Source organism: Petromyzon marinus, unplaced genomic scaffold (assembly GCF_048934315.1).
Source record: "Petromyzon marinus isolate PM22_M1 ecotype Great Lakes invasive population unplaced genomic scaffold, UKy_Petmar_22M1.pri1.0 PM_Scaffold_6, whole genome shotgun sequence".
Taxonomy (NCBI): domain Eukaryota; kingdom Metazoa; phylum Chordata; class Hyperoartia; order Petromyzontiformes; family Petromyzontidae; genus Petromyzon; species Petromyzon marinus.
In genome coordinates, this window is record NW_027423612.1 from 1,010,061 (window position 1) to 1,154,239 (window position 144,179).

Consider the following 144,179-nt stretch of genomic DNA (forward strand, 5'->3'; position numbering starts at 1 on the left):
TCAGTGTTAATCAGTGAGGCTCCCACAGTGTTCAATGTTAATCAGTGAGACTCCCACAGTGTTCAGTGTTAATCAGTGAGACTCCCATAGGGTTCAGTGTTAATCAGTGAGACTCCCACAGGGTTCAGTGTTAATCAGTGAGACTCCCACAGTGTTCAGTGTTAATCAGTGAGACTCCCACAGTGTTCAGTGTTCATCAGTGAGACTCCCTCAGGGTTCAGTGTTAATCACTGAGACTCCCACAGGGTTCAGTGTTAATCAGTGAGATTCCCATAGGGTTCAGTGTTAATCAGTGAGACTCCCATAAGGTTCAATGTTAATCAGTGTAACTTCCACAGGGTTCAGTATTAATCAGTGAGACTCCCATAGGGTTCAGTGTTAATCAGTGAGACTCCCACAGGGTTCAGTGTTAATCAGTGAAACTCCCATAGGGTTCAGTGTTTATCAGTGAGACTCCCATAGGGCTCAGTGTAAATCAATGAGACTCCCACAGGGTTCATGTGTTAATCAGTGAGACTCCCACAGGGTTCAGTGTTAATCAATGAGACTCCCATAGGGTTCAGTGTTAATCAGTGAGACTCCCACAGGGTTCAGTGTTAATCAGTGAGACTCCCACAGGGTTCAGTGTTAATCAGTGATACTCCCTCAGGGTTCATGTGTTAATCGGTGAGACTCCCATAGGGTTCAGTGTTAATCAGTGAGACTCCCACAGGGTTCAGTGTTAATCAGTGAGGCTCCCATAGTGTTCAATGTTAATCAGTGAGACTCCCAGAGGGTTCAGTGTTAATCAGTGAGACTCCCTCAGGGTTCATGTGTTAATCAGTGAGACTCCCATAGGTTTCAGTGTTAATCAGTGAGACTCCCACAGGGTTCAGTGTTAATCAGTGAGACTCCCACAGTGTTCAATGTTAATCAGTGAGACTCCCACAGTGTTCAGTGTTAATCAGTGAGACTCCCATAGGGTTCAGTGTTAATCACTGAGACTCCCACAGGGTTCAGTGTTAATCAGTGAGACTCCCATAGGGTTCAGTGTTAATCATTGAGAATCCCATAGAGTTCAGTGTTAATCAGTGAGACTCCCATTAGGTTAAGTGTTAATCAGGGAGACTCCCATAGGGTTCATTGTTAATCAGTGAGAGTCCCATAGGGTTCAGTGTTAATCAATGAGACTCCCATATGGTTCAGTGTTAATGAGTGAGACTCCCATAGGGTTCAGTGTTAATCAGTGAGACTCCCACATGGTTCATTGTTAAACAGTGAAACTCCCATAGGGTTCAGTGTTAATCAGTGAGTCTCCCACAGGGTTCAGTGTTAATCAGTGAGACTCCCATAGGGTTCAGTGTTAATCAGTGAGACTCCCATAGGGTTCAGTGTTAATCAGTGAGACTCCCATAGGGTTCAGTGTTAATCAGTGAGACTCCATTAGGGTTCAGTGTAAATCAGTGAGACTCCCACAGGGTTTATGTGTTAATCAGTGAGACTCCCACAGGGTTCAGTGTTAATCAATGAGACTCCCATAGGGTTCAGTGTTAATGAGTGAGACTCCCACAGGGTTCAGTGTTAATAAGTGAGACTCCCACAAGGTTCAGTGTTAATCAGTGATACTCCCTCAGGGTTCATATGTTAATAAGTGAGACTCCCATAGGGTTCAGTGTTAATCAGTGAGACTCCCACAGGGTTCAGTGTTAATCAGTGAGGCTCCCACAGTGTTCAATGTTAATCAGTGAGACTCCCACAGTGTTCAGTGTTAATCAGTGAGACTCCCATAGGGTTCAGTGTTAATCAGTGAGACTCCCACAGGGTTCAGTGTTAATCAGTGAGACTCCCACAGTGTTCAGTGTTAATCAGTGAGACTCCCACAGTGTTCAATGTTCATCAGTGAGACTCCCTCAGGGTTCAGTGTTAATCACTGAGACTCCCACAGGGTTCAGTGTTAATCAGTGAGATTCCCATAGGGTTCAGTGTTAATCAGTGAGACTCCCATAAGGTTCAATGTTAATCAGTGTAACTTCCACAGGGTTCAGTATTAATCAGTGAGACTCCCATAGGGTTCAGTGTTAATCAGTGAGACTCCCACAGGGTTCAGTGTTAATCAGTGAAACTCCCATAGGGTTCAGTGTTTATCAGTGAGACTCCCACCGGGTTCAGTGTTAATCAGTGAGACTCCCATAGGGTTCAGTGTAAATCAGTGAGACTCCCACAGGTTTCATGTGTTAATCAGTGAGACTCCCATAGGGTTCAGTGTTAATCAGTGAGACTCCCATAGGGCTCAGTGTAAATCAATGAGACTCCCACAGGGTTCATGTGTTAATCAGTGAGACTCCCAAAGGGTTCAGTGTTAATCAATGAGACTCCCATAGGGTTCAGTGTTAATCAGTGAGACTCCCACAGGGTTCAGTGTTAATCAGTGAGACTCCCACAGGGTTCAGTGTTAATCAGTGAGACTCCCTCAGGGTTCATGTGTTAATCAGTGAGACTCCCATAGGTTTCAGTGTTAATCAGTGAGACTCCTACAGGGTTCAGTGTTAATCAGTGAGACTCCCACAGTGTTCAATGTTAATCAGTGAGACGCCCACAGTGTTCAGTGTTAATCAGTGAGACTCCCATAGGGTTCAGTGTTAATCAGTGAGACTCCCACAGGGTTCAGTGTTAATCAGTGAGACTCCCACAGTGTTCAGTGTTAATCAGTGAGACTCCCACAGTGTTCAGTGTTCATCAGTGAGACTCCCTCAGGGTTCAGTGTTAATCAGTGAGACTCCCACAGGGTTCAGTGTTAATCAGTGAGACTCCCACATGGTTCAGTGTTAAACAGTGAAACTCCCATAGGGTTCAGTGTTAATCAGTGAGTCTCCCACAGGGTTCAGTGTTAATCAGTGAGACTCCCATAGGGTTCAGTGTTAATCAGTGAGACTCCCACAGGGTTCAGTGTTAATCAGTGAGACTCCCATAGCATTCAGTGTTAATCAGTGAGACTCCCATAGGGTTCAGTGTAAATCAGTGAGACTCCCACAGGTTTCATGTGTTAATCAGTGAGACTCCCACAGGGTTCAGTGTTAATCAATGAGACTCCCATAGGGTTCAGTGTTAATCAGTGAGACTCCCACAGGGTTCAGTGTTAATCAGTGAGACTCCCACAGGGTTTTAGTGTTAATCAATGAGACTCCCATAGGGTTCAGTGTTAATCAGTGAGACTCCCACAGGGTTCAGTGTTAATCAGTGAGACTCCCACAGGGTTCAGTGTTAATCAGTGAGACTCCCACAGTGTTCAATGTTAATCAGTGAGACTCCCACAGTGTTCAGTGTTATTCAGTGAGACTCCCATAGTGTTCAGTGTTAATCAGTGAGACTCCCATAGGGTTCAGTGTTAATCAGGGAGACTCCCACAGGGTTCAGTGTTAATCAGTGAGACTCCCACAGGGTTCAGTGTTAATCAGTGAGACTCCCTCAGGGTTCATGTGTTAATCAGTGAGACTCCCATAGGTTTCAGTGTTAATCAGTGAGACTCCCACAGGGTTCAGTGTTAATCAGTGAGACTCCCACAGTGTTCAGTGTTAATCAGTGAGACTCCCACAGTGTTCAGTGTTAATCAGTGAGACTCCCTCAGGGTTCAGTGTTAATCACTGAGACTCCCACAGGGTTCAGTGTTAATCAGTGAGACTCCCATAGGGTTCAGTGTTAATCAGTGAGACTCCCATAGGGCTCAGTGTAAATCAGTGAGACTCCCACAGGTTTCATGTGTTAATCAGTGAGACTCCCACAGGGTTCAGTGTTAATCAATGAGACTCCCACAGGTTTCATGTGTTAATCAGTGAGACTCCCATAGGGTTCAGTGTAAATCAGTGAGACTCCCACAGGTTTCATGTGTTAATCAGTGAGACTCCCACAGGGTTCAGTGTTAATCAATGAGACTCCCATAGGGTTCAGTGTTAATCAGTGAGACTCCCACAGGGTTCAGTGTTAATCAGTGAGACTCCCACAGGGTTCAGTGTTAATCAGTGATACTCCCTCAGGGTTCATGTGTTAATCAGTGATACTCCCACAGGGTTCAGTGGTAATCAGTGAGAGTCCCATAGGGTTCAGTGTTAATCAGTGAGACTCCCACAGGGTTCAGTGTTAATCAGTGAGACTCCCACAGGGTTCAGTGTTAATCAGTGATACTCCCTCAGGGTTCATGTGTTAATCGGTGAGACTCCCATAGGGTTCAGTGTTAATCAGTGAGACTCCCACAGGGTTCAGTGTTAATCAGTGAGGCTCCCATAGTGTTCAATGTTAATCAGTGAGACTCCCACAGGGTTCAGTGTTAATCAGTGAGACTCCCTCAGGGTTCATGTGTTAATCAGTGAGACTCCCATAGGTTTCAGTGTTAATCAGTGAGACTCCCACAGGGTTCAGTGTTAATCAGTGAGACTCCCACAGTGTTCAATGTTAATCAGTGAGACTCCCACAGTGTTCAGTGTTAATCAGTGAGACTCCCATAGGGTTCAGTGTTAATCACTGAGACTCCCACAGGGTTCAGTGTTAATCAGTGAGACTCCCACAGGGTTCAGTGTTAATCAGTGAGGCTCCCACAGTGTTCAATGTTAATCAGTGAGACTCCCACAGTGTTCAGTGTTAATCAGTGAGACTCCCATAGGGTTCAGTGTTAATCAGTGAGACTCCCACAGGGTTCAGTGTTAATCAGTGAGACTCCCACAGGGTTCATGTGTTAATCAGTGAGACTCCCACAGGGTTCAGTGTTTATCAGTGAGACTCCCACAGGGTTCAGTGTTAATCAGTGAGACTCCCATAGGGTTCAGTGTTAATCAGTGAGACTCCCATAGGGTTCAGTGTAAATCAATGAGACTCCCACAGGGTTCATGTGTTAATCAGTTAGACTCCCACAGGGTTCAGTGTTAATCAATGCGACTCCCATAGGGTTCAGTGTTAATCAGTGAGACTCCCACAGGGTTCAGTGTTAATCAGTGGGACTCCCACAGTGTTCAGTGTTAATCAGTGATACTCCCTCAGGGTTCATGTGTTAATCAGTGAGACTCCCATAGGGTTCAGTGTTAATCAGTGAGACTCCCACAGGGTTCAGTGTTAATCAGTGAGGCTCCCATAGTGTTCAATGTTAATCAGTGAGACTCCCACAGTGTTCAGTGTTAATCAGTGAGACTCCCACAGGGTTCAGTGTTAATCAGTGAGACTCCCTCAGGGTTCATGTGTTAATCAGTGAGACTCCCATAGGTTTCAGTGTTAATCAGTGAGACTCCCACAGGGTTCAGTGTTAATCAGGGAGACTCCCACAGTGTTCAATGTTAATCAGTGAGACTCCCACAGTGTTCAGTGTTAATCAGTGAGACTCCCATAGGGTTCAGTGTTAATCACTGAGACTCCCACAGGGTTCAGTGTTAATCAGTGAGACTCCCATAGGGTTCAGTGTTAATCATTGAGAATCCCATATAGTTCAGTGTTAATCAGTGAGACTCCCATTAGGTTAAGTGTTAATCAGTGAGACTCCCATAGGGTTCATTGTTAATCAGTGAGAGTCCCATAGGGTTCAGTGTTAATCAATGAGACTCCCATATGGTTCAGTGTTAATGAGTTAGACTCCCACAGGGTTCAGTGTTAATCAGTGAGACTCCCATAGGGTTCAGTGTTAATCAGTGAGTCTCCCACAGGGTTCAGTGTTAATCAGTGAGACTCCCATAGGGTTCAGTGTTAATCAGTGAGACTCCCATAGGGTTCAGTGTTAATCAGTGAGACTCCCATAGGGTTCAGTGTTAATCAGTGAGACTCCATTAGGGTTCAGTGTAAATCAGTGAGACTCCCACAGGGTTTATGTGTTAATCAGTGAGACTCCCACAGGGTTCAGTGTTAATCAATGAGACTCCCATAGGGTTCAGTGTTAATGAGTGAGACTCCCACAGGGTTCAGTGTTAATAAGTGAGACTCCCACAGGGTTCAGTGTTAATCAGTGATACTCCCTCAGGGTTCATATGTTAATCAGTGAGACTCCCATAGGGTTCAGTGTTAATCAGTGAGACTCCCACAGGGTTCAGTGTTAATCAGTGAGGCTCCCACAGTGTTCAATGTTAATCAGTGAGACTCCCACAGTGTTCAGTGTTAATCAGTGAGACTCCCATAGGGTTCAGTGTTAATCAGTGAGACTCCCACAGGGTTCAGTGTTAATCAGTGAGACTCCCACAGTGTTCAGTGTTAATCAGTGAGACTCCCACAGTGTTCAGTGTTCATCAGTGAGACTCCCTCAGGGTTCAGTGTTAATCACTGAGACTTCCACAGGGTTCAGTATTAATCAGTGAGACTCCCTTAGGGTTCAGTGTTAATCAGTGAGACTCCCACAGGGTTCAGTGTTAATCAGTGAAACTCCCATAGGGTTCAGTGTTTATCAGTGAGACTCCCACCGGGTTCAGTGTTAATCAGTGAGACTCCCACAGGGTTCAGTGTTAATCAGTGAGACTCCCACATGGTTCAGTGTTAAACAGTGAAACTCCCATAGGGTTCAGTGTTAATCAGTGAGTCTCCCACAGGGTTCAGTGTTAATCAGTGAGACTCCCATAGGGTTCAGTGTTAATCAGTGAGACTCCCATAGGGTTCAGTGTTAATCAGTGAGACTCCCATAGGGTTCAATGTTAATCAGTGAGACTCCATTAGGGTTCAGTGTAAATCAGTGAGACTCCCACAGGGTTTATGTGTTAATCAGTGAGACTCCCACAGGGTTCAGTGTTAATCAATGAGACTCCCATAGGGTTCAGGGTTAATGAGTGAGACTCCCACAGGGTTCAGTGTTAATAAGTGAGACTCCCACAGGGTTCAGTGTTAATCAGTGATACTCCCTCAGGGTTCATATGTTAATCAGTGAGACTCCCATAGGGTTCAGTGTTAATCAGTGAGACTCCCACAGGGTTCAGTGTTAATCAGTGAGGCTCCCACAGTGTTCAATGTTAATCAGTGAGACTCCCACAGTGTTCAGTGTTAATCAGTGAGCCTCCCATAGGGTTCAGTGTTAATCAGTGAGACTCCCACAGGGTTCAGTGTTAATCAGTGAGACTCCCACAGTGTTCAGTGTTAATCAGTGAGACTCCCACAGTGTTCAGTGTTCATCAGTGAGACTCCCTCAGGGTTCAGTGTTAATCACTGAGACTCCCAAAGGGTTCAGTGTTAATCAGTGAGATTCCACATAGGGTTCAGTGTTAATCAGTGAGACTCCCATAAGGTTCAATGTTAATCAGTGTAACTTCCACAGGGTTCAGTATTAATCAGTGAGACTCCCATAGGGTTCAGTGTTAATCAGTGAGACTCCCCAGGGTTCAGTGTTAATCAGTGAAACTCCCATAGGGTTCAGTGTTTATCAGTGAGACTCCCACCGGGTTCAGTGTTAATCAGTGAGACTCCCATAGGGTTCAGTGTAAATCAGTGAGACTCCCACAGGTTTCATGTGTTAATCAGTGAGACTCCCATAGGGTTCAGTGTTAATCAGTGAGACTCCCATAGGGCTCAGTGTAAATCAATGAGACTCCCACAGGGTTCATGTGTTAATCAGTGAGACTCCCACAGGGTTCAGTGTTAATCAATGAGACTCCCATAGGGTTCAGTGTTAATCAGTGAGACTCCCACAGGGTTCAGTGTTAATCAGTGAGACTCCCACAGGGTTCAGTGTTAATCAGTGATACTCCCTCAGGGTTCATGTGTTAATCGGTGAGACTCCCATAGGGTTCAGTGTTAATCAGTGAGACTCCCACAGGGTTCAGTGTTAATCAGTGAGGCTCCCATAGTGTTCAATGTTAATCAGTGAGACTCCCACAGGGTTCAGTGTTAATCAGTGAGACTCCCTCAGGGTTCATGTGTTAATCAGTGAGACTCCCATAGGTTTCAGTGTTAATCAGTGAGACTCCCACAGGGTTCAGTGTTAATCAGTGAGACTCCCACAGTGTTCAATGTTAATCAGTGAGACTCCCACAGTGTTCAGTGTTAATCAGTGAGACTCCCATAGGGTTCAGTGTTAATCACTGAGACTCCCACAGGGTTCAGTGTTAATCAGTGAGACTCCCATAGGGTTCAGTGTTAATCATTGAGAATCCCATAGAGTTCAGTGTTAATCAGTGAGACTCCCATTAGGTTAAGTGTTAATCAGGGAGACTCCCATAGGGTTCATTGTTAATCAGTGAGAGTCCCATAGGGTTCAGTGTTAATCAATGAGACTCCCATATGGTTCAGTGTTAATGAGTGAGACTCCCACAGGGTTCAGTGTTAATCAGTGAGACTCCCACATGGTTCATTGTTAAACAGTGAAACTCCCATAGGGTTCAGTGTTAATCAGTGAGTCTCCCACAGGGTTCAGTGTTAATCAGTGAGACTCCCATAGGGTTCAGTGTTAATCAGTGAGACTCCCATAGGGTTCAGTGTTAATCAGTGAGACTCCCATAGGGTTCAGTGTTAATCAGTGAGACTCCATTAGGGTTCAGTGTAAATCAGTGAGACTCCCACAGGGTTTATGTGTTAATCAGTGAGACTCCCACAGGGTTCAGTGTTAATCAATGAGACTCCCATAGGGTTCAGTGTTAATGAGTGAGACTCCCACAGGGTTCAGTGTTAATAAGTGAGACTCCCACAGGGTTCAGTGTTAATCAGTGATACTCCCTCAGGGTTCATATGTTAATCAGTGAGACTCCCATAGGGTTCAGTGTTAATCAGTGAGACTCCCACAGGGTTCAGTGTTAATCAGTGAGGCTCCCACAGTGTTCAATGTTAATCAGTGAGACTCCCACAGTGTTCAGTGTTAATCAGTGAGACTCCCATAGGGTTCAGTGTTAATCAGTGAGACTCCCACAGGGTTCAGTGTTAATCAGTGAGACTCCCACAGTGTTCAGTGTTAATCAGTGAGACTCCCACAGTGTTCAGTGTTCATCAGTGAGACTCCCTCAGGGTTCAGTGTTAATCACTGAGACTCCCACAGGGTTCAGTGTTAATCAGTGAGATTCCCATAGGGTTCAGTGTTAATCAGTGAGACTCCCATAAGGTTCAATGTTAATCAGTGTAACTTCCACAGGGTTCAGTATTAATCAGTGAGACTCCCATAGGGTTCAGTGTTAATCAGTGAGACTCCCACAGGGTTCAGTGTTAATCAGTGAAACTCCCATAGGGTTCAGTGTTTATCAGTGAGACTCCCATAGGGCTCAGTGTAAATCAATGAGACTCCCACAGGGTTCATGTGTTAATCAGTGAGACTCCCACAGGGTTCAGTGTTAATCAATGAGACTCCCATAGGGTTCAGTGTTAATCAGTGAGACTCCCACAGGGTTCAGTGTTAATCAGTGAGACTCCCACAGGGTTCAGTGTTAATCAGTGATACTCCCTCAGGGTTCATGTGTTAATCGGTGAGACTCCCATAGGGTTCAGTGTTAATCAGTGAGACTCCCACAGGGTTCAGTGTTAATCAGTGAGGCTCCCATAGTGTTCAATGTTAATCAGTGAGACTCCCAGAGGGTTCAGTGTTAATCAGTGAGACTCCCTCAGGGTTCATGTGTTAATCAGTGAGACTCCCATAGGTTTCAGTGTTAATCAGTGAGACTCCCACAGGGTTCAGTGTTAATCAGTGAGACTCCCACAGTGTTCAATGTTAATCAGTGAGACTCCCACAGTGTTCAGTGTTAATCAGTGAGACTCCCATAGGGTTCAGTGTTAATCACTGAGACTCCCACAGGGTTCAGTGTTAATCAGTGAGACTCCCATAGGGTTCAGTGTTAATCATTGAGAATCCCATAGAGTTCAGTGTTAATCAGTGAGACTCCCATTAGGTTAAGTGTTAATCAGGGAGACTCCCATAGGGTTCATTGTTAATCAGTGAGAGTCCCATAGGGTTCAGTGTTAATCAATGAGACTCCCATATGGTTCAGTGTTAATGAGTGAGACTCCCATAGGGTTCAGTGTTAATCAGTGAGACTCCCACATGGTTCATTGTTAAACAGTGAAACTCCCATAGGGTTCAGTGTTAATCAGTGAGTCTCCCACAGGGTTCAGTGTTAATCAGTGAGACTCCCATAGGGTTCAGTGTTAATCAGTGAGACTCCCATAGGGTTCAGTGTTAATCAGTGAGACTCCCATAGGGTTCAGTGTTAATCAGTGAGACTCCATTAGGGTTCAGTGTAAATCAGTGAGACTCCCACAGGGTTTATGTGTTAATCAGTGAGACTCCCACAGGGTTCAGTGTTAATCAATGAGACTCCCATAGGGTTCAGTGTTAATGAGTGAGACTCCCACAGGGTTCAGTGTTAATAAGTGAGACTCCCACAGGGTTCAGTGTTAATCAGTGATACTCCCTCAGGGTTCATATGTTAATAAGTGAGACTCCCATAGGGTTCAGTGTTAATCAGTGAGACTCCCACAGGGTTCAGTGTTAATCAGTGAGGCTCCCACAGTGTTCAATGTTAATCAGTGAGACTCCCACAGTGTTCAGTGTTAATCAGTGAGACTCCCATAGGGTTCAGTGTTAATCAGTGAGACTCCCACAGGGTTCAGTGTTAATCAGTGAGACTCCCACAGTGTTCAGTGTTAATCAGTGAGACTCCCACAGTGTTCAATGTTCATCAGTGAGACTCCCTCAGGGTTCAGTGTTAATCACTGAGACTCCCACAGGGTTCAGTGTTAATCAGTGAGATTCCCATAGGGTTCAGTGTTAATCAGTGAGACTCCCATAAGGTTCAATGTTAATCAGTGTAACTTCCACAGGGTTCAGTATTAATCAGTGAGACTCCCATAGGGTTCAGTGTTAATCAGTGAGACTCCCACAGGGTTCAGTGTTAATCAGTGAAACTCCCATAGGGTTCAGTGTTTATCAGTGAGACTCCCACCGGGTTCAGTGTTAATCAGTGAGACTCCCATAGGGTTCAGTGTAAATCAGTGAGACTCCCACAGGTTTCATGTGTTAATCAGTGAGACTCCCATAGGGTTCAGTGTTAATCAGTGAGACTCCCATAGGGCTCAGTGTAAATCAATGAGACTCCCACAGGGTTCATGTGTTAATCAGTGAGACTCCCACAGGGTTCAGTGTTAATCAATGAGACTCCCATAGGGTTCAGTGTTAATCAGTGAGACTCCCACAGGGTTCAGTGTTAATCAGTGAGACTCCCACAGGGTTCAGTGTTAATCAGTGAGACTCCCTCAGGGTTCATGTGTTAATCAGTGAGACTCCCATAGGTTTCAGTGTTAATCAGTGAGACTCCTACAGGGTTCAGTGTTAATCAGTGAGACTCCCACAGTGTTCAATGTTAATCAGTGAGACGCCCACAGTGTTCAGTGTTAATCAGTGAGACTCCCATAGGGTTCAGTGTTAATCAGTGAGACTCCCACAGGGTTCAGTGTTAATCAGTGAGACTCCCACAGTGTTCAGTGTTAATCAGTGAGACTCCCACAGTGTTCAGTGTTCATCAGTGAGACTCCCTCAGGGTTCAGTGTTAATCAGTGAGACTCCCACAGGGTTCAGTGTTAATCAGTGAGACTCCCACATGGTTCAGTGTTAAACAGTGAAACTCCCATAGGGTTCAGTGTTAATCAGTGAGTCTCCCACAGGGTTCAGTGTTAATCAGTGAGACTCCCATAGGGTTCAGTGTTAATCAGTGAGACTCCCACAGGGTTCAGTGTTAATCAGTGAGACTCCCATAGCATTCAGTGTTAATCAGTGAGACTCCCATAGGGTTCAGTGTAAATCAGTGAGACTCCCACAGGTTTCATGTGTTAATCAGTGAGACTCCCACAGGGTTCAGTGTTAATCAATGAGACTCCCATAGGGTTCAGTGTTAATCAGTGAGACTCCCACAGGGTTCAGTGTTAATCAGTGAGACTCCCACAGGGTTTTAGTGTTAATCAATGAGACTCCCATAGGGTTCAGTGTTAATCAGTGAGACTCCCACAGGGTTCAGTGTTAATCAGTGAGACTCCCACAGGGTTCAGTGTTAATCAGTGAGACTCCCACAGTGTTCAATGTTAATCAGTGAGACTCCCACAGTGTTCAGTGTTATTCAGTGAGACTCCCATAGTGTTCAGTGTTAATCAGTGAGACTCCCATAGGGTTCAGTGTTAATCAGGGAGACTCCCACAGGGTTCAGTGTTAATCAGTGAGACTCCCACAGGGTTCAGTGTTAATCAGTGAGACTCCCTCAGGGTTCATGTGTTAATCAGTGAGACTCCCATAGGTTTCAGTGTTAATCAGTGAGACTCCCACAGGGTTCAGTGTTAATCAGTGAGACTCCCACAGTGTTCAGTGTTAATCAGTGAGACTCCCACAGTGTTCAGTGTTAATCAGTGAGACTCCCTCAGGGTTCAGTGTTAATCACTGAGACTCCCACAGGGTTCAGTGTTAATCAGTGAGACTCCCATAGGGTTCAGTGTTAATCAGTGAGACTCCCATAGGGCTCAGTGTAAATCAGTGAGACTCCCACAGGTTTCATGTGTTAATCAGTGAGACTCCCACAGGGTTCAGTGTTAATCAATGAGACTCCCACAGGTTTCATGTGTTAATCAGTGAGACTCCCATAGGGTTCAGTGTAAATCAGTGAGACTCCCACAGGTTTCATGTGTTAATCAGTGAGACTCCCACAGGGTTCAGTGTTAATCAATGAGACTCCCATAGGGTTCAGTGTTAATCAGTGAGACTCCCACAGGGTTCAGTGTTAATCAGTGAGACTCCCACAGGGTTCAGTGTTAATCAGTGATACTCCCTCAGGGTTCATGTGTTAATCAGTGATACTCCCACAGGGTTCAGTGGTAATCAGTGAGAGTCCCATAGGGTTCAGTGTTAATCAATGAGACTCCCATATGGTTCAGTGTTAATGAGTGAGACTCCCACAGGGTTCAGTGTTAATCAGTGAGACTCCCACATGGTTCATTGTTAAACAGTGAAACTCCCATAGGGTTCAGTGTTAATCAGTGAGTCTCCCACAGGGTTCAGTGTTAATCAGTGAGACTCCCATAGGGTTCAGTGTTAATCAGTGAGACTCCCATAGGGTTCAGTGTTAATCAGTGAGACTCCCATAGGGTTCAGTGTTAATCAGTGAGACTCCATTAGGGTTCAGTGTAAGTCAGTGAGACTCCCACAGGGTTTATGTGTTAATCAGTGAGACTCCCACAGGGTTCAGTGTTAATCAATGAGACTCCCATAGGGTTCAGTGTTAATGAGTGAGACTCCCACAGGGTTCAGTGTTAATAAGTGAGACTCCCACAGGGTTCAGTGTTAATCAGTGATACTCCCTCAGGGTTCATATGTTAATCAGTGAGACTCCCATAGGGTTCAGTGTTAATCAGTGAGACTCCCACAGGGTTCAGTGGTAATCAGTGAGGCTCCCACAGTGTTCAATGTTAATCAGTGAGACTCCCACAGTGGTCAGTGTTAATCAGTGAGACTCCCTCAGGGTTCAGTGTTAATCACTGAGACTCCCACAGGGTTCAGTGTTAATCAGTGAGATTCCCATAGGGTTCAGTGTTAATCAGTGAGACTCCCATAAGGTTCAATGTTAATCAGTGTAACTTCCACAGGGTTCAGTATTAATCAGTGAGACTCCCATAGGGTTCAGTGTTAATCAGTGAAACTCCCATAGGGTTCAGTGTTTATCAGTGAGACTCCCACCGGGTTCAGTGTTAATCAGTGAGACTCCCATAGGGTTCAGTGTAAATCAGTGAGACTCCCACAGGTTTCATGTGTTAATCAGTGAGACTCCCATAGGGTTCAGTGTTAATCAGTGAGACTCCCATAGGGTTCAGTGTAAATCAGTGAGACTCCCACAGGTTTCATGTGTTAATCAGTGAGACTCCCATAGGGCTCAGTGTAAATCAATGAGACTCCCACAGGGTTCATGTGTTAATCAGTGAGACTCCCACAGGGTTCAGTGTTAATCAATGAGACTCCCATAGGGTTCAGTGTTAATCAGTGAGACTCCCACAGGGTTCAGTGTTAATCAGTGAGACTCCCACAGGGTTCAGTGTTAATCAGTGAGACTCCCTCAGGGTTCATGTGTTAATCAGTGAGACTCCCATAGGTTTCAGTGTTAATCAGTGAGACTCCTACAGGGTTCAGTGTTAATCAGTGAGACTCCCACAGTGTTCAATGTTAATCAGTGAGACTCCCACAGTTTTCAGTGTTAATCAGTGAGACTCCCATAGGGTTCAGTGTTAATCAGTGAGACTCCCACAGGGTTCAGTGTTAATCAGTGAGACTCCCACAGTGTTCAGTGTTAATAAGTGAGACTCCCACAGTGTTCAGTGTTCATCAGTGAGACTCCCTCAGGGTTCAGTGTTAATCAGTGAGACTCCCACAGGGTTCAGTGTTAATCAGTGAGACTCCCACATGGTTCAGTGTTAAACAGTGAAACTCCCATAGGGTTCAGTGTTAATCAGTGAGTCTCCCACAGGGTTCAGTGTTAATCAGTGAGACTCCCATAGGGTTCAGTGTTAATCAGTGAGACTCCCACAGGGTTCAGTGTTAATCAGTGAGACTCCCATAGCGTTCAGTGTTAATCAGTGAGACTCCCATAGGGTTCAGTGTAAATCAGTCAGACTCCCCCAGGTTTCATGTGTTAATCAGTGAGACTCCCACAGGGTTCAATGTTAATCAATGAGACTCCCATAGGGTTCAGTGTTAATCAGTGAGACTCCCACAGGGTTCAGTGTTAATCAGTGAGACTCCCACAGGGTTCAGTGTTAATCAATGAGACTCCCATAGGGTTCAGTGTTAATCAGTGAGACTCCCACAGGGTTCAGTGTTAATCAGTGAGACTCCCACAGGGTTCAGTGTTAATCAGTGAGACTCCCACAGTGTTCAATGTTAATCAGTGAGACTCCCACAGTGTTCAGTGTTATTCAGTGAGACTCCCATAGTGTTCAGTGTTAATCAGTGAGACTCCCATAGGGTTCAGTGTTAATCAGGGAGACTCCCACAGGGTTCAGTGTTAATCAGTGAGACTCCCACAGGGTTCAGTGTTAATCAGTGAGACTCCCTCAGGGTTCATGTGTTAATCAGTGAGACTCCCATAGGTTTCAGTGTTAATCAGTGAGACTCCCACAGGGTTCAGTGTTAATCAGTGAGACTCCCACAGTGTTCAGTGTTAATCAGTGAGACTCCCACAGTGTTCAGTGTTAATCAGTGAGACTCCCTCAGGGTTCAGTGTTCATCAGTGAGACTCCCTCAGGGTTCAGTGTTAATCAGTGAGACTCCCACAGGGTTCAGTGTTAATCAGTGAGACTCCCACATGGTTCAGTGTTAAACAGTGAAACTCCCATAGGGTTCAGTGTTAATCAGTGAGTCTCCCACAGGGTTCAGTGTTAATCAGTGAGACTCCCATAGGGTTCAGTGTTAATCAGTGAGACTCCCACAGGGTTCAGTGTTAATCAGTGAGACTCCCATAGCATTCAGTGTTAATCAGTGAGACTCCCATAGGGTTCAGTGTAAATCAGTGAGACTCCCACAGGTTTCATGTGTTAATCAGTGAGACTCCCACAGGGTTCAGTGTTAATCAATGAGACTCCCATAGGGTTCAGTGTTAATCAGTGAGACTCCCACAGGGTTCAGTGTTAATCAGTGAGACTCCCACAGGGTTTAGTGTTAATCAATGAGACTCCCATAGGGTTCAGTGTTAATCAGTGAGACTCCCACAGGGTTCAGTGTTAATCAGTGAGACTCCCACAGGGTTCAGTGTTAATCAGTGAGACTCCCACAGTGTTCAATGTTAATCAGTGAGACTCCCACAGTGTTCAGTGTTATTCAGTGAGACTCCCATAGTGTTCAGTGTTAATCAGTGAGACTCCCATAGGGTTCAGTGTTAATCAGGGAGACTCCCACAGGGTTCAGTGTTAATCAGTGAGACTCCCACAGGGTTCAGTGTTAATCAGTGAGACTCCCTCAGGGTTCATGTGTTAATCAGTGAGACTCCCATAGGTTTCAGTGTTAATCAGTGAGACTCCCACAGGGTTCAGTGTTAATCAGTGAGACTCCCACAGTGTTCAGTGTTAATCAGTGAGACTCCCACAGTGTTCAGTGTTAATCAGTGAGACTCCCTCAGGGTTCAGTGTTAATCACTGAGACTCCCACAGGGTTCAGTGTTAATCAGTGAGACTCCCATAGGGTTCAGTGTTAATCAGTGAGACTCCCATAGGGCTCAGTGTAAATCAGTGAGACTCCCACAGGTTTCATGTGTTAATCAGTGAGACTCCCACAGGGTTCAGTGTTAATCAATGAGACTCCCACAGGTTTCATGTGTTAATCAGTGAGACTCCCATAGGGTTCAGTGTAAATCAGTGAGACTCCCACAGGTTTCATGTGTTAATCAGTGAGACTCCCACAGGGTTCAGTGTTAATCAATGAGACTCCCATAGGGTTCAGTGTTAATCAGTGAGACTCCCACAGGGTTCAGTGTTAATCAGTGAGACTCCCACAGGGTTCAGTGTTAATCAGTGATACTCCCTCAGGGTTCATGTGTTAATCAGTGATACTCCCACAGGGTTCAGTGTTAATCAGTGAGACTCCCACAGGGTTCAGTGTTAATCAGTGAGGCTCCCACAGTGTTCAATGTTAATCAGTGAGACTCCCACAGTGTTCAGTGTTAATCAGTGAGACTCCCATAGGGTTCAGTGTTAATCAGTGAGACTCCCACAGGGTTCAGTGTTAATCAGTGAGACTCCCACAGTGTTCAGTGTTAATCAGTGAGACTCCCATAGGGCTCAGTGTAAATCAGTGAGACTCCCACAGGTTTCATGTGTTAATCAGTGAGACTCCCACAGGGTTCAGTGTTAATCAATGAGACTCCCACAGGTTTCATGTGTTAATCAGTGAGACTCCCATAGGGTTCAGTGTAAATCAGTGAGACTCCCACAGGTTTCATGTGTTAATCAGTGAGACTCCCACAGGGTTCAGTGTTAATCAATGAGACTCCCATAGGGTTCAGTGTTAATCAGTGAGACTCCCACAGGGTTCAGTGTTAATCAGTGAGACTCCCACAGGGTTCAGTGTTAATCAGTGATACTCCCTCAGGGTTCATGTGTTAATCAGTGATACTCCCACAGGGTTCAGTGGTAATCAGTGAGAGTCCCATAGGGTTCAGTGTTAATCAATGAGACTCCCATATGGTTCAGTGTTAATGAGTGAGACTCCCACAGGGTTCAGTGTTAATCAGTGAGACTCCCACATGGTTCATTGTTAAACAGTGAAACTCCCATAGGGTTCAGTGTTAATCAGTGAGTCTCCCACAGGGTTCAGTGTTAATCAGTGAGACTCCCATAGGGTTCAGTGTTAATCAGTGAGACTCCCATAGGGTTCAGTGTTAATCAGTGAGACTCCCATAGGGTTCAGTGTTAATCAGTGAGACTCCATTAGGGTTCAGTGTAAGTCAGTGAGACTCCCACAGGGTTTATGTGTTAATCAGTGAGACTCCCACAGGGTTCAGTGTTAATCAATGAGACTCCCATAGGGTTCAGTGTTAATGAGTGAGACTCCCACAGGGTTCAGTGTTAATAAGTGAGACTCCCACAGGGTTCAGTGTTAATCAGTGATACTCCCTCAGGGTTCATATGTTAATCAGTGAGACTCCCATAGGGTTCAGTGTTAATCAGTGAGACTCCCACAGGGTTCAGTGGTAATCAGTGAGGCTCCCACAGTGTTCAATGTTAATCAGTGAGACTCCCACAGTGGTCAGTGTTAATCAGTGAGACTCCCTCAGGGTTCAGTGTTAATCAGTGAGATTCCCATAGGGTTCAGTGTTAATCAGTGAGACTCCCATAAGGTTCAATGTTAATCAGTGTAACTTCCACAGGGTTCAGTATTAATCAGTGAGACTCCCATAGGGTTCAGTGTTAATCAGTGAAACTCCCATAGGGTTCAGTGTTTATCAGTGAGACTCCCACCGGGTTCAGTGTTAATCAGTGAGACTCCCATAGGGTTCAGTGTAAATCAGTGAGACTCCCACAGGTTTCATGTGTTAATCAGTGAGACTCCCATAGGGTTCAGTGTTAATCAGTGAGACTCCCATAGGGTTCAGTGTAAATCAGTGAGACTCCCACAGGTTTCATGTGTTAATCAGTGAGACTCCCATAGGGCTCAGTGTAAATCAATGAGACTCCCACAGGGTTCATGTGTTAATCAGTGAGACTCCCACAGGGTTCAGTGTTAATCAATGAGACTCCCATAGGGTTCAGTGTTAATCAGTGAGACTCCCACAGGGTTCAGTGTTAATCAGTGAGACTCCCACAGGGTTCAGTGTTAATCAGTGAGACTCCCTCAGGGTTCATGTGTTAATCAGTGAGACTCCCATAGGTTTCAGTGTTAATCAGTGAGACTCCTACAGGGTTCAGTGTTAATCAGTGAGACTCCCACAGTGTTCAATGTTAATCAGTGAGACTCCCACAGTTTTCAGTGTTAATCAGTGAGACTCCCATAGGGTTCAGTGTTAATCAGTGAGACTCCCACAGGGTTCAGTGTTAATCAGTGAGACTCCCACAGTGTTCAGTGTTAATCAGTGAGACTCCCACAGTGTTCAGTGTTCATCAGTGAGACTCCCACAGTGTTCAGTGTTCATCAGTGAGACTCCCTCAGGGTTCAGTGTTAATCAGTGAGACTCCCACAGGGTTCAGTGTTAATCAGTGAGACTCCCACATGGTTCAGTGTTAAACAGTGAAACTCCCATAGGGTTCAGTGTTAATCAGTGAGTCTCCCACAGGGTTCAGTGTTAATCAGTGAGACTCCCATAGGGTTCAGTGTTAATCAGTGAGACTCCCACAGGGTTCAGTGTTAATCAGTGAGACTCCCATAGCGTTCAGTGTTAATCAGTGAGACTCCCATAGGGTTCAGTGTAAATCAGTCAGACTCCCCCAGGTTTCATGTGTTAATCAGTGAGACTCCCACAGGGTTCAATGTTAATCAATGAGACTCCCATAGGGTTCAGTGTTAATCAGTGAGACTCCCACAGGGTTCAGTGTTAATCAGTGAGACTCCCACAGGGTGCAGTGTTAATCAATGAGACTCCCATAGGGTTCAGTGTTAATCAGTGAGACTCCCACAGGGTTCAGTGTTAATCAGTGAGACTCCCACAGGGTTCAGTGTTAATCAGTGAGACTCCCACAGTGTTCAATGTTAATCAGTGAGACTCCCACAGTGTTCAGTGTTATTCAGTGAGACTCCCATAGTGTTCAGTGTTAATCAGTGAGACTCCCATAGGGTTCAGTGTTAATCAGGGAGACTCCCACAGGGTTCAGTGTTAATCAGTGAGACTCCCACAGGGTTCAGTGTTAATCAGTGAAACTCCCTCAGGGTTCATGTGTTAATCAGTGAGACTCCCATAGGTTTCAGTGTTAATCAGTGAGACTCCCACAGGGTTCAGTGTTAATCAGTGAGACTCCCACAGTGTTCAGTGTTAATCAGTGAGACTCCCACAGTGTTCAGTGTTAATCAGTGAGACTCCCTCAGGGTTCAGTGTTAATCACTGAGACTCCCACAGGGTTCAGTGTTAATCAGTGAGATTCCCATAGGGTTCAGTGTTAATCAGTGAGACTCCCATAAGGTTCAATGTTAATCAGTGTAACTTCCACAGGGTTCAGTGTTAATCAGTGAGACTCCCATAGGGTTCAGTGTTAATCAGTGAGACTCCCACAGGGTTCAGTGTTAATCAGTGAAACTCCCATAGGGTTCAGTGTTTATCAGTGAGACTCCCACCGGGTTCAGTGTTAATCAGTGAGACTCCCATAGGGTTCAGTGTTAATCAGTGAGACTCCCACAGGGTTCAGTGTTAATCAGTGAGACTCCCATAGGGTTCAGTGTTAATCAGTGAGACTCCCATAGGGTTCAGTGTTAATCAGTGAGACTCCCATAGGGTTCAGTGTTAATCAGTGAGACTCCCATAGGGTTCAGTGTTAATCAGTGAGACTCCATTAGGGTTCAGTGTAAGTCAGTGAGACTCCCACAGGGTTTATGTGTTAATCAGTGAGACTCCCACAGGGTTCAGTGTTAATCAATGAGACTCCCATAGGGTTCAGTGTTAATGAGTGAGACTCCCACAGGGTTCAGTGTTAATAAGTGAGACTCCCACAGGGTTCAGTGTTAATCAGTGATACTCCCTCAGGGTTCATATGTTAATCAGTGAGACTCCCATAGGGTTCAGTGTTAATCAGTGAGACTCCCACAGGGTTCAGTGGTAATCAGTGAGGCTCCCACAGTGTTCAATGTTAATCAGTGAGACTCCCACAGTGGTCAGTGTTAATCAGTGAGACTCCCTCAGGGTTCAGTGTTAATCAGTGAGATTCCCATAGGGTTCAGTGTTAATCAGTGAGACTCCCATAAGGTTCAATGTTAATCAGTGTAACTTCCACAGGGTTCAGTATTAATCAGTGAGACTCCCATAGGGTTCAGTGTTAATCAGTGAAACTCCCATAGGGTTCAGTGTTTATCAGTGAGACTCCCACCGGGTTCAGTGTTAATCAGTGAGACTCCCATAGGGTTCAGTGTAAATCAGTGAGACTCCCACAGGTTTCATGTGTTAATCAGTGAGACTCCCATAGGGTTCAGTGTTAATCAGTGAGACTCCCATAGGGTTCAGTGTAAATCAGTGAGACTCCCACAGGTTTCATGTGTTAATCAGTGAGACTCCCATAGGGCTCAGTGTAAATCAATGAGACTCCCACAGGGTTCATGTGTTAATCAGTGAGACTCCCACAGGGTTCAGTGTTAATCAATGAGACTCCCATAGGGTTCAGTGTTAATCAGTGAGACTCCCACAGGGTTCAGTGTTAATCAGTGAGACTCCCACAGGGTTCAGTGTTAATCAGTGAGACTCCCTCAGGGTTCATGTGTTAATCAGTGAGACTCCCATAGGTTTCAGTGTTAATCAGTGAGACTCCTACAGGGTTCAGTGTTAATCAGTGAGACTCCCACAGTGTTCAATGTTAATCAGTGAGACTCCCACAGTTTTCAGTGTTAATCAGTGAGACTCCCATAGGGTTCAGTGTTAATCAGTGAGACTCCCACAGGGTTCAGTGTTAATCAGTGAGACTCCCACAGTGTTCAGTGTTAATCAGTGAGACTCCCACAGTGTTCAGTGTTCATCAGTGAGACTCCCACAGTGTTCAGTGTTCATCAGTGAGACTCCCTCAGGGTTCAGTGTTAATCAGTGAGACTCCCACAGGGTTCAGTGTTAATCAGTGAGACTCCCACATGGTTCAGTGTTAAACAGTGAAACTCCCATAGGGTTCAGTGTTAATCAGTGAGTCTCCCACAGGGTTCAGTGTTAATCAGTGAGACTCCCATAGGGTTCAGTGTTAATCAGTGAGACTCCCACAGGGTTCAGTGTTAATCAGTGAGACTCCCATAGCGTTCAGTGTTAATCAGTGAGACTCCCATAGGGTTCAGTGTAAATCAGTCAGACTCCCCCAGGTTTCATGTGTTAATCAGTGAGACTCCCACAGGGTTCAATGTTAATCAATGAGACTCCCATAGGGTTCAGTGTTAATCAGTGAGACTCCCACAGGGTTCAGTGTTAATCAGTGAGACTCCCACAGGGTGCAGTGTTAATCAATGAGACTCCCATAGGGTTCAGTGTTAATCAGTGAGACTCCCACAGGGTTCAGTGTTAATCAGTGAGACTCCCACAGGGTTCAGTGTTAATCAGTGAGACTCCCACAGTGTTCAATGTTAATCAGTGAGACTCCCACAGTGTTCAGTGTTATTCAGTGAGACTCCCATAGTGTTCAGTGTTAATCAGTGAGACTCCCATAGGGTTCAGTGTTAATCAGGGAGACTCCCACAGGGTTCAGTGTTAATCAGTGAGACTCCCACAGGGTTCAGTGTTAATCAGTGAAACTCCCTCAGGGTTCATGTGTTAATCAGTGAGACTCCCATAGGTTTCAGTGTTAATCAGTGAGACTCCCACAGGGTTCAGTGTTAATCAGTGAGACTCCCACAGTGTTCAGTGTTAATCAGTGAGACTCCCACAGTGTTCAGTGTTAATCAGTGAGACTCCCTCAGGGTTCAGTGTTAATCACTGAGACTCCCACAGGGTTCAGTGTTAATCAGTGAGATTCCCATAGGGTTCAGTGTTAATCAGTGAGACTCCCATAAGGTTCAATGTTAATCAGTGTAACTTCCACAGGGTTCAGTGTTAATCAGTGAGACTCCCATAGGGTTCAGTGTTAATCAGTGAGACTCCCACAGGGTTCAGTGTTAATCAGTGAAACTCCCATAGGGTTCAGTGTTTATCAGTGAGACTCCCACCGGGTTCAGTGTTAATCAGTGAGACTCCCATAGGGTTCAGTGTTAATCAGTGAGACTCCCACAGGGTTCAGTGTTAATCAGTGAGACTCCCATAGGGTTCAGTGTTAATCAGTGAGACTCCCTCAGGGTTCATGTGTTAATCAGTGAGACTCCCATAGGTTTCAGTGTTAATCAGTGAGACTCCCACAGGGTTCAGTGTTAATCAGTGAGACTCCCACAGTGTTCAGTGTTAATCAGTGAGACTCCCACAGTGTTCAGTGTTCATCAGTGAGACTCCCTCAGGGTTCAGTGTTAATCACTGAGACTCCCACAGGGTTCAGTGTTAATCAGTGAGATTCCCATAGGGTTCAGTGTTAATCAGTGAGACTCCCATAAGGTTCAATGTTAATCAGTGTAACTTCCACAGGGTTCAGTGTTAATCAGTGAGACTCCCATAGGGTTCAGTGTTAATCAGTGAGACTCCCACAGGGTTCAGTGTTAATCAGTGAAACTCCCATAGGGTTCAGTGTTTATCAGTGAGACTCCCACCGGGTTCAGTGTTAATCAGTGAGACTCCCATAGGGTTCAGTGTTAATCAGTGAGACTCCCACAGGGTTCAGTGTTAATCAGTGAGACTCCCATAGGGTTCAGTGTTAATCAGTGAGACTCCAATAGGGCTCAGTGTAAATCAGTGAGACTCCCACAGGTTTCATATGTTAATCAGTGAGACTCCCACAGGGTTCAGTGTTAATCAATGAGACTCCCACAGGTTTCATGTGTTAATCAGTGAGACTCCCATAGGGTTCAGTGTAAATCAGTGAGACTCCCACAGGTTTCATGTGTTAATCAGTGAGACTCCCACAGGGTTCAGTGTTAATCAATGAGACTCCCATAGGGTTCAGTGTTAATCAGTGAGACTCCCACAGGGTTCAGTGTTAATCAGTGAGACTCCCACAGGGTTCAGTGTTAATCAGTGATACTCCCTCAGGGTTCATGTGTTAATCAGTGATACTCCCACAGGGTTCAGTGTTAATCAGTGAGACTCCCACAGGGTTCAGTGTTAATCAGTGAGGCTCCCACAGTGTTCAATGTTAATCAGTGAGACTCCCACAGGGTTCAGTGTTAATCAGTGAGACTCCCTCAGGGTTCATGTGTTAATCAGTGAGACTCCCATAGGTTTCAGTGTTAATCAGTGAGACTCCTACAGGGTTCAGTGTTAATCAGTGAGACTCCCACAGTGTTCAATGTTAATCAGTGAGACTCCCACAGTGTTCAGTGTTAATCAGTGAGACTCCCATAGGGTTCAGTGTTAATCAGTGAGACTCCCACAGGGTTCAGTGTTAATCAGTGAGACTCCCACAGTGTTCAGTGTTAATCAGTGAGACTCCCACAGTGTTCAGTGTTCATCAGTGAGACTCCCTCAGGGTTCAGTGTTAATCAGTGAGACTCCCACAGGGTTCAGTGTTAATCAGTGAGACTCCCACATGGTTCAGTGTTAAACAGTGAAACTCCCATAGGGTTCAGTGTTAATCAGTGAGTCTCCCACAGGGTTCAGTGTTAATCAGTGAGACTCCCATAGGGTTCAGTGTTAATCAGTGAGACTCCCACAGGGTTCAGTGTTAATCAGTGAGACTCCCATAGCATTCAGTGTTAATCAGTGAGACTCCCATAGGGTTCAGTGTAAATCAGTGAGACTCCCACAGGTTTCATGTGTTAATCAGTGAGACTCCCACAGGGTTCAGTGTTAATCAATGAGACTCCCATAGGGTTCAGTGTTAATCAGTGAGACTCCCACAGGGTTCAGTGTTAATCAGTGAGACTCCCACAGGGTTCAGTGTTAATCAATGAGACTCCCATAGGGTTCAGTGTTAATCAGTGAGACTCCCACAGGGTTCAGTGTTAATCAGTGAGACTCCCACAGGGTTCAGTGTTAATCAGTGAGACTCCCACAGTGTTCAATGTTAATCAGTGAGACTCCCACAGTGTTCAGTGTTATTCAGTGAGACTCCCATAGTGTTCAGTGTTAATCAGTGAGACTCCCATAGGGTTCAGTGTTAATCAGGGAGACTCCCACAGGGTTCAGTGTTAATCAGTGAGACTCCCACAGGGTTCAGTGTTAATCAGTGAGACTCCCTCAGGGTTCATGTGTTAATCAGTGAGACTCCCATAGGTTTCAGTGTTAATCAGTGAGACTCCCACAGGGTTCAGTGTTAATCAGTGAGACTCCCACAGTGTTCAGTGTTAATCAGTGAGACTCCCACAGTGTTCAGTGTTAATCAGTGAGACTCCCTCAGGGTTCAGTGTTAATCACTGAGACTCCCACAGGGTTCAGTGTTAATCAGTGAGACTCCCATAGGGTTCAGTGTTAATCAGTGAGACTCCCATAGGGCTCAGTGTAAATCAGTGAGACTCCCACAGGTTTCATGTGTTAATCAGTGAGACTCCCACAGGGTTCAGTGTTAATCAATGAGACTCCCACAGGTTTCATGTGTTAATCAGTGAGACTCCCATAGGGTTCAGTGTAAATCAGTGAGACTCCCACAGGTTTCATGTGTTAATCAGTGAGACTCCCACAGGGTTCAGTGTTAATCAATGAGACTCCCATAGGGTTCAGTGTTAATCAGTGAGACTCCCACAGGGTTCAGTGTTAATCAGTGAGACTCCCACAGGGTTCAGTGTTAATCAGTGATACTCCCTCAGGGTTCATGTGTTAATCAGTGATACTCCCACAGGGTTCAGTGTTAATCAGTGAGACTCCCACAGGGTTCAGTGTTAATCAGTGAGGCTCCCACAGTGTTCAATGTTAATCAGTGAGACTCCCACAGGGTTCAGTGTTAATCAGTGAGACTCCCTCAGGGTTCATGTGTTAATCAGTGAGACTCCCATAGGTTTCAGTGTTAATCAGTGAGACTCCTACAGGGTTCAGTGTTAATCAGTGAGACTCCCACAGTGTTCAATGTTAATCAGTGAGACTCCCACAGTGTTCAGTGTTAATCAGTGAGACTCCCATAGGGTTCAGTGTTAATCAGTGAGACTCCCACAGGGTTCAGTGTTAATCAGTGAGACTCCCACAGTGTTCAGTGTTAATCAGTGAGACTCCCACAGTGTTCAGTGTTCATCAGTGAGACTCCCTCAGGGTTCAGTGTTAATCAGTGAGACTCCCACAGGGTTCAGTGTTAATCAGTGAGACTCCCACATGGTTCAGTGTTAAACAGTGAAACTCCCATAGGGTTCAGTGTTAATCAGTGAGTCTCCCACAGGGTTCAGTGTTAATCAGTGAGACTCCCATAGGGTGCAGTGTTAATCAGTGAGACTCCCACAGGGTTCAGTGTTAATCAGTGAGACTCCCATAGCATTCAGTGTTAATCAGTGAGACTCCCATAGGGTTCAGTGTAAATCAGTGAGACTCCCACAGGTTTCATGTGTTAATCAGTGAGACTCCCACAGGGTTCAGTGTTAATCAATGAGACTCCCATAGGGTTCAGTGTTAATCAGTGAGACTCCCACAGGGTTCAGTGTTAATCAGTGAGACTCCCACAGGGTTCAGTGTTAATCAATGAGACTCCCATAGGGTTCAGTGTTAATCAGTGAGACTCCCACAGGGTTCAGTGTTAATCAGTGAGACTCCCACAGGGTTCAGTGTTAATCAGTGAGACTCCCACAGTGTTCAATGTTAATCAGTGAGACTCCCACAGTGTTCAGTGTTATTCAGTGAGACTCCCATAGTGTTCAGTGTTAATCAGTGAGACTCCCATAGGGTTCAGTGTTAATCAGGGAGACTCCCACAGGGTTCAGTGTTAATCAGTGAGACTCCCACAGGGTTCAGTGTTAATCAGTGAGACTCCCTCAGGGTTCATGTGTTAATCAGTGAGACTCCCATAGGTTTCAGTGTTAATCAGTGAGACTCCCACAGGGTTCAGTGTTAATCAGTGAGACTCCCACAGTGTTCAGTGTTAATCAGTGAGACTCCCACAGTGTTCAGTGTTAATCAGTGAGACTCCCTCAGGGTTCAGTGTTAATCACTGAGACTCCCACAGGGTTCAGTGTTAATCAGTGAGACTCCCATAGGGTTCAGTGTTAATCAGTGAGACTCCCATAGGGCTCAGTGTAAATCAGTGAGACTCCCACAGGTTTCATGTGTTAATCAGTGAGACTCCCACAGGGTTCAGTGTTAATCAATGAGACTCCCACAGGTTTCATGTGTTAATCAGTGAGACTCCCATAGGGTTCAGTGTAAATCAGTGAGACTCCCACAGGTTTCATGTGTTAATCAGTGAGACTCCCACAGGGTTCAGTGTTAATCAATGAGACTCCCATAGGGTTCAGTGTTAATCAGTGAGACTCCCACAGGGTTCAGTGTTAATCAGTGAGACTCCCACAGGGTTCAGTGTTAATCAGTGATACTCCCTCAGGGTTCATGTGTTAATCAGTGATACTCCCACAGGGTTCAGTGTTAATCAGTGAGACTCCCACAGGGTTCAGTGTTAATCAGTGAGGCTCCCTCAGTGTTCAATGTTAATCAGTGAGACTCCCACAGTGTTCAGTGTTAATCAGTGAGACTCCCATAGGGTTCAGTGTTAATCAGTGAGACTCCCACAGGGTTCAGTGTTAATCAGTGAGACTCCCACAGTGTTCAGTGTTAATCAGTGAGACTCCCATAGGGCTCAGTGTAAATCAGTGAGACTCCCACAGGTTTCATGTGTTAATCAGTGAGACTCGCACAGGGTTCAGTGTTAATCAATGAGACTCCCACAGGTTTCATGTGTTAATCAGTGAGACTCCCATAGGGTTCAGTGTAAATCAGTGAGACTCCCACAGGTTTCATGTGTTAATCAGTGAGACTCCCACAGGGTTCAGTGTTAATCAATGAGACTCCCATAGGGTTCAGTGTTAATCAGTGAGACTCCCACAGGGTTCAGTGTTAATCAGTGAGACTCCCACAGGGTTCAGTTTTAATCAGTGATACTCCCTCAGGGTTCATGTGTTAATCAGTGATACTCCCACAGGGTTCAGTGGTAATCAGTGAGAGTCCCATAGGGTTCAGTGTTAATCAATGAGACTCCCATATGGTTCAGTGTTAATGAGTGAGACTCCCACAGGGTTCAGTGTTAATCAGTGAGACTCCCACATGGTTCATTGTTAAACAGTGAAACTCCCATAGGGTTCAGTGTTAATCAGTGAGTCTCCCACAGGGTTCAGTGTTAATCAGTGAGACTCCCATAGGGTTCAGTGTTAATCAGTGAGACTCCCATAGGGTTCAGTGTTAATCAGTGAGACTCCCATAGGGTTCAGTGTTAATCAGTGAGACTCCATTAGGGTTCAGTGTAAATCAGTGAGACTCCCACAGGGTTTATGTGTTAATCAGTGAGACTCCCACAGGGTTCAGTGTTAATCAATGAGACTCCCATAGGGTTCAGTGTTAATGAGTGAGACTCCCACAGGGTTCAGTGTTAATAAGTGAGACTCCCACAGGGTTCAGTGTTAATCAGTGATACTCCCTCAGGGTTCATATGTTAATCAGTGAGACTCCCATAGGGTTCAGTGTTAATCAGTGAGACTCCCACAGGGTTCAGTGTTAATCAGTGAGGCTCCCACAGTGTTCAATGTTAATCAGTGAGACTCCCACAGTGGTCAGTGTTAATCAGTGAGACTCCCATAGGGTTCAGTGTTAATCAGTGAGACTCCCACAGGGTTCAGTGTTAATCAGTGAGACTCCCACAGTGTTCAGTGTTAATCAGTGAGACTCCCACAGTGTTCAGTGTTCATCAGTGAGACTCCCTCAGGGTTCAGTGTTAATCACTGAGACTCCCACAGGGTTCAGTGTTAATCAGTGAGATTCCCATAGGGTTCAGTGTTAATCAGTGAGACTCCCATAAGGTTCAATGTTAATCAGTGTAACTTCCACAGGGTTCAGTATTAATCAGTGAGACTCCCATAGGGTTCAGTGTTAATCAGTGAAACTCCCATAGGGTTCAGTGTTTATCAGTGAGACTCCCACCGGGTTCAGTGTTAATCAGTGAGACTCCCATAGGGTTCAGTGTAAATCAGTGAGACTCCCACAGGTTTCATGTGTTAATCAGTGAGACTCCCATAGGGTTCAGTGTTAATCAGTGAGACTCCCATAGGGCTCAGTGTAAATCAATGAGACTCCCACAGGGTTCATGTGTTAATCAGTGAGACTCCCACAGGGTTCAGTGTTAATCAATGAGACTCCCATAGGGTTCAGTGTTTATCAGTGAGACTCCCACAGGGTTCAGTGTTAATCAGTGAGACTCCCACAGGGTTCAGTGTTAATCAGTGAGACTCCCTCAGGGTTCATGTGTTAATCAGTGAGACTCCCATAGGTTTCATTGTTAATCAGTGAGACTCCTACAGGGTTCAGTGTTAATCAGTGAGACTCCCACAGTGTTCAATGTTAATCAGTGAGACTCCCACAGTGTTCAGTGTTAATGAAGTGAGACTCCCATAGGGTTCAGTGTTAATCAGTGAGACTCCCACAGGGTTCAGTGTTAATCAGTGAGACTCCCACAGTGTTCAGTGTTAATCAGTGAGACTCCCACAGTGTTCAGTGTTCATCAGTGAGACTCCCTCAGGGTTCAGTGTTAATCAGTGAGACTCCCACAGGGTTCAGTGTTAATCAGTGAGACTCCCACATGGTTCAGTGTTAAACAGTGAAACTCCCATAGGGTTCAGTGTTAATCAGTGAGTCTCCCACAGGGTTCAGTGTTAATCAGTGAGACTCCCATAGGGTTCAGTTATAATCAGTGAGACTCCCACAGGGTTCAGTGTTAATCAGTGAGACTCCCATAGCGTTCAGTGTTAATCAGTGAGACTCCCATAGGGTTCAGTGTAAATCAGTGAGACTCCCCCAGGTTTCATGTGTTAATCAGTGAGACTCCCACAGGGTTCAATGTTAATCAATGAGACTCCGATAGGGTTCAGTGTTAATCAGTGAGACTCCCACAGGGTTCAGTGTTAATCAGTGAGACTCCCACAGGGTTCAGTGTTAATCAATGAGACTCCCATAGGATTCAGTGTTAATCAGTGAGACTCCCACAGGGTTCAGTGTTAATCAGTGAGACTCCCACAGGGTTCAGTGTTAATCAGTGAGACTCCCACAGTGTTCAATGTTAATCAGTGAGACTCCCACAGTGTTCAGTGTTATTCAGTGAGACTCCCATAGTGTTCAGTGTTAATCAGTGAGACTCCCATAGGGTTCAGTGTTAATCAGGGAGACTCCCACAGGGTTCAGTGTTAATCAGTGAGACTCCCACAGGGTTCAGTGTTAATCAGTGAGACTCCCTCAGGGTTCATGTGTTAATCAGTGAGACTCCCATAGGTTTCAGTGTTAATCAGTGAGACTCCCACAGGGTTCAGTGTTAATCAGTGAGACTCCCACAGTGTTCAGTGTTAATCAGTGAGACTCCCACAGTGTTCATTGTTAATCAGTGAGACTCCCTCAGGGTTCAGTGTTAATCACTGAGACTCCCACAGGGTTCAGTGTTAATCAGTGAGATTCCCATAGGGTTCAGTGTTAATCAGTGAGACTCCCATAAGGTTCAATGTTAATCAGTGTAACTTCCACAGGGTTCAGTGTTAATCAGTGAGACTCCCATAGGGTTCAGTGTTAATCAGTGAGACTCCCACAGGGTTCAGTGTTAATCAGTGAAACTCCCATAGGGTTCAGTGTTTATCAGTGAGACTCCCACCGGGTTCAGTGTTAATCAGTGAGACTCCCATAGGGTTCAGTGTTAATCAGTGAGACTCCCACAGGGTTCAGTGTTAATCAGTGAGACTCCCATAGGGTTCAGTGTTAATCAGTGAGACTCCAATAGGGCTCAGTTTAAATCAGTGAGACTCCCACAGGTTTCATATGTTAATCAGTGAGACTCCCACAGGGTTCAGTGTTAATCAATGAGACTCCCACAGGTTTCATGTGTTAATCAGTGAGACTCCCATAGGGTTCAGTGTAAATCAGTGAGACTCCCACAGGTTTCATGTGTTAATCAGTGAGACTCCCACAGGGTTCAGTGTTAATCAATGAGACTCCCATAGGGTTCAGTGTTAATCAGTGAGACTCCCACAGGGTTCAGTGTTAATCAGTGAGACTCCCACAGGGTTCAGTGTTAATCAGTGATACTCCCTCAGGGTTCATGTGTTAATCAGTGATACTCCCACAGGGTTCAGTGTTAATCAGTGAGACTCCCACAGGGTTCAGTGTTAATCAATGAGGCTCCCACAGTGTTCAATGTTAATCAGTGAGACTCCCACAGTGTTCAGTGTTAATCAGTGAGACTCCCATAGGGTTCAGTGTTAATCAGTGAGACTCCCACAGGGTTCAGTGTTAATCAGTGAGACTCCCACAGTGTTCAGTGTTAATCAGTGAGACTCCCATAGGGCTCAGTGTAATTCAGTGAGACTCCCACAGGTTTCATGTGTTAATCAGTGAGACTCCCACAGGGTTCAGTGTTAATCAATGAGACTCCCACAGGTTTCATGTGTTAATCAGTGAGACTCCCATAGGGTTCAGTGTAAATCAGTGAGACTCCCACAGGTTTCATGTGTTAATCAGTGAGACTCCCACAGGGTTCAGTGTTAATCAATGAGACTCCCATAGGGTTCAGTGTTAATCAGTGAGACTCCCACAGGGTTCAGTGTTAATCAGTGAGACTCCCACAGGGTTCAGTGTTAATCAGTGATACTCCCTCAGGGTTCATGTGTTAATCAGTGATACTCCCACAGGGTTCAGTGTTAATCAGTGAGACTCCCACAGGGTTCAGTGTTAATCAGTGAGGCTCCCACAGTGTTCAATGTTAATCAGTGAGACTCCCACAGTGTTCAGTGTTAATCAGTGAGACTCCCATAAGGTTCAGTGTTAATCAGTGAGACTCCCACAGGGTTCAGTGTTAATCAGTGAGACTCCCACAGTGTTCAGTGTTAATCAGTGAGACTCCCACAGTGTTCAGTGTTCATCAGTGAGACTCCCTCAGGGTTCAGTGTTAATCACTGAGACTCCCACAGGGTTCAGTGTTAATCAGTGAGATTCCCATAGGGTTCAGTGTTAATCAGTGAAACTCCCATAAGGTTCAATGTTAATCAGTGTAACTTCCACAGGGTTCAGTGTTAATCAGTGAGACTCCCATAGGGTTCAGTGTTAATCAGTGAGACTCCCACAGGGTTCAGTGTTAATCAGTGAAACTCCCATAGGGTTCAGTGTTTATCAGTGAGACTCCCACCGGGTTCAGTGTTAATCAGTGAGACTCCCATAGGTTTCAGTGTAAATCAGTGAGACTCCCACAGGTTTCATGTGTTAATCAGTGAGACTCCCATAGGGTTCAGTGTTAATCAGTGAAACTCCCATAGGGTTCAGTGTTTATCAGTGAGACTCCCACCGGGTTCAGTGTTAATCAGTGAGACTCCCATAGGTTTCAGTGTAAATCAGTGAGACTCCCACAGGTTTCATGTGTTAATCAGTGAGACTCCCATAGGGTTCAGTGTTAATCAGTGAGACTCCCATAGGGCTCAGTGTAAATCAGTGAGACTCCCACAGGGTTCATGTGTTAATCAGTGAGACTCCCACAGGGTTCAGTGTTAATCAATGAGACTCCCATAGGGTTCAGTGTTAATCAGTGAGACTCCCACAGGGTTCAGTGTTAATCAGTGAGACTCCCACAGGGTTCAGTGTTAATCAGTGATACTCCCTCAGGGTTCATGTGTTAATCAGTGAGACTCCCATAGGGTTCAGTGTTAATCAGTGAGACTCCCACAGGGTTCAGTGTTAATCAGTGAGGCTCCCATAGTGTTCAATGTTAATCAGTGAGACTCCCACAGTGTTCATTGTTAATCAGTGAGACTCCCACAGGGTTCAGTGTTAATCAGTGAGACTCCCTCAGGGTTCATGTGTTAATCAGTGAGACTCCCATAGGTTTCAGTGTTAATCAGTGAGACTCCCACAGGGTTCAGTGTTAATCAGTGAGACTCCCACAGTGTTCAATGTTAATCAGTGAGACTCCCACAGTGTTCAGTGTTAATCAGTGAGACTCCCATAGGGTTCAGTGTTAATCAGTGAGACTCCCACAGGGTTCAGTGTTAATCAGTGAGACTCCCACAGTGTTCAGTGTTAATCAGTGAGACTCCCACAGTGTTCAGTGTTCATCAGTGAGAGTCCCTCAGGGTTCAGTGTTAATCAGTGAGACTCCCACAGGGTTCAGTGTTAATCAGTGAGACTCCCACATGGTTCAGTGTTAAACAGTGAAACTCCCATAGGGTTCAGTGTTAATCAGTGAGTCTCCCACAGGGTTCAGTGTTAATCAGTGAGACTCCCATAGGGTTCAGTGTTAATCAGTGAGACTCCCACAGGGTTCAGTGTTAATCAGTAAGACTCCCATAGGGTTCAGTGTTAATCAGTGAGACTCCCATAGGGTTCAGTGTAAATCAGTGAGACTCCCACAGGTTTCATGTGTTAATCAGTGAGACTCCCACAGGGTTCAGTGTTAATCAATGAGACTCCCATAGGGTTCAGTGTTAATCAGTGAGACTCCCACAGGGTTCAGTGTTAATCAGTGAGACTCCCACAGGGTTCAGTGTTAATCAATTAGACTCCCATAGGGTTCAGTGTTAATCAGTGAGACTCCCACAGGGTTCAGTGTTAATCAGTGAGACTCCCACAGGGTTCAGTGTTAATCAGTGAGACTCCCACAGTGTTCAATGTTAATCAGTGAGACTCCCACAGTGTTCAGTGTTATTCAGTGAGACTCCCATAGTGTTCAGTGTTAATCAGTGAGACTCCCATAGGGTTCAGTGTTAATCAGGGAGACTCCCACAGGGTTCAGTGTTAATCAGTGAGACTCCCACAGGGTTCAGTGTTAATCAGTGAGACTCCCTCAGGGTTCATGTGTTAATCAGGGAGACTCCCACAGGGTTCAGTGTTAATCAGTGAGACTCCCACAGGGTTCAGTGTTAATCAGTGAGACTCCCTCAGGGTTCATGTGTTAATCAGTGAGACTCCCATAGGTTTCAGTGTTAATCAGTGAGACTCCCACAGGGTTCAGTGTTAATCAGTGAGACTCCCACAGTGTTCAGTGTTAATCATTGAGACTCCCACAGTGTTCAGTGTTAATCAGTGAGACTCCCTCAGGGTTCAGTGTTAATCACTGAGACTCCCACAGGGTTCAGTGTTAATCAGTGAGATTCCCATAGGGTTCAGTGTTAATCAGTGAGACTCCCATAAGGTTCAATGTTAATCAGTGTAACTTCCACAGGGTTCAGTGTTAATCAGTGAGACTCCCGTAGGGTTCAGTGTTAATCAGTGAGACTCCCACAGGGTTCAGTGTTAATCAATTAGACTCCCATAGGGTTCAGTGTTAATCAGTGAGACTCCCACAGGGTTCAGTGTTAATCAGTGAGACTCCCACAGGGTTCAGTGTTAATCAGTGAGACTCCCACAGTGTTCAATGTTAATCAGTGAGACTCCCACAGTGTTCAGTGTTATTCAGTGAGACTCCCATAGTGTTCAGTGTTAATCAGTGAGACTCCCATAGGGTTCAGTGTTAATCAGGGAGACTCCCACAGGGTTCAGTGTTAATCAGTGAGACTCCCACAGGGTTCAGTGTTAATCAGTGAGACTCCCTCAGGGTTCATGTGTTAATCAGGGAGACTCCCACAGGGTTCAGTGTTAATCAGTGAGACTCCCACAGGGTTCAGTGTTAATCAGTGAGACTCCCTCAGGGTTCATGTGTTAATCAGTGAGACTCCCATAGGTTTCAGTGTTAATCAGTGAGACTCCCACAGGGTTCAGTGTTAATCAGTGAGACTCCCACAGTGTTCAGTGTTAATCATTGAGACTCCCACAGTGTTCAGTGTTAATCAGTGAGACTCCCTCAGGGTTCAGTGTTAATCACTGAGACTCCCACAGGGTTCAGTGTTAATCAGTGAGATTCCCATAGGGTTCAGTGTTAATCAGTGAGACTCCCATAAGGTTCAATGTTAATCAGTGTAACTTCCACAGGGTTCAGTGTTAATCAGTGAGACTCCCGTAGGGTTCAGTGTTAATCAGTGAGACTCCCACAGGGTTCAGTGTTAATCAGTGAAACTCCCATAGGGTTCAGTGTTTATCAGTGAGACTCCCACCGGGTTCAGTGTTAATCAGTGAGACTCCCATAGGGTTCAGTGTTAATCAGTGAGACTCCCACAGGGTTCAGTGTTAATCAGTGAAACTCCCATAGGGTTCAGTGTTAATCAGTGAGACTCCCATAGGGCTCAGTGTAAATCAGTGAGACTCCCACAGGGTTCAGTGTTAATCAGTGAGACTCCCATAGGGTTCAGTGTAAATCAGTGAGACTCCCACAGGTTTCATGTGTTAATCAGTGAGACTCCCACAGGGTTCAGTGTTAATCAATGAGACTCCCATAGGGTTCAGTGTTAATCAGTGAGACTCCCATAGGGCTCAGTGTAAATCAGTGAGACTCCCACAGGGTTCAGTGTTAATCAGTGAGACTCCCATAGGGTTCAGTGTAAATCAGTGAGACTCCCACAGGTTTCATGTGTTAATCAGTGAGACTCCCACAGGGTTCAGTGTTAATCAATGAGACTCCCATAGGGTTCAGTGTTAATCAGTGAGACTCCCACAGGGTTCAGTGTTAATCAGTGAGACTCCCACAGGGTTCAGTGTTAATCAGTGATACTCCCTCAGGGTTCATGTGTTAATCAGTGATACTCCCACAGGGTTCAGTGTTAATCAGTGAGACTCCCACAGGGTTCAGTGTTAATCAGTGAGGCTCCCACAGGGTTCAGTGTTAATCAATGAGACTCCCATAGGGTTCAGTGTTAATCAGTGAGACTCCCACAGGGTTCAGTGTTAATCAGTGAGACTCCCACAGGGTTCAGTGTTAATCAGTGATACTCCCTCAGGGTTCATGTGTTAATCAGTGAGACTCCCATAGGGTTCAGTGTTAATCAGTGAGACTCCCACAGGGTTCAGTGTTAATCAGTGAGGCTCCCATAGTGTTCAATGTTAATCAGTGAGACTCCCACAGTGTTCATTGTTAATCAGTGAGACTCCCACAGGGTTCAGTGTTAATCAGTGAGACTCCCTCAGGGTTCATGTGTTAATCAGTGAGACTCCCATAGGTTTCAGTGTTAATCAGTGAGACTCCCACAGGGTTCAGTGTTAATCAGTGAGACTCCCACAGTGTTCAATGTTAATCAGTGAGACTCCCACAGTGTTCAGTGTTAATCAGTGAGACTCCCATAGGGTTCAGTGTTAATCAGTGAGACTCCCACAGGGTTCAGTGTTAATCAGTGAGACTCCCACAGTGTTCAGTGTTAATCAGTGAGACTCCCACAGTGTTCAGTGTTCATCAGTGAGAGTCCCTCAGGGTTCAGTGTTAATCAGTGAGACTCCCACAGGGTTCAGTGTTAATCAGTGAGACTCCCACATGGTTCAGTGTTAAACAGTGAAACTCCCATAGGGTTCAGTGTTAATCAGTGAGTCTCCCACAGGGTTCAGTGTTAATCAGTGAGACTCCCATAGGGATCAGTGTTAATCAGTGAGACTCCCACAGGGTTCAGTGTTAATCAGTGAGACTCCCATAGGGTTCAGTGTTAATCAGTGAGACTCCCATAGGGTTCAGTGTAAATCAGTGAGACTCCCACAGGTTTCATGTGTTAATCAGTGAGACTCCCACAGGGTTCAGTGTTAATCAATGAAACTCCCATAGGGTTCAGTGTTAATCAGTGAGACTCCCACAGGGTTCAGTGTTAATCAGTGAGACTCCCACAGGGTTCAGTGTTAATCAATGAGACTCCCATAGGGTTCAGTGTTAATCAGTGAGACTCCCACAGGGTTCAGTGTTAATCAGTGAGACTCCCACAGGGTTCAGTGTTAATCAGTGAGACTCCCACAGTGTTCAATGTTAATCAGTGAGACTCCCACAGTGTTCAGTGTTATTCAGTGAGACTCCCATAGTGTTCAGTGTTAATCAGTGAGACTCCCATAGGGTTCAGTGTTAATCAGGGAGCCTCCCACAGGGTTCAGTGTTAATCAGTGAGACTCCCACAGGGTTCAGTGTTAATCAGTGAGACTCCCTCAGGGTTCATGTGTTAATCAGGGAGACTCCCACAGGGTTCAGTGTTAATCAGTGAGACTCCCACAGGGTTCAGTGTTAATCAGTGAGACTCCCTCAGGGTTCATGTGTTAATCAGTGAGACTCCCATAGGTTTCAGTGTTAATCAGTGAGACTCCCACAGGGTTCAATGTTAATCAGTGAGACTCCCACAGTGTTCAGTGTTAATCATTGAGACTCCCACAGTGTTCAGTGTTAATCAGTGAGACTCCCTCAGGGTTCAGTGTTAATCACTGAGACTCCCACAGGGTTCAGTGTTAATCAGTGAGATTCCCATAGGGTTCAGTGTTAATCAGTGAGACTCCCATAAGGTTCAATGTTAATCAGTGTAACTTCCACAGGGTTCAGTGTTAATCAGTGAGACTCCCATAGGGTTCAGTGTTAATCAGTGAGACTCCCATAGGGCTCAGTGTAAATCAGTGAGACTCCCACAGGGTTCAGTGTTAATCAGTGAGACTCCCATAGGGTTCAGTGTTAATCAGTGAGACTCCCACAGGGTTCAGTGTTAATCAGTGAAACTCCCATAGGGTTCAGTGTTTATCAGTGAGACTCCCACCGGGTTCAGTGTTAATCAGTGAGACTCCCATAGGGTTCAGTGTTAATCAGTGAGACTCCCGAAGGGTTCAGTGTTTATCAGTGAGACTCCCACTGGGTTCAGTGTTAATCAGTGAGACTCCCATAGGGTTCAGTGTTAATCAGTGAGACTCCCACAGGGTTCAGTGTTAATCAGTGAAACTCCCATAGGGTTCAGTGTTAATCAGTGAGACTCCCATAGGGCTCAGTGTAAATCAGTGAGACTCCCACAGGGTTCAGTGTTAATCAGTGAGACTCCCATAGGGTTCAGTGTAAATCAGTGAGACTCCCACAGGTTTCATGTGTTAATCAGTGAGACTCCCACAGGGTTCAGTGTTAATCAGTGAGACTCCCATAGGGTTCAGTGTTAATCAGTGAGACTCCCATAGGGCTCAGTGTAAATCAGTGAGACTCCCACAGGGTTCAGTGTTAATCAGTGAGACTCCCATAGGGTTCAGTGTTAATCAATGAGACTCCCATAGGGTTCAGTGTTAATCAGTGAGACTCCCACAGGGTTCAGTGTTGATCAGTGAGACTCCCACAGGGTTCAGTGTTAATCAGTGATACTCCCTCAGGGTTCATGTGTTAATCAGTGATACTCCCACAGGGTTCAGTGTTAATCAGTGAGACTCCCACAGGGTTCAGTGTTAATCAGTGAGGCTCCCACAGTGTTCAATGTTAATCAGTGAGACTCCCACAGTGTTCAGTGTTAATCAGTGAGACTCCCATAGGGTTCAGTGTTAATCAGTGAGACTCCCACAGGGTTCAGTGTTAATCAGTGAGATTCCCACAGTGTTCAGTGTTAATCAGTGAGACTCCCACAGTGTTCAGTGTTCATCAGTGAGACTCCCTCAGGGTTCAGTGTTAATCACTGAGACTCCCACAGGGTTCAGTGTTAATCAGTGAGATTCCCATAGGGTTCAGTGTTAATCAGTGAGACTCCCATAAGGTTCAATGTTAATCAGTGTAACTTCCACAGGGTTCAGTGTTAATCAGTGAGACTCCCACAGGGTTCAGTGTTAATCAGTGAAACTCCCATAGGGTTCAGTGTTTATCAGTGAGCCTCCCACCGGGTTCAGTGTTAATCAGTGAGACTCCCATAGGGCACAGTGTAAATCAGTGAGACTCCCACAGGGTTCATGTGTTAATCAGTGAGACTCCCACAGGGTTCAGTGTTAATCAATGAGACTCCCACAGGGTTCAGTGTTAATCAGTGAGATTCCCATAGGGTTCAGTGTTAATCAGTGAGACTCCCATAAGGTTCAATGTTAATCAGTGTAACTTCCACAGGGTTCAGTGTTAATCAGTGAGACTCCCATAGGGTTCAGTGTTAATCAGTGAGACTCCCACAGGGTTCAGTGTTAATCAGTGAAACTCCCATAGGGTTCAGTGTTTATCAGTGAGACTCCCACCGGGTTCAGTGTTAATCAGTGAGACTCCCATAGGGTTCAGTGTTAATCAGTGAGACTCCCGAAGGGTTCAGTGTTTATCAGTGAAACTCCCATAGGGTTCAGTGTTAATCAGTGAGACTCCCATAGGGCTCAGTGTAAATCAGTGAGACTCCCACAGGGTTCAGTGTTAATCAGTGAGACTCCCATAGGGTTCAGTGTAAATCAGTGAGACTCCCACAGGTTTCATGTGTTAATCAGTGAGACTCCCACAGGGTTCAGTGTTAATCAATGAGACTCCCATAGGGTTCAGTGTTAATCAGTGAGACTCCCATAGGGCTCAGTGTAAATCAGTGAGACTCCCACAGGGTTCAGTGTTAATCAGTGAGACTCCCATAGGGTTCAGTGTAAATCAGTGAGACTCCCACAGGGTTCAGTGTTAATCAGTGAGACTCCCACAGTGTTCAGTGTTAATCAGTGAGACTCCCACAGTGTTCAGTGTTCATCAGTGAGACTCCCTCAGGGTTCAGTGTTAATCATTGAGACTCCCACAGTGTTCAGTGTTAATCAGTGAGACTCCCTCAGGGTTCAGTGTTAATCACTGAGACTCCCACAGGGTTCAGTGTTAATCAGTGAGATTCCCATAGGGTTCAGTGTTAATCAGTGAGACTCCCACAGGGTTCAGTGTTAATCAGTGAAACTCCCATAGGGTTCAGTGTTTATCAGTGAGACTCACACTGGGTTCAGTGTTAATCAGTGAGACTCCCATAGGGTTCAGTGTTAATCAGTGAGACTCCCACAGGGTTCAGTGTTAATCAGTGAAACTCCCATAGGGTTCAGTGTTAATCAGTGAGACTCCCATAGGGCTCAGTGTAAATCAGTGAGACTCCCACAGGGTTCAGTGTTAATCAGTGAGACTCCCAGAGGGTTCAGTGTAAATCAGTGAGACTCCCACAGGTTTCATGTGTTAATCAGTGAGACTCCCACAGGGTTCAGTGTTAATCAATGAGACTCCCATAGGGTTCAGTGTTAATCAGTGAGACTCCCATAGGGCTCAGTGTAAATCAGTGAGACTCCCACAGGGTTCAGTGTTAATCAGTGAGACTCCCATAGGGTTCAGTGTAAATCAGTGAGACTCCCACAGGTTTCATGTGTTAATCAGTGAGACTCCCACAGGGTTCAGTGTTAATCAATGAGACTCCCATAGGGTTCAGTGTTAATCAGTGAGACTCCCACAGGGTTCAGTGTTAATCAGTGAGACTCCCACAGGGTTCAGTGTTAATCAGTGATACTCCCTCAGGGTTCATGTGTTAATCAGTGATACTCCCACAGGGTTCAGTGTTAATCAGTGAGACTCCCACAGGGTTCAGTGTTAATCAGTGAGGCTCCCACAGTGTTCAATGTTAATCAGTGAGACTCCCACAGTGTTCAGTGTTAATCAGTGAGACTCCCATAGGGTTCAGTGTTAATCAGTGAGACTCCCACAGGGTTCAGTGTTAATCAGTGAGACTCCCACAGTGTTCAGTGTTAATCAGTGAGACTCCCACAGTGTTCAGTGTTCATCAGTGAGACTCCCTCAGGGTTCAGTGTTAATCACTGAGACTCCCACAGGGTTCAGTGTTAATCAGTGAGATTCCCATAGGGTTCAGTGTTAATCAGTGAGACTCCCATAAGGTTCAATGTTAATCAGTGTAACTTCCACAGGGTTCAGTGTTAATCAGTGAGACTCCCACAGGGTTCAGTGTTAATCAGTGAAACTCCCATAGGGTTCAGTGTTTATCAGTGAGACTCCCACCGGGTTCAGTGTTAATCAGTGAGACTCCCATAGGGTTCAGTGTTAATCAGTGAGACTCCCATAGGGCTCAGTGTAAATCAGTGAGACTCCCACCGGGTTCAGTGTTAATCAGTGAGACTCCCATAGGGTTCAGTGTAAATCAGTGAGACTCCCACAGGTTTCATGTGTTAATCAGTGAGACTCCCACAGGGTTCAGTGTTAATCAATGAGACTCCCATAGGGTTCAGTGTTAATCAGTGAGACTCCCATAGGGCTCAGTGTAAATCAGTGAGACTCCCACAGGGTTCAGTGTTAATCAGTGAGACTCCCATAGGGTTCAGTGTAAATCAGTGAGACTCCCACAGGGTTCAGTGTTAATCAGTGAGACTCCCACAGTGTTCAGTGTTAATCAGTGAGACTCCCACAGTGTTCAGTGTTCATCAGTGAGACTCCCTCAGGGTTCAGTGTTAATCATTGAGACTCCCACAGTGTTCAGTGTTAATCAGTGAGACTCCCTCAGGGTTCAGTGTTAATCACTGAGACTCCCACAGGGTTCAGTGTTAATCAGTGAGATTCCCATAGGGTTCAGTGTTAATCAGTGAGACTCCCATAAGGTTCAATGTTAATCAGTGTAACTTCCACAGGGTTCAGTGTTAATCAGTGAGACTCCCATAGGGTTCAGTGTTAATCAGTGAGACTCCCACAGGGTTCAGTGTTAATCAGTGAAACTCCCATAGGGTTCAGTGTTTATCAGTGAGACTCACACCGGGTTCAGTGTTAATCAGTGAGACTCCCATAGGGTTCAGTGTTAATCAGTGAGACTCCCACAGGGTTCAGTGTTAATCAGTGAAACTCCCATAGGGTTCAGTGTTAATCAGTGAGACTCCCATAGGGCTCAGTGTAAATCAGTGAGACTCCCACAGGGTTCAGTGTTAATCAGTGAGACTCCCATAGGGTTCAGTGTAAATCAGTGAGACTCCCACAGGTTTCATGTGTTAATCAGTGAGACTCCCACAGGGTTCAGTGTTAATCAATGAGACTCCCATAGGGTTCAGTGTTAATCAGTGAGACTCCCATAGGGCTCAGTGTAAATCAGTGAGACTCCCACAGGGTTCAGTGTTAATCAGTGAGACTCCCATAGGGTTCAGTGTAAATCAGTGAGACTCCCACAGGTTTCATGTGTTAATCAGTGAGACTCCCACAGGGTTCAGTGTTAATCAATGAGACTCCCATAGGGTTCAGTGTTAATCAGTGAGACTCCCACAGGGTTCAGTGTTAATCAGTGAGACTCCCACAGGGTTCAGTGTTAATCAGTGATACTCCCTCAGGGTTCATGTGTTAATCAGTGATACTCCCACAGGGTTCAGTGTTAATCAGTGAGACTCCCACAGGGTTCAGTGTTAATCAGTGAGGCTCCCACAGTGTTCAATGTTAATCAGTGAGACTCCCACAGTGTTCAGTGTTAATCAGTGAGACTCCCATAGGGTTCAGTGTTAATCAGTGAGACTCCCACAGGGTTCAGTGTTAATCAGTGAGACTCCCACAGTGTTCAGTGTTAATCAGTGAGACTCCCACAGTGTTCAGTGTTCATCAGTGAGACTCCCTCAGGGTTCAGTGTTAATCACTGAGACTCCCACAGGGTTCAGTGTTAATCAGTGAGATTCCCATAGGGTTCAGTGTTAATCAGTGAGACTCCCATAAGGTTCAATGTTAATCAGTGTAACTTCCACAGGGTTCAGTGTTAATCAGTGAGACTCCCACAGGGTTCAGTGTTAATCAGTGAAACTCCCATAGGGTTCAGTGTTTATCAGTGAGACTCCCACCGGGTTCAGTGTTAATCAGTGAGACTCCCATAGGGTTCAGTGTTAATCAGTGAGACTCCCACAGGTTTCATGTGTTAATCAGTGAGACTCCCATAGGGTTCAGTGTTAATCAGTGAGACTCCCATAGGGCTCAGTGTAAATCAGTGAGACTCCCACAGGGTTCATGTGTTAATCAGTGAGACTCCCACAGGGTTCAGTGTTAATCAATGAGACTCCCACAGGGTTCAGTGTTAATCAGTGAGATTCCCATAGGGTTCAGTGTTAATCAGTGAGACTCCCATAAGGTTCAATGTTAATCAGTGTAACTTCCACAGGGTTCAGTGTTAATCAGTGAGACTCCCATAGGGTTCAGTGTTAATCAGTGAGACTCCCACAGGGTTCAGTGTTAATCAGTGAAACTCCCATAGGGTTCAGTGTTTATCAGTGAGACTCCCACCGGGTTCAGTGTTAATCAGTGAGACTCCCATAGGGTTCAGTGTTAATCAGTGAGACTCCCGAAGGGTTCAGTGTTAATCAGTGAAACTCCCATAGGGTTCAGTGTTAATCAGTGAGACTCCCATAGGGCTCAGTGTAAATCAGTGAGACTCCCACAGGGTTCAGTGTTAATCAGTGAGACTCCCATAGGGTTCAGTGTTAATCAGTGAGACTCCCACAGGGTTCAGTGTTAATCAGTGAAACTCCCATAGGGTTCAGTGTTTATCAGTGAGACTCCCACCGGGTTCAGTGTTAATCAGTGAGACTCCCATAGGGTTCAGTGTAAATCAGTGAGACTCCCACAGGTTTCATGTGTTAATCAGTGAGACTCCCATAGGGTTCAGTGTTAATCAGTGAGACTCCCATAGGGCTCAGTGTAAATCAGTGAGACTCCCACAGGGTTCATGTGTTAATCAGTGAGACTCCCACAGGGTTCAGTGTTAATCAATGAGACTCCCATAGGGTTCGGTGTTAATCAGTGAGACTCCAACAGGGTTCAGTGTTAATCAGTGAGACTCCCACAGGGTTCAGTGTTAATCAGTGATACTCCCTCAGGGTTCATGTGTTAATCAGTGAGAATCCCATAGGGTTCAGTGTTAATCAGTGAGACTCCCACAGGGTTCAGTGTTAATCAGTGAGGCTCCCATAGTGTTCAATGTTAATCAGTGAGACTCCCACAGTGTTCATTGTTAATCAGTGAGACTCCCACAGGGTTCAGTGTTAATCAGTGAGACTCCCTCAGGGTTCATGTGTTAATCAGTGAGACTCCCATAGGTTTCAGTGTTAATCAGTGAGACTCCCACAGGGTTCAGTGTTAATCAGTGAGACTCCCACAGTGTTCAATGTTAATCAGTGAGACTCCCACAGTGTTCAGTGTTAATCAGTGAGACTCCCATAGGGTTCAGTGTTAATCAGTGAGACTCCCACAGGGTTCAGTGTTAATCAGTGAGACTCCCACAGTGTGCAGTGTTAATCAGTGAGACTCCCACAGTGTTCAGTGTTCATCAGTGAGACTCCCACCGGGTTCAGTGTTAATCAGTGAGACTCCCATAAGGTTCAATGTTAATCAGTGTAACTTCCACAGGGTTCAGTGTTAATCAGTGAGAATCCCATAGGGTTCAGTGTTAATCAGTGAGACTCCCACAGGGTTCAGTGTTAATCAGTGAAACTCCCATAGGGTTCAGTGTTTATCAGTGAGACTCCCACCGGGTTCAGTGTTAATCAGTGAGACTCCCATAGGGTTCAGTGTAAATCAGTGAGACTCCCACAGGTTTCATGTGTTAATCAGTGAGACTCCCTTAGGGTTCAGTGTTAATCAGTGAGACTCCCATAGGGCTCAGTGTAAATCAGTGAGACTCCCACAGGGTTCATGTGTTAATCAGTGAGACTCCCACAGGGTTCAGTGTTAATCAATGAGACTCCCATAGGGTTCAGTGTTAATCAGTGAGACTCCCACAGGGTTCAGTGTTAATCAGTGAGACTCCCACAGGGTTCAGTGTTAATCAGTGATACTCCCTCAGGGTTCATGTGTTAATCAGTGAGACTCCCATAGGGTTCAGTGTTAATCAGTGAGACTCCCACAGGGTTCAGTGTTAATCAGTGAGGCTCCCATAGTGTTCAATGTTAATCAGTGAGACTCCCACAGTGTTCATTGTTAATCAGTGAGACTCCCACAGGGTTCAGTGTTAATCAGTGAGACTCCCTCAGGGTTCATGTGTTAATCAGTGAGACTCCCATAGGTTTCAGTGTTAATCAGTGAGACTCCCACAGGGTTCAGTGTTAATCAGTGAGACTCCCACAGTGTTCAATGTTAATCAGTGAGACTCCCACAGTGTTCAGTGTTAATCAGTGAGACTCCCATAGGGTTCAGTGTTAATCAGTGAGACTCCCACAGGGTTCAGTGTTAATCAGTGAGACTCCCACAGTGTTCAGTGTTCATCAGTGAGACTCCCACCGGGTTCAGTGTTAATCAGTGAGACTCCCATAGGGTTCAGTGTTAATCAATGAGACTCCCACAGGGTTCAGTGTTAATCAGTGAAACTCCCATAGGGTTCAGTGTTAATCAGTGAGACTCCCATAGGGCTCAGTGTAAATCAGTGAGACTCCCACAGAGTTCAGTGTTAATCAGTGAGACTCCCATAGGGTTCAGTGTAAATCAGTGAGACTCCCACAGGTTTCATGTGTTAATCAGTGAGACTCCCACAGGGTTCAGTGTTAATCAATGAGACTCCCATAGGGTTCAGTGTTAATCAGTGAGACTCCCATAGGGCTCAGTGTAAATCAGTGAGACTCCCACAGGGTTCAGTGTTAATCAGTGAGACTCCCATAGGGTTCAGTGTAAATTAGTGGAACTCCCACAGGTTTCATGTGTTAATCAGTGAGACTCCCACATGGTTCAGTGTTAATCAATGAGACTCCCATAGGGTTCAGTGTTAATCAGTGAGACTCCCACAGGGTTCAGTGTTAATCAGTGAGACTCCCACAGGGTTCAGTGTTAATCAGTGATACTTCCTCAGGGTTCATGTGTTAATCAGTGATACTCCCACAGGGTTCAGTGTTAATCAGTGAGACTCCCACAGGGTTCAGTGTTAATCAGTGAGGCTCCCACAGTGTTCAATGTTAATCAGTGAGACTCCCACAGTGTTCAGTGTTAATCAGTGAGACTCCCATAGGGTTCAGTGTTAATCAGTGAGACTCCCACAGGGTTCAGTGTTAATCAGTGAGACTCCCACAGTGTTCAGTGTTAATCATTGAGACTCCCACAGTGGTCAGTGTTCATCAGTGAGACTCCCTCAGGGTTCAGTGTTAATCACTGAGACTCCCACAGGGTTCAGTGTTAATCAGTGAGATTCCCATAGGGTTCAGTGTTAATCAGTGAGACTCCCATAAGGTTCAATGTTAATCAGTGTAACTTCCACAGGGTTCAGTGTTAATCAGTGAGACTCCCATAGGGTTCAGTGTTAATCAGTGAGACTCCCACAGGGTTCAGTGTTAATCAGTGAAACTCCCATAGGGTTCAGTGTTTATCAGTGAGACTCCCACCGGGTTCAGTGTTAATCAGTGAGACTCCCATAGGGTTCAGTGTAAATCAGTGAGACTCCCACAGGTTTCATGTGTTAATCAGTGAGACTCCCATAGGGTTCAGTGTTAATCAGTGAGACTCCCATAGGGCTCAGTGTAAATCAGTGAGACTCCCACAGGGTTCATGTGTTAATCAGTGAGACTCCCACAGGGTTCAGTGTTAATCAATGAGACTCCCATAGGGTTCAGTGTTAATCAGTGAGACTCCCACAGGGTTCAGTGTTAATCAGTGAGACTCCCACAGGGTTCAGTGTTAATCAGTGATACTCCCTCAGGGTTCATGTGTTAATCAGTGAGACTCCCATAGGGTTCAGTGTTAATCAGTGAGACTCCCACAGGGTTCAGTGTTAATCAGTGAGGCTCCCATAGTGTTCAATGTTAATCAGTGAGACTCCCACAGTGTTCATTGTTAATCAGTGAGACTCCCACAGGGTTCAGTGTTAATCAGTGAGACTCCCTCAGGGTTCATGTGTTAATCAGTGAGACTCCCATAGGTTTCAGTGTTAATCAGTGAGACTCCCACAGGGTTCAGTGTTAATCAGTGAGACTCCCACAGTGTTCAATGTTAATCAGTGAGACTCCCACAGTGTTCAGTGTTAATCAGTGAGACTCCCATAGGGTTCAGTGTTAATCAGTGAGACTCCCACAGGGTTCAGTGTTAATCAGTGAGACTCCCACAGTGTTCAGTGTTAATCAGTGAGACTCCCACAGTGTTCAGTGTTCATCAGTGAGACTCCCTCAGGGTTCAGTGTTAATCAGTGAGACTCCCACAGGGTTCAGTGTTAATCAGTGAGACTCCCACATGGTTCAGTGTTAAACAGTGAAACTCCCATAGGGTTCAGTGTTAATCAGTGAGTCTCCCACAGGGTTCAGTGTTAATCAGTGAGACTCCCATAGGGTTCAGTGTTAATCAGTGAGACTCCCACAGGGTTCAGTGTTAATCAGTGAGACTCCCATAGGGTTCAGTGTTAATCAGTGAGACTCCCATAGGGTTCAGTGTAAATCAGTGAGACTCCCACAGGTTTCATGTGTTAATCAGTGAGACTCCCACAGGGTTCAGTGTTAATCAATGAGACTCCCATAGGGTTCAGTGTTAATCAGTGAGACTCCCACAGGGTTCAGTGTTAATCAGTGAGACTCCCACAGGGTTCAGTGTTAATCAATGAGACTCCCATAGGGTTCAGTGTTAATCAGTGAGACTCCCACAGGGTTCAGTGTTAATCAGTGAGACTCCCACAGGGTTCAGTGTTAATCAGTGAGACTCCCACAGTGTTCAATGTTAATCAGTGAGACTCCCACAGTGTTCAGTGTTGTTCAGTGAGACTCCCATAGTGTTCAGTGTTAATCAGTGAGACTCCCATAGGGTTCAGTGTTAATCAGGGAGACTCCCACAGGGTTCAGTGTTAATCAGTGAGACTCCCACAGGGTTCAGTGTTAATCAGTGAGACTCCCTCAGGGTTCATGTGTTAATCAGTGAGACTCCCATAGGTTTCAGTGTTAATCAGTGAGACTCCCACAGGGTTCAGTGTTAATCAGTGAGACTCCCACAGTGTTCAGTGTTAATCAGTGAGACTCCCATAGTGTTCAGTGTTAATCAGTGAGACTCCCTCAGGGTTCAGTGTTAATCACTGAGACTCCCACAGGGTTCAGTGTTAATCAGTGAGATTCCCATAGGGTTCAGTGTTAATCAGTGAGACTCCCATAAGGTTCAATGTTAATCAGTGTAACTTCCACAGGGTTCAGTGTTAATCAGTGAGACTCCCATAGGGTTCAGTGTTAATCAGTGAGACTCCCACAGGGTTCAGTGTTAATCAGTGAAACTCCCATAGGGTTCAGTGTTTATCAGTGTGACTCCCACCGGGTTCAGTGTTAATCAGTGAGACTCCCATAGGGTTCAGTGTTAATCAGTGAGACTCCCACAGGGTTCAGTGTTAATCAGTGAAACTCCCATAGGGTTCAGTGTTAATCAGTGAGACTCCCATAGGGCTCAGTGTAAATCAGTGAGACTCCCACAGGGTTCAGTGTTAATCAGTGAGACTCCCATAGGGTTCAGTGTAAATCAGTGAGACTCCCACAGGTTTCATGTGTTAATCAGTGAGACTCCCACAGGGTTCAGTGTTAATCAATGAGACTCCAATAGGGTTCAGTGTTAATCAGTGAGACTCCCACAGGGTTCAGTGTTAACCGGTGAGACTCCCACAGGGTTCAGTGTTAATCAGTGATACTCCCTCAGGGTTCATGTGTTAATCAGTGATACTCCCACAGGGTTCAGTGTTAATCAGTGAGACTCCCACAGGGTTCAGTGTTAATCAGTGAGACTCCCACAGTGTTCAATGTTAATCAGTGAGACTCCCACAGTGTTCAGTGTTATTCAGTGAGATTCCCATAGTGTTCAGTGTTAATCAGTGAGACTCCCATAGGGTTCAGTGTTAATCAGGGAGACTCCCACAGGGTTCAGTGTTAATCAGTGAGACTCCCACAGGGTTCAGTGTTAATCAGTGAGACTCCCTCAGGGTTCATGTGTTAATCAGTGAGACTCCCATAGGTTTCAGTGTTAATCAGTGAGACTCCCACAGGGTTCAGTGTTAATCAGTGAGACTCCCACAGTGTTCAGTGTTAATCAGTGAGACTCCCACAGTGGTCAGTGTTCATCAGTGAGACTCCCTCAGGGTTCAATGTTAATCACTGAGACTCCCACAGGGTTCAGTGTTAATCAGTGAGATTCCCATAGGGTTCAGTGTTAATCAGTGAGACTCCCATAAGGTTCAATGTTAATCAGTGTAACTTCCACAGGGTTCAGTGTTAATCAGTGAGACTCCCATAGGGTTCAGTGTTAATCAGTGAGACTCCCACAGGGTTCAGTGTTAATCAGTGAAACTCCCATAGGGTTCAGTGTTTATCAGTGAGACTCCCACCGGGTTCAGTGTTAATCAGTGAGACTCCCATAGGGTTCAGTGTTAATCAGTGAGACTCCCACAGGGTTCAGTGTTAATCAGTGAGACTCCCATAGGGTTCAGTGTAAATCAGTGAGACTCCCACAGGTTTCATGTGTTAATCAGTGAGACTCCCATAGGGTTCAGTGTTAATCAGTGAGACTCCCATAGGGCTCAGTGTAAATCAGTGAGACTCCCACAGGGTTCATGTGTTAATCAGTGAGACTCCCACAGGGTTCAGTGTTAATCAATGAGACTCCCATAGGGTTCAGTGTTAATCAGTGAGACTCCCACAGGGTTCAGTGTTAATCAGTGAGACTCCCACAGGGTTCAGTGTTAATCAGTGATACTCCCTCAGGGTTCATGTGTTAATCAGTGAGACTCCCATAGGGTTCAGTGTTAATCAGTGAGACTCCCACAGGGTTCAGTGTTAATCAGTGAGGCTCCCATAGTGTTCAATGTTAATCAGTGAGACTCCCACAGTGTTCATTGTTAATCAGTGAGACTCCCACAGGGTTCAGTGTTAATCAGTGAGACTCCCTCAGGGTTCATGTGTTAATCAGTGAGACTCCCATAGGTTTCAGTGTTAATCAGTGAGACTCCCACAGGGTTCAGTGTTAATCAGTGAGACTCCCCACAGTGTTCAATGTTAATCAGTGAGACTCCCACAGTGTTCAGTGTTAATCAGTGAGACTCCCATAGGGTTCAGTGTTAATCAGTGAGACTCCCACAGGGTTCAGTGTTAATCAGTGAGACTCCCACAGTGTTCAGTGTTAATCAGTGAGACTCCCACAGTGTTCAGTGTTCATCAGTGAGACTCCCTCAGGGTTCAGTGTTAATCAGTGAGACTCCCACAGGGTTCAGTGTTAATCAGTGAGACTCCCACATGGTTCAGTGTTAAACAGTGAAACTCCCATAGGGTTCAGTGTTAATCAGTGAGTCTCCCACAGGGTTCAGTGTTAATCAGTGAGACTCCCATAGGGTTCAGTGTTAATCAGTGAGACTCCCACAGGGTTCAGTGTTAATCAGTGAGACTCCCATAGGGTTCAGTGTTAATCAGTGAGACTCCCATAGGGTTCAGTGTAAATCAGTGAGACTCCCACAGGTTTCATGTGTTAATCAGTGAGACTCCCACAGGGTTCAGTGTTAATCAATGAGACTCCCATAGGGTTCAGTGTTAATCAGTGAGACTCCCACAGGGTTCAGTGTTAATCAGTGAGACTCCCACAGGGTTCAGTGTTAATCAATGAGACTCCCATAGGGTTCAGTGTTAATCAGTGAGACTCCCACAGGGTTCAGTGTTAATCAGTGAGACTCCCACAGGGTTCAGTGTTAATCAGTGAGACTCCCACAGTGTTCAATGTTAATCAGTGAGACTCCCACGGTGTTCAGTGTTGTTCAGTGAGACTCCCATAGTGTTCAGTGTTAATCAGTGAGACTCCCATAGGGTTCAGTGTTAATCAGGGAGACTCCCACAGGGTTCAGTGTTAATCAGTGAGACTCCCACAGGGTTCAGTGTTAATCAGTGAGACTCCCTCAGGGTTCATGTGTTAATCAGTGAGACTCCCATAGGTTTCAGTGTTAATCAGTGAGACTCCCACAGGGTTCAGTGTTAATCAGTGAGACTCCCACAGTGTTCAGTGTTAATCAGTGAGACTCCCATAGTGTTCAGTGTTAATCAGTGAGACTCCCTCAGGGTTCAGTGTTAATCACTGAGACTCCCACAGGGTTCAGTGTTAATCAGTGAGATTCCCATAGGGTTCAGTGTTAATCAGTGAGACTCCCATAAGGTTCAATGTTAATCAGTGTAACTTCCACAGGGTTCAGTGTTAATCAGTGAGACTCCCATAGGGTTCAGTGTTAATCAGTGAGACTCCCACAGGGTTCAGTGTTAATCAGTGAAACTCCCATAGGGTTCAGTGTTTATCAGTGTGACTCCCACCGGGTTCAGTGTTAATCAGTGAGACTCCCATAGGGTTCAGTGTTAATCAGTGAGACTCCCACAGGGTTCAGTGTTAATCAGTGAAACTCCCATAGGGTTCAGTGTTAATCAGTGAGACTCCCATAGGGCTCAGTGTAAATCAGTGAGACTCCCACAGGGTTCAGTGTTAATCAGTGAGACTCCCATAGGGTTCAGTGTAAATCAGTGAGACTCCCACAGGTTTCATGTGTTAATCAGTGAGACTCCCACAGGGTTCAGTGTTAATCAATGAGACTCCCATAGGGTTCAGTGTTAATCAGTGAGACTCCCACAGGGTTCAGTGTTAACCGGTGAGACTCCCACAGGGTTCAGTGTTAATCAGTGAGACTCCCATAGGGTTCAGTGTTAATCAGTGAGACTCCCACAGGGTTCAGTGTTAATCAGTGAGACTCCCACAGTGTTCAGTGTTAATCAGTGAGACTCCCACAGTGTTCAGTGTTCATCAGTGAGACTCCCTCAGGGTTCAGTGTTAATCAGTGAGACTCCCACAGGGTTCAGTGTTAATCAGTGAGACTCCCACATGGTTCAGTGTTAAACAGTGAAACTCCCATAGGGTTCAGTGTTAATCAGTGAGTCTCCCACAGGGTTCAGTGTTAATCAGTGAGACTCCCATAGGGTTCAGTGTTAATCAGTGAGACTCCCACAGGGTTCAGTGTTAATCAGTGAGACTCCCATAGGGTTCAGTGTTAATCAGTGAGACTCCCATAGGGTTCAGTGTAAATCAGTGAGACTCCCACAGGTTTCATGTGTTAATCAGTGAGACTCCCACAGGGTTCAGTGTTAATCAATGAGACTCCCATAGGGTTCAGTGTTAATCAGTGAGACTCCCACAGGGTTCAGTGTTAATCAGTGAGACTCCCACAGGGTTCAGTGTTAATCAATGAGACTCCCATAGGGTTCAGTGTTAATCAGTGAGACTCCCACAGGGTTCAGTGTTAATCAGTGAGACTCCCACAGGGTTCAGTGTTAATCAGTGAGACTCCCACAGTGTTCAATGTTAATCAGTGAGACTCCCACAGTGTTCAGTGTTGTTCAGTGAGACTCCCATAGTGTTCAGTGTTAATCAGTGAGACTCCCATAGGGTTCAGTGTTAATCAGGGAGACTCCCACAGGGTTCAGTGTTAATCAGTGAGACTCCCACAGGGTTCAGTGTTAATCAGTGAGACTCCCTCAGGGTTCATGTGTTAATCAGTGAGACTCCCATAGGTTTCAGTGTTAATCAGTGAGACTCCCACAGGGTTCAGTGTTAATCAGTGAGACTCCCACAGTGTTCAGTGTTAATCAGTGAGACTCCCATAGTGTTCAGTGTTAATCAGTGAGACTCCCTCAGGGTTCAGTGTTAATCACTGAGACTCCCACAGGGTTCAGTGTTAATCAGTGAGATTCCCATAGGGTTCAGTGTTAATCAGTGAGACTCCCATAAGGTTCAATGTTAATCAGTGTAACTTCCACAGGGTTCAGTGTTAATCAGTGAGACTCCCATAGGGTTCAGTGTTAATCAGTGAGACTCCCACAGGGTTCAGTGTTAATCAGTGAAACTCCCATAGGGTTCAGTGTTTATCAGTGTGACTCCCACCGGGTTCAGTGTTAATCAGTGAGACTCCCATAGGGTTCAGTGTTAATCAGTGAGACTCCCACAGGGTTCAGTGTTAATCAGTGAAACTCCCATAGGGTTCAGTGTTAATCAGTGAGACTCCCATAGGGCTCAGTGTAAATCAGTGAGACTCCCACAGGGTTCAGTGTTAATCAGTGAGACTCCCATAGGGTTCAGTGTAAATCAGTGAGACTCCCACAGGTTTCATGTGTTAATCAGTGAGACTCCCACAGGGTTCAGTGTTAATCAATGAGACTCCCATAGGGTTCAGTGTTAATCAGTGAGACTCCCACAGGGTTCAGTGTTAACCGGTGAGACTCCCACAGGGTTCAGTGTTAATCAGTGATACTCCCTCAGGGTTCATGTGTTAATCAGTGATACTCCCACAGGGTTCAGTGTTAATCAGTGAGACTCCCACAGGGTTCAGTGTTAATCAGTGAGACTCCCACAGTGTTCAATGTTAATCAGTGAGACTCCCACAGTGTTCAGTGTTATTCAGTGAGATTCCCATAGTGTTCAGTGTTAATCAGTGAGACTCCCATAGGGTTCAGTGTTAATCAGGGAGACTCCCACAGGGTTCAGTGTTAATCAGTGAGACTCCCACAGGGTTCAGTGTTAATCAGTGAGACTCCCTCAGGGTTCATGTGTTAATCAGTGAGACTCCCATAGGTTTCAGTGTTAATCAGTGAGACTCCCACAGGGTTCAGTGTTAATCAGTGAGACTCCCACAGTGTTCAGTGTTAATCAGTGAGACTCCCACAGTGGTCAGTGTTCATCAGTGAGACTCCCTCAGGGTTCAATGTTAATCACTGAGACTCCCACAGGGTTCAGTGTTAATCAGTGAGATTCCCATAGGGTTCAGTGTTAATCAGTGAGACTCCCATAAGGTTCAATGTTAATCAGTGTAACTTCCACAGGGTTCAGTGTTAATCAGTGAGACTCCCATAGGGTTCAGTGTTAATCAGTGAGACTCCCACAGGGTTCAGTGTTAATCAGTGAAACTCCCATAGGGTTCAGTGTTTATCAGTGAGACTCCCACCGGGTTCAGTGTTAATCAGTGAGACTCCCATAGGGTTCAGTGTTAATCAGTGAGACTCCCACAGGGTTCAGTGTTAATCAGTGAGACTCCCATAGGGTTCAGTGTTAATCAGTGAGACTCCCATAGGGCTCAGTGTAAATCAGTGAGACTCCCACAGGGTTCAGTGTTAATCAGTGAGACTCCCATAGGGTTCAGTGTTAATCAGTGAGACTCCCATAGGGTTCAGTGTAAATCAATGAGACTCCCACAGGGTTCATGTGTTAATCAGTGAGACTCCCACAGGGTTCAGTGTTAATCAATGAGACTCCCATAGGGTTCAGTGTTAATCAGTGAGACTCCCACAGGGTTCAGTGTTAATCAGTGAGACTCCCACAGGGTTCAGTGTTAATCAGTGATACTCCCTCAGGGTTCATGTGTTAATCAGTGAGACTCCCATAGGGTTCAGTGTTAATCAGTGAGACTCCCACAGGGTTCAGTGTTAATCAGTGAGGCTCCCATAGTGTTCCATGTTAATCAGTGAGACTCCCACAGTGTTCAGTGTTAATCAGTGAGACTCCCACAGGGTTCAGTGTTAATCAGTGAGATTCCCTCAGGGTTCATGTGTTAATCAGTGAGACTCCCATAGGTTTCAGTGTTAATCAGTGAGACTCCCACAGGGTTCAGTGTTAATCAGTGAGACTCCCACAGTGTTCAATGTTAATCAGTGAGACTCCCACAGTGTTCAGTGTTAATCAGTGAGACTCCCATAGGGTTCAGTGTTAATCAGTGAGACTCCCACAGGGTTCAGTGTTAATCAGTGAGACTCCCACAGTGTTCAGTGTTAATCAGTGAGACTCCCACAGTGTTCAGTGTTCATCAGTGAGACTCCCTCAGGGTTCAGTGTTAATCACTGAGACTCCCACAGGGTTCAGTGTTAATCAGTGAGATTCCCATAGGGTTCAGTGTTAATCAGTGAGACTCCCATAAGGTTCATTGTTAATCAGTGTAACTCCCACAGTGTTCAGTGTTAATCAGTGAGACTCCCATAGGTTTCAGTGTTAATCAGTGACACTCCCACAGGGTTCAGTGTTAATCAGTGAAACTCCCATAGGGTTCAGTGTTTATCAGTGAGACTCCCACAGGGTTCAGTGTTAATCAGTGAGACTCCCATAGGGTTCAGTGTTAATCAGTGAGACTCCCACAGGGTTCAGTGTTAATCAGTGAGTCTCCCATAGGGTTCAGTGTTAATCAGTGAGACTCCCATAGGGTTCAGTGTAAATCAATGAGACTCCCACAGGGTTCATGTGTTAATCAGTTAGACTCCCACAGGGTTCAGTGTTAATCATTGAGACTCCCATAGGGTTCAGTGTTAATCAGTGAGACTCCCACAGGGTTCAGTGTTAATCAGTGGGACTACCACAGGGTTCAGTGTTAATCAGTGATACTCCCTCAGGGTTCATGTGTTAATCAGTGAGACTCCCATAGGGATCAGTGTTAATCAGTGAGACTCCCACAGGGTTCAGTGTTAATCAGTGAGGCTCCCATAGTGTTCAATGTTAATCAGTGAGACTCCCACAGTGTTCAGTGTTAATCAGTGAGGCTCCCACAGGGTTCAGTGTTAATCAGTGAGACTCCCTCAGGGTTCATGTGTTAATCAGTGAGACTCCCATAGGTTTCAGTGTTAATCAGTGAGACTCCCACAGGGTTCAGTGTTAATCAGTGAGACTCCCACAGTGTTCAATGTTAATCAGTGAGACTCCCACAGTGTTCAGTGTTAATCAGTGAGACTCCCATAGGGTTCAGTGTTAATCACTGAGACTCCCACAGGGTTCAGTGTTAATCAGTGAGATTCCCATAGGGTTCAGTGTTAATCAGTGAGACTCCCATAAGGTTCATTGTTAATCAGTGTAACTCCCACAGTGTTCAGTGTTAATCAGTGAGACTCCCATAGGTTTCAGTGTTAATCAGTGACACTCCCACAGGGTTCAGTGTTAATCAGTGAAACTCCCATAGGGTTCAGTGTTTATCAGTGAGACTCCCACAGGGTTCAGTGTTAATCAGTGAGACTCCCATAGGGTTCAGTGTTAATCAGTGAGACTCCCACAGGGTTCAGTGTTAATCAGTGAGTCTCCCATAGGGTTCAGTGTTAATCAGTGAGACTCCCATAGGGTTCAGTGTAAATCAATGAGACTCCCACAGGGTTCATGTGTTAATCAGTTAGACTCCCACAGGGTTCAGTGTTAATCAATGAGACTCCCATAGGGTTCAGTGTTAATCAGTGAGACTCCCACAGGGTTCAGTGTTAATCAGTGGGACTCCCACAGGGTTCAGTGTTAATCAGTGATACTCCCTCAGGGTTCATGTGTTAATCAGTGAGACTCCCATAGGGTTCAGTGTTAATCAGTGAGACTCCCACAGGGTTCAGTGTTAATCAGTGAGGCTCCCATAGTGTTCAATGTTAATCAGTGAGACTCCCACAGTGTTCAGTGTTAATCAGTGAGACTCCCACAGGGTTCAGTGTTAATCAGTGAGACTCCCTCAGGGTTCATGTGTTAATCAGTGAGACTCCCATAGGTTTCAGTGTTAATCAGTGAGACTCCCACAGGGTTCAGTGTTAATCAGTGAGACTCCCACAGTGTTCAATGTTAATCAGTGAGACTCCCACAGTGTTCAGTGTTAATCAGTGAGACTCCCATAGGGTTCAGTGTTAATCACTGAGACTCCCACAGGGTTCAGTGTTAATCAGTGAAACTCCCATAGGGTTCAGTGTTAATCATTGAGAATCCCATAGAGTTCAGTGTTAATCAGTGAGACTCCCACAGGGTTCAGTGTTAATCACTGAGACTCCCACAGGGTTCAGTGTTAATCAGTGAAACTCCCATAGGGTTCAGTGTTAATCATTGAGAATCCCATAGGGTTCATTGTTAATCAGTGAGACTCCCACAGGGTTCAGTGTTAATCAGTGGGACTCCCACAGGGTTCAGTGTTAATCAGTGATACTCCCTCAGGGTTCATGTGTTAATCAGTGAGACTCCCATAGGGTTCAGTGTTAATCAGTGAGACTCCCACAGGGTTCAGTGTTAATCAGTGAGGCTCCCACAGTGTTCAGTGTTCATCAGTGAGACTCCCTCAGGGTTCAGTGTTAATCACTGAGACTCCCACAGGGTTCAGTGTTAATCAGTGAGATTCCCACAGGGTTCAGTGTTAATCAGTGAGATTCCCATAGGGTTCAGTGTTAATCAGTGAGACTCCCATAAGGTTCATTGTTAATCAGTGTAACTCCCACAGTGTTCAGTGTTAATCAGTGAGACTCCCATAGGTTTCAGTGTTAATCAGTGACACTCCCACAGGGTTCAGTGTTAATCAGTGAAACTCCCATAGGGTTCAGTGTTTATCAGTGAGACTCCCACAGGGTTCAGTGTTAATCAGTGAGACTCCCATAGGGTTCAGTGTTAATCAGTGAGACTCCCACAGGGTTCAGTGTTAATCAGTGAGTCTCCCATAGGGTTCAGTGTTAATCAGTGAGACTCCCATAGGGTTCAGTGTAAATCAATGAGACTCCCACAGGGTTCATGTGTTAATCAGTTAGACTCCCACAGGGTTCAGTGTTAATCATTGAGACTCCCATAGGGTTCAGTGTTAATCAGTGAGACTCCCACAGGGTTCAGTGTTAATCAGTGGGACTACCACAGGGTTCAGTGTTAATCAGTGATACTCCCTCAGGGTTCATGTGTTAATCAGTGAGACTCCCATAGGGTTCAGTGTTAATCAGTGAGACTCCCACAGGGTTCAGTGTTAATCAGTGAGGCTCCCATAGTGTTCAATGTTAATCAGTGAGACTCCCACAGTGTTCAGTGTTAATCAGTGAGGCTCCCACAGGGTTCAGTGTTAATCAGTGAGACTCCCTCAGGGTTCATGTGTTAATCAGTGAGACTCCCATAGGTTTCAGTGTTAATCAGTGAGACTCCCACAGGGTTCAGTGTTAATCAGTGAGACTCCCACAGTGTTCAATGTTAATCAGTGAGACTCCCACAGTGTTCAGTGTTAATCAGTGAGACTCCCATAGGGTTCAGTGTTAATCACTGAGACTCCCACAGGGTTCAGTGTTAATCAGTGAGATTCCCATAGGGTTCAGTGTTAATCAGTGAGACTCCCATAAGGTTCATTGTTAATCAGTGTAACTCCCACAGTGTTCAGTGTTAATCAGTGAGACTCCCATAGGTTTCAGTGTTAATCAGTGACACTCCCACAGGGTTCAGTGTTAATCAGTGAAACTCCCATAGGGTTCAGTGTTTATCAGTGAGACTCCCACAGGGTTCAGTGTTAATCAGTGAGACTCCCATAGGGTTCAGTGTTAATCAGTGAGACTCCCACAGGGTTCAGTGTTAATCAGTGAGTCTCCCATAGGGTTCAGTGTTAATCAGTGAGACTCCCATAGGGTTCAGTGTAAATCAATGAGACTCCCACAGGGTTCATGTGTTAATCAGTTAGACTCCCACAGGGTTCAGTGTTAATCAATGAGACTCCCATAGGGTTCAGTGTTAATCAGTGAGACTCCCACAGGGTTCAGTGTTAATCAGTGGGACTCCCACAGGGTTCAGTGTTAATCAGTGATACTCCCTCAGGGTTCATGTGTTAATCAGTGAGACTCCCATAGGGTTCAGTGTTAATCAGTGAGACTCCCACAGGGTTCAGTGTTAATCAGTGAGGCTCCCATAGTGTTCAATGTTAATCAGTGAGACTCCCACAGTGTTCAGTGTTAATCAGTGAGACCTCCCACAGGGTTCAGTGTTAATCAGTGAGACTCCCTCAGGGTTCATGTGTTAATCAGTGAGACTCCCATAGGTTTCAGTGTTAATCAGTGAGACTCCCACAGGGTTCAGTGTTAATCAGTGAGACTCCCACAGTGTTCAATGTTAATCAGTGAGACTCCCACAGTGTTCAGTGTTAATCAGTGAGACTCCCATAGGGTTCAGTGTTAATCACTGAGACTCCCACAGGGTTCAGTGTTAATCAGTGAAACTCCCATAGGGTTCAGTGTTAATCATTGAGAATCCCATAGAGTTCAGTGTTAATCAGTGAGACTCCCACAGGGTTCAGTGTTAATCACTGAGACTCCCACAGGGTTCAGTGTTAATCAGTGAAACTCCCATAGGGTTCAGTGTTAATCATTGAGAATCCCATAGGGTTCATTGTTAATCAGTGAGACTCCCACAGGGTTCAGTGTTAATCAGTGGGACTCCCACAGGGTTCAGTGTTAATCAGTGATACTCCCTCAGGGTTCATGTGTTAATCAGTGAGACTCCCATAGGGTTCAGTGTTAATCAGTGAGACTCCCACAGGGTTCAGTGTTAATCAGTGAGGCTCCCATAGTGTTCAATGTTAATCAGTGAGACTCCCACAGTGTTCAGTGTTAATCAGTGAGGCTCCCACAGGGTTCAGTGTTAATCAGTGAGACTCCCTCAGGGTTCATGTGTTAATCAGTGAGACTCCCATAGGTTTCAGTGTTAATCAGTGAGACTCCCACAGTGTTCAATGTTAATCAGTGAGACTCCCACAGTGTTCAGTGTTAATCAGTGAGACTCCCATAGGGTTCAGTGTTAATCAGTGAGACTCCCACAGGGTTCAGTGTTAATCAGTGAGACTCCCACAGTGTTCAGTGTTAATCAGTGAGACTCCCACAGTGTTCAGTGTTCATCAGTGAGACTCCCTCAGGGTTCAGTGTTAATCACTGAGACTCCCACAGGGTTCAGTGTTAATCAGTGAGATTCCCATAGGGTTCAGTGTTAATCAGTGAGACTCCCATAAGGTTCATTGTTAATCAGTGTAACTCCCACAGTGTTCAGTGTTAATCAGTGAGACTCCCATAGGTTTCAGTGTTAATCAGTGACACTCCCACAGGGTTCAGTGTTAATCAGTGAAACTCCCATAGGGTTCAGTGTTTATCAGTGAGACTCCCACAGGGTTCAGTGTTAATCAGTGAGACTCCCATAGGGTTCAGTGTTAATCAGTGAGACTCCCACAGGGTTCAGTGTTAATCAGTGAGTCTCCCATAGGGTTCAGTGTTAATCAGTGAGACTCCCATAGGGTTCAGTGTAAATCAATGAGACTCCCACAGGGTTCATGTGTTAATCAGTTAGACTCCCACAGGGTTCAGTGTTAATCATTGAGACTCCCATAGGGTTCAGTGTTAATCAGTGAGACTCCCACAGGGTTCAGTGTTAATCAGTGGGACTACCACAGGGTTCAGTGTTAATCAGTGATACTCCCTCAGGGTTCATGTGTTAATCAGTGAGACTCCCATAGGGATCAGTGTTAATCAGTGAGACTCCCACAGGGTTCAGTGTTAATCAGTGAGGCTCCCATAGTGTTCAATGTTAATCAGTGAGACTCCCACAGTGTTCAGTGTTAATCAGTGAGGCTCCCACAGGGTTCAGTGTTAATCAGTGAGACTCCCTCAGGGTTCATGTGTTAATCAGTGAGACTCCCATAGGTTTCAGTGTTAATCAGTGAGACTCCCACAGGGTTCAGTGTTAATCAGTGAGACTCCCACAGTGTTCAATGTTAATCAGTGAGACTCCCACAGTGTTCAGTGTTAATCAGTGAGACTCCCATAGGGTTCAGTGTTAATCACTGAGACTCCCACAGGGTTCAGTGTTAATCAGTGAGATTCCCATAGGGTTCAGTGTTAATCAGTGAGACTCCCATAAGGTTCATTGTTAATCAGTGTAACTCCCACAGTGTTCAGTGTTAATCAGTGAGACTCCCATAGGTTTCAGTGTTAATCAGTGACACTCCCACAGGGTTCAGTGTTAATCAGTGAAACTCCCATAGGGTTCAGTGTTTATCAGTGAGACTCCCACAGGGTTCAGTGTTAATCAGTGAGACTCCCATAGGGTTCAGTGTTAATCAGTGAGACTCCCACAGGGTTCAGTGTTAATCAGTGAGTCTCCCATAGGGTTCAGTGTTAATCAGTGAGACTCCCATAGGGTTCAGTGTAAATCAATGAGACTCCCACAGGGTTCATGTGTTAATCAGTTAGACTCCCACAGGGTTCAGTGTTAATCAATGAGACTCCCATAGGGTTCAGTGTTAATCAGTGAGACTCCCACAGGGTTCAGTGTTAATCAGTGGGACTCCCACAGGGTTCAGTGTTAATCAGTGATACTCCCTCAGGGTTCATGTGTTAATCAGTGAGACTCCCATAGGGTTCAGTGTTAATCAGTGAGACTCCCACAGGGTTCAGTGTTAATCAGTGAGGCTCCCATAGTGTTCAATGTTAATCAGTGAGACTCCCACAGTGTTCAGTGTTAATCAGTGAGACTCCCACAGGGTTCAGTGTTAATCAGTGAGACTCCCTCAGGGTTCATGTGTTAATCAGTGAGACTCCCATAGGTTTCAGTGTTAATCAGTGAGACTCCCACAGGGTTCAGTGTTAATCAGTGAGACTCCCACAGTGTTCAATGTTAATCAGTGAGACTCCCACAGTGTTCAGTGTTAATCAGTGAGACTCCCATAGGGTTCAGTGTTAATCACTGAGACTCCCACAGGGTTCAGTGTTAATCAGTGAAACTCCCATAGGGTTCAGTGTTAATCATTGAGAATCCCATAGAGTTCAGTGTTAATCAGTGAGACTCCCACAGGGTTCAGTGTTAATCACTGAGACTCCCACAGGGTTCAGTGTTAATCAGTGAAACTCCCATAGGGTTCAGTGTTAATCATTGAGAATCCCATAGGGTTCATTGTTAATCAGTGAGACTCCCACAGGGTTCAGTGTTAATCAGTGGGACTCCCACAGGGTTCAGTGTTAATCAGTGATACTCCCTCAGGGTTCATGTGTTAATCAGTGAGACTCCCATAGGGTTCAGTGTTAATCAGTGAGACTCCCACAGGGTTCAGTGTTAATCAGTGAGGCTCCCACAGTGTTCAGTGTTCATCAGTGAGACTCCCTCAGGGTTCAGTGTTAATCACTGAGACTCCCACAGGGTTCAGTGTTAATCAGTGAGATTCCCACAGGGTTCAGTGTTAATCAGTGAGATTCCCATAGGGTTCAGTGTTAATCAGTGAGACTCCCATAAGGTTCATTGTTAATCAGTGTAACTCCCACAGTGTTCAGTGTTAATCAGTGAGACTCCCATAGGTTTCAGTGTTAATCAGTGACACTCCCACAGGGTTCAGTGTTAATCAGTGAAACTCCCATAGGGTTCAGTGTTTATCAGTGAGACTCCCACAGGGTTCAGTGTTAATCAGTGAGACTCCCATAGGGTTCAGTGTTAATCAGTGAGACTCCCACAGGGTTCAGTGTTAATCAGTGAGTCTCCCATAGGGTTCAGTGTTAATCAGTGAGACTCCCATAGGGTTCAGTGTAAATCAATGAGACTCCCACAGGGTTCATGTGTTAATCAGTTAGACTCCCACAGGGTTCAGTGTTAATCATTGAGACTCCCATAGGGTTCAGTGTTAATCAGTGAGACTCCCACAGGGTTCAGTGTTAATCAGTGGGACTACCACAGGGTTCAGTGTTAATCAGTGATACTCCCTCAGGGTTCATGTGTTAATCAGTGAGACTCCCATAGGGTTCAGTGTTAATCAGTGAGACTCCCACAGGGTTCAGTGTTAATCAGTGAGGCTCCCATAGTGTTCAATGTTAATCAGTGAGACTCCCACAGTGTTCAGTGTTAATCAGTGAGGCTCCCACAGGGTTCAGTGTTAATCAGTGAGACTCCCTCAGGGTTCATGTGTTAATCAGTGAGACTCCCATAGGTTTCAGTGTTAATCAGTGAGACTCCCACAGGGTTCAGTGTTAATCAGTGAGACTCCCACAGTGTTCAATGTTAATCAGTGAGACTCCCACAGTGTTCAGTGTTAATCAGTGAGACTCCCATAGGGTTCAGTGTTAATCACTGAGACTCCCACAGGGTTCAGTGTTAATCAGTGAGATTCCCATAGGGTTCAGTGTTAATCAGTGAGACTCCCATAAGGTTCATTGTTAATCAGTGTAACTCCCACAGTGTTCAGTGTTAATCAGTGAGACTCCCATAGGTTTCAGTGTTAATCAGTGACACTCCCACAGGGTTCAGTGTTAATCAGTGAAACTCCCATAGGGTTCAGTGTTTATCAGTGAGACTCCCACAGGGTTCAGTGTTAATCAGTGAGACTCCCATAGGGTTCAGTGTTAATCAGTGAGACTCCCACAGGGTTCAGTGTTAATCAGTGAGTCTCCCATAGGGTTCAGTGTTAATCAGTGAGACTCCCATAGGGTTCAGTGTAAATCAATGAGACTCCCACAGGGTTCATGTGTTAATCAGTTAGACTCCCACAGGGTTCAGTGTTAATCAATGAGACTCCCATAGGGTTCAGTGTTAATCAGTGAGACTCCCACAGGGTTCAGTGTTAATCAGTGGGACTCCCACAGGGTTCAGTGTTAATCAGTGATACTCCCTCAGGGTTCATGTGTTAATCAGTGAGACTCCCATAGGGTTCAGTGTTAATCAGTGAGACTCCCACAGGGTTCAGTGTTAATCAGTGAGGCTCCCATAGTGTTCAATGTTAATCAGTGAGACTCCCACAGTGTTCAGTGTTAATCAGTGAGACCTCCCACAGGGTTCAGTGTTAATCAGTGAGACTCCCTCAGGGTTCATGTGTTAATCAGTGAGACTCCCATAGGTTTCAGTGTTAATCAGTGAGACTCCCACAGGGTTCAGTGTTAATCAGTGAGACTCCCACAGTGTTCAATGTTAATCAGTGAGACTCCCACAGTGTTCAGTGTTAATCAGTGAGACTCCCATAGGGTTCAGTGTTAATCACTGAGACTCCCACAGGGTTCAGTGTTAATCAGTGAAACTCCCATAGGGTTCAGTGTTAATCATTGAGAATCCCATAGAGTTCAGTGTTAATCAGTGAGACTCCCACAGGGTTCAGTGTTAATCACTGAGACTCCCACAGGGTTCAGTGTTAATCAGTGAAACTCCCATAGGGTTCAGTGTTAATCATTGAGAATCCCATAGGGTTCATTGTTAATCAGTGAGACTCCCACAGGGTTCAGTGTTAATCAGTGGGACTCCCACAGGGTTCAGTGTTAATCAGTGATACTCCCTCAGGGTTCATGTGTTAATCAGTGAGACTCCCATAGGGTTCAGTGTTAATCAGTGAGACTCCCACAGGGTTCAGTGTTAATCAGTGAGGCTCCCATAGTGTTCAATGTTAATCAGTGAGACTCCCACAGTGTTCAGTGTTAATCAGTGAGGCTCCCACAGGGTTCAGTGTTAATCAGTGAGACTCCCTCAGGGTTCATGTGTTAATCAGTGAGACTCCCATAGGTTTCAGTGTTAATCAGTGAGACTCCCACAGGGTTCAGTGTTAATCAGTGAGACTCCCACAGTGTTCAATGTTAATCAGTGAGACTCCCACAGTGTTCAGTGTTAATCAGTGAGACTCCCATAGGGTTCAGTGTTAATCACTGAGACTCCCACAGGGTTCAGTGTTAATCAGTGAGATTCCCATAGGGTTCAGTGTTAATCAGTGAGACTCCCATAAGGTTCATTGTTAATCAGTGTAACTCCCACAGTGTTCAGTGTTAATCAGTGAGACTCCCATAGGTTTCAGTGTTAATCAGTGACACTCCCACAGGGTTCAGTGTTAATCAGTGAAACTCCCATAGGGTTCAGTGTTTATCAGTGAGACTCCCACAGGGTTCAGTGTTAATCAGTGAGACTCCCATAGGGTTCAGTGTTAATCAGTGAGACTCCCACAGGGTTCAGTGTTAATCAGTGAGTCTCCCATAGGGTTCAGTGTTAATCAGTGAGACTCCCATAGGGTTCAGTGTAAATCAATGAGACTCCCACAGGGTTCATGTGTTAATCAGTTAGACTCCCACAGGGTTCAGTGTTAATCAATGAGACTCCCATAGGGTTCAGTGTTAATCAGTGAGACTCCCACAGGGTTCAGTGTTAATCAGTGGGACTCCCACAGGGTTCAGTGTTAATCAGTGATACTCCCTCAGGGTTCATGTGTTAATCAGTGAGACTCCCATAGGGTTCAGTGTTAATCAGTGAAACTCCCACAGGGTTCAGTGTTAATCAGTGAGGCTCCCATAGGGTTCATTGTTAATCAGTGAGAGTCCCATAGGGTTCAGTGTTAATCAATGAGACTCCCATATGGTTCAGTGTTAATGAGTGAGACTCCCACAGGGTTCAGTGTTAATCAGTGAGACTCCCACATGGTTCAGTGTTAAACAGTGAAACTCCCATAGGGTGCAGTGTTAATGAGTGAGTCTCCCACAGGGTTCAGTGTTAATCAGTGAGACTCCCATAGGGTTCAGTGTTAATGAGTGAGACTCCCACAGGGTTCAGTGTTAATCAGTGAGACTCCCATAGGGTTCAGTGTTAATCAGTGAGACTCCCATAGGGTTCAGTGTTAATCAGTGAGACTCCCACAGGGTTCAGTGTTAATAAGTGAGACTCCCACAGGGTTCAGTGTTAATCAGTGATACTCCCTCAGGGTTCATATGTTAATCAGTGAGACTCCCATAGGGTTCAGTGTTAATCAGTGAGACTCCCACAGGGTTCAGTGTTAATCAGTGAGGCTCCCACAGTGTTCAATGTTAATCAGTGAGACTCCCACAGTGTTCGTGTGTTAATCAGTGAGACTCCCATAGGGTTCAGTGTTAATCAGTGAGACTGCCACAGGGTTCAGTGTTAATCAGTGAGACTCCCTCAGGGTTCATGTGTTAATCAGTGAGACTCCCATAGGGTTCAGTGTTAATCAGTGAGACTCCCACAGGGTTCAGTGTTAATCAGTGAGACTCCCACAGTGTTCAATGTTAATCAGTGAGACTCCCACAGTGTTCAATGTTAATCAGTGAGACTCCCATAGGGTTCAGTGTTAATCACTGAGACTCCCACAGGGTTCAGTGTTAATCAGTGAGACTCCCATAGGGTTCAGTGTTAATCATTGAGAATCCCATAGAGTTCAGTGTTAATCAGTGAGACTCCCATAGGGTTAAGTGTTAATCAGTGAGACTCCCATAGGGTTCATTGTTAATCAGTGAGCCTCCCATAGGGTTCAGCGTTAATCTGTGAGACTCCCATAGGGTTCAGTGTTAATCAGTGAGACTTCATAGGGTTCAGTGTTAATCAGTGAGACTCCCACATGGTTCATTGTTAATCAGTGAGACTCCCACAGGGTTCAGTGTTAATCAGTGAGACTCCCACATGGTTCAGTGTTAAACAGTGAAACTCCCATAGGGTTCAGTGTTAATCAGTGAGTCTCCCACAGGGTTCAGTGTTAATCAGTGAGACTCCCATAGGGTTCAGTGTTAATCAGTGAGACTCCCACAGGGTTCAGTGTTAATCAGTGAGACTCCCATAGGGTTCAGTGTTAATCAGTGAGACTCCCATAGGGTTCAGTGTAAATCAGTGAGACTCCCACAGGTTTCATGTGTTAATCAGTGAGACTCCCACAGGGTTCAGTGCTAATCAATGAGACTCCCATAGGGTTCAGTGTTAATCAGTGAGACTCCCACAGGGTTCAGTGTTAATCAGTGCGACTCCCACAGGGTTCAGTGTTATTCAGTGAGACTCCCATAGTGTTCAGTGTTAATCAGTGAGACTCCCATAGGGTTCAGTGTTAATCAGTGAGACTCCCACAGGGTTCAGTGTTAATCAGTGACACTCCCACAGGGTTCAGTGTTAATCAGTGAGACTCCCTCAGGGTTCATGTGTTAATCAGTGAGACTCCCATAGGGTTCAGTGTTAATCAGTGAGACTACCACAGGGTTCAGTGTTAATCAGTGAGACTCCCACAGTGTTCAGTGTTAATCAGTGAGACTCCCACAGTGTTCAGTGTTCATCAGTGAGACTCCCTCAGGGTTCAGTGTTAATCACTGAGACTCCCACAGGGTTCAGTGTTAATCAGTGAGATTCCCATAGGGTTCAGTGTTAATCAGTGAGACTCCCATAAGGTTCAATGTTAATCAGTGTAACTTCCACAGGGTTCAGTGCTAATCAGTGAGACTCCCATAGGGTTCAGTGTTAATCAGTGAGACTCCCACAGGGTTCAGTGTTAATCAGTGAAACTCCCATAGGGTTCAGTGTTTATCAGTGAGACTCCCACTGGGTTCAGTGTTAATCAGTGAGACTCCCATAGGGTTCAGTGTTAATCAGTGAGACTCCCACAGGGTTCAGTGTTAATCAGTGAGACTCCCATAGGGTTCAGTGTTAATCAGTGAGACTCCCATAGGGCTCAGTGTAAATCAGTGAGACTCCCACAGGGTTCAGTGTTAATCAGTGAGACTCCCATAGGGTTCAGTGTTAATCAGTGAGACTCCCATAGGGTTCAGTGTAAATCAATGAGACTCCCACAGGGTTCATGTGTTAATCAGTGAGACTCCCACAGGGTTCAGTGTTAATCAATGAGACTCCCATAGGGTTCAGTGTCAATCAGTGAGACTCCCACAGGGTTCAGTGTTAATCAGTGAGACTCCCACAGGGTTCAGTGTTAATCAGTGATACTCCCTCAGGGTTCATGTGTTAATCAGTGAGACTCCCATAGGGTTCAGTGTTAATCAGTGAGACTCCCACAGGGTTCAGTGTTAATCAGTGAGTCTCCCATAGTGTTCAATGTTAATCAGTGAGACTCCCACAGTGTTCAGTGTTAATCAGTGAGACTCCCACAGGGTTCAGTGTTAATCAATGAGACTCCCTCAGGGTTCATGTGTTAATCAGTGAGACTCCCATAGGTTTCAGTGTTAATCAGTGAGACTCCCACAGGGTTCAGTGTTAATCAGTGAGACTCCCACAGTGTTCAATGTTAATCAGTGAGACTCCCACAGTGTTCAGTGTTATTCAGTGAGACTCCCATAGTGTTCAGTGTTAATCAGTGAGACTCCCATAGGGTTCAGTGTTAATCAGTGAGACTCCCACAGGGTTCAGTGTTAATCAGTGAGACTCCCACAGGGTTCAGTGTTAATCAGTGAGACTCCCTCAGGGTTCATGTGTTAATCAGTGAGACTCCCATAGGGTTCAGTGTTAATCAGTGAGACTTCCACAGGGTTCAGTGTTAATCAGTGAGACTCCCACAGTGTTCAGTGTTAATCAGTGAGACTCCCACAGTGTTCAGTGTTCATCAGTGAGACTCCCTCAGGGTTCAGTGTTAATCACTGAGACTCCCACAGGGTTCAGTGTTAATCAGTGAGATTCCCATAGGGTTCAGTGTTAATCAGTGAGACTCCCATAAGGTTCAATGTTAATCAGTGTAACTTCCACAGGGTTCAGTGTTAATCAGTGAGACTCCCATAGGGTTCAGTGTTAATCAGTGAGACTCCCACAGGGTTCAGTTTTAATCAGTGAAACTCCCATAGGGTTCAGTGTTTATCAGTGAGACTCCCACCGGGTTCAGTGTTAATCAGTGAGACTCCCATAGGGTTCAGTGTTAATCAGTGAGACTCCCACAGGGTTCAGTGTTAATCAGTGAGGCTCCCATAGTGTTCAATGTTAATCAGTGAGACTCCCACAATGTTCAGTGTTAATCAGTGAGGCTCCCACAGGGTTCAGTGTTAATCAGTGAGACTCCCTCAGGGTTCATGTGTTAATCAGTGAGACTCCCATAGGTTTCAGTGTTAATCAGTGAGACTCCCACAGGGTTCAGTGTTAATCAGTGAGACTCCCACAGTGTTCAATGTTAATCAGTGAGACTCCCACAGTGTTCAGTGTTAATCAGTGAGACTCCCATAGGGTTCAGTGTTAATCACTGAGACTCCCACAGGGTTCAGTGTTAATCAGTGAGATTCCCATAGGGTTCAGTGTTAATCAGTGAGACTCCCATAAGGTTCATTGTTAATCAGTGTAACTCCCACAGTGTTCAGTGTTAATCAGTGAGACTCCCATAGGTTTCAGTGTTAATCAGTGACACTCCCACAGGGTTCAGTTTTAATCAGTGAAACTCCCATAGGGTTCAGTGTTTATCAGTGAGACTCCCACAGGGTTCAGTGTTAATCAGTGAGACTCCCATAGGGTTCAGTGTTAATCAGTGAGACTCCCACAGGGTTCAGTGTTAATCAGTGAGTCTCCCATAGGGTTCAGTGTTAATCAGTGAGACTCCCATAGGGTTCAGTGTAAATCAATGAGACTCCCACAGGGTTCATGTGTTAATCAGTTAGACTCCCACAGGGTTCAGTGTTAATCAATGAGACTCCCATAGGGTTCAGTGTTAATCAGTGAGACTCCCACAGGGTTCAGTGTTAATCAGTGGGACTCCCACAGGGTTCAGTGTTAATCAGTGATACTCCCTCAGGGTTCATGTGTTAATCAGTGAGACTCCCATAGGGTTCAGTGTTAATCAGTGAGACTCCCACAGGGTTCAGTGTTAATCAGTGAGGCTCCCATAGTGTTCAATGTTAATCAGTGAGACTCCCACAGTGTTCAGTGTTAATCAGTGAGACTCCCACAGGGTTCAGTGTTAATCAGTGAGACTCCCTCAGGGTTCATGTGTTAATCAGTGAGACTCCCATAGGTTTCAGTGTTAATCACTGAGACTCCCACAGGGTTCAGTGTTAATCAGTGAGACTCCCACAGGGTTCAGTGTTAATCAGTGAGACTCCCACAGGGTTCAGTGTTAATCAGTGAGACTCCCTCAGGGTTCATGTGTTAATCAGTGAGACTCCCATAGGTTTCAGTGTTAATCAGTGAGACTCCCACAGGGTTCAGTGTTAATCAGTGAGACTCCCACAGTGTTCAATGTTAATCAGTGAGACTCCCACAGTGTTCAGTGTTAATCAGTGAGACTCCCATAGGGTTCAGTGTTAATCACTGAGACTCCCACAGGGTTCAGTGTTAATCAGTGAGACTCCCATAGGGTTCAGTGTAAATCATTGAGAATCCCATAGAGTTCAGTGTTAATCAGTGAGACTCCCATTAGGTTAAGTGTTAATCAGTGAGACTCCCATAGGGTTCATTGTTAATCAGTGAGAGTCCCATAGGGTTCAGTGTTAATCAATGAGACTCCCATATGGTTCAGTGTTAATGAGTGAGACTCCCACAGGGTTCAGTGTTAATCAGTGAGACTCCCACATGGTTCAGTGTTAAACAGTGAAACTCCCATAGGGTTCAGTGTTAATCAGTGAGTCTCCCACAGGGTTCAGTGTTAATCAGTGAGACTCCCATAGGGTTCAGTGTTAATCAGTGAGACTCCCACAGGGTTCAGTGTTAATAAGTGAGACTCCCACAGGGTTCAGTGTTAATCAGTGATACTCCCTCAGGGTTCATATGTTAATCAGTGAGACTCCCATAGGGTTCAGTGTTAATCAGTGAGACTCCCACAGGGTTCAGTGTTAATCAGTGAGGCTCCCACAGTGTTCAATGTTAATCAGTGAGACTCCCACAGTGTTCAGTGTTAATCAGTGAGACTCCCATAGGGTTCAGTGTTAATCAGTGAGACTCCCACAGGGTTCAGTGTTAATCAGTGAGACTCCCTCAGGGTTCATGTGTTAATCAGTGAGACTCCCATAGGGTTCAGTGTTAATCAGTGAGACTCCCACAGGGTTCAGTGTTAATCAGTGAGACTCCCACAGTGTTCAATGTTAATCAGTGAGACTCCCACAGTGTTCAATGTTGATCAGTGAGACTCCCATAGGGTTCAGTGTTAATCACTGAGACTCCCACAGGGTTCAGTGTTAATCAGTGAGACTCCCATAGGGTTCAGTGTTAATCATTGAGAATCCCATAGAGTTCAGTGTTAATCAGTGAGACTCCCATAGGGTTAAGTGTTAATCAGTGAGACTCCCATAGGGTTCATTGTTAATCAGTGAGCCTCCCATAGGGTTCAGCGTTAATCTGTGAGACTCCCATAGGGTTCAGTGTTAATCAGTGAGACTTCATAGGGTTCAGTGTTAATCAGTTAGACTCCCACATGGTTCATTGTTAATCAGTGAGACTCCCACAGGGTTCAGTGTTAATCAGTGAGACTCCCACATGGTTCAGTGTTAAACAGTGAAACTCCCATAGGGTTCAGTGTTAATCAGTGAGTCTCCCACAGGGTTCAGTGTTAATCAGTGAGACTCCCATAGGGTTCAGTGTTAATCAGTGAGACTCCCACAGGGTTCAGTGTTAATCAGTGAGACTCCCATAGGGTTCAGTGTTAATCAGTGAGACTCCCATAGGGTTCAGTGTAAATCAGTGAGACTCCCACAGGTTTCATGTGTTAATCAGTGAGACTCCCACAGGGTTCAGTGTTAATCAATGAGACTCCCATAGGGTTCAGTGTTAATCAGTGAGACTCCCACAGGGTTCAGTGTTAATCAGTGAGACTCCCACAGGGTTCAGTGTTAATCAGTGATACTCCCACAGTGTTCAGTGTTATTCAGTGAGACTCCCATAGTGTTCAGTGTTAATCAGTGAGACTCCCATAGGGTTCAGTGTAAATCAGTGAGACTCCCACAGGTTTCATGTGTTAATCAGTGAGACTCCCACAGGGTTCAGTGTTAATCAATGAGACTCCCATAGGGTTCAGTGTTAATCAGTGAGACTCCCACAGGGTTCAGTGTTAATCAGTGAGACTCCCACAGGGTTCAGTGTTAATCAGTGATACTCCCACAGTGTTCAGTGTTATTCAGTGAGACTCCCATAGTGTTCAGTGTTAATCAGTGAGACTCCCATAGGGTTCAGTGTTAATCAGTGAGACTCCCACAGGGTTCAGTGTTAATCAGTGACACTCCCACAGGGTTCAGTGTTAATCAGTGAGACTCCCTCAGGGTTCATGTGTTAATCAGTGAGACTCCCATAGGGTTCAGTGTTAATCAGTGAGACTACCACAGGGTTCAGTGTTAATCAGTGAGACTCCCACAGTGTTCAGTGTTAATCAGTGAGACTCCCACAGTGTTCAGTGTTCATCAGTGAGACTCCCTCAGGGTTCAGTGTTAATCACTGAGACTCCCACAGGGTTCAGTGTTAATCAGTGAGATTCCCATAGGGTTCAGTGTTAATCAGTGAGACTCCCATAAGGTTCAATGTTAATCAGTGTAACTTCCACAGGGTTCAGTGCTAATCATTGAGACTCCCATAGGGTTCAGTGTTAATCAGTGAGACTCCCACAGGGTTCAGTGTTAATCAGTGAGACTCCCATAGGGTTCAGTGTTAATCAGTGAGACTCCCATAGGGCTCAGTGTAAATCAGTGAGACTCCCACAGGGTTCAGTGTTAATCAGTGAGACTCCCATAGGGTTCAGTGTTAATCAGTGAGACTCCCATAGGGTTCAGTGTAAATCAATGAGACTCCCACAGGGTTCATGTGTTAATCAGTGAGACTCCCACAGGGTTCAGTGTTAATCAGTGAGACTCCCACAGGGTTCAGTGTTAATCAGTGATACTCCCTCAGGGTTCATGTGTTAATCAGTGAGACTCCCATAGGGTTCAGTGTTAATCAGTGAGACTCCCACAGGGTTCAGTGTTAATCAGCGAGTCTCCCATAGTGTTCAATGTTAATCAGTGAGACTCCCACAGTGTTCAGTGTTAATCAGTGAGACTCCCACAGGGTTCAGTGTTAATCAGTGAGACTCCCTCAGGGTTCATGTGTTAATCAGTGAGACTTCCATAGGTTTCAGTGTTAATCAGTGAGACTCCCACAGGGTTCAGTGTTAATCAGTGAGACTCCCACAGTGTTCAATGTTAATCAGTGAGACTCCCACAGTGTTCAGTGTTATTCAGTGAGACTCCCATAGTGTTCAGTGTTAATCAGTGAGACTCCCATAGGGTTCAGTGTTAATCAGTGAGACTCCCACAGGGTTCAGTGTTAATCAGTGAGACTCCCACAGGGTTCAGTGTTAATCAGTGAGACTCCCTCAGGGTTCATGTGTTAATCAGTGAGACTCCCATAGGGTTCAGTGTTAATCAGTGAGACTCCCACAGGGTTCAGTGTTAATCAGTGAGACTCCCACAGTGTTCAGTGTTAATCAGTGAGACTCCCACAGTGTTCAGTGTTCATCAGTGAGACTCCCTCAGTGTTCAGTGTTAATCAGTGAGACTCCCTCAGGGTGCAGTGTTAATCAGTGAGATTCCCATAGGGTTCAGTGTTAATCAGTGAGATTCCCATAGGGTTCAGTGTTAATCAGTGAGACTCCCATAAGGTTCATTGTTAATCAGTGTTACTCCCACAGTGTTCAGTGTTAATCAGTGAGACTCCCACAGTGTTCAGTGTTCATCAGTGAGACTCCCTCAGTGTTCAGTGTTAATCAGTGAGACTCCCTCAGGGTGCAGTGTTAATCAGTGAGATTCCCATAGGGTTCAGTGTTAATCAGTGAGATTCCCATAGGGTTCAGTGTTAATCAGTGAGACTCCCATAAGGTTCATTGTTAATCAGTGTTACTCCCACAGGGTTCAGTGTTAATCAGTGAAACTCCCATAGGGTTCAGTGCTTATCAGTGAGCCTCCCACAGGGTTCAGTGTTAATCAGTGAGACTCCCATAGGGTTCAGTGTTAATCAGTGAGACTCCCATAGGGCTCAGTGTTAATCAGTGAGACTCCCACAGGGTTCAGTTTTAATCAGTGAAACTCCCATAGGGTTCAGTGTTTATCAGTGAGACTCCCACCGGGTTCCGTGTTAATCAGTGAGACTCCCATAGGGTTCAGTGTTAATCAGTGAGACTCCCACAGGGTTCAGTGTTAATCAGTGAGACTCCCATAGGGTTCAGTGTTAATCAGTGAGACTCCCATAGGGCTCAGTGTAAATCAGTGAGACTCCCACAGGGTTCAGTGTTAATCAGTGAGACTCCCATAGGGTTCAGTGTTAATCAGTGAGACTCCCATAGGGTTCAGTGTAAATCAATGAGACTCCCACAGGGTTCATGTGTTAATCAGTGAGACTCCCACAGGGTTCAGTGTTAATCAATGAGACTCCCATAGGGTTCAGTGTTAATCAGTGAGACTCCCACAGGGTTCAGTGTTAATCAGTGAGACTCCCACAGGGTTCAGTGTTAATCAGTGAGACTCCCACAGGGTTCAGTGTTAATCAGTGAGACTCCCTCAGGGTTCATGTGTTAATCAGTGAGACTCCCATAGGGTTCAGTGTTAATCAGTGAGACTCCCACAGGGTTCAGTGTTAATCAGTGAGTCTCCCATAGTGTTCAATGTTAATCAGTGAGACTCCCACAGTGTTCAGTGTTAATCAGTGAGACTCCCACAGGGTTCAGTGTTAATCAGTGAGACTCCCTCAGGGTTCATGTGTTAATCAGTGAGACTCCCATAGGTTTCAGTGTTAATCAGTGAGACTCCCACAGTGTTCAATGTTAATCAGTGAGACTCCCACAGTGTTCAGTGTTATTCAGTGAGACTCCCATAGGGTTCAGTGTTAATCAGTGAGACTCCCATAGGGTTCAGTGTTAATCAGTGAGACTCCCATAGGGTTCAGTGTTAATCAGTGAGACTCCCATAGGGCTCAGTGTAAATCAGTGAGACTCCCACAGGGTTCAGTGTTAATCAGTGAGACTCCCATAGGGTTCAGTGTTAATCAGTGAGACTCCCATAGGGTTCAGTGTAAATCAATGAGACTCCCACAGGGTTCATGTGTTAATCAGTGAGACTCCCACAGGGTTCAGTGTTAATCAATGAGACTCCCATAGGGTTCAGTGTTAATCAGTGAGACTCCCACAGGGTTCAGTGTTAATCAGTGAGACTCCCACAGGGTTCAGTGTTAATCAGTGAGACTCCCACAGGGTTCAGTGTTAATCAGTGAGACTCCCTCAGGGTTCATGTGTTAATCAGTGAGACTCCCATAGGGTTCAGTGTTAATCAGTGAGACTCCCACAGGGTTCAGTGTTAATCAGTGAGTCTCCCATAGTGTTCAATGTTAATCAGTGAGACTCCCACAGTGTTCAGTGTTAATCAGTGAGACTCCCACAGGGTTCAGTGTTAATCAGTGAGACTCCCTCAGGGTTCATGTGTTAATCAGTGAGACTCCCATAGGTTTCAGTGTTAATCAGTGAGACTCCCACAGTGTTCAATGTTAATCAGTGAGACTCCCACAGTGTTCAGTGTTATTCAGTGAGACTCCCATAGTGTTCAGTGTTAATCAGTGAGACTCCCATAGGGTTCAGTGTTAATCAGTGAGATTCCCACAGGGTTCAGTGTTAATCAGTGAGACTCCCACAGGGTTCAGTGTTAATCAGTGAGACTCCCACAGTGTTCAGTGTTAATCAGTGAGACTCCCACAGTGTTCAGTGTTCATCAGTGAGACTCCCTCATGGTTCAGTGTTAATCACTGAGCCTCCCACAGGGTTCAGTGTTAATCAGTGAGATTCCCATAGGGTTCAGTGTTAATCAGTGAGACTCCCATAAGGTTCAATGTTAATCAGTGTAACTTACACAGGGTTCAGTGTTAATCAGTGAGACTCCCATAGGGTTCAGTGTTAATCAGTGAGACTCCCACAGGGTTCAGTTTTAATCAGTGAAACTCCCATAGGGTTCAGTGTTTATCAGTGAGACTCCCACCGGGTTCAGTGTTAATCAGTGAGACTCCCATAGGTTTCAGTGTTAATCAGTGAGACTCCCACAGGGTTCAGTGTTAATCAGTGAGACTCCCATAGGGTTCAGTGTTAATCAGTGAGACTCCCATAGGGCTCAGTGTAAATCAGTGAGACTCCCACAGGGTTCAGTGTTAATCAGTGAGACTCCCACAGGGTTCAGTGTTAATCAATGAGACTCCCATAGGGTTCAGTGTTAATCAGTGAGACTCCCATAAGGTTCAATGTTAATCAGTGTAACTTCCACAGGGTTCAGTGCTAATCAGTGAGACTCCCATAGGGTTCAGTGTTAATCAGTGAGACTCCCACAGGGTTCAGTGTTAATCAGTGAAACTCCCATAGGGTTCAGTGTTTATCAGTGAGACTCCCACCGGGTTCAGTGTTAATCAGTGAGACTCCCATAGGGTTCAGTGTTAATCAGTGAGACTCCCACAGGGTTCAGTGTTAATCAGTGAGACTCCCATAGGGTTCAGTGTTAATCAGTGAGACTCCCATAGGGCTCAGTGTAAATCAGTGAGACTCCCACAGGGTTCAGTGTTAATCAGTGAGACTCCCATAGTGTTCAGTGTTAATCAGTGAGACTCCCATAGGGTTCAGTGTTAATCAGTGAGACTCCCACAGGGTTCAGTGTTAATCAGTGAGACTCCCTCAGGGTTCATGTGTTAATCAGTGAGACTCCCATAGGGTTCAGTGTTAATCAGTGAGACTCCCACAGGGTTCAGTGTTAATCAGTGAGATTCCCATAGGGTTCAGTGTTAATCAGTGAGACTCCCATAAGGTTCAATGTTAATCAGTGTAACTTCCACAGGGTTCAGTGCTAATCAGTGAAACTCCCATAGGGTTCAGTGTTAATCAGTGAGACTCCCACAGGGTTCAGTGTTAATCAGTGAAACTCCCATAGGGTTCAGTGTTTATCAGTGAGACTCCCACCGGGTTCAGTGTTAATCAGTGAGACTCCCATAGGGTTCAGTGTTAATCAGTGAGACTCCCACAGGGTTCAGTGTTAATCAGTGAGACTCCCATAGGGTTCAGTGTTAATCAGTGAGACTCCCATAGGGCTCAGTGTAAATCAGTGAGACTCCCACAGGGTTCAGTGTTAATCAGTGAGACTCCCATAGGGTTCAGTGTTAATCAGTGAGACTCCCATAGGGTTCAGTGTAAATCAATGAGACTCCCACAGGGTTCATGTGTTAATCAGTGAGACTCCCACAGGGTTCAGTGTTAATCAATGAGACTCCCATAGGGTTCATTGTCAATCAGTCAGACTCCCACAGGGTTCAGTGTTAATCAGTGAGACTCCCACAGGGTTCAGTGTTAATCAGTGATACTCCCTCAGGGTTCATGTGTTAATCAGTGAGACTCCCATAGGGTTCAGTGTTAATCAGTGAGACTCCCACAGGGTTCAGTGTTAATCAGTGAGTCTCCCATAGTGTTCAATATTAATCAGTGAGACTCCCACAGTGTTCAGTGTTAATCAGTGAGACTCCCACAGGGTTCAGTGTTAATCAGTGAGACTCCCTCAGGGTTCATGTGTTAATCAGTGAGACTCCCATAGGTTTCAGTGTTAATCAGTGAGACTCCCACAGGGTTCAGTGTTAATCAGTGAGACTCCCACAGTGTTCAATGTTAATCAGTGAGACTCCCACAGTGTTCAGTGTTATTCAGTGAGACTCCCATAGTGTTCAGTGTTAATCAGTGAGACTCCCATAGGGTTCAGTGTTAATCAGTGAGACTCCCACACGGTTCAGTGTTAATCAGTGAGACTCCCACAGGGTTCAGTGTTAATCAGTGAGACTCCCTCAGGGTTCATGTGTTAATCAGTGAGACTCCCATAGGGTTCAGTGTTAATCAGTGAGACTTCCACAGGGTTCAGTGTTAATCAGTGAGACTCCCACAGTGTTCAGTGTTAATCAGTGAGACTCCCACAGTGTTCAGTGTTCATCAGTGAGACTCCCTCAGGGTTCAGTGTTAATCACTGAGACTCCCACAGGGTTCAGTGTTAATCAGTGAGATTCCCATAGGGTTCAGTGTTAATCAGTGAGACTCCCATAAGGTTCAATGTTAATCAGTGTAACTTCTACAGGGTTCAGTGTTAATCAGTGAGACTCCCATAGGGTTCAGTGTTAATCAGTGAGACTCCCACAGGGTTCAGTTTTAATCAGTGAAACTCCCATAGGGTTCAGTGTTTATCAGTGAGACTCCCACCGGGTTCAGTGTTAATCAGTGAGACTCCCATAGGGTTCAGTGTTAATCAGTGAGACTCCCACAGGGTTCAGTGTTAATCAGTGAGGCTCCCATAGTGTTCAATGTTAATGAGTGAGACTCCCACAGTGTTCAGTGTTAATCAGTGAGGCTCCCACAGGGTTCAGTGTTAATCAGTGAGACTCCCTCAGGGTTCATGTGTTAATCAGTGAGACTCCCATAGGTTTCAGTGTTAATCAGTGAGACTCCCACAGGGTTCAGTGTTAATCAGTGAGACTCCCACAGTGTTCAATGTTAATCAGTGAGACTCCCACAGTGTTCAGTGTTAATCAGTGAGACTCCCATAGGGTTCAGTGTTAATCACTGAGACTCCCACAGGGTTCAGTGTTAATCAGTGAGATTCCCATAGGGTTCAGTGTTAATCAGTGAGACTCCCATAAGGTTCATTGTTAATCAGTGTAACTCCCACAGTGTTCAGTGTTAATCAGTGAGACTCCCATAGGTTTCAGTGTTAATCAGTGACACTCCCACAGGGTTCAGTGTTAATCAGTGAAACTCCCACAGGGTTCAGTGTTAATCAGTGAAACTCCCATAGGGTTCAGTGTTTATCAGTGAGACTCCCACAGGGTTCAGTGTTAATCAGTGAGACTCCCATAGGGTTCAGTGTTAATCAGTGAGACTCCCACAGGGTTCAGTGTTAATCAGTGAGTCTCCCATAGGGTTCAGTGTTAATCAGTGAGACTCCCACAGGGTTCAGTGTTAATCAGTGAGACTCCCTCAGGGTTCATGTGTTAATCAGTGAGACTCCCATAGGTTTCAGTGTTAATCAGTGAGACTCCCACAGGGTTCAGTGTTAATCAGTGAGACTCCCACAGTGTTCAATGTTAATCAGTGAGACTCCCACAGTGTTCAGTGTTATTCAGTGAGACTCCCATAGTGTTCAGTGTTAATCAGTGAGACTCCCATAGGGTTCAGTGTTAATCAGTGAGACTCCCACAGGGTTCAGTGTTAATCAGTGAGACTCCCACAGGGTTCAGTGTTAATCAGTGAGACTCCCTCAGGGTTCATGTGTTAATCAGTGAGACTCCCATAGGGTTCAGTGTTAATCAGTGAGACTTCCACAGGGTTCAGTGTTAATCAGTGAGACTCCCACAGTGTTCAGTGTTAATCAGTGAGACTCCCACAGTGTTCAGTGTTCATCAGTGAGACTCCCTCAGGGTTCAGTGTTAATCAGTGAGACTCCCATAAGGTTCAATGTTAATCAGTGTAACTTCTACAGGGTTCAGTGTTAATCAGTGAGACTCCCATAGGGTTCAGTGTTAATCAGTGAGACTCCCACAGGGTTCAGTTTTAATCAGTGAAACTCCCATAGGGTGCAGTGTTTATCAGTGAGACTCCCACCGGGTTCAGTGTTAATCAGTGAGACTCCCATAGGGTTCAGTGTTAATCAGTGATACTCCCACAGGGTTCAGTGTTAATCAGTGAGGCTCCCATAGTGTTCAATGTTAATCAGTGAGACTCCCACAGTGTTCAGTGTTAATCAGTGAGGCTCCCACAGGGTTCAGTGTTAATCAGTGAGACTCCCTCAGGGTTCATGTGTTAATCAGTGAGACTCCCATAGGTTTCAGTGTTAATCAGTGAGACTCCCACAGGGTTCAGTGTTAATCAGTGAGACTCCCACAGTGTTCAATGTTAATCAGTGAGACTCCCACAGTGTTCAGTGTTATTCAGTGAGACTCCCATAGTGTTCAGTGTTAATCAGTGAGACTCCCATAGGGTTCAGTGTTAATCAGTGAGACTCCCACAGGGTTCAGTGTTAATCAGTGAGACTCCCACAGGGTTCAGTGTTAATCAGTGAGACTCCCTCAGGGTTCATGTGTTAATCAGTGAGACTCCCATAGGGTTCAGTGTTAATCAGTGAGACTTCCACAGGGTTCAGTGTTAATCAGTGAGACTCCCACAGTGTTCAGTGTTAATCAGTGAGACTCCCACAGTGTTCAGTGTTCATCAGTGAGACTCCCTCAGGGTTCAGTGTTAATCACTGAGACTCCCACAGGGTTCAGTGTTAATCAGTGAGATTCCCATAGGGTTCAGTGTTAATCAGTGAGACTCCCATAAGGTTCAATGTTAATCAGTGTAACTTCTACAGGGTTCAGTGTTAATCAGTGAGACTCCCATAGGGTTCAGTGTTAATCAGTGAGACTCCCACAGGGTTCAGTTTTAATCAGTGAAACTCCCATAGGGTGCAGTGTTTATCAGTGAGACTCCCACCGGGTTCAGTGTTAATCAGTGAGACTCCCATAGGGTTCAGTGTTAATCAGTGATACTCCCACAGGGTTCAGTGTTAATCAGTGAGGCTCCCATAGTGTTCAATGTTAATCAGTGAGACTCCCACAGTGTTCAGTGTTAATCAGTGAGGCTCCCACAGGGTTCAGTGTTAATCAGTGAGACTCCCTCAGGGTTCATGTGTTAATCAGTGAGACTCCCATAGGTTTCAGTGTTAATCAGTGAGACTCCCACAGGGTTCAGTGTTAATCAGTGAGACTCCCACAGTGTTCAATGTTAATCAGTGAGACTCCCACAGTGTTCAGTGTTAATCAGTGAGACTCCCATAGGGTTCAGTGTTAACGACTGAGACTCCCACAGGGTTCAGTGTTAATCAGTGAGATTCCCATAGGGTTCAGTGTTAATCAGTGAGACTCCCATAAGGTTCATTGTTAATCAGTGTAACTCCCACAGTGTTCAGTGTTAATCAGTGAGACTCCCATAGGTTTCAGTGTTAATCAGTGACACTCCCACAGGGTTCAGTGTTAATCAGTGAAACTCCCATAGGGTTCAGTGTTTATCAGTGAGACTCCCACAGGGTTCAGTGTTAATCAGTGAGACTCCCATAGGGTTCAGTGTTAATCAGTGAGACTCCCACAGGGTTCAGTGTTAATCAGTGAGACTCCCATAGGGTTCAGTGTTAATCAGTGAGACTCCCATAGGGTTCAGTGTAAATCAATGAGACTCCCACAGGGTTCATGTGTTAATCAGTGAGACTCCCACAGGCTTCAGTGTTAATCAATGAGACTCCCATAGGGTTCAGTGTTAATCAGTGAGACTCCCACAGGGTTCAGTGTTAATCAGTGAGACTCCCACAGGGTTCAGTGTTAATCAGTGAGACTCCCACAGGGTTCAGTGTTAATCAGTGAGACTCCCTCAGGGTTCATGTGTTAATCAGTGAGACTCCCATAGGGTTCAGTGTTAATCAGTGAGACTCCCACAGGGTTCAGTGTTAATCAGTGAGTCTCCCATAGTGTTCAATGTTAATCAGTGAGACTCCCACAGTGTTCAGTGTTAATCAGTGAGACTCCCACAGGGTTCAGTGTTAATCAGTGAGACTCCCTCAGGGTTCATGTGTTAATCAGTGAGACTCCCATAGGTTTCAGTGTTAATCAGTGAGACTCCCACAGTGTTCAATGTTAATCAGTGAGACTCCCACAGTGTTCAGTGTTATTCAGTGAGACTCCCATAGTGTTCAGTGTTAATCAGTGAGACTCCCATAGGGTTCAGTGTTAATCAGTGAGATTCCCACAGGGTTCAGTGTTAATCAGTGAGACTCCCACAGGGTTCAGTGTTAATCAGTGAGACTCCCACAGTGTTCAGTGTTAATCAGTGAGACTCCCACAGTGTTCAGTGTTCATCAGTGAGACTCCCTCATGGTTCAGTGTTAATCACTGAGCCTCCCACAGGGTTCAGTGTTAATCAGTGAGATTCCCATAGGGTTCAGTGTTAATCAGTGAGACTCCCATAAGGTTCAATGTTAATCAGTGTAACTTCCACAGGGTTCAGTGTTAATCAGTGAGACTCCCATAGGGTTCAGTGTTAATCAGTGAGACTCCCACAGGGTTCAGTTTTAATCAGTGAAACTCCCATAGGGTTCAGTGTTTATCAGTGAGACTCCCACCGGGTTCAGTGTTAATCAGTGAGACTCCCATAGGTTTCAGTGTTAATCAGTGAGACTCCCACAGGGTTCAGTGTTAATCAGTGAGACTCCCATAGGGTTCAGTGTTAATCAGTGAGACTCCCATAGGGCTCAGTGTAAATCAGTGAGACTCCCACAGGGTTCAGTGTTAATCAGTGAGACTCCCACAGGGTTCAGTGTTAATCAATGAGACTCCCATAGGGTTCAGTGTTAATCAGTGAGACTCCCATAAGGTTCAATGTTAATCAGTGTAACTTCCACAGGGTTCAGTGCTAATCAGTGAGACTCCCATAGGGTTCAGTGTTAATCAGTGAGACTCCCACAGGGTTCAGTGTTAATCAGTGAAACTCCCATAGGGTTCAGTGTTTATCAGTGAGACTCCCACCGGGTTCAGTGTTAATCAGTGAGACTCCCATAGGGTTCAGTGTTAATCAGTGAGACTCCCACAGGGTTCAGTGTTAATCAGTGAGACTCCCATAGGGTTCAGTGTTAATCAGTGAGACTCCCATAGGGCTCAGTGTAAATCATTGAGACTCCCACAGGGTTCAGTGTTAATCAGTGAGACTCCCATAGTGTTCAGTGTTAATCAGTGAGACTCCCATAGGGTTCAGTGTTAATCAGTGAGACTCCCACAGGGTTCAGTGTTAATCAGTGAGACTCCCTCAGGGTTCATGTGTTAATCAGTGAGACTCCCATAGGGTTCAGTGTTAATCAGTGAGACTCCCACAGGGTTCAGTGTTAATCAGTGAGATTCCCATAGGGTTCAGTGTTAATCAGTGAGACTCCCATAAGGTTCAATGTTAATCAGTGTAACTTCCACAGGGTTCAGTGCTAATCAGTGAAACTCCCATAGGGTTCAGTGTTAATCAGTGAGACTCCCACAGGGTTCAGTGTTAATCAGTGAAACTCCCATAGGGTTCAGTGTTTATCAGTGAGACTCCCACCGGGTTCAGTGTTAATCAGTGAGACTCCCATAGGGTTCAGTGTTAATCAGTGAGACTCCCACAGGGTTCAGTGTTAATCAGTGAGACTCCCATAGGGTTCAGTGTTAATCAGTGAGACTCCCATAGGGCTCAGTGTAAATCAGTGAGACTCCCACAGGGTTCAGTGTTAATCAGTGAGACTCCCATAGGGTTCAGTGTTAATCAGTGAGACTCCCATAGGGTTCAGTGTAAATCAATGAGACTCCCACAGGGTTCATGTGTTAATCAGTGAGACTCCCACAGGGTTCAGTGTTAATCAATGAGACTCCCATAGGGTTCATTGTCAATCAGTCAGACTCCCACAGGGTTCAGTGTTAATCAGTGAGACTCCCACAGGGTTCAGTGTTAATCAGTGATACTCCCTCAGGGTTCATGTGTTAATCAGTGAGACTCCCATAGGGTTCAGTGTTAATCAGTGAGACTCCCACAGGGTTCAGTGTTAATCAGTGAGTCTCCCATAGTGTTCAATATTAATCAGTGAGACTCCCACAGTGTTCAGTGTTAATCAGTGAGACTCCCACAGGGTTCAGTGTTAATCAGTGAGACTCCCTCAGGGTTCATGTGTTAATCAGTGAGACTCCCATAGGTTTCAGTGTTAATCAGTGAGACTCCCACAGGGTTCAGTGTTAATCAGTGAGACTCCCACAGTGTTCAATGTTAATCAGTGAGACTCCCACAGTGTTCAGTGTTATTCAGTGAGACTCCCATAGTGTTCAGTGTTAATCAGTGAGACTCCCATAGGGTTCAGTGTTAATCAGTGAGACTCCCACAGGGTTCAGTGTTAATCAGTGAGACTCCCACAGGGTTCAGTGTTAATCAGTGAGACTCCCTCAGGGTTCATGTGTTAATCAGTGAGACTCCCATAGGGTTCAGTGTTAATCAGTGAGACTTCCACAGGGTTCAGTGTTAATCAGTGAGACTCCCACAGTGTTCAGTGTTAATCAGTGAGACTCCCACAGTGTTCAGTGTTCATCAGTGAGACTCCCTCAGGGTTCAGTGTTAATCACTGAGACTCCCACAGGGTTCAGTGTTAATCAGTGAGATTCCCATAGGGTTCAGTGTTAATCAGTGAGACTCCCATAAGGTTCAATGTTAATCAGTGTAACTTCTACAGGGTTCAGTGTTAATCAGTGAGACTCCCATAGGGTTCAGTGTTAATCAGTGAGACTCCCACAGGGTTCAGTTTTAATCAGTGAAACTCCCATAGGGTTCAGTGTTTATCAGTGAGACTCCCACCGGGTTCAGTGTTAATCAGTGAGACTCCCATAGGGTTCAGTGTTAATCAGTGAGACTCCCACAGGGTTCAGTGTTAATCAGTGAGGCTCCCATAGTGTTCAATGTTAATGAGTGAGACTCCCACAGTGTTCAGTGTTAATCAGTGAGGCTCCCACAGGGTTCAGTGTTAATCAGTGAGACTCCCTCAGGGTTCATGTGTTAATCAGTGAGACTCCCATAGGTTTCAGTGTTAATCAGTGAGACTCCCACAGGGTTCAGTGTTAATCAGTGAGACTCCCACAGTGTTCAATGTTAATCAGTGAGACTCCCACAGTGTTCAGTGTTAATCAGTGAGACTCCCATAGGGTTCAGTGTTAATCACTGAGACTCCCACAGGGTTCAGTGTTAATCAGTGAGATTCCCATAGGGTTCAGTGTTAATCAGTGAGACTCCCATAAGGTTCATTGTTAATCAGTGTAACTCCCACAGTGTTCAGTGTTAATCAGTGAGACTCCCATAGGTTTCAGTGTTAATCAGTGACTCTCCCACAGGGTTCAGTGTTAATCAGTGAAACTCCCACAGGGTTCAGTGTTAATCAGTGAAACTCCCATAGGGTTCAGTGTTTATCAGTGAGACTCCCACAGGGTTCAGTGTTAATCAGTGAGACTCCCATAGGGTTCAGTGTTAATCAGTGAGACTCCCACAGGGTTCAGTGTTAATCAGTGAGTCTCCCATAGGGTTCAGTGTTAATCAGTGAGACTCCCACAGGGTTCAGTGTTAATCAGTGAGACTCCCTCAGGGTTCATGTGTTAATCAGTGAGACTCCCATAGGTTTCAGTGTTAATCAGTGAGACTCCCACAGGGTTCAGTGTTAATCAGTGAGACTCCCACAGTGTTCAATGTTAATCAGTGAGACTCCCACAGTGTTCAGTGTTATTCAGTGAGACTCCCATAGTGTTCAGTGTTAATCAGTGAGACTCCCATAGGGTTCAGTGTTAATCAGTGAGACTCCCACAGGGTTCAGTGTTAATCAGTGAGACTCCCACAGGGTTCAGTGTTAATCAGTGAGACTCCCTCAGGGTTCATGTGTTAATCAGTGAGACTCCCATAGGGTTCAGTGTTAATCAGTGAGACTTCCACAGGGTTCAGTGTTAATCAGTGAGACTCCCACAGTGTTCAGTGTTAATCAGTGAGACTCCCACAGTGTTCAGTGTTCATCAGTGAGACTCCCTCAGGGTTCAGTGTTAATCACTGAGACTCCCACAGGGTTCAGTGTTAATCAGTGAGATTCCCATAGGGTTCAGTGTTAATCAGTGAGACTCCCATAAGGTTCAATGTTAATCAGTGTAACTTCTACAGGGTTCAGTGTTAATCAGTGAGACTCCCATAGGGTTCAGTGTTAATCAGTGAGACTCCCACAGGGTTCAGTTTTAATCAGTGAAACTCCCATAGGGTGCAGTGTTTATCAGTGAGACTCCCACCGGGTTCAGTGTTAATCAGTGAGACTCCCATAGGGTTCAGTGTTAATCAGTGATACTCCCACAGGGTTCAGTGTTAATCAGTGAGGCTCCCATAGTGTTCAATGTTAATCAGTGAGACTCCCACAGTGTTCAGTGTTAATCAGTGAGGCTCCCACAGGGTTCAGTGTTAATCAGTGAGACTCCCTCAGGGTTCATGTGTTAATCAGTGAGACTCCCATAGGTTTCAGTGTTAATCAGTGAGACTCCCACAGGGTTCAGTGTTAATCAGTGAGACTCCCACAGTGTTCAATGTTAATCAGTGAGACTCCCACAGTGTTCAGTGTTAATCAGTGAGACTCCCATAGGGTTCAGTGTTAACGACTGAGACTCCCACAGGGTTCAGTGTTAATCAGTGAGATTCCCATAGGGTTCAGTGTTAATCAGTGAGACTCCCATAAGGTTCATTGTTAATCAGTGTAACTCCCACAGTGTTCAGTGTTAATCAGTGAGACTCCCATAGGTTTCAGTGTTAATCAGTGACACTCCCACAGGGTTCAGTGTTAATCAGTGAAACTCCCATAGGGTTCAGTGTTTATCAGTGAGACTCCCACAGGGTTCAGTGTTAATCAGTGAGACTCCCATAGGGTTCAGTGTTAATCAGTGAGACTCCCACAGGGTTCAGTGTTAATCAGTGAGTCTCCCATAGGGTTCAGTGTTAATCAGTGAGACTCCCATAGGGTTCAGTGTAAATCAATGAGACTCCCACAGGGTTCATGTGTTAATCAGTTAGACTCCCACAGGGTTCAGTGTTAATCAATGAGACTCCCATAGGGTTCAGTGTTAATCAGTGAGACTCCCACAGGGTTCAGTGTTAATCAGTGGGACTCCCACAGGGTTCAGTGTTAATCAGTGATACTCCCTCAGGGTTCATGTGTTAGTCAGTGAGACTCCCATAGTGTTCAGTGTTAATCAGTGAGACTCCCACAGGGTTCAGTGTTAATCAGTGAGGCTCCCATAGTGTTCAATGTTAATCAGTGAGACTCCCACAGTGTTCAGTGTTAATCAGTGAGACTCCCACAGGGTTCAGTGTTAATCAGTGAGACTCCCTCAGGGTTCATGTGTTAATCAGTGAGACTCCCATAGGTTTCAGTGTTAATCACTGAGACTCCCACAGGGTTCAGTGTTAATCAGTGAGACTCCCACAGGGTTCAGTGTTAATCAGTGAGACTCCCACAGGGTTCAGTGTTAATCAGTGAGACTCCCTCAGGGTTCATGTGTTAATCAGTGAGACTCCCATAGGTTTCAGTGTTAATCAGTGAGACTCCCACATGGTTCAGTGTTAATCAGTGAGACTCCCACAGTGTTCAATGTTAATCAGTGAGACTCCCACAGTGTTCAGTGTTAATCAGTGAGACTCCCATAGGGTTCAGTGTTAATCACTGAGACTCCCACAGGGTTCAGTGTTAATCAGTGAGACTCCCACAGGGTTCAGTGTTTATCAGTGAGACTCCCACCGGGTTCAGTGTTAATCAGTGAGACTCCCATAGGGTTCAGTGTTAATCAGTGAGACTCCCACAGGGTTCAGTGTTAATCAGTGAGGCTCCCATAGTGTTCAATGTTAATCAGTGAGACTCCCACAGTGTTCAGTGTTAATCAGTGAGGCTCCCACAGGGTTCAGTGTTAATCAGTGAGACTCCCTCAGGGTTCATGTGTTAATCAGTGAGACTCCCATAGGTTTCAGTGTTAATCAGTGAGACTCCCACAGGGTTCAGTGTTAATCAGTGAGACTCCCACAGTGTTCAATGTTAATCAGTGAGACTCCCACAGTGTTCAGTGTTAATCAGTGAGACTCCCATAGGGTTCAGTGTTAATCACTGAGACTCCCACAGGGTTCAGTGTTAATCAGTGAGATTCCCATAGGGTTCAGTGTTAATCAGTGAGACTCCCATAAGGTTCATTGTTAATCAGTGTAACTCCCACAGTGTTCAGTGTTAATCAGTGAGACTCCCATAGGTTTCAGTGTTAATCAGTGACACTCCCACAGGGTTCAGTGTTAATCAGTGAAACTCCCATAGGGTTCAGTGTTTATCAGTGAGACTCCCACAGGGTTCAGTGTTAATCAGTGAGACTCCCATAGGGTTCAGTGTTAATCAGTGAGACTCCCACAGGGTTCAGTGTTAATCAGTGAGTCTCCCATAGGGTTCAGTGTTAATCAGTGAGACTCCCATAGGGTTCAGTGTAAATCAATGAGACTCCCACAGGGTTCATGTGTTAATCAGTTAGACTCCCACAGGGTTCAGTGTTAATCAATGAGACTCCCATAGGGTTCAGTGTTAATCAGTGAGACTCCCACAGGGTTCAGTGTTAATCAGTGGGACTCCCACAGGGTTCAGTGTTAATCAGTGATACTCCCTCAGGGTTCATGTGTTAATCAGTGAGACTCCCATAGGGTTCAGTGTTAATCAGTGAGACTCCCACAGGGTTCAGTGTTAATCAGTGAGGCTCCCATAGTGTTCAATGTTAATCAGTGAGACTCCCACAGTGTTCAGTGTTAATCAGTGAGACTCCCACAGGGTTCAGTGTTAATCAGTGAGACTCCCTCAGGGTTCATGTGTTAATCAGTGAGACTCCCATAGGTTTCAGTGTTAATCAGTGAGACTCCCACAGGGTTCAGTGTTAATCAGTGAGACTCCCACAGGGTTCAGTGTTAATCAGTGAGACTCCCACAGGGTTCAGTGTTAATCAGTGAGACTCCCTCAGGGTTCATGTGTTAATCAGTGAGACTCCCATAGGTTTCAGTGTTAATCAGTGAGACTCCCACAGGGTTCAGTGTTAATCAGTGAGACTCCCACAGTGTTCAATGTTAATCAGTGAGACTCCCACAGTGTTCAGTGTTAATCAGTGAGACTCCCATAGGGTTCAGTGTTAATCACTGAGACTCCCACAGGGTTCAGTGTTAATCAGTGAGACTCCCATAGGGTTCAGTGTTAATCATTGAGAATCCCATAGAGTTCAGTGTTAATCAGTGAGACTCCCATTAGGTTAAGTGTTAATCAGTGAGACTCCCATAGGGTTCATTGTTAATCAGTGAGAGTCCCATAGGGTTCAGTGTTAATCAATGAGACTCCCATATGGTTCAGTGTTAATGAGTGAGACTCCCACAGGGTTCAGTGTTAATCAGTGAGACTCCCACATGGTTCAGTGTTAAACAGTGAAACTCCCATAGGGTTCAGTGTTAATCAGTGAGTCTCCCACAGGGTTCAGTGTTAATCAGTGAGACTCCCATAGGGTTCAGTGTTAATCAGTGAGACTCCCACAGGGTTCAGTGTTAATCAGTGATACTCCCATAGGGTTCAGTGTTAATCAGTGAGACTCCCATAGGGTTCAGTGTTAATCAGTGAGACTCCCACAGGGTTCAGTGTTAATAAGTGAGACTCCCACAGGGTTCAGTGTTAATCAGTGATACTCCCTCAGGGTTCATATGTTAATCAGTGAGACTCCCATAGGGTTCAGTGTTAATCAGTGAGACTCCCACAGGGTTCAGTGTTAATCAGTGAGGCTCCCACAGTGTTCAATGTTAATCAGTGAGACTCCCACAGTGTTCAGTGTTAATCAGTGAGACTCCCATAGGGTTCAGTGTTAATCAATGAGACTCCCACAGGGTTCAGTGTTAATCAGTGAGACTCCCTCAGGGTTCATGTGTTAATCAGTGAGACTCCCATAGGGTTCAGTGTTAATCAGTGAGACTCCCATAGGGTTCAGTGTTAATCACTGAGACTCCCACAGGGTTCAGTGTTAATCAGTGAGACTCCCATAGGGTTCAGTGTTAATCATTGAGAATCCCATAGAGTTCAGTGTTAATCAGTGAGACTCCCATAGGGTTAAGTGTTAATCAGTGAGACTCCCATAGGGTTCATTGTTAATCAGTGAGCCTCCCATAGGGTTCAGCGTTAATCTGTGAGACTCCCATAGGGTTCAGTGTTAATCATTGAGACTTCATAGGGTTCAGTGTTAATCAGTGAGACTCCCACATGGTTCATTGTTAATCAGTGAGACTCCCACAGGGTTCAGTGTTAATCAGTCAGACTCCCACATGGTTCAGTGTTAAACAGTGAAACTCCCATAGGGTTCAGTGTTAATCAGTGAGTCTCCCACAGGGTTCAGTGTTAATCAGTGAGACTCCCATAGGGTTCAGTGTTAATCAGTGAGACTCCCACAGGGTTCAGTGTTAATCAGTGAGACTCCCATAGGGTTCAGTGTTAATCAGTGAGACTCCCATAGGGTTCAGTGTAAATCAGTGAGACTCCCACAGGTTTCATGTGTTAATCAGTGAGACTCCCACAGGGTTCAGTGTTAATCAATGAGACTCCCATAGGGTTCAGTGTTAATCAGTGAGACTCCCACAGGGTTCAGTGTTAATCAGTGAGACTCCCACAGGGTTCAGTGTTAATCAGTGATACTCCCACAGTGTTCAGTGTTATTCAGTGAGACTCCCGTAGTGTTCAGTGTTAATCAGTGAGACTCTCATAGGGTTCAGTGTTAATCAGTGAGACTCCCACAGGGTTCAGTGTTAATCAGTGACACTCCCACAGGGTTCAGTGTTAATCAGTGAGACTCCCTCAGGGTTCATGTGTTAATCAGTGAGACTCCCATAGGGTTCAGTGTTAATCAGTGAGACTACCACAGGGTTCAGTGTTAATCAGTGAGACTCCCACAGTGTTCAGTGTTAATCAGTGAGACTCCCACAGTGTTCAGTGTTCATCAGTGAGACTCCCTCAGGGTTCAGTGTTAATCACTGAGACTCCCACAGGGTTCAGTGTTAATCAGTGAGATTCCCATAGGGTTCAGTGTTAATCAGTGAGACTCCCATAAGGTTCAATGTTAATCAGTGTAACTTCCACAGGGTTCAGTGCTAATCAGTGAGACTCCCATAGGGTTCAGTGTTAATCAGTGAGACTCCCACAGGGTTCAGTGTTAATCAGTGAAACTCCCATAGGGTTCAGTGTTTATCAGTGAGACTCCCACCAGGTTCAGTGTTAATCAGTGAGACTCCCATAGGGTTCAGTGTTAATCAGTGAGACTCCCACAGGGTTCAGTGTTAATCAGTGAGACTCCCATAGGGTTCAGTGTTAATCAGTGAGACTCCCATAGGGCTCAGTGTAAATCAGTGAGACTCCCACAGGGTTCAGTGTTAATCAGTGAGACTCCCATAGGGTTCAGTGTTAATCAGTGAGACTCCCATAGGGTTCAGTGTAAATCAATGAGACTCCCACAGGGTTCATGTGTTAATCAGTGAGACTCCCACAGGGTTCAGTGTTAATCAATGAGACTCCCATAGGGTTCAGTGTTAATCAGTGAGACTCCCACAGGGTTCAGTGTTAATCATTGAGACTCCCACAGGGTTCAGTGTTAATCAGTGATACTCCCTCAGGGTTCATGTGTTAATCAGTGAGACTCCCATAGGGTTCAGTGTTAATCAGTGAGACTCCCACAGGGTTCAGTGTTAATCAGTGAGTCTCCCATAGTGTTCAATGTTAATCAGTGAGACTCCCACAGTGTTCAGTGTTAATCAGTGAGACTCCCACAGGGTTCAGTGTTAATCAGTGAGACTCCCTCAGGGTTCATGTGTTAATCAGTGAGACTTCCATAGGTTTCAGTGTTAATCAGTGAGACTCCCACAGGGTTCAGTGTTAATCAGTGAGACTCCCACAGTGTTCAATGTTAATCAGTGAGACTCCCACAGTGTTCAGTGTTATTCAGTGAGACTCCCATAGTCTTCAGTGTTAATCAGTGAGACTCCCATAGGGTTCAGTGTTAATCAGTGAGACTCCCACAGGGTTCAGTGTTAATCAGTGAGACTCCCACAGGGTTCAGTGTTAATCAGTGAGACTCCCTCAGGGTTCATGTGTTAATCAGTGAGACTCCCATAGGGTTCAGTGTTAATCAGTGAGACTCCCACAGGGTTCAGTGTTAATCAGTGAGACTCCCACAGTGTTCAGTGTTAATCAGTGAGACTCCCACAGTGTTCAGTGTTCATCAGTGAGACTCCCTCAGGGTTCAGTGTTAATCACTGAGACTCCCACAGGGTTCAGTGTTAATCAGTGAGATTCCCATAGGGTTCAGTGTTAATCAGTGAGACTCCCATAAGGTTCAATGTTAATCAGTGTAACTTCCACAGGGTTCAGTGTTAATCAGTGAGACTCCCATAGGGTTCAGTGTTAATCAGTGAGACTCCCACAGGGTTCAGTTTTAATCAGTGAAACTCCCATAGGGTTCAGTGTTTATCAGTGAGACTCCCACCGGGTTCAGTGTTAATCAGTGAGACTCCCATAGGGTTCAGTGTTAATCAGTGACACTCCCATAGGGTTCAGTGTAAATCAATGAGACTCACACAGGGTTCATGTGTTAATCAGTGAGACTCCCACAGGGTTCAGTGTTAATCAATGAGACTCCCATAGGGTTCATGTGTTAATCAGTGAGACTCCCACAGGGTTCAGTGTTAATCAGTGAGACTCCCACAGGGTTCAGTGTTAATCAGTGAGACTCCCATAGGGTTCAGTGTTAATCAGTGAGACTCCCATAGGGCTCAGTGTAAATCAGTGAGACTCCCACAGGGTTCAGTGTTAATCAGTGAGCCTCCCATAGGGTTCAGTGTTAATCAGTGAGACTCCCATAGGGTTCAGTGTAAATCAATGAGACTCACACAGGGTTCATGTGTTAATCAGTGAGACTCCCACAGGGTTCAGTGTTAATCAATGAGACTCCCATAGGGTTCATGTGTTAATCAGTGAGACTCCCACAGGGTTCAGTGTTAATCAGTGAGACTCCCACAGGGTTCAGTGTTAATCAGTGAGACTCCCACAGGGTTCAGTGTTAATCAGTGAGACTCCCTCAGGGTTCATGTGTTAATCAGTGAGACTCCCATAGGGTTCAGTGTTAATCAGTGAGACTCCCACAGGGTTCAGTGTTAATCAGTGAGTCTCCCATAGTGTTCAATGTTAATCAGTGAGACTCCCACAGTGTTAAGTTTTAATCAGTGAGACTCCCACAGGGTTCAGTGTTAATCAGTGAGACTCCCTCAGGGTTCATGTGTTAATCAGTGAGACTCCCATAGGTTTCAGTGTTAATCAGTGAGACTCCCACAGGGTTCAGTGTTAATCAGTGAGACTCCCACAGTGTTCAATGTTAATCAGTGAGACTCCCACAGTGTTCAGTGTTATTCAGTGAGACTCCCATAGTGTTCAGTGTTAATCAGTGAGACTCCCATAGGGTTCAGTGTTAATCAGTGAGACTCCCACAGGGTTCAGTGTTAATCAGTGAGACTCCCACAGGGTTCAGTGTTAATCAGTGAGACTCCCACAGTGTTCAGTGTTAATCAGTGAGACTCCCACAGTGTTCAGTGTTCATCAGTGAGACTCCCTCATGGTTCAGTGTTAATCACTGAGACTCCCACAGGGTTCAGTGTTAATCAGTGAGATTCCCATAGGGTTCAGTGTTAATCAGTGAGACTCCCATAAGGTTCAATGTTAATCAGTGTAACTTCCACAGGGTTCAGTGTTAATCAGTGAGACTCCCATAGGGTTCAGTGTTAATCAGTGAGACTCCCACAGGGTTCAGTTTTAATCAGTGAAACTCCCATAGGGTTCAGTGTTTATCAGTGAGACTCCCACCGGGTTCAGTGTTAATCAGTGAGACTCCCATAGGGTTCAGTGTTAATCAGTGAGACTCCCACAGGGTTCAGTGTTAATCAGTGAGACTCCCATAGGGTTCAGTGTTAATCAGTGAGACTCCCATAGGGCTCAGTGTAAATCAGTGAGACTCCCACAGGGTTCAGTGTTAATCAGTGAGACTCCCATAGGGTTCAGTGTTAATCAGTGAGACTCCCATAGGGTTCAGTGTAAATCAATGAGACTCCCACAGGGTTCATGTGTTAATCAGTGAGACTCCCACAGGGTTCAGTGTTAATCAATGAGACTCCCATAGGGTTCAGTGTTAATCAGTGAGACTCCCACAGGGTTCAGTGTTAATCAGTGAGACTCCCACAGGGTTCAGTGTTAATCAGTGATACTCCCTCAGGGTTCATGTGTTAATCAGTGAGACTCCCATAGGGTTCAGTGTTAATCAGTGAGACTCCCACAGGGTTCAGTGTTAATCAGTGAGTCTCCCATAGTGTTCAATGTTAATCAGTGAGACTCCCACAGTGTTCAGTGTTAATCAGTAAGACTCCCACAGGGTTCAGTGTTAATCAGTGAGACTCCCTCAGGGTTCATGTGTTAATCAGTGAGACTCCCATAGGTTTCAGTGTTAATCAGTGAGACTCCCACAGGGTTCAGTGTTAATCAGTGAGACTCCCACAGTGTTCAATGTTAATCAGTGAGACTCCCACAGTGTTCAGTGTTAATCAGTGAGACTCCCTCAGGGTGCAGTGTTAATCACTGAGACTCCCACAGGGTTCAGTGTTAATCAGTGAGATTCCCATAGGGTTCAGTGTTAATCAGTGAGACTCCCATAAGGTTCATTGTTAATCAGTGTTACTCCCACAGGGTTCAGTGTTAATCAGTGAAACTCCCATAGGGTTCAGTGCTTATCAGTGAGCCTCCCACAGGGTTCAGTGTTAATCAGTGAGACTCCCATAGGGTTCAGTGTTAATCAGTGAGACTCCCATAGGGCTCAGTGTTAATCAGTGAGACTCCCACAGGGTTCAGTTTTAATCAGTGAAACTCCCATAGGGTTCAGTGTTTATCAGTGAGACTCCCACCGGGTTCAGTGTTAATCAGTGAGACTCCCATAGGGTTCAGTGTTAATCAGTGAGACTCCCACAGGGTTCAGTGTTAATCAGTGAGACTCCCACAGTGTTCAATGTTAATCAGTGAGACTCCCACAGTGTTCAGTGTTAATCAGTGAGACTCCCTCAGGGTGCAGTGTTAATCACTGAGACTCCCACAGGGTTCAGTGTTAATCAGTGAGATTCCCATAGGGTTCAGTGTTAATCAGTGAGACTCCCATAAGGTTCATTGTTAATCAGTGTTACTCCCACAGGGTTCAGTGTTAATCAGTGAAACTCCCATAGGGTTCAGTACTTATCAGTGAGCCTCCCACAGGGTTCAGTGTTAATCAGTGAGACTCCCATAGGGTTCAGTGTTAATCAGTGAGACTCCCATAGGGCTCAGTGTTAATCAGTGAGACTCCCACAGGGTTCAGTTTTAATCAGTGAAACTCCCATAGGGTTCAGTGTTTATCAGTGAGACTCCCACCGGGTTCAGTGTTAATCAGTGAGACTCCCATAGGGTTCAGTGTTAATCAGTGAGACTCCCACAGGGTTCAGTGTTAATCAGTGAGACTCCCACAGTGTTCAATGTTAATCAGTGAGACTCCCACAGTGTTCAGTGTTAATCAGTGAGACTCCCATAGGGTTCAGTGTTAATCAGTGAGACTCCCATAGGGCTCAGTGTAAATCAGTGAGACTCCCACAGGGTTCAGTGTTAATCAGTGAGACTCCCATAGGGTTCAGTGTTAATCAGTGAGACTCCCATAGGGTTCAGTGTAAATCAATGAGACTCCCACAGGGTTCATGTGTTAATCAGTGAGACTCCCACAGGGTTCAGTGTTAATCAATGAGACTTCCATAGGGTTCAGTGTTAATCAGTGAGACTCCCACAGGGTTCAGTGTTAATCAGTGAGACTCCCACAGGGTTCAGTGTTAATCAGTGAGACTCCCACAGGGTTCAGTGTTAATCAGTGAGACTCCCTCAGGGTTCATGTGTTAATCAGTGAGACTCCCATAGGGTTCAGTGTTAATCAGTGAGACTCCCACAGGGTTCAGTGTTAATCAGTGAGTCTCCCATAGTGTTCAATGTTAATCAGTGAGACTCCCACAGTGTTCAGTGTTAATCAGTGAGACTCCCACAGGGTTCAGTGTTAATCAGTGAGACTCCCTCAGGGTTCATGTGTTAATCAGTGAGACTCCCATAGGTTTCAGTGTTAATCAGTGAGACTCCCACAGTGTTCAATGTTAATCAGTGAGACTCCCACAGTGTTCAGTGTTATTCAGTGAGACTCCCATAGTGTTCAGTGTTAATCAGTGAGACTCCCATAGGGTTCAGTGTTAATCAGTGAGACTCCCACAGGGTTCAGTGTTAATCAGTGAGACTCCCACAGGTTTCAGTGTTAATCAGTGAGACTCCCACAGTGTTCAGTGTTAATCAGTGAGACTCCCACAGGGTTCAGTGTTAATCAGTGAGACTCCCACAGGTTTCAGTGTTAATCAGTGAGACTCCCACAGGGTTCAGTGTTAATCACTGAGACTCCCACAGGGTTCAGTGTTAATCAGTGAGATTCCCATAGGGTTCAGTGTTAATCAGTGAGACTCCCATAAGGTTCAATGTTAATCAGTGTAACTTCCACAGGGTTCAGTGTTAATCAGTGAGACTCCCATAGGGTTCAGTGTTAATCAGTGAGACTCCCACAGGGTTCAGTTTTAATCAGTGAAACTCCCATAGGGTTCAGTGTTTATCAGTGAGACTCCCACCGGGTTCAGTGTTAATCAGTGAGACTCCCAAAGGTTTCAGTGTTAATCAGTGAGACTCCCACAGGGTTCAGTGTTAATCAGTGAGACTCCCATAGGGTTCAGTGTTAATCAGTGAGACTCCCATCGGGCTCAGTGTAAATCAGTGAGACTCCCACAGGGTTCAGTGTTAATCAGTGAGACTCCCATAGGGTTCAGTGTTAATCAGTGAGACTCCCACAGGGTTCAGTGTTAATCAATGAGACTCCCATAGGGTTCAGTGTTAATCAGTGAGACTCCCACAGGGTTCAGTGTTGATCAGTGAGACTCCCACAGGGTTCAGTGTTAATCAGTGATACTCCCTCAGGGTTCATGTGTTAATCAGTGAGACTCCCATAGGGTTCAGTGTTAATCAGTGAGACTCCCACAGGGTTCAGTGTTAATCAGTGAGTCTCCCATAGTGTTCAATGTTAATCAGTGAGACTCCCACAGTGTTCAGTGTTAATCAGTAAGACTCCCACAGGGTTCAGTGTTAATCAGTGAGACTCCCTCAGGGTTCATGTGTTAATCAGTGAGACTCCCATAGGTTTCAGTGTTAATCAGTGAGACTCCCATAGTGTTCAATGTTAATCAGTGAGACTCCCACAGTGTTCAGTGTTAATCAGTGAGACTCCCACAGTGTTCAGTGTTAATCAGTGAGACTCCCTCAGGGTTCATGTGTTAATCAGTGAGACTCCCATAGGTTTCAGTGTTAATCAGTGAGACTCCCACAGTGTTCAATGTTAATCAGTGAGACTCCCACAGTGTTCAGTGTTATTCAGTGAGACTCCCATAGTGTTCAGTGTTAATCAGTGAGACTCCCATAGGGTTCAGTGTTAATCAGTGAGACTCCCACAGGGTTCAGTGTTAATCAGTGAGACTCCCACAGGGTTCAGTGTTAATCAGTGAGACTCCCACAGTGTTCAGTGTTAATCAGTGAGACTCCCACAGTGTTCAGTGTTCATCAGTGAGACTCCCTCATGGTTCAGTGTTAATCACTGAGACTCCCACAGTGTTCAGTGTTATTCAGTGAGACTCCCATAGTGTTCAGTGTTAATCAGTGAGACTCCCATAGGGTTCAGTGTTAATCAGTGAGACTCCCACAGGGTTCAGTGTTAATCAGTGAGACTCCCACAGGGTTCAGTGTTAATCAGTGAGACTCCCTCAGGGTTCATGTGTTAATCAGTGAGACTCCCATAGGGTTCAGTGTTAATCAATGAGACTCCCACAGGGTTCAGTGTTAATCAGTGAGACTCCCACAGTGTTCAGTGTTAATCAGTGAGACTCCCACAGTGTTCAGTGTTCATCAGTGAGACTCCCTCAGGGTTCAGTGTTAATCACTGAGACTCCCACAGGGTTCAGTGTTAATCAGTGAGATTCCCATAGGGTTCAGTGTTAATCAGTGAGACTCCCATAAGGTTCAATGTTAATCAGTGTAACTTCCACAGGGTTCAGTGTTAATCAGTGAGACTCCCATAGGGTTCAGTGTTAATCAGTGAGACTCCCACAGGGTTCAGTTTTAATCAGTGAAACTCCCATAGGGTTCAGTGTTTATCAGTGAGACTCCCACCGGGTTCAGTGTTAATCAGTGAGACTCCCATAGGGTTCAGTGTTAATCAGTGACACTCCCACAGGGTTCAGTGTTAATCAGTGAGACTCCCATAGGGTTCAGTGTTAATCAGTGAGACTCCCATAGGGCTCAGTGTAAATCAGTGAGACTCCCACAGGGTTCAGTGTTAATCAGTGAGACTCCCTTAGGGTTCAGTGTTAATCAGTGAGACTCCCATAGGGTTCAGTGTAAATCAATGAGACTCACACAGGGTTCATGTGTTAATCAGTGAGACTCCCACAGGGTTCAGTGTTAATCAATGAGACTCCCATAGGGTTCAGTGTTAATCAGTGAGACTCCCACAGGGTTCAGTGTTAATCAGTGAGACTCCCACAGGGTTCAGTGTTAATCAGTGAGACTCCCACAGGGTTCAGTGTTAATCAGTGAGACTCCCTCAGGGTTCATGTGTTAATCAGTGAGACTCCCATAGGGTTCAGTGTTAATCAGTGAGACTCCCACAGGGTTCAGTGTTAATCAGTGAGCCTCCCATAGTGTTCAATGTTAATCAGTGAGACTCCCACAGTGTTCAGTGTTAATCAGTGAGACTCCCACAGGGTTCAGTGTTAATCAGTGAGACTCCCTCAGGGTTCATGTGTTAATCAGTGAGACTCCCATAGGTTTCAGTGTTAATCAGTGAGACTCCCACAGGGTTCAGTGTTAATCAGTGAGACTCCCACAGTGTTCAATGTTAATCAGTGAGACTCCCACAGTGTTCAGTGTTATTCAGGGAGACTCCCATAGTGTTCAGTGTTAATCAGTGAGACTCCCATAGGGTTCAGTGTTAATCAGTGAGACTCCCACAGGGTTCAGTGTTAATCAGTGAGACTCCCACAGGGTTCAGTGTTAATCAGTGAGACTCCCACAGTGTTCAGTGTTAATCAGTGAGACTCCCACAGTGTTCAGTGTTCATCAGTGAGACTCCCTCATGGTTCAGTGTTAATCACTGAGACTCCCACAGGGTTCAGTGTTAATCAGTGAGATTCCCATAGGGTTCAGTGTTAATCAGTGAGACTCCCATAAGGTTCAATGTTAATCAGTGTAACTTCCACAGGGTTCAGTGTTAATCAGTGAGACTCCCATAGGGTTCAGTGTTAATCAGTGAGACTCCCACAGGGTTCAGTTTTAATCAGTGAAACTCCCATAGGGTTCAGTGTTTATCAGTGAGACTCCCACCGGGTTCAGTGTTAATCAGTGAGACTCCCATAGTGTTCAGTGTTAATCAGTGAGACTCCCACAGGGTTCAGTGTTAATCAGTGAGACTCCCATAGGGTTCAGTGTTAATCAGTGAGACTCCCATAGGGCTCAGTGTAAATCAGTGAGACTCCCACAGGGTTCAGTGTTAATCAGTGAGACTCCCATAGGGTTCAGTGTTAATCAGTGAGACTCCCATAGGGTTCAGTGTAAATCAATGAGACTCCCACAGGGTTCATGTGTTAATCAGTGAGACTCCCACAGGGTTCAGTGTTAATCAATGAGACTCCCATAGGGTTCAGTGTTAATCAGTGAGACTCCCACAGGGTTCAGTGTTAATCAGTGAGACTCCCACAGGGTTCAGTGTTAATCAGTGATACTCCCTCAGGGTTCATGTGTTAATCAGTGAGACTCCCATAGGGTTCAGTGTTAATCAGTGAGACTCCCACAGGGTTCAGTGTTAATCAGTGAGTCTCCCATAGTGTTCAATGTTAATCAGTGAGACTCCCACAGTGTTCAGTGTTAATCAGTAAGACTCCCACAGGGTTCAGTGTTAATCAGTGAGACTCCCTCAGGGTTCATGTGTTAATCAGTGAGACTCCCATAGGTTTCAGTGTTAATCAGTGAGACTCCCACAGGGTTCAGTGTTAATCAGTGAGACTCCCACAGTGTTCAGTGTTAATCAGTGAGACTCCCTCAGGGTGCAGTGTTAATCACTGAGACTCCCACAGGGTTCAGTGTTAATCAGTGAGATTCCCGTAGGGTTCAGTGTTAATCAGTGAGACTCCCATAAGGTTCATTGTTAATCAGTGTTACTCCCACAGGGTTCAGTGTTAATCAGTGAAACTCCCATAGGGTTCAGTGCTTATCAGTGAGCCTCCCACAGGGTTCAGTGTTAATCAGTGAGACTCCCATAGGGTTCAGTGTTAATCAGTGAGACTCCCATAGGGCTCAGTGTTAATCAGTGAGACTCCCACAGTGTTCAGTTTTAATCAGTGAAACTCCCATATGGTTCAGTGTTTATCAGTGAGACTCCCACCGGGTTCAGTGTTAATCATTGAGACTCCCATAGGGTTCAGTGTTAATCAGTGAGACTCCCACAGGGTTCAGTGTTAATCAGTGAGACTCCCATATTTTCAGCGTTAATCAGTGAAACTCCCATAGGGTTCAGTGTTTATCAGTGAGACTCCCACAGGGTTCAGTGTTAATCAGTGAGACTCCCATAGGGTTCAGTGTTAATCAGTGAGACTCCCACAGGGTTCAGTGTTAATCAGTGAGACTCCCATAAAGTTCAGTGTTAATCAGTGAGACTCCCATAGGGTTCATTGTAAATCAATGAGACTCCCACAGGGTTCATGTGTTAATCAGTGAGACTCCCACAGGGTTCAGTGTTAATCAATGAGACTCCCACAGGGTTCGGTGTTAATCAGTGAGACTCCCACAGGGTTCAGTGTTAATCAGTGATACTCCCTCAGGGTTCATGTGTTAATCAGTGAGACTCCCATAGGGTTCAGTGTTAATCAGTGAGACTCCCACAGGGTTCAGTGTTAATCAGTGAGGCTCCCATAGTGTTCAATGTTAATCAGTGAGACTCCCACAGTGTTCAGTGTTAATCAGTGAGACTCCCACAGGGTTCAGTGTTAATCAGTGAGACTCCCTCAGGGTTCATGTGTTAATCAGTGAGACTCCCATAAGTTTCAGTGTTAATCAGTGAGACTCCCACAGGGTTCAGTGTTAATCAGTGAGACTCCCACAGTGTTCAATGTTAATCAGTGAGACTCCCACAGTGTTCAGTCTTAATCAGTGAGACTCCCACAGGGTTCAGTGTTAATCAGTGAGACTCCCATAGGGTTCAGTGTTAATCATTGAGCATCCCATAGAGTTCAGTGTTAATCAGTGATACTCCCATAGGGTTAAGTGTTAATCAGTGAGACTCCCATAGGGTTCATTGTTAATCAGTGAGAGTCCCATAGGGGTCAGTGTTAATCAATGAGACTCCCATATGGTTCAGTGTTAATAAGTGAGACTCCCACAGGGTTCAGTGTTAATCAGTGAGACTCCCACATGGTTCAGTGTTAAACAGTGAAACTCCCATAGGGTTCAGTGTTAATCAGTGAGTCTCCCACAGGGTTCAGTGTTAATCAGTGAGACTCCCATAGGGTTCAGTGTTAATCAGTGAGACTCCCACAGGGTTCAGTTTTAATCAGTGAGACTCCCATAGGGTTCAGTGTTAATCAGTGAGACTCCCATAGGGTTCAGTGTAAATCAGTGAGACTCCCTCAGGGTTCAGTGTTAATCAGTGAGACTCCCATAGGGTTCAGTGTTAATCAGTGAGACTCCCACAGGGTTCAGTGTTAATCAGTGAGACTCCCATAGGGTTCAGTGTTAATCAGTGAGACTCCCACAGGGTTCATGTGTTAATCAGTGAGACTCCTACAGGGTTCAGTGTTAATCAGTGAGACTCCCACAGGGTTCAGTGTTAATCAGTGAGACTCCCATAGGGTTCAGTGTTAATCAGTGAGACTCCCACAGGGTTCAGTGTTAATCAGTGAGACTCCCTCAGGGTTCATGTGTTAATCAGTGAGACTCCCGTAGGGTTCAGTGTTAATCAGTGAGACTCCCACAGGGTTCAGTGTTAATCAGTGAGACTCCCACAGTGTTCAGTGTTAATCAGTGAGACTCCCATAGGGTTCAGTGTTAATCAGTGAGACTCCCACAGGGTTCAGTGTTAATCAGTGAGACTCCCACAGTGTTCAGTGTTAATCAGTGAGACTCCCACAGTGTTCAGTGTTCATCAGTGAGACTCCCTCAGGGTTCAGTGTTAATCACTGAGACTCCCACAGGGTTCAGTGTTAATCAGTGAGACTCCTTCAGGGTTCATGTGTTAATCAGTTAGACTCCCATAGGTTTCAGTGTTAATCAGTGAGACTCCCACAGTGTTCAATGTTAATCAGTGAGACTCCCACAGTGTTCAGTGTTAATCAGTGAGACTCCCATAGGGTTCAGTGTTAATCAGTGAGACTCCCACAGGGTTCAGTGTTAATCAGTGAGACTCCCACAGTGTTCAGTGTTAATCAGTGAGACTCCCACAGTGTTCAGTGTTCATCAGTGAGACTCCCTCAGGGTTCAGTGTTAATCACTGAGACTCCCATAGGGTTCAGTGTTAATCAGTGAGACTCCCACAGGGTTCAGTTTTAATCAGTGAGACTCCCATAGGGTTCAGTGTTAATCAGTGAGACTCTCATAGGGTTCAGTGTAAATCAGTGAGACTCCCTCAGGGTTCAGTGTTAATCAGTGAGACTCCCATAGGGTTCAGTGTTAATCAGTGAGACTCCCACAGGGTTCAGTGTTAATCAGTGAGACTCCCATAGGGTTCAGTGTTAATCAGTGAGACTCCCACAGGGTTCATGTGTTAATCAGTGAGACTCCTACAGGGTTCAGTGTTAATCAGTGAGACTCCCACAGGGTTCAGTGTTAATCAGTGAGACTCCCATAGGGTTCAGTGTTAATCAGTGAGACTCCCACAGGGTTCAGTGTTAATCAGTGAGACTCCCTCAGGGTTCATGTGTTAATCAGTGAGACTCCCGTAGGGTTCAGTGTTAATCAGTGAGACTCCCACAGGGTTCAGTGTTAATCAGTGAGACTCCCACAGTGTTCAGTGTTAATCAGTGAGACTCCCATAGGGTTCAGTGTTAATCAGTGAGACTCCCACAGGGTTCAGTGTTAATCAGTGAGACTCCCACAGTGTTCAGTGTTAATCAGTGAGACTCCCACAGTGTTCAGTGTTCATCAGTGAGACTCCCTCAGGGTTCAGTGTTAATCACTGAGACTCCCACAGGGTTCAGTGTTAATCAGTGAGACTCCTTCAGGGTTCATGTGTTAATCAGTTAGACTCCCATAGGTTTCAGTGTTAATCAGTGAGACTCCCACAGTGTTCAATGTTAATCAGTGAGACTCCCACAGTGTTCAGTGTTAATCAGTGAGACTCCCATAGGGTTCAGTGTTAATCAGTGAGACTCCCACAGGGTTCAGTGTTAATCAGTGAGACTCCCACAGTGTTCAGTGTTAATCAGTGAGACTCCCACAGTGTTCAGTGTTCATCAGTGAGACTCCCTCAGGGTTCAGTGTTAATCACTGAGACTCCCACAGGGTTCAGTGTTAATCAGTGAGATTCCCATAGGGTTCAGTGTTAATCAGTGACACTCCCATAAGGTTCATTGTTAATCAGTGTAACTCCCACAGTGTTCAGTGTTAATCAGTGAGACTCCCATAGGGTTCAGTGTTAATCAGTGAGACTCCCACAGGGTTCAGTGTTAATCAGTGAAACTCCCATAGGGTTCAGTGTTTATCAGTGAGACTCCCACAGGGTTCAGTGTTAATCAGTGAGACTCCCATAGGGTTCAGTGTTAATCAGTGAGACTCCCACAGGGTTCAGTGTTAATCAGTGAGACTCCCATAGGGTTCAGTGTTAATCAGTGAGACTCCCATAGGGTTCAGTGTAAATCAATGAGACTCCCACAGGGTTCATGTGTTAATCAGTGAGACTCCCACAGGGTTCAGTGTTAATCAATGAGACTCCCATAGGGTTCAGTGTTAATCAGTGAGACTCCCACAGGGTTCAGTGTTAATCAGTGATACTCCCTCAGGGTTCATGTGTTAATCAGTGAGACTCCCATAGGGTTCAGTGTTAATCAGTGAGACTCCCACAGGGTTCAGTGTTAATCAGTGAGGCTCCCATAGTGTTCAATGTTAATCAGTGAGACTCCCACAGTGTTCAGTGTTAATCAGTGAGACTCCCACAGGGTTCAGTGTTAATCAGTGAGACTCCCTCAGGGTTCATGTGTTAATCAGTGAGACTCCCATAAGTTTCAGTGTTAATCAGTGAGACTCCCACAGGGTTCAGTGTTAATCAGTGAGACTCCCACAGTGTTCAATGTTAATCAGTGAGACTCCCACAGTGTTCAGTGTTAATCAGTGAGACTCCCATAGGGTTCAGTGTTAATCACTGAGACTCCCACAGGGTTCAGTGTTAATCAGTGAGACTCCCATATGGTTCAGTGTTAATCATTGAGAATCCCATAGAGTTCAGTGTTAATCAGTGATACTCCCATAGGGTTAAGTGTTAATCAGTGAAACTCCCATAGGGTTCATTGTTAATCAGTGAGAGTCCCATAGGGGTCAGTGTTAATCAATGAGACTCCCATATGGTTCAGTGTTAATAAGTGAGACTCCCACAGGGTTCAGTGTTAATCAGTGAGACTCCCACATGGTTCAGTGTTAAACAGTGAAACTCCCATAGGGTTCAGTGTTAATCAGTGAGTCTCCCACAGGGTTCAGTGTTAATCAGTGAGACTCCCATAGGGTTCAGTGTTAATCAGTGAGACTCCCACAGGGTTCAGTTTTAATCAGTGAGACTCCCATAGGGTTCAGTGTTAATCAGTGAGACTCCCATAGGGTTCAGTGTAAATCAGTGAGACTCCCTCAGGGTTCAGTGTTAATCAGTGAGACTCCCATAGGGTTCAGTGTTAATCAGTGAGACTCCCACAGGGTTCAGTGTTAATCAGTGAGACTCCCACAGGGTTCAGTGTTAATCAGTGAGACTCCCATAGGGTTCAGTGTTAATCAGTGAGACTCCCACAGGGTTCAGTGTTAATCAGTGAGACTCCCTCAGGGTTCATGTGTTAATCAGTGAGACTCCCGTAGGGTTCAGTGTTAATCAGTGAGACTCCCACAGGGTTCAGTGTTAATCAGTGAGACTCCCACAGTGTTCAGTGTTAATCAGTGAGACTCCCACAGTGTTCAGTGTTCATCAGTGAGACTCCCTCAGGGTTCAGTGTTAATCACTGAGACTCCCACAGGGTTCAGTGTTAATCAGTGAGACTCCCACAGGGTTCAGTGTTAATCAGTGATACTCCCTCAGGGTTCATGTGTTAATCAGTGAGACTCCCATAGGGTTCAGTGTTAATCAGTGAGACTCCCACAGGGTTCAGTGTTAATCAGTGAGGCTCCCATAGTGTTCAATGTTAATCAGTGAGACTCCCACAGTGTTCAGTGTTAATCAGTGAGACTCCCACAGGGTTCAGTGTTAATCAGTGAGACTCCCATAGGGTTCAGTGTTAATCTATGAGACTCCCACAGGGTTCAGTGTTAATCAGTGAGACTCCCACAGGGTTCAGTGTTAATCAGTGAGACTCCCTCAGGGTTCATGTGTTAATCAGTGAGACTCCTGTAGGGTTCAGTGTTAATCAGTGAGACTCCCACAGGGTTCAGTGTTAATCAGTGAGACTCCCACAGTGTTCAGTGTTAATCAGTGAGACTCCCACAGTGTTCAGTGTTCATCAGTGAGACTCCCTCAGGGTTCAGTGTTAATCACTGAGACTCCCACAGGGTTCAGTGTTAATCAGTGAGACTCCCACAGGGTTCAGTGTTAATCAGTGATACTCCCTCAGGGTTCATGTGTTAATCAGTGAGACTCCCATAGGGTTCAGTGTTAATCAGTGAGACTCCCACAGGGTTCAGTGTTAATCAGTGAGGCTCCCATAGTGTTCAATGTTAATCAGTGAGACTCCCACAGTGTTCAGTGTTAATCAGTGAAACTCCCTTAGGGTTCATGTGTTAATCAGTGAGACTCCCATAAGTTTCAGTGTTAATCAGTGAGACTCCCACAGTGTTCAGTGTTAATCAGTGAGACTCCCACAGTGTTCAGTGTTAATCAGTGAGACTCCCATAGGGTTCAGTGTTAATCAGTGAGACTCCCACAGGGTTCAGTGTTAATCAGTGAGACTCCCACAGTGTTCAGTGTTAATCAGTGAGACTCCCACAGTGTTCAGTGTGCATCAGTGAGACTCCCTCAGGGTTCAGTGTTAATCACTGAGACTCCCACAGGGTTCAGTGTTAATCAGTGAGACTCCCTCAGGGTTCATGTGTTAATCAGTGAGACTCCCATAGGTTTCAATGTTAATCAGTGAGACTCCCACAGTGTTCAATGTTAATCAGTGAGACTCCCACAGTGTTCAGTGTTAATCAGTGAGACTCCCATAGGGTTCAGTGTTAATCAGTGAGACTCCCTCAGGGTTCAGTGTTAATCAGTGAGACTCCCACAGGGTTCAGTGTTAATCACTGAGACTCCCACAGGGTTCAGTGTTAATCAGTGAGATTCCCATAGGGTTCAGTCTTAATCAGTGAGACTCCCATAAGGTTCATTGTTAATCAGTGTAACTCCCACAGTGTTCAGTGTTAATCAGTGAGACTCCCATAGGGTTCAGTGTTAATCAGTGAGACTCCCACAGGGTTCAGTGTTAATCAGTGAAACTCCCATAGGGTTCAGTGTTTATCAGTGAGACTCCCACAGGGTTCAGTGTTAATCAGTGAGACTCCCATAGGGTTCAGTGTTAATCAGTGAGACTCCCACAGGGTTCAGTGTTAATTAGTGAGACTCCCATAGGGTTCAGTGTTAATCAGTGAGACTCCCATAGGGTTCAGTGTAAATCAATGAGACTCCCACAGGGTTCATGTGTTAATCAGTGAGACTCCCACAGGGTTCAGTGTTAATCAATGAGACTCCCATAGGGTTCAGTGTTAATCAGTGAGACTCCCACAGGGTTCAGTGTTAATCAGTGAGACTCCCACAGGGTTCAGTGTTAATCAGTGATACTCCCTCAGGGTTCATGTGTTAATCAGTGAGACTCCCATAGGGTTCAGTGTTAATCAGTGAGACTCCCACAGGGTTCAGTGTTAATCAGTGAGACTCCCTCAGGGTTCATGTGTTAATCAGTGAGACTCCCATAAGTTTCAGTGTTAATCAGTGAGACTCCCACAGTGTTCAGTGTTAATCAGTGAGACTCCCATAGGGTTCAGTGTTAATCACTAAGACTCCCACAGCGTTCAGTGTTAATCAGTGAGACTCCCATAGGGTTCAGTGTTAATCATTGAGAATCCCATAGAGTTCAGTGTTAATCAGTGAGACTCCCATAGGGTTAAGTGTTAATCAGTGAGACTCCCATAGGGTTCATTGTTAATCAGTGAGAGTCCCATATGGGTCAGTGTTAATCAATGAGACTCCCATATGGTTCAGTGTTAATGAGTGAGACTCCCACAGGGTTCATTGTTAATCAGTGAGACTCCCACATGGTTCAGTGTTAAACAGTGAAACTCCCATAGGGTTCAGTGTTAATCAGTGAGTCTCCCACAGGGTTCAGTGTTAATCAGTGAGACTCCCATAGGGTTCAGTGTTAATCAGTGAGACTCCCACAGGGTTCAGTGTTAATCAGTGAGACTCCCATAGGGTTCAGTGTTAATCAGTAAGACTCCCATAGGGTTCAGTGTAAATCAGTGAGACTCCCACAGGGTTCATGTGTTAATCAGTGAGACTCCCACAGGGTTCAGTGTTAATCAATGAGACTCCCATAGGGTTCAGTGTTAATCAGTGAGACTCCCACAGGGTTCAGTGTTAATAAGTGAGACTCCCACAGGGTTCAGTGTTAATCAGTGATACTCCCTCAGGGTTCATATGTTAATCAGTGAGACTCCCATAGGGTTCAGTGTTAATCAGTGAGACTCCCACCGGGTTCAGTGTTAATCAGTGAGGCTCCCACAGTGTTCAATGTTAATCAGTGACACTCCCACAGTGTTCAGTGTTAATCAGTGAGACTCCCATAGGGTTCAGTGTTAATCAGTGAGACTCCCACAGGGTTCAGTGTTAATCAGTGAGACTCCCACAGTGTTCAATGTTAATCAGTGAGACTCCCACAGTGTTCACTGTTAATCAGTGAGACTCCCATAGGGTTCAGTGTTAATCAGTGAGACTCCCACAGGGTTCAGTGTTAATCAGTGAGACTCCCACAGTGTTCAGTGTTAATCAGTGAGACTCCCACAGTGTTCAGTGTTCATCGGTGAGACTCCCTCAGGGTTCAGTGTTAATCACTGAGACTCCCACAGGGTTCAGTGTTAATCAGTGAGATTCCCATAGGGTTCAGTGTTAATCAGTGAGACTCCCATAAGGTTCATTGTTAATCAGTGTAATTCCCACAGTGTTCAGTGTTAATCAGTGAGACTCCCATAGGGTTCAGTGTTAATCAGTGAGACTCCCACAGGGTTCAGTGTTAATCAGTGAAACTCCCATAGGGTTCAGTGTTTATCAGTGAGACTCCCACAGGGTTCAGTGTTAATCAGTGAGACTCCCATAGGGTTCAGTCTTAATCAGTGAGACTCCCACAGGGTTCAGTGTTAATCAGTGAGTCTCCCATAGGGTTCAGTCTTAATCAGTGAGACTCCCACAGGGTTCAGTGTTAATCAGTGAGACTCCCATAGCGTTCAGTCTTAATCAGTGAGACTCCCACAGGGTTCAGTGTTAATCAGTGAGACTCCCATAGGGTTCAGTGTTAATTAGTGAGACTCCCATAGGGTTCAGTGTTAATCAGTGAGACTCCCATAGGGTTCAGTGTAAATCAATGAGACTCCCACAGGGTTCATGTGTTAATCAGTGAGACTCCCACAGGGTTCAGTGTTAATCAATGAGACTCCCATAGGGTTCAGTGTTAATCAGTGAGACTCCCATAGGGTTCATTGTTAATCAGTGAGAGTCCCATAGGGGTCAGTGTTAATCAATGAGACTCCCATATGGTTCAGTGTTAATAAGTGAGACTCCCACAGGGTTCAGTGTTAATCAGTGAGACTCCCACATGGTTCAGTGTTAAACAGTGAAACTCCCATAGGGTTCAGTGTTAATCAGTGAGTCTCCCACAGGGTTCAGTGTTAATCAGTGAGACTCCCATAGGGTTCAGTGTTAATCAGTGAGACTCCCACAGGGTTCAGTTTTAATCAGTGAGACTCCCATAGGGTTCAGTGTTAATCAGTGAGACTCCCATAGGGTTCAGTGTAAATCAGTGAGACTCCCTCAGGGTTCAGTGTTAATCAGTGAGACTCCCATAGGGTTCAGTGTTAATCAGTGAGACTCCCACAGGGTTCAGTGTTAATCAGTGAGACTCCCACAGGGTTCAGTGTTAATCAGTGAGACTCCCATAGGGTTCAGTGTTAATCAGTGAGACTCCCACAGGGTTCAGTGTTAATCAGTGAGACTCCCTCAGGGTTCATGTGTTAATCAGTGAGACTCCCGTAGGGTTCAGTGTTAATCAGTGAGACTCCCACAGGGTTCAGTGTTAATCAGTGAGACTCCCACAGTGTTCAGTGTTAATCAGTGAGACTCCCACAGTGTTCAGTGTTCATCAGTGAGACTCCCTCAGGGTTCAGTGTTAATCACTGAGACTCCCACAGGGTTCAGTGTTAATCAGTGAGACTCCCACAGGGTTCAGTGTTAATCAGTGATACTCCCTCAGGGTTCATGTGTTAATCAGTGAGACTCCCATAGGGTTCAGTGTTAATCAGTGAGACTCCCACAGGGTTCAGTGTTAATCAGTGAGGCTCCCATAGTGTTCAATGTTAATCAGTGAGACTCCCACAGTGTTCAGTGTTAATCAGTGAGACTCCCACAGGGTTCAGTGTTAATCAGTGAGACTCCCATAGGGTTCAGTGTTAATCTATGAGACTCCCACAGGGTTCAGTGTTAATCAGTGAGACTCCCACAGGGTTCAGTGTTAATCAGTGAGACTCCCTCAGGGTTCATGTGTTAATCAGTGAGACTCCTGTAGGGTTCAGTGTTAATCAGTGAGACTCCCACAGGGTTCAGTGTTAATCAGTGAGACTCCCACAGTGTTCAGTGTTAATCAGTGAGACTCCCACAGTGTTCAGTGTTCATCAGTGAGACTCCCTCAGGGTTCAGTGTTAATCACTGAGACTCCCACAGGGTTCAGTGTTAATCAGTGAGACTCCCACAGGGTTCAGTGTTAATCAGTGATACTCCCTCAGGGTTCATGTGTTAATCAGTGAGACTCCCATAGGGTTCAGTGTTAATCAGTGAGACTCCCACAGGGTTCAGTGTTAATCAGTGAGGCTCCCATAGTGTTCAATGTTAATCAGTGAGACTCCCACAGTGTTCAGTGTTAATCAGTGAAACTCCCTTAGGGTTCATGTGTTAATCAGTGAGACTCCCATAAGTTTCAGTGTTAATCAGTGAGACTCCCACAGTGTTCAGTGTTAATCAGTGAGACTCCCACAGTGTTCAGTGTTAATCAGTGAGACTCCCATAGGGTTCAGTGTTAATCAGTGAGACTCCCACAGGGTTCAGTGTTAATCAGTGAGACTCCCACAGTGTTCAGTGTTAATCAGTGAGACTCCCACAGTGTTCAGTGTGCATCAGTGAGACTCCCTCAGGGTTCAGTGTTAATCACTGAGACTCCCACAGGGTTCAGTGTTAATCAGTGAGACTCCCTCAGGGTTCATGTGTTAATCAGTGAGACTCCCATAGGTTTCAATGTTAATCAGTGAGACTCCCACAGTGTTCAATGTTAATCAGTGAGACTCCCACAGTGTTCAGTGTTAATCAGTGAGACTCCCATAGGGTTCAGTGTTAATCAGTGAGACTCCCTCAGGGTTCAGTGGTAATCAGTGAGACTCCCACAGGGTTCAGTGTTAATCACTGAGACTCCCACAGGGTTCAGTGTTAATCAGTGAGATTCCCATAGGGTTCAGTCTTAATCAGTGAGACTCCCATAAGGTTCATTGTTAATCAGTGTAACTCCCACAGTGTTCAGTGTTAATCAGTGAGACTCCCATAGGGTTCAGTGTTAATCAGTGAGACTCCCACAGGGTTCAGTGTTAATCAGTGAAACTCCCATAGGGTTCAGTGTTTATCAGTGAGACTCCCACAGGGTTCAGTGTTAATCAGTGAGACTCCCATAGGGTTCAGTGTTAATCAGTGAGACTCCCACAGGGTTCAGTGTTAATTAGTGAGACTCCCATAGGGTTCAGTGTTAATCAGTGAGACTCCCATAGGGTTCAGTGTAAATCAATGAGACTCCCACAGGGTTCATGTGTTAATCAGTGAGACTCCCACAGGGTTCAGTGTTAATCAATGAGACTCCCATAGGGTTCAGTGTTAATCAGTGAGACTCCCACAGGGTTCAGTGTTAATCAGTGAGACTCCCACAGGGTTCAGTGTTAATCAGTGATACTCCCTCAGGGTTCATGTGTTAATCAGTGAGACTCCCATAGGGTTCAGTGTTAATCAGTGAGACTCCCACAGGGTTCAGTGTTAATCAGTGAGACTCCCTCAGGGTTCATGTGTTAATCAGTGAGACTCCCATAAGTTTCAGTGTTAATCAGTGAGACTCCCACAGTGTTCAGTGTTAATCAGTGAGACTCCCATAGGGTTCAGTGTTAATCACTAAGACTCCCACAGCGTTCAGTGTTAATCAGTGAGACTCCCATAGGGTTCAGTGTTAATCATTGAGAATCCCATAGAGTTCAGTGTTAATCAGTGAGACTCCCATAGGGTTAAGTGTTAATCAGTGAGACTCCCATAGGGTTCATTGTTAATCAGTGAGAGTCCCATATGGGTCAGTGTTAATCAATGAGACTCCCATATGGTTCAGTGTTAATGAGTGAGACTCCCACAGGGTTCATTGTTAATCAGTGAGACTCCCACATGGTTCAGTGTTAAACAGTGAAACTCCCATAGGGTTCAGTGTTAATCAGTGAGTCTCCCACAGGGTTCAGTGTTAATCAGTGAGACTCCCATAGGGTTCAGTGTTAATCAGTGAGACTCCCACAGGGTTCAGTGTTAATCAGTGAGACTCCCATAGGGTTCAGTGTTAATCAGTGAGACTCCCATAGGGTTCAGTGTAAATCAGTGAGACTCCCACAGGGTTCAGTGTTAATCAGTGAGACTCCCATAGGGTTCAGTGTTAATCAGTGAGACTCCCACAGGGTTCAGTGTTAATCAGTGAGACTCCCATAAAGTTCAGTGTTAATCAGTGAGACTCCCATAGGGTTCAGTGTAAATCAGTGAGACTCCCATATTTTCAGCGTTAATCAGTGAAACTCCCATAGGGTTCAGTGTTTATCAGTGAGACTCCCACAGGGTTCAGTGTTAATCAGTGAGACTCCCATAGGGTTCAGTGTTAATCAGTGAGACTCCCACAGGGTTCAGTGTTAATCAGTGAGACTCCCATAAAGTTCAGTGTTAATCAGTGAGACTCCCATAGGGTTCAGTGTAAATCAATGAGACTCCCACAGGGTTCATGTGTTAATCAGTGAGACTCCCACAGGGTTCAGTGTTAATCAATGAGACTCCCATAGGGTTCGGTGTTAATCAGTGAGACTCCCACAGGGTTCAGTGTTAATCAGTGATACTCCCTCAGGGTTCATGTGTTAATCAGTGAGACTCCCATAGGGTTCAGTGTTAATCAGTGAGACTCCCACAGGGTTCAGTGTTAATCAGTGAGGCTCCCATAGTGTTCAATGTTAATCAGTGAGACTCCCACAGTGTTCAGTGTTAATCAGTGAGACTCCCACAGGGTTCAGTGTTAATCAGTGAGACTCCCTCAGGGTTCATGTGTTAATCAGTGAGACTCCCATAAGTTTCAGTGTTAATCAGTGAGACTCCCACAGGGTTCAGTGTTAATCAGTGAGACTCCCACAGTGTTCAATGTTAATCAGTGAGACTCCCACAGTGTTCAGTCTTAATCAGTGAGACTCCCATAGGGTTCAGTGTTAATCACTGAGACTCCCACAGGGTTCAGTGTTAATCAGTGAGACTCCCATAGGGTTCAGTGTTAATCATTGAGCATCCCATAGAGTTCAGTGTTAATCAGTGATACTCCCATAGGGTTAAGTGTTAATCAGTGAGACTCCCATAGGGTTCATTGTTAATCAGTGAGAGTCCCATAGGGGTCAGTGTTAATCAATGAGACTCCCATATGGTTCAGTGTTAATAAGTGAGACTCCCACAGGGTTCAGTGTTAATCAGTGAGACTCCCACATGGTTCAGTGTTAAACAGTGAAACTCCCATAGGGTTCAGTGTTAATCAGTGAGTCTCCCACAGGGTTCAGTGTTAATCAGTGAGACTCCCATAGGGTTCAGTGTTAATCAGTGAGACTCCCACAGGGTTCAGTTTTAATCAGTGAGACTCCCATAGGGTTCAGTGTTAATCAGTGAGACTCCCATAGGGTTCAGTGTAAATCAGTGAGACTCCCTCAGGGTTCAGTGTTAATCAGTGAGACTCCCATAGGGTTCAGTGTTAATCAGTGAGACTCCCACAGGGTTCAGTGTTAATCAGTGAGACTCCCATAGGGTTCAGTGTTAATCAGTGAGACTCCCACAGGGTTCATGTGTTAATCAGTGAGACTCCTACAGGGTTCAGTGTTAATCAGTGAGACTCCCACAGGGTTCAGTGTTAATCAGTGAGACTCCCATAGGGTTCAGTGTTAATCAGTGAGACTCCCACAGGGTTCAGTGTTAATCAGTGAGACTCCCTCAGGGTTCATGTGTTAATCAGTGAGACTCCCGTAGGGTTCAGTGTTAATCAGTGAGACTCCCACAGGGTTCAGTGTTAATCAGTGAGACTCCCACAGTGTTCAGTGTTAATCAGTGAGACTCCCATAGGGTTCAGTGTTAATCAGTGAGACTCCCACAGGGTTCAGTGTTAATCAGTGAGACTCCCACAGTGTTCAGTGTTAATCAGTGAGACTCCCACAGTGTTCAGTGTTCATCAGTGAGACTCCCTCAGGGTTCAGTGTTAATCACTGAGACTCCCACAGGGTTCAGTGTTAATCAGTGAGACTCCTTCAGGGTTCATGTGTTAATCAGTTAGACTCCCATAGGTTTCAGTGTTAATCAGTGAGACTCCCACAGTGTTCAATGTTAATCAGTGAGACTCCCACAGTGTTCAGTGTTAATCAGTGAGACTCCCATAGGGTTCAGTGTTAATCAGTGAGACTCCCACAGGGTTCAGTGTTAATCAGTGAGACTCCCACAGTGTTCAGTGTTAATCAGTGAGACTCCCACAGTGTTCAGTGTTCATCAGTGAGACTCCCTCAGGGTTCAGTGTTAATCACTGAGACTCCCATAGGGTTCAGTGTTAATCAGTGAGACTCCCACAGGGTTCAGTTTTAATCAGTGAGACTCCCATAGGGTTCAGTGTTAATCAGTGAGACTCTCATAGGGTTCAGTGTAAATCAGTGAGACTCCCTCAGGGTTCAGTGTTAATCAGTGAGACTCCCATAGGGTTCAGTGTTAATCAGTGAGACTCCCACAGGGTTCAGTGTTAATCAGTGAGACTCCCATAGGGTTCAGTGTTAATCAGTGAGACTCCCACAGGGTTCATGTGTTAATCAGTGAGACTCCTACAGGGTTCAGTGTTAATCAGTGAGACTCCCACAGGGTTCAGTGTTAATCAGTGAGACTCCCATAGGGTTCAGTGTTAATCAGTGAGACTCCCACAGGGTTCAGTGTTAATCAGTGAGACTCCCTCAGGGTTCATGTGTTAATCAGTGAGACTCCCGTAGGGTTCAGTGTTAATCAGTGAGACTCCCACAGGGTTCAGTGTTAATCAGTGAGACTCCCACAGTGTTCAGTGTTAATCAGTGAGACTCCCATAGGGTTCAGTGTTAATCAGTGAGACTCCCACAGGGTTCAGTGTTAATCAGTGAGACTCCCACAGTGTTCAGTGTTAATCAGTGAGACTCCCACAGTGTTCAGTGTTCATCAGTGAGACTCCCTCAGGGTTCAGTGTTAATCACTGAGACTCCCACAGGGTTCAGTGTTAATCAGTGAGACTCCTTCAGGGTTCATGTGTTAATCAGTTAGACTCCCATAGGTTTCAGTGTTAATCAGTGAGACTCCCACAGTGTTCAATGTTAATCAGTGAGACTCCCACAGTGTTCAGTGTTAATCAGTGAGACTCCCATAGGGTTCAGTGTTAATCAGTGAGACTCCCACAGGGTTCAGTGTTAATCAGTGAGACTCCCACAGTGTTCAGTGTTAATCAGTGAGACTCCCACAGTGTTCAGTGTTCATCAGTGAGACTCCCTCAGGGTTCAGTGTTAATCACTGAGACTCCCACAGGGTTCAGTGTTAATCAGTGAGATTCCCATAGGGTTCAGTGTTAATCAGTGACACTCCCATAAGGTTCATTGTTAATCAGTGTAACTCCCACAGTGTTCAGTGTTAATCAGTGAGACTCCCATAGGGTTCAGTGTTAATCAGTGAGACTCCCACAGGGTTCAGTGTTAATCAGTGAAACTCCCATAGGGTTCAGTGTTTATCAGTGAGACTCCCACAGGGTTCAGTGTTAATCAGTGAGACTCCCATAGGGTTCAGTGTTAATCAGTGAGACTCCCACAGGGTTCAGTGTTAATCAGTGAGACTCCCATAGGGTTCAGTGTTAATCAGTGAGACTCCCATAGGGTTCAGTGTAAATCAATGAGACTCCCACAGGGTTCATGTGTTAATCAGTGAGACTCCCACAGGGTTCAGTGTTAATCAATGAGACTCCCATAGGGTTCAGTGTTAATCAGTGAGACTCCCACAGGGTTCAGTGTTAATCAGTGATACTCCCTCAGGGTTCATGTGTTAATCAGTGAGACTCCCATAGGGTTCAGTGTTAATCAGTGAGACTCCCACAGGGTTCAGTGTTAATCAGTGAGGCTCCCATAGTGTTCAATGTTAATCAGTGAGACTCCCACAGTGTTCAGTGTTAATCAGTGAGACTCCCACAGGGTTCAGTGTTAATCAGTGAGACTCCCTCAGGGTTCATGTGTTAATCAGTGAGACTCCCATAAGTTTCAGTGTTAATCAGTGAGACTCCCACAGGGTTCAGTGTTAATCAGTGAGACTCCCACAGTGTTCAATGTTAATCAGTGAGACTCCCACAGTGTTCAGTGTTAATCAGTGAGACTCCCATAGGGTTCAGTGTTAATCACTGAGACTCCCACAGGGTTCAGTGTTAATCAGTGAGACTCCCATATGGTTCAGTGTTAATCATTGAGAATCCCATAGAGTTCAGTGTTAATCAGTGATACTCCCATAGGGTTAAGTGTTAATCAGTGAAACTCCCATAGGGTTCATTGTTAATCAGTGAGAGTCCCATAGGGGTCAGTGTTAATCAATGAGACTCCCATATGGTTCAGTGTTAATAAGTGAGACTCCCACAGGGTTCAGTGTTAATCAGTGAGACTCCCACATGGTTCAGTGTTAAACAGTGAAACTCCCATAGGGTTCAGTGTTAATCAGTGAGTCTCCCACAGGGTTCAGTGTTAATCAGTGAGACTCCCATAGGGTTCAGTGTTAATCAGTGAGACTCCCACAGGGTTCAGTTTTAATCAGTGAGACTCCCATAGGGTTCAGTGTTAATCAGTGAGACTCCCATAGGGTTCAGTGTAAATCAGTGAGACTCCCTCAGGGTTCAGTGTTAATCAGTGAGACTCCCATAGGGTTCAGTGTTAATCAGTGAGACTCCCACAGGGTTCAGTGTTAATCAGTGAGACTCCCACAGGGTTCAGTGTTAATCAGTGAGACTCCCATAGGGTTCAGTGTTAATCAGTGAGACTCCCACAGGGTTCAGTGTTAATCAGTGAGACTCCCTCAGGGTTCATGTGTTAATCAGTGAGACTCCCGTAGGGTTCAGTGTTAATCAGTGAGACTCCCACAGGGTTCAGTGTTAATCAGTGAGACTCCCACAGTGTTCAGTGTTAATCAGTGAGACTCCCACAGTGTTCAGTGTTCATCAGTGAGACTCCCTCAGGGTTCAGTGTTAATCACTGAGACTCCCACAGGGTTCAGTGTTAATCAGTGAGACTCCCACAGGGTTCAGTGTTAATCAGTGATACTCCCTCAGGGTTCATGTGTTAATCAGTGAGACTCCCATAGGGTTCAGTGTTAATCAGTGAGACTCCCACAGGGTTCAGTGTTAATCAGTGAGGCTCCCATAGTGTTCAATGTTAATCAGTGAGACTCCCACAGTGTTCAGTGTTAATCAGTGAGACTCCCACAGGGTTCAGTGTTAATCAGTGAGACTCCCATAGGGTTCAGTGTTAATCTATGAGACTCCCACAGGGTTCAGTGTTAATCAGTGAGACTCCCACAGGGTTCAGTGTTAATCAGTGAGACTCCCTCAGGGTTCATGTGTTAATCAGTGAGACTCCTGTAGGGTTCAGTGTTAATCAGTGAGACTCCCACAGGGTTCAGTGTTAATCAGTGAGACTCCCACAGTGTTCAGTGTTAATCAGTGAGACTCCCACAGTGTTCAGTGTTCATCAGTGAGACTCCCTCAGGGTTCAGTGTTAATCACTGAGACTCCCACAGGGTTCAGTGTTAATCAGTGAGACTCCCACAGGGTTCAGTGTTAATCAGTGATACTCCCTCAGGGTTCATGTGTTAATCAGTGAGACTCCCATAGGGTTCAGTGTTAATCAGTGAGACTCCCACAGGGTTCAGTGTTAATCAGTGAGGCTCCCATAGTGTTCAATGTTAATCAGTGAGACTCCCACAGTGTTCAGTGTTAATCAGTGAAACTCCCTTAGGGTTCATGTGTTAATCAGTGAGACTCCCATAAGTTTCAGTGTTAATCAGTGAGACTCCCACAGTGTTCAGTGTTAATCAGTGAGACTCCCACAGTGTTCAGTGTTAATCAGTGAGACTCCCATAGGGTTCAGTGTTAATCAGTGAGACTCCCACAGGGTTCAGTGTTAATCAGTGAGACTCCCACAGTGTTCAGTGTTAATCAGTGAGACTCCCACAGTGTTCAGTGTGCATCAGTGAGACTCCCTCAGGGTTCAGTGTTAATCACTGAGACTCCCACAGGGTTCAGTGTTAATCAGTGAGACTCCCTCAGGGTTCATGTGTTAATCAGTGAGACTCCCATAGGTTTCAATGTTAATCAGTGAGACTCCCACAGTGTTCAATGTTAATCAGTGAGACTCCCACAGTGTTCAGTGTTAATCAGTGAGACTCCCATAGGGTTCAGTGTTAATCAGTGAGACTCCCTCAGGGTTCAGTGTTAATCAGTGAGACTCCCACAGGGTTCAGTGTTAATCACTGAGACTCCCACAGGGTTCAGTGTTAATCAGTGAGATTCCCATAGGGTTCAGTCTTAATCAGTGAGACTCCCATAAGGTTCATTGTTAATCAGTGTAACTCCCACAGTGTTCAGTGTTAATCAGTGAGACTCCCATAGGGTTCAGTGTTAATCAGTGAGACTCCCACAGGGTTCAGTGTTAATCAGTGAAACTCCCATAGGGTTCAGTGTTTATCAGTGAGACTCCCACAGGGTTCAGTGTTAATCAGTGAGACTCCCATAGGGTTCAGTGTTAATCAGTGAGACTCCCACAGGGTTCAGTGTTAATTAGTGAGACTCCCATAGGGTTCAGTGTTAATCAGTGAGACTCCCATAGGGTTCAGTGTAAATCAATGAGACTCCCACAGGGTTCATGTGTTAATCAGTGAGACTCCCACAGGGTTCAGTGTTAATCAATGAGACTCCCATAGGGTTCAGTGTTAATCAGTGAGACTCCCACAGGGTTCAGTGTTAATCAGTGAGACTCCCACAGGGTTCAGTGTTAATCAGTGATACTCCCTCAGGGTTCATGTGTTAATCAGTGAGACTCCCATAGGGTTCAGTGTTAATCAGTGAGACTCCCACAGGGTTCAGTGTTAATCAGTGAGACTCCCTCAGGGTTCATGTGTTAATCAGTGAGACTCCCATAAGTTTCAGTGTTAATCAGTGAGACTCCCACAGTGTTCAGTGTTAATCAGTGAGACTCCCATAGGGTTCAGTGTTAATCACTAAGACTCCCACAGCGTTCAGTGTTAATCAGTGAGACTCCCATAGGGTTCAGTGTTAATCATTGAGAATCCCATAGAGTTCAGTGTTAATCAGTGAGACTCCCATAGGGTTAAGTGTTAATCAGTGAGACTCCCATAGGGTTCATTGTTAATCAGTGAGAGTCCCATATGGGTCAGTGTTAATCAATGAGACTCCCATATGGTTCAGTGTTAATGAGTGAGACTCCCACAGGGTTCATTGTTAATCAGTGAGACTCCCACATGGTTCAGTGTTAAACAGTGAAACTCCCATAGGGTTCAGTGTTAATCAGTGAGTCTCCCACAGGGTTCAGTGTTAATCAGTGAGACTCCCATAGGGTTCAGTGTTAATCAGTGAGACTCCCACAGGGTTCAGTGTTAATCAGTGAGACTCCCATAGGGTTCAGTGTTAATCAGTAAGACTCCCATAGGGTTCAGTGTAAATCAGTGAGACTCCCACAGGGTTCATGTGTTAATCAGTGAGACTCCCACAGGGTTCAGTGTTAATCAATGAGACTCCCATAGGGTTCAGTGTTAATCAGTGAGACTCCCACAGGGTTCAGTGTTAATAAGTGAGACTCCCACAGGGTTCAGTGTTAATCAGTGATACTCCCTCAGGGTTCATATGTTAATCAGTGAGACTCCCATAGGGTTCAGTGTTAATCAGTGAGACTCCCACCGGGTTCAGTGTTAATCAGTGAGGCTCCCACAGTGTTCAATGTTAATCAGTGACACTCCCACAGTGTTCAGTGTTAATCAGTGAGACTCCCATAGGGTTCAGTGTTAATCAGTGAGACTCCCACAGGGTTCAGTGTTAATCAGTGAGACTCCCACAGTGTTCAATGTTAATCAGTGAGACTCCCACAGTGTTCACTGTTAATCAGTGAGACTCCCATAGGGTTCAGTGTTAATCAGTGAGACTCCCACAGGGTTCAGTGTTAATCAGTGAGACTCCCACAGTGTTCAGTGTTAATCAGTGAGACTCCCACAGTGTTCAGTGTTCATCGGTGAGACTCCCTCAGGGTTCAGTGTTAATCACTGAGACTCCCACAGGGTTCAGTGTTAATCAGTGAGATTCCCATAGGGTTCAGTGTTAATCAGTGAGACTCCCATAAGGTTCATTGTTAATCAGTGTAATTCCCACAGTGTTCAGTGTTAATCAGTGAGACTCCCATAGGGTTCAGTGTTAATCAGTGAGACTCCCACAGGGTTCAGTGTTAATCAGTGAAACTCCCATAGGGTTCAGTGTTTATCAGTGAGACTCCCACAGGGTTCAGTGTTAATCAGTGAGACTCCCATAGGGTTCAGTCTTAATCAGTGAGACTCCCACAGGGTTCAGTGTTAATCAGTGAGTCTCCCATAGGGTTCAGTCTTAATCAGTGAGACTCCCACAGGGTTCAGTGTTAATCAGTGAGACTCCCATAGCGTTCAGTCTTAATCAGTGAGACTCCCACAGGGTTCAGTGTTAATCAGTGAGACTCCCATAGGGTTCAGTGTTAATTAGTGAGACTCCCATAGGGTTCAGTGTTAATCAGTGAGACTCCCATAGGGTTCAGTGTAAATCAATGAGACTCCCACAGGGTTCATGTGTTAATCAGTGAGACTCCCACAGGGTTCAGTGTTAATCAATGAGACTCCCATAGGGTTCAGTGTTAATCAGTGAGACTCCCATAGGGTTCATTGTTAATCAGTGAGAGTCCCATAGGGGTCAGTGTTAATCAATGAGACTCCCATATGGTTCAGTGTTAATAAGTGAGACTCCCACAGGGTTCAGTGTTAATCAGTGAGACTCCCACATGGTTCAGTGTTAAACAGTGAAACTCCCATAGGGTTCAGTGTTAATCAGTGAGTCTCCCACAGGGTTCAGTGTTAATCAGTGAGACTCCCATAGGGTTCAGTGTTAATCAGTGAGACTCCCACAGGGTTCAGTTTTAATCAGTGAGACTCCCATAGGGTTCAGTGTTAATCAGTGAGACTCCCATAGGGTTCAGTGTAAATCAGTGAGACTCCCTCAGGGTTCAGTGTTAATCAGTGAGACTCCCATAGGGTTCAGTGTTAATCAGTGAGACTCCCACAGGGTTCAGTGTTAATCAGTGAGACTCCCACAGGGTTCAGTGTTAATCAGTGAGACTCCCATAGGGTTCAGTGTTAATCAGTGAGACTCCCACAGGGTTCAGTGTTAATCAGTGAGACTCCCTCAGGGTTCATGTGTTAATCAGTGAGACTCCCGTAGGGTTCAGTGTTAATCAGTGAGACTCCCACAGGGTTCAGTGTTAATCAGTGAGACTCCCACAGTGTTCAGTGTTAATCAGTGAGACTCCCACAGTGTTCAGTGTTCATCAGTGAGACTCCCTCAGGGTTCAGTGTTAATCACTGAGACTCCCACAGGGTTCAGTGTTAATCAGTGAGACTCCCACAGGGTTCAGTGTTAATCAGTGATACTCCCTCAGGGTTCATGTGTTAATCAGTGAGACTCCCATAGGGTTCAGTGTTAATCAGTGAGACTCCCACAGGGTTCAGTGTTAATCAGTGAGGCTCCCATAGTGTTCAATGTTAATCAGTGAGACTCCCACAGTGTTCAGTGTTAATCAGTGAGACTCCCACAGGGTTCAGTGTTAATCAGTGAGACTCCCATAGGGTTCAGTGTTAATCTATGAGACTCCCACAGGGTTCAGTGTTAATCAGTGAGACTCCCACAGGGTTCAGTGTTAATCAGTGAGACTCCCTCAGGGTTCATGTGTTAATCAGTGAGACTCCTGTAGGGTTCAGTGTTAATCAGTGAGACTCCCACAGGGTTCAGTGTTAATCAGTGAGACTCCCACAGTGTTCAGTGTTAATCAGTGAGACTCCCACAGTGTTCAGTGTTCATCAGTGAGACTCCCTCAGGGTTCAGTGTTAATCACTGAGACTCCCACAGGGTTCAGTGTTAATCAGTGAGACTCCCACAGGGTTCAGTGTTAATCAGTGATACTCCCTCAGGGTTCATGTGTTAATCAGTGAGACTCCCATAGGGTTCAGTGTTAATCAGTGAGACTCCCACAGGGTTCAGTGTTAATCAGTGAGGCTCCCATAGTGTTCAATGTTAATCAGTGAGACTCCCACAGTGTTCAGTGTTAATCAGTGAAACTCCCTTAGGGTTCATGTGTTAATCAGTGAGACTCCCATAAGTTTCAGTGTTAATCAGTGAGACTCCCACAGTGTTCAGTGTTAATCAGTGAGACTCCCACAGTGTTCAGTGTTAATCAGTGAGACTCCCATAGGGTTCAGTGTTAATCAGTGAGACTCCCACAGGGTTCAGTGTTAATCAGTGAGACTCCCACAGTGTTCAGTGTTAATCAGTGAGACTCCCACAGTGTTCAGTGTGCATCAGTGAGACTCCCTCAGGGTTCAGTGTTAATCACTGAGACTCCCACAGGGTTCAGTGTTAATCAGTGAGACTCCCTCAGGGTTCATGTGTTAATCAGTGAGACTCCCATAGGTTTCAATGTTAATCAGTGAGACTCCCACAGTGTTCAATGTTAATCAGTGAGACTCCCACAGTGTTCAGTGTTAATCAGTGAGACTCCCATAGGGTTCAGTGTTAATCAGTGAGACTCCCTCAGGGTTCAGTGGTAATCAGTGAGACTCCCACAGGGTTCAGTGTTAATCACTGAGACTCCCACAGGGTTCAGTGTTAATCAGTGAGATTCCCATAGGGTTCAGTCTTAATCAGTGAGACTCCCATAAGGTTCATTGTTAATCAGTGTAACTCCCACAGTGTTCAGTGTTAATCAGTGAGACTCCCATAGGGTTCAGTGTTAATCAGTGAGACTCCCACAGGGTTCAGTGTTAATCAGTGAAACTCCCATAGGGTTCAGTGTTTATCAGTGAGACTCCCACAGGGTTCAGTGTTAATCAGTGAGACTCCCATAGGGTTCAGTGTTAATCAGTGAGACTCCCACAGGGTTCAGTGTTAATTAGTGAGACTCCCATAGGGTTCAGTGTTAATCAGTGAGACTCCCATAGGGTTCAGTGTAAATCAATGAGACTCCCACAGGGTTCATGTGTTAATCAGTGAGACTCCCACAGGGTTCAGTGTTAATCAATGAGACTCCCATAGGGTTCAGTGTTAATCAGTGAGACTCCCACAGGGTTCAGTGTTAATCAGTGAGACTCCCACAGGGTTCAGTGTTAATCAGTGATACTCCCTCAGGGTTCATGTGTTAATCAGTGAGACTCCCATAGGGTTCAGTGTTAATCAGTGAGACTCCCACAGGGTTCAGTGTTAATCAGTGAGACTCCCTCAGGGTTCATGTGTTAATCAGTGAGACTCCCATAAGTTTCAGTGTTAATCAGTGAGACTCCCACAGTGTTCAGTGTTAATCAGTGAGACTCCCATAGGGTTCAGTGTTAATCACTAAGACTCCCACAGCGTTCAGTGTTAATCAGTGAGACTCCCATAGGGTTCAGTGTTAATCATTGAGAATCCCATAGAGTTCAGTGTTAATCAGTGAGACTCCCATAGGGTTAAGTGTTAATCAGTGAGACTCCCATAGGGTTCATTGTTAATCAGTGAGAGTCCCATATGGGTCAGTGTTAATCAATGAGACTCCCATATGGTTCAGTGTTAATGAGTGAGACTCCCACAGGGTTCATTGTTAATCAGTGAGACTCCCACATGGTTCAGTGTTAAACAGTGAAACTCCCATAGGGTTCAGTGTTAATCAGTGAGTCTCCCACAGGGTTCAGTGTTAATCAGTGAGACTCCCATAGGGTTCAGTGTTAATCAGTGAGACTCCCACAGGGTTCAGTGTTAATCAGTGAGACTCCCATAGGGTTCAGTGTTAATCAGTGAGACTCCCATAGGGTTCAGTGTAAATCAGTGAGACTCCCACAGGGTTCATGTGTTAATCAGTGAGACTCCCACAGGGTTCAGTGTTAATCAATGAGACTCCCATAGGGTTCAATGTTAATCAGTGAGACTCCCACAGTGTTCACTGTTAATCAGTGAGACTCCCATAGGGTTCAGTGTTAATCAGTGAGACTCCCACAGGGTTCAGTGTTAATCAGTGAGACTCCCACAGTGTTCAGTGTTAATCAGTGAGACTCCCACAGTGTTCAGTGTTCATCGGTGAGACTCCCTCAGGGTTCAGTGTTAATCACTGAGACTCCCACAGGGTTCAGTGTTAATCAGTGAGATTCCCATAGGGTTCAGTGTTAATCAGTGAGACTCCCATAAGGTTCATTGTTAATCAGTGTAATTCCCACAGTGTTCAGTGTTAATCAGTGAGACTCCCATAGGGTTCAGTGTTAATCAGTGAGACTCCCACAGGGTTCAGTGTTAATCAGTGAAACTCCCATAGGGTTCAGTGTTTATCAGTGAGACTCCCACAGGGTTCAGTGTTAATCAGTGAGACTCCCATAGGGTTCAGTCTTAATCAGTGAGACTCCCACAGGGTTCAGTGTTAATCAGTGAGTCTCCCATAGGGTTCAGTCTTAATCAGTGAGACTCCCACAGGGTTCAGTGTTAATCAGTGAGACTCCCATAGCGTTCAGTCTTAATCAGTGAGACTCCCACAGGGTTCAGTGTTAATCAGTGAGACTCCCATAGGGTTCAGTGTTAATTAGTGAGACTCCCATAGGGTTCAGTGTTAATCAGTGAGACTCCCATAGGGTTCAGTGTAAATCAATGAGACTCCCACAGGGTTCATGTGTTAATCAGTGAGACTCCCACAGGGTTCAGTGTTAATCAATGAGACTCCCATAGGGTTCAGTGTTAATCAGTGAGACTCCCATAGGGTTCATTGTTAATCAGTGAGAGTCCCATAGGGGTCAGTGTTAATCAATGAGACTCCCATATGGTTCAGTGTTAATAAGTGAGACTCCCACAGGGTTCAGTGTTAATCAGTGAGACTCCCACATGGTTCAGTGTTAAACAGTGAAACTCCCATAGGGTTCAGTGTTAATCAGTGAGTCTCCCACAGGGTTCAGTGTTAATCAGTGAGACTCCCATAGGGTTCAGTGTTAATCAGTGAGACTCCCACAGGGTTCAGTTTTAATCAGTGAGACTCCCATAGGGTTCAGTGTTAATCAGTGAGACTCCCATAGGGTTCAGTGTAAATCAGTGAGACTCCCTCAGGGTTCAGTGTTAATCAGTGAGACTCCCATAGGGTTCAGTGTTAATCAGTGAGACTCCCACAGGGTTCAGTGTTAATCAGTGAGACTCCCACAGGGTTCAGTGTTAATCAGTGAGACTCCCATAGGGTTCAGTGTTAATCAGTGAGACTCCCACAGGGTTCAGTGTTAATCAGTGAGACTCCCTCAGGGTTCATGTGTTAATCAGTGAGACTCCCGTAGGGTTCAGTGTTAATCAGTGAGACTCCCACAGGGTTCAGTGTTAATCAGTGAGACTCCCACAGTGTTCAGTGTTAATCAGTGAGACTCCCACAGTGTTCAGTGTTCATCAGTGAGACTCCCTCAGGGTTCAGTGTTAATCACTGAGACTCCCACAGGGTTCAGTGTTAATCAGTGAGACTCCCACAGGGTTCAGTGTTAATCAGTGATACTCCCTCAGGGTTCATGTGTTAATCAGTGAGACTCCCATAGGGTTCAGTGTTAATCAGTGAGACTCCCACAGGGTTCAGTGTTAATCAGTGAGGCTCCCATAGTGTTCAATGTTAATCAGTGAGACTCCCACAGTGTTCAGTGTTAATCAGTGAGACTCCCACAGGGTTCAGTGTTAATCAGTGAGACTCCCATAGGGTTCAGTGTTAATCTATGAGACTCCCACAGGGTTCAGTGTTAATCAGTGAGACTCCCACAGGGTTCAGTGTTAATCAGTGAGACTCCCTCAGGGTTCATGTGTTAATCAGTGAGACTCCTGTAGGGTTCAGTGTTAATCAGTGAGACTCCCACAGGGTTCAGTGTTAATCAGTGAGACTCCCACAGTGTTCAGTGTTAATCAGTGAGACTCCCACAGTGTTCAGTGTTCATCAGTGAGACTCCCTCAGGGTTCAGTGTTAATCACTGAGACTCCCACAGGGTTCAGTGTTAATCAGTGAGACTCCCACAGGGTTCAGTGTTAATCAGTGATACTCCCTCAGGGTTCATGTGTTAATCAGTGAGACTCCCATAGGGTTCAGTGTTAATCAGTGAGACTCCCACAGGGTTCAGTGTTAATCAGTGAGGCTCCCATAGTGTTCAATGTTAATCAGTGAGACTCCCACAGTGTTCAGTGTTAATCAGTGAAACTCCCTTAGGGTTCATGTGTTAATCAGTGAGACTCCCATAAGTTTCAGTGTTAATCAGTGAGACTCCCACAGTGTTCAGTGTTAATCAGTGAGACTCCCACAGTGTTCAGTGTTAATCAGTGAGACTCCCATAGGGTTCAGTGTTAATCAGTGAGACTCCCACAGGGTTCAGTGTTAATCAGTGAGACTCCCACAGTGTTCAGTGTTAATCAGTGAGACTCCCACAGTGTTCAGTGTGCATCAGTGAGACTCCCTCAGGGTTCAGTGTTAATCACTGAGACTCCCACAGGGTTCAGTGTTAATCAGTGAGACTCCCTCAGGGTTCATGTGTTAATCAGTGAGACTCCCATAGGTTTCAATGTTAATCAGTGAGACTCCCACAGTGTTCAATGTTAATCAGTGAGACTCCCACAGTGTTCAGTGTTAATCAGTGAGACTCCCATAGGGTTCAGTGTTAATCAGTGAGACTCCCTCAGGGTTCAGTGTTAATCAGTGAGACTCCCACAGGGTTCAGTGTTAATCACTGAGACTCCCACAGGGTTCAGTGTTAATCAGTGAGATTCCCATAGGGTTCAGTCTTAATCAGTGAGACTCCCATAAGGTTCATTGTTAATCAGTGTAACTCCCACAGTGTTCAGTGTTAATCAGTGAGACTCCCATAGGGTTCAGTGTTAATCAGTGAGACTCCCACAGGGTTCAGTGTTAATCAGTGAAACTCCCATAGGGTTCAGTGTTTATCAGTGAGACTCCCACAGGGTTCAGTGTTAATCAGTGAGACTCCCATAGGGTTCAGTGTTAATCAGTGAGACTCCCACAGGGTTCAGTGTTAATTAGTGAGACTCCCATAGGGTTCAGTGTTAATCAGTGAGACTCCCATAGGGTTCAGTGTAAATCAATGAGACTCCCACAGGGTTCATGTGTTAATCAGTGAGACTCCCACAGGGTTCAGTGTTAATCAATGAGACTCCCATAGGGTTCAGTGTTAATCAGTGAGACTCCCACAGGGTTCAGTGTTAATCAGTGAGACTCCCACAGGGTTCAGTGTTAATCAGTGATACTCCCTCAGGGTTCATGTGTTAATCAGTCAGACTCCCATAGGGTTCAGTGTTAATCAGTGAGACTCCCACAGGGTTCAGTGTTAATCAGTGAGACTCCCTCAGGGTTCATGTGTTAATCAGTGAGACTCCCATAAGTTTCAGTGTTAATCAGTGAGACTCCCACAGTGTTCAGTGTTAATCAGTGAGACTCCCATAGGGTTCAGTGTTAATCACTAAGACTCCCACAGCGTTCAGTGTTAATCAGTGAGACTCCCATAGGGTTCAGTGTTAATCATTGAGAATCCCATAGAGTTCAGTGTTAATCAGTGAGACTCCCATAGGGTTAAGTGTTAATCAGTGAGACTCCCATAGGGTTCATTGTTAATCAGTGAGAGTCCCATATGGGTCAGTGTTAATCAATGAGACTCCCATATGGTTCAGTGTTAATGAGTGAGACTCCCACAGGGTTCATTGTTAATCAGTGAGACTCCCACATGGTTCAGTGTTAAACAGTGAAACTCCCATAGGGTTCAGTGTTAATCAGTGAGTCTCCCACAGGGTTCAGTGTTAATCAGTGAGACTCCCATAGGGTTCAGTGTTAATCAGTGAGACTCCCACAGGGTTCAGTGTTAATCAGTGAGACTCCCATAGGGTTCAGTGTTAATCAGTGAGACTCCCATAGGGTTCAGTGTAAATCAGTGAGACTCCCACAGGGTTCATGTGTTAATCAGTGAGACTCCCACAGGGTTCAGTGTTAATCAATGAGACTCCCATAGGGTTCAGTGTTAATCAGTGAGACTCCCACAGGGTTCAGTGTTAATAAGTGAGACTCCCACAGGGTTCAGTGTTAATCAGTGATACTCCCTCAGGGTTCATATGTTAATCAGTGAGACTCCCATAGGGTTCAGTGTTAATCAGTGAGACTCCCACCGGGTTCAGTGTTAATCAGTGAGGCTCCCACAGTGTTCAATGTTAATCAGTGACACTCCCACAGTGTTCAGTGTTAATCAGTGAGACTCCCATAGGGTTCAGTGTTAATCAGTGAGACTCCCACAGGGTTCAGTGTTAATCAGTGAGACTCCCACAGTGTTCAATGTTAATCAGTGAGACTCCCACAGTGTTCACTGTTAATCAGTGAGACTCCCATAGGGTTCAGTGTTAATCAGTGAGACTCCCACAGGGTTCAGTGTTAATCAGTGAGACTCCCACAGTGTTCAGTGTTAATCAGTGAGACTCCCACAGTGTTCAGTGTTCATCGGTGAGACTCCCTCAGGGTTCAGTGTTAATCACTGAGACTCCCACAGGGTTCAGTGTTAATCAGTGAGATTCCCATAGGGTTCAGTGTTAATCAGTGAGACTCCCATAAGGTTCATTGTTAATCAGTGTAATTCCCACAGTGTTCAGTGTTAATCAGTGAGACTCCCATAGGGTTCAGTGTTAATCAGTGAGACTCCCACAGGGTTCAGTGTTAATCAGTGAAACTCCCATAGGGTTCAGTGTTTATCAGTGAGACTCCCACAGGGTTCAGTGTTAATCAGTGAGACTCCCATAGGGTTCAGTCTTAATCAGTGAGACTCCCACAGGGTTCAGTGTTAATCAGTGAGTCTCCCATAGGGTTCAGTCTTAATCAGTGAGACTCCCACAGGGTTCAGTGTTAATCAGTGAGACTCCCATAGCGTTCAGTCTTAATCAGTGAGACTCCCACAGGGTTCAGTGTTAATCAGTGAGACTCCCATAGGGTTCAGTGTTAATTAGTGAGACTCCCATAGGGTTCAGTGTTAATCAGTGAGACTCCCATAGGGTTCAGTGTAAATCAATGAGACTCCCACAGGGTTCATGTGTTAATCAGTGAGACTCCCACAGGGTTCAGTGTTAATCAATGAGACTCCCATAGGGTTCAGTGTTAATCAGTGAGACTCCCATAGGGTTCATTGTTAATCAGTGAGAGTCCCATATGGGTCAGTGTTAATCAATGAGACTCCCATATGGTTCAGTGTTAATGAGTGAGACTCCCACAGGGTTCAGTGTTAATCAGTGAGACTCCCACATGGTTCAGTGTTAAACAGTGAAACTCCCATAGGGTTCAGTGTTAATCAGTGAGTCTCCCACAGGGTTCAGTGTTAATCAGTGAGACTCCCATAGGGTTCAGTGTTAATCAGTGAGACTCCCACAGGGTTCAGTGTTAATCAGTGAGACTCCCATAGGGTTCAGTGTTAATCAGTGAGACTCCCATAGGGTTCAGTGTAAATCAGTGAGACTCCCACAGGGTTCATGTGTTAATCAGTGAGACTCCCACAGGGTTCAGTGTTAATCAATGAGACTCCCATAGGGTTCAGTGTTAATCAGTGAGACTCCCACAGGGTTCAGTGTTAATAAGTGAGACTCCCACAGGGTTCAGTGTTAATCAGTGATACTCCCTCAGGGTTCATATGTTAATCAGTGAGACTCCCATAGGGTTCAGTGTTAATCAGTGAGACTCCCACCGGGTTCAGTGTTAATCAGTGAGGCTCCCACAGTGTTCAATGTTAATCAGTGACACTCCCACAGTGTTCAGTGTTAATCAGTGAGACTCCCATAGGGTTCAGTGTTAATCAGTGAGACTCCCACAGGGTTCAGTGTTAATCAGTGAGACTCCCACAGTGTTCAATGTTAATCAGTGAGACTCCCACAGTGTTCACTGTTAATCAGTGAGACTCCCATAGGGTTCAGTGTTAATCAGTGAGACTCCCACAGGGTTCAGTGTTAATCAGTGAGACTCCCACAGTGTTCAGTGTTAATCAGTGAGACTCCCACAGTGTTCAGTGTTCATCGGTGAGACTCCCTCAGGGTTCAGTGTTAATCACTGAGACTCCCACAGGGTTCAGTGTTAATCAGTGAGATTCCCATAGGGTTCAGTGTTAATCAGTGAGACTCCCATAAGGTTCATTGTTAATCAGTGTAATTCCCACAGTGTTCAGTGTTAATCAGTGAGACTCCCATAGGGTTCAGTGTTAATCAGTGAGACTCCCACAGGGTTCAGTGTTAATCAGTGAAACTCCCATAGGGTTCAGTGTTTATCAGTGAGACTCCCACAGGGATCAGTGTTAATCAGTGAGACTCCCATAGGGTTCAGTCTTAATCAGTGAGACTCCCACAGGGTTCAGTGTTAATCAGTGAGACTCCCATAGGGTTCAGTGTTAATCAGTGAGACTCCCATAGGGTTCAGTGTAAATCAATGAGACTCCCACAGGGTTCATGTGTTAATCAGTGAGACTCCCACAGGGTTCAGTGTTAATCAATGAGACTCCCATAGGGTTCAGTGTTAATCAGTGAGACTCCCACAGTGTTCAGTGTTAATCAGTGAGACTCCCACAGTGTTCAGTGTTCATCGGTGAGACTCCCTCAGGGTTCAGTGTTAATCACTGAGACTCCCACAGGGTTCAGTGTTAATCAGTGAGACTCCCATAGGGTTCAGTGTTAATCATTGAGAATCCCATAGAGTTCAGTGTTAATCAGTGAGACTCCCATAGGGTTAAGTGTTAATCAGTGAGACTCCCATAGGGTTCATTGTTAATCAGTGAGAGTCCCATATGGGTCATTGTTAATCAGTGAGACTCCCATAGGGTTCAGTGTTAATCAGTGAGACTCCCACAGGGTTCAGTGTTAATCAGTGAGACTCCCTCAGGGTTCATGTGTTAATCAGTGAGACTCCCATACGTTTCAGTGTTAATCAGTGAGACTCCCACAGGGTTCAGTGTTAATCAGTGAGACTCCCACAGTGTTCAATGTTAATCAGTGAGACTCCCACAGTGTTCAGTGTTAATCAGTGAGACTCCCATAGGGTTCAGTGTTAATCACTGAGACTCCCACAGGGTTCAGTGTTAATCAGTGAGACTCCCATAGGGTTCAGTGTTAATCATTGAGAATCCCATAGAGTTCAGTGTTAATCAGTGAGACTCCCACAGGGTTCAGTGTTAATCAGTGAGACTCCCACAGTGTTCAATGTTAATCAGTGAGACTCCCACAGTGTTCAGTGTTAATCAGTGAGACTCCCATAGGGTTCAGTGTTAATCACTGAGACTCCCACAGGGTTCAGTGTTAATCAGTGAGACTCCCATAGGGTTCAGTGTTAATCATTGAGAATCCCATAGAGTTCAGTGTTAATCAGTGAGACTCCCATAGGGTTAAGTGTTAATCAGTGAGACTCCCATAGGGTTCATTGTTAATCAGTGAGAGTCCCATATGGGTCAGTGTTAATCAATGAGACTCCCATATGGTTCAGTGTTAATGAGTTAGACTCCCACAGGGTGCAGTGTTAATCAGTGAGACTCCCACATGGTTCAGTGTTAAACAGTGAAACTCCCATAGGGTTCAGTGTTAATCAGTGAGTCTCCCACAGGGTTCATGTGTTAATCAGTGAGACTCCCACAGGGTTCAGTGTTAATCAATGAGACTCCCATAGGGTTCAGTGTTAATCAGTGAGACTCCCACAGGGTTCAGTGTTAATAAGTGAGACTCCCACAGGGTTCAGTGTTAATCAGTGATACTCCCTCAGGGTTCATATGTTAATCAGTGAGACTCCCATAGGGTTCAGTGTTAATCAGTGAGACTCCCACCGGGTTCAGTGTTAATCAGTGAGTCTCCCACAGTGTTCAATGTTAATCAGTGACACTCCCACAGTGTTCAGTGTTAATCAGTGAGACTCCCATAGGGTTCAGTGTTAATCAGTGAGACTCCCACAGGGTTCAGTATTAATCAGTGAGACTCCCACAGTGTTCAATGTTAATCAGTGAGACTCCCACAGTGTTCAGTGTTAATCAGTGAGACTCCCATAGGGTTCAGTGTTAATCAGTGAGACTCCCACAGGGTTCAGTGTTAATCAGTGAGACTCCCACAGTGTTCAGTGTTAATCAGTGAGACTCCCACAGTGTTCAGTGTTCATCGGTGAGACTCCCTCAGGGTTCAGTGTTAATCACTGAGACTCCCACAGGGTTCAGTGTTAATCAGTGAGATTCCCATAGGGTTCAGTGTTAATCAGTGAGACTCCCATAAGGTTCATTGTTAATCAGTGTAATTCCCACAGTGTTCAGTGTTAATCAGTGAGACTCCCATAGGGTTCAGTGTTAATCAGTGAGACTCCCACAGGGTTCAGTGTTAATCAGTGAAACTCCCATAGGGTTCAGTGTTTATCAGTGAGACTCCCACAGGGTTCAGTGTTAATCAGTGAGACTCCCATAGGGTTCAGTCTTAATCAGTGAGACTCCCACAGGGTTCAGTGTTAATCAGTGAGACTCCCATAGGGTTCAGTGTTAATCAGTGAGACTCCCATAGGGTTCAGTGTAAATCAATGAGACTCCCACAGGGTTCATGTGTTAATCAGTGAGACTCCCACAGGGTTCAGTGTTAATCATTGAGACTCCCATAGGGTTCAGTGTTAATCAGTGAGACTCCCACAGGGTTCAGTGTTAATCAGTGATACTCCCTCAGGGTTCATGTGTTAATCAGTGAGACTCCCATAGGGTTCAGTGTTAATCAGTGAGACTCCCACAGGGTTCAGTGTTAATCAGTGAGGCTCCCATAGTGTTCAATGTTAATCAGTGAGACTCCCACAGTGTTCAGTGTTAATCAGTGAGACTCCCACAGGGTTCAGTGTTAATCAGTGAGACTCCCTCAGGGTTCATGTGTTAATCAGTGAGACTCCCATAAGTTTCAGTGTTAATCAGTGAGACTCCCACAGGGTTCAGTGTTAATCAGTGAGACTCCCACAGTGTTCAATGTTAATCAGTGAGACTCCCACAGTGTTCAGTGTTAATCAGTGAGACTCCCATAGGGTTCAGTGTTAATCACTGAGACTCCCACAGGGTTCAGTGTTAATCAGTGAGACTCCCATATGGTTCAGTGTTAATCATTGAGAATCCCATAGAGTTCAGTGTTAATCAGTGATACTCCCATAGGGTTAAGTGTTAATCAGTGAGACTCCCATAGGGTTCATTGTTAATCAGTGAGAGTCCCATAGGGGTCAGTGTTAATCAATGAGACTCCCATATGGTTCAGTGTTAATAAGTGAGACTCCCACAGGGTTCAGTGTTAATCAGTGAGACTCCCACATGGTTCAGTGTTAAACAGTGAAACTCCCATAGGGTTCAGTGTTAATCAGTGAGTCTCCCACAGGGTTCAGTGTTAATCAGTGAGACTCCCATAGGGTTCAGTGTTAATCAGTGAGACTCCCACAGGGTTCAGTTTTAATCAGTGAGACTCCCATAGGGTTCAGTGTTAATCAGTGAGACTCCCATAGGGTTCAGTGTAAATCAGTGAGACTCCCTCAGGGTTCAGTGTTAATCAGTGAGACTCCCATAGGGTTCAGTGTTAATCAGTGAGACTCCCACAGGGTTCAGTGTTAATCAGTGAGACTCCCACAGGGTTCAGTGTTAATCAGTGAGACTCCCATAGGGTTCAGTGTTAATCAGTGAGACTCCCACAGGGTTCAGTGTTAATCAGTGAGACTCCCTCAGGGTTCATGTGTTAATCAGTGAGACTCCCGTAGGGTTCAGTGTTAATCAGTGAGACTCCCACAGGGTTCAGTGTTAATCAGTGAGACTCCCACAGTGTTCAGTGTTAATCAGTGAGACTCCCACAGTGTTCAGTGTTCATCAGTGAGACTCCCTCAGGGTTCAGTGTTAATCACTGAGACTCCCACAGGGTTCAGTGTTAATCAGTGAGACTCCCACAGGGTTCAGTGTTAATCAGTGATACTCCCTCAGGGTTCATGTGTTAATCAGTGAGACTCCCATAGGGTTCAGTGTTAATCAGTGAGACTCCCACAGGGTTCAGTGTTAATCAGTGAGGCTCCCATAGTGTTCAATGTTAATCAGTGAGACTCCCACAGTGTTCAGTGTTAATCAGTGAGACTCCCACAGGGTTCAGTGTTAATCAGTGAGACTCCCATAGGGTTCAGTGTTAATCTATGAGACTCCCACAGGGTTCAGTGTTAATCAGTGAGACTCCCACAGGGTTCAGTGTTAATCAGTGAGACTCCCTCAGGGTTCATGTGTTAATCAGTGAGACTCCTGTAGGGTTCAGTGTTAATCAGTGAGACTCCCACAGGGTTCAGTGTTAATCAGTGAGTCTCCCACAGTGTTCAGTGTTAATCAGTGAGACTCCCACAGTGTTCAGTGTTCATCAGTGAGACTCCCTCAGGGTTCAGTGTTAATCACTGAGACTCCCACAGGGTTCAGTGTTAATCAGTGAGACTCCCACAGGGTTCAGTGTTAATCAGTGATACTCCCTCAGGGTTCATGTGTTAATCAGTGAGACTCCCATAGGGTTCAGTGTTAATCAGTGAGACTCCCACAGGGTTCAGTGTTAATCAGTGAGGCTCCCATAGTGTTCAATGTTAATCAGTGAGACTCCCACAGTGTTCAGTGTTAATCAGTGAAACTCCCTTAGGGTTCATGTGTTAATCAGTGAGACTCCCATAAGTTTCAGTGTTAATCAGTGAGACTCCCACAGTGTTCAGTGTTAATCAGTGAGACTCCCACAGTGTTCAGTGTTAATCAGTGAGACTCCCATAGGGTTCAGTGTTAATCAGTGAGACTCCCACAGGGTTCAGTGTTAATCAGTGAGACTCCCACAGTGTTCAGTGTTAATCAGTGAGACTCCCACAGTGTTCAGTGTGCATCAGTGAGACTCCCTCAGGGTTCAGTGTTAATCACTGAGACTCCCACAGGGTTCAGTGTTAATCAGTGAGACTCCCTCAGGGTTCATGTGTTAATCAGTGAGACTCCCATAGGTTTCAGTGTTAATCAGTGAGACTCCCACAGTGTTCAATGTTAATCAGTGAGACTCCCACAGTGTTCAGTGTTAATCAGTGAGACTCCCATAGGGTTCAGTGTTAATCAGTGAGACTCCCTCAGGGTTCAGTGTTAATCAGTGAGACTCCCACAGGGTTCAGTGTTAATCACTGAGACTCCCACAGGGTTCAGTGTTAATCAGTGAGATTCCCATAGGGTTCAGTCTTAATCAGTGAGACTCCCATAAGGTTCATTGTTAATCAGTGTAACTCCCACAGTGTTCAGTGTTAATCAGTGAGACTCCCATAGGGTTCAGTGTTAATCAGTGAGACTCCCACAGGGTTCAGTGTTAATCAGTGAAACTCCCATAGGGTTCAGTGTTTATCAGTGAGACTCCCACAGGGTTCAGTGTTAATCAGTGAGACTCCCATAGGGTTCAGTGTTAATCAGTGAGACTCCCACAGGGTTCAGTGTTAATTAGTGAGACTCCCATAGGGTTCAGTGTTAATCAGTGAGACTCCCATAGGGTTCAGTGTAAATCAATGAGACTCCCACAGGGTTCATGTGTTAATCAGTGAGACTCCCACAGGGTTCAGTGTTAATCAATGAGACTCCCATAGGGTTCAGTGTTAATCAGTGAGACTCCCACAGGGTTCAGTGTTAATCAGTGAGACTCCCACAGGGTTCAGTGTTAATCAGTGATACTCCCTCAGGGTTCATGTGTTAATCAGTGAGACTCCCATAGGGTTCAGTGTTAATCAGTGAGACTCCCACAGGGTTCAGTGTTAATCAGTGAGACTCCCTCAGGGTTCATGTGTTAATCAGTGAGACTCCCATAAGTTTCAGTGTTAATCAGTGAGACTCCCGCAGGGTTCAGTGTTAATCAGTGAGACTCCCACAGTGTTCAATGTTAATCAGTGAGACTCCCACAGTGTTCAGTGTTAATCAGTGAGACTCCCATAGGGTTCAGTGTTAATCACTAAGACTCCCACAGCGTTCAGTGTTAATCAGTGAGACTCCCATAGGGTTCAGTGTTAATCATTGAGAATCCCATAGAGTTCAGTGTTAATCAGTGAGACTCCCATAGGGTTAAGTGTTAATCAGTGAGACTCCCATAGGGTTCATTGTTAATCAGTGAGAGTCCCATATGGGTCAGTGTTAATCAATGAGACTCCCATATGGTTCAGTGTTAATGAGTGAGACTCCCACAGGGTTCAGTGTTAATCAGTGAGACTCCCACATGGTTCAGTGTTAAACAGTGAAACTCCCATAGGGTTCAGTGTTAATCAGTGAGTCTCCCACAGGGTTCAGTGTTAATCAGTGAGACTCCCATAGGGTTCAGTGTTAATCAGTGAGACTCCCACAGGGTTCAGTGTTAATCAGTGAGACTCCCATAGGGTTCAGTGTTAATCAGTGAGACTCCCATAGGGTTCAGTGTAAATCAGTGAGACTCCCACAGGGTTCATGTGTTAATCAGTGAGACTCCCACAGGGTTCAGTGTTAATCAATGAGACTCCCATAGGGTTCAGTGTTAATCAGTGAGACTCCCACAGGGTTCAGTGTTAATAAGTGAGACTCCCACAGGGTTCAGTGTTAATCAGTGATACTCCCTCAGGGTTCATATGTTAATCAGTGAGACTCCCATAGGGTTCAGTGTTAATCAGTGAGACTCCCACCGGGTTCAGTGTTAATCAGTGAGGCTCCCACAGTGTTCAATGTTAATCAGTGACACTCCCACAGTGTTCAGTGTTAATCAGTGAGACTCCCATAGGGTTCAGTGTTAATCAGTGAGACTCCCACAGGGTTCAGTGTTAATCAGTGAGACTCCCACAGTGTTCAATGTTAATCAGTGAGACTCCCACAGTGTTCACTGTTAATCAGTGAGACTCCCATAGGGTTCAGTGTTAATCAGTGAGACTCCCACAGGGTTCAGTGTTAATCAGTGAGACTCCCACAGTGTTCAGTGTTAATCAGTGAGACTCCCACAGTGTTCAGTGTTCATCGGTGAGACTCCCTCAGGGTTCAGTGTTAATCACTGAGACTCCCACAGGGTTCAGTGTTAATCAGTGAGATTCCCATAGGGTTCAGTGTTAATCAGTGAGACTCCCATAAGGTTCATTGTTAATCAGTGTAATTCCCACAGTGTTCAGTGTTAATCAGTGAGACTCCCATAGGGTTCAGTGTTAATCAGTGAGACTCCCACAGGGTTCAGTGTTAATCAGTGAAACTCCCATAGGGTTCAGTGTTTATCAGTGAGACTCCCACAGGGTTCAGTGTTAATCAGTGAGACTCCCATAGGGTTCAGTCTTAATCAGTGAGACTCCCACAGGGTTCAGTGTTAATCAGTGAGTCTCCCATAGGGTTCAGTCTTAATCAGTGAGACTCCCACAGGGTTCAGTGTTAATCAGTGAGACTCCCATAGCGTTCAGTCTTAATCAGTGAGACTCCCACAGGGTTCAGTGTTAATCAGTGAGACTCCCATAAGGTTCAGTGTTAATTAGTGAGACTCCCATAGGGTTCAGTGTTAATCAGTGAGACTCCCATAGGGTTCAGTGTAAATCAATGAGACTCCCACAGGGTTCATGTGTTAATCAGTGAGACTCCCACAGGGTTCAGTGTTAATCAATGAGACTCCCATAGGGTTCAGTGTTAATCAGTGAGACTCCCACAGGGTTCAGTGTTAATCAGTGAGACTCCCTCAGGGTTCATGTGTTAATCAGTGAGACTCCCATAAGTTTCAGTGTTAATCAGTGAGACTCCCGCAGGGTTCAGTGTTAATCAGTGAGACTCCCACAGTGTTCAATGTTAATCAGTGAGACTCCCACAGTGTTCAGTGTTAATCAGTGAGACTCCCATAGGGTTCAGTGTTAATCACTAAGACTCCCACAGCGTTCAGTGTTAATCAGTGAGACTCCCACCGGGTTCAGTGTTAATCAGTGAGGCTCCCACAGTGTTCAATGTTAATCAGTGACACTCCCACAGTGTTCAGTGTTAATCAGTGAGACTCCCATAGGGTTCAGTGTTAATCAGTGAGACTCCCACAGGGTTCAGTGTTAATCAGTGAGACTCCTACAGTGTTCAATGTTAATCAGTGAGACTCCCACAGTGTTCACTGTTAATCAGTGAGACTCCCATAGGGTTCAGTGTTAATCAGTGAGACTCCCACAGGGTTCAGTGTTAATCAGTGAGACTCCCACAGTGTTCAGTGTTAATCAGTGAGACTCCCACAGTGTTCAGTGTTCATCGGTGAGACTCCCTCAGGGTTCAGTGTTAATCACTGAGACTCCCACAGGGTTCAGTGTTAATCAGTGAGATTCCCATAGGGTTCAGTGTTAATCAGTGAGACTCCCATAAGGTTCATTGTTAATCAGTGTAATTCCCACAGTGTTCAGTGTTAATCAGTGAGACTCCCATAGGGTTCAGTGTTAATCAGTGAGACTCCCACAGGGTTCAGTGTTAATCAGTGATACTCCCTCAGGGTTCATATGTTAATCAGTGAGACTCCCATAGGGTTCAGTGTTAATCAGTGAGACTCCCACCGGGTTCAGTGTTAATCAGTGAGGCTCCCACAGTGTTCAATGTTAATCAGTGACACTCCCACAGTGTTCAGTGTTAATCAGTGAGACTCCCATAGGGTTCAGTGTTAATCAGTGAGACTCCCACAGGGTTCAGTGTTAATCAGTGAGACTCCCACAGTGTTCAATGTTAATCAGTGAGACTCCCACAGTGTTCACTGTTAATCAGTGAGACTCCCATAGGGTTCAGTGTTAATCAGTGAGACTCCCACAGGGTTCAGTGTTAATCAGTGAGACTCCCACAGTGTTCAGTGTTAATCAGTGAGACTCCCACAGTGTTCAGTGTTCATCGGTGAGACTCCCTCAGGGTTCAGTGTTAATCACTGAGACTCCCACAGGGTTCAGTGTTAATCAGTGAGATTCCCATAGGGTTCAGTGTTAATCAGTGAGACTCCCATAAGGTTCATTGTTAATCAGTGTAATTCCCACAGTGTTCAGTGTTAATCAGTGAGACTCCCATAGGGTTCAGTGTTAATCAGTGAGACTCCCACAGGGTTCAGTGTTAATCAGTGAAACTCCCATAGGGTTCAGTGTTTATCAGTGAGACTCCCACAGGGTTCAGTGTTAATCAGTGAGACTCCCATAGGGTTCAGTCTTAATCAGTGAGACTCCCACAGGGTTCAGTGTTAATCAGTGAGTCTCCCATAGGGTTCAGTCTTAATCAGTGAGACTCCCACAGGGTTCAGTGTTAATCAGTGAGACTCCCATAGCGTTCAGTCTTAATCAGTGAGACTCCCACAGGGTTCAGTGTTAATCAGTGAGACTCCCATAGGGTTCAGTGTTAATTAGTGAGACTCCCATAGGGTTCAGTGTTAATCAGTGAGACTCCCATAGGGTTCAGTGTAAATCAATGAGACTCCCACAGGGTTCATGTGTTAATCAGTGAGACTCCCACAGGGTTCAGTGTTAATCAATGAGACTCCCATAGGGTTCAGTGTTAATCAGTGAGACTCCCACAGGGTTCAGTGTTAATCAGTGAGACTCCCACAGGGTTCAGTGTTAATCAGTGATACTCCCTCAGGGTTCATGTGTTAATCAGTGAGACTCCCATAGGGTTCAGTGTTAATCAGTGAGACTCCCACAGGGTTCAGTGTTAATCAGTGAGACTCCCTCAGGGTTCATGTGTTAATCAGTGAGACTCCCATAAGTTTCAGTGTTAATCAGTGAGACTCCCGCAGGGTTCAGTGTTAATCAGTGAGACTCCCACAGTGTTCAATGTTAATCAGTGAGACTCCCACAGTGTTCAGTGTTAATCAGTGAGACTCCCATAGGGTTCAGTGTTAATCACTAAGACTCCCACAGGGTTCAGTGTTAATCAGTGAGACTCCCATAGGGTTCAGTGTTAATCATTGAGAATCCCATAGAGTTCAGTGTTAATCAGTGAGACTCCCATAGGGTTAAGTGTTAATCAGTGAGACTCCCATAGGGTTCATTGTTAATCAGTGAGAGTCCCATATGGGTCAGTGTTAATCAATGAGACTCCCATATGGTTCAGTGTTAATGAGTGAGACTCCCACAGGGTTCAGTGTTAATCAGTGAGACTCCCACATGGTTCAGTGTTAAACAGTGAAACTCCCATAGGGTTCAGTGTTAATCAGTGAGTCTCCCACAGGGTTCAGTGTTAATCAGTGAGACTCCCATAGGGTTCAGTGTTAATCAGTGAGACTCCCACAGGGTTCAGTGTTAATCAGTGAGACTCCCATAGGGTTCAGTGTTAATCAGTGAGACTCCCATAGGGTTCAGTGTAAATCAGTGAGACTCCCACAGGGTTCATGTGTTAATCAGTGAGACTCCCACAGGGTTCAGTGTTAATCAATGAGACTCCCATAGGGTTCAGTGTTAATCAGTGAGACTCCCACAGGGTTCAGTGTTAATAAGTGAGACTCCCACAGGGTTCAGTGTTAATCAGTGATACTCCCTCAGGGTTCATATGTTAATCAGTGAGACTCCCATAGGGTTCAGTGTTAATCAGTGAGACTCCCACCGGGTTCAGTGTTAATCAGTGAGGCTCCCACAGTGTTCAATGTTAATCAGTGACACTCCCACAGTGTTCAGTGTTAATCAGTGAGACTCCCATAGGGTTCAGTGTTAATCAGTGAGACTCCCACAGGGTTCAGTGTTAATCAGTGAGACTCCCACAGTGTTCAATGTTAATCAGTGAGACTCCCACAGTGTTCACTGTTAATCAGTGAGACTCCCATAGGGTTCAGTGTTAATCAGTGAGACTCCTACAGGGTTCAGTGTTAATCAGTGAGATTCCCACAGTGTTCAGTGTTAATCAGTGAGACTCCCACAGTGTTCAGTGTTCATCGGTGAGACTCCCTCAGGGTTCAGTGTTAATCACTGAGACTCCCACAGGGTTCAGTGTTAATCAGTGAGATTCCCATAGGGTTCAGTGTTAATCAGTGAGACTCCCATAAGGTTCATTGTTAATCAGTGTAATTCCCACAGTGTTCAGTGTTAATCAGTGAGACTCCCATAGGGTTCAGTGTTAATCAGTGAGACTCCCACAGGGTTCAGTGTTAATCAGTGAAACTCCCATAGGGTTCAGTGTTTATCAGTGAGACTCCCACAGGGTTCAGTGTTAATCAGTGAGACTCCCATAGGGTTCAGTCTTAATCAGTGAGACTCCCACAGGGTTCAGTGTTAATCAGTGAGACTCCCATAGGGTTCAGTGTTAATCAGTGAGACTCCCATAGGGTTCAGTGTAAATCAATGAGACTCCCACAGGGTTCATGTGTTAATCAGTGAGACTCCCACAGGGTTCAGTGTTAATCAATGAGACTCCCATAGGGTTCAGTGTTAATCAGTGAGACTCCCACAGTGTTCAGTGTTAATCAGTGAGACTCCCACAGTGTTCAGTGTTCATCGGTGAGACTCCCTCAGGGTTCAGTGTTAATCACTGAGACTCCCACAGGGTTCAGTGTTAATCAGTGAGACTCCCATAGGGTTCAGTGTTAATCATTGAGAATCCCATAGAGTTCAGTGTTAATCAGTGAGACTCCCATAGGGTTAAGTGTTAATCAGTGAGACTCCCATAGGGTTCATTGTTAATCAGTGAGAGTCCCATATGGGTCATTGTTAATCAGTGAGACTCCCATAGGGTTCAGTGTTAATCAGTGAGACTCCCACAGGGTTCAGTGTTAATCAGTGAGACTCCCTCAGGGTTCATGTGTTAATCAGTGAGACTCCCATAAGTTTCAGTGTTAATCAGTGAGACTCCCACAGGGTTCAGTGTTAATCAGTGAGACTCCCACAGTGTTCAATGTTAATCAGTGAGACTCCCACAGTGTTCAGTGTTAATCAGTGAGACTCCCATAGGGTTCAGTGTTAATCACTGAGACTCCCACAGGGTTCAGTGTTAATCAGTGAGACTCCCATAGGGTTCAGTGTTAATCATTGAGAATCCCATAGAGTTCAGTGTTAATCAGTGAGACTCCCACAGGGTTCAGTGTTAATCAGTGAGACTCCCACAGTGTTCAATGTTAATCAGTGAGACTCCCACAGTGTTCAGTGTTAATCAGTGAGACTCCCATAGGGTTCAGTGTTAATCACTGAGACTCCCACAGGGTTCAGTGTTAATCAGTGAGACTCCCATAGGGTTCAGTGTTAATCATTGAGAATCCCATAGAGTTCAGTGTTAATCAGTGAGACTCCCATAGGGTTAAGTGTTAATCAGTGAGACTCCCATAGGGTTCATTGTTAATCAGTGAGAGTCCCATATGGGTCAGTGTTAATCAATGAGACTCCCATATGGTTCAGTGTTAATGAGTTAGACTCCCACAGGGTGCAGTGTTAATCAGTGAGACTCCCACATGGTTCAGTGTTAAACAGTGAAACTCCCATAGGGTTCAGTGTTAATCAGTGAGTCTCCCACAGGGTTCATGTGTTAATCAGTGAGACTCCCACAGGGTTCAGTGTTAATCAATGAGACTCCCATAGGGTTCAGTGTTAATCAGTGAGACTCCCACAGGGTTCAGTGTTAATAAGTGAGACTCCCACAGGGTTCAGTGTTAATCAGTGATACTCCCTCAGGGTTCATATGTTAATCAGTGAGACTCCCATAGGGTTCAGTGTTAATCAGTGAGACTCCCACCGGGTTCAGTGTTAATCAGTGAGTCTCCCACAGTGTTCAATGTTAATCAGTGACACTCCCACAGTGTTCAGTGTTAATCAGTGAGACTCCCATAGGGTTCAGTGTTAATCAGTGAGACTCCCACAGGGTTCAGTATTAATCAGTGAGACTCCCACAGTGTTCAATGTTAATCAGTGAGACTCCCACAGTGTTCAGTGTTAATCAGTGAGACTCCCATAGGGTTCAGTGTTAATCAGTGAGACTCCCACAGGGTTCAGTGTTAATCAGTGAGACTCCCACAGTGTTCAGTGTTAATCAGTGAGACTCCCACAGTGTTCAGTGTTCATCGGTGAGACTCCCTCAGGGTTCAGTGTTAATCACTGAGACTCCCACAGGGTTCAGTGTTAATCAGTGAGATTCCCATAGGGTTCAGTGTTAATCAGTGAGACTCCCATAAGGTTCATTGTTAATCAGTGTAATTCCCACAGTGTTCAGTGTTAATCAGTGAGACTCCCATAGGGTTCAGTGTTAATCAGTGAGACTCCCACAGGGTTCAGTGTTAATCAGTGAAACTCCCATAGGGTTCAGTGTTTATCAGTGAGACTCCCACAGGGTTCAGTGTTAATCAGTGAGACTCCCATAGGGTTCAGTCTTAATCAGTGAGACTCCCACAGGGTTCAGTGTTAATCAGTGAGACTCCCATAGGGTTCAGTGTTAATCAGTGAGACTCCCATAGGGTTCAGTGTAAATCAATGAGACTCCCACAGGGTTCATGTGTTAATCAGTGAGACTCCCACAGGGTTCAGTGTTAATCAATGAGACTCCCATAGGGTTCAGTGTTAATCAGTGAGACTCCCACAGTGTTCAGTGTTAATCAGTGAGACTCCCACAGTGTTCAGTGTTCATCGGTGAGACTCCCTCAGGGTTCAGTGTTAATCACTGAGACTCCCACAGGGTTCAGTGTTAATCAGTGAGACTCCCATAGGGTTCAGTGTTAATCATTGAGAATCCCATAGAGTTCAGTGTTAATCAGTGAGACTCCCATAGGGTTAAGTGTTAATCAGTGAGACTCCCATAGGGTTCATTGTTAATCAGTGAGAGTCCCATATGGGTCAGTGTTAATCAGTGAGACTCCCATAGGGTTCAGTGTTAATCAGTGAGACTCCCACAGGGTTCAGTGTTAATCAGTGAGACTCCCTCAGGGTTCATGTGTTAATCAGTGAGACTCCCATAAGTTTCAGTGTTAATCAGTGAGACTCCCACAGGGTTCAGTGTTAATCAGTGAGACTCCCACAGTGTTCAATGTTAATCAGTGAGACTCCCACAGTGTTCAGTGTTAATCAGTGAGACTCCCATAGGGTTCAGTGTTAATCACTGAGACTCCCACAGGGTTCAGTGTTAATCAGTGAGACTCCCATAGGGTTCAGTGTTAATCATTGAGAATCCCATAGAGTTCAGTGTTAATCAGTGAGACTCCCACAGGGTTCAGTGTTAATCAGTGAGACTCCCACAGTGTTCAATGTTAATCAGTGAGACTCCCACAGTGTTCAGTGTTAATCAGTGAGACTCCCATAGGGTTCAGTGTTAATCACTGAGACTCCCACAGGGTTCAGTGTTAATCAGTGAGACTCCCATAGGGTTCAGTGTTAATCATTGAGAATCCCATAGAGTTCAGTGTTAATCAGTGAGACTCCCATAGGGTTAAGTGTTAATCAGTGAGACTCCCATAGGGTTCATTGTTAATCAGTGAGAGTCCCATATGGGTCAGTGTTAATCAATGAGACTCCCATATGGTTCAGTGTTAATGAGTTAGACTCCCACAGGGTGCAGTGTTAATCAGTGAGACTCCCACATGGTTCAGTGTTAAACAGTGAAACTCCCATAGGGTTCAGTGTTAATCAGTGAGTCTCCCACAGGGTTCATGTGTTAATCAGTGAGACTCCCACAGGGTTCAGTGTTAATCAATGAGACTCCCATAGGGTTCAGTGTTAATCAGTGAGACTCCCACAGGGTTCAGTGTTAATAAGTGAGACTCCCACAGGGTTCAGTGTTAATCAGTGATACTCCCTCAGGGTTCATATGTTAATCAGTGAGACTCCCATAGGGTTCAGTGTTAATCAGTGAGACTCCCACCGGGTTCAGTGTTAATCAGTGAGTCTCCCACAGTGTTCAATGTTAATCAGTGACACTCCCACAGTGTTCAGTGTTAATCAGTGAGACTCCCATAGGGTTCAGTGTTAATCAGTGAGACTCCCACAGGGTTCAGTATTAATCAGTGAGACTCCCACAGTGTTCAATGTTAATCAGTGAGACTCCCACAGTGTTCAGTGTTAATCAGTGAGACTCCCATAGGGTTCAGTGTTAATCAGTGAGACTCCCACAGGGTTCAGTGTTAATCAGTGAGACTCCCACAGTGTTCAGTGTTAATCAGTGAGACTCCCACAGTGTTCAGTGTTCATCGGTGAGACTCCCTCAGGGTTCAGTGTTAATCACTGAGACTCCCACAGGGTTCAGTGTTAATCAGTGAGATTCCCATAGGGTTCAGTGTTAATCAGTGAGACTCCCATAAGGTTCATTGTTAATCAGTGTAATTCCCACAGTGTTCAGTGTTAATCAGTGAGACTCCCATAGGGTTCAGTGTTAATCAGTGAGACTCCCACAGGGTTCAGTGTTAATCAGTGAAACTCCCATAGGGTTCAGTGTTTATCAGTGAGACTCCCACAGGGTTCAGTGTTAATCAGTGAGACTCCCATAGGGTTCAGTCTTAATCAGTGAGACTCCCACAGGGTTCAGTGTTAATCAGTGAGACTCCCATAGGGTTCAGTGTTAATCAGTGAGACTCCCATAGGGTTCAGTGTAAATCAATGAGACTCCCACAGGGTTCATGTGTTAATCAGTGAGACTCCCACAGGGTTCAGTGTTAATCAATGAGACTCCCATAGGGTTCAGTGTTAATCAGTGAGACTCCCACAGTGTTCAGTGTTAATCAGTGAGACTCCCACAGTGTTCAGTGTTCATCGGTGAGACTCCCTCAGGGTTCAGTGTTAATCACTGAGACTCCCACAGGGTTCAGTGTTAATCAGTGAGACTCCCATAGGGTTCAGTGTTAATCATTGAGAATCCCATAGAGTTCAGTGTTA